At 47.3% G+C, this 135760-nt stretch overlaps 1 protein-coding gene across 4 annotated transcripts; it reads right to left on the bottom strand.

The window, feature by feature from the left end:
- Positions 1 to 49377: 49377 nt before the first annotated feature.
- dab2 (DAB adaptor protein 2) lies at positions 49378 to 120090 on the bottom strand. 4 transcript variants are annotated; one of them, XM_085966161.1, is made up of 15 exons: positions 120032 to 120090; positions 79889 to 80081; positions 74895 to 75034; positions 73786 to 73884; positions 72800 to 72931; positions 70787 to 70873; positions 69097 to 69117; positions 66064 to 66111; positions 64842 to 64904; positions 59115 to 59711; positions 58326 to 58452; positions 57355 to 57984; positions 55750 to 55841; positions 52977 to 53054; positions 49378 to 51029 (listed from the first exon to the last, which is right to left on the bottom strand). In XM_085966161.1, exons 2-14 carry the CDS (start codon positions 79992 to 79994, stop codon positions 52992 to 52994), a joined length of 2205 nt encoding a protein of 734 aa, XP_085822287.1. In that variant the 5' UTR covers positions 79995 to 80081; positions 120032 to 120090; the 3' UTR covers positions 49378 to 51029; positions 52977 to 52991. The 4 variants fall into 4 exon arrangements, with proteins under 4 accessions (XP_085822287.1, XP_085822132.1, XP_085822204.1 ...); XM_085966006.1 differs by lacking the exon at positions 120032 to 120090 and adding an exon at positions 98904 to 99069; XM_085966078.1 differs by lacking the exon at positions 120032 to 120090 and adding an exon at positions 82794 to 82871.
- Positions 120091 to 135760: the final 15670 nt, after the last annotated feature.

A 135760-nucleotide genomic window follows, 5' to 3' on the forward strand; every position in this document is an offset into this window, starting at 1 on the left:
ACTCCATTCCCCTGCAGACTTGACTGCTCCATTCCCCTCCAGGCTTGACTACTCCATTCCCCTCCAGACTTGACTACTCCATCCCATCCAGACGTGACTACTCCATTCCGCTCCAGACTTGACGACTCCATTCCCCTCCAGACTTGACGACTCCATTCCCTTCCAGACTTGACTACTCCATTCCCTGCAGACTTGACTACACCATCCCCTCCAGACGTGATTACTCCATTCCCTCCAGACTTGACTACTCCATTCCCCACCAGACTTGACGACTCCATTCCCCTCCAGACTTGACTGCTCCATTCCCCTCCAGACATGACTACTCCATCCCCTCCAGACTTGATGACTCCATTCCCCTCCAGACTTGACTACTCCTTTCCCCTCCAGACTTGACTACTCCATTCTCCTCCAGATCTGACTACTCCATTCCCTCCAGAATTGACTATTCCATTCCCTCCAGACGTGACTACTCCATTCACCTCCAGACTTGACTACTCCATCCCCTCCAGACGTGACTACTCCATTCCCTCCAGACTTGACTACTCCATTCCCCTCCAGACTTGACGACTCCATTCCCCTCCAGACTTCACGACTCCATTCCCCTCCAGACTTGACTACTCCATTCCCCTCCAGACTTGACTACTCCATTCCCCTCCAGACTTGACTACTCCATTCCCCTCCAGACTTGACTACTCCACTCCCCTCCAGACTTGACTACTCCATTCCCCTCCAGACTTGACTACTCCATTCCCCTCCAGACTTGACGTCTCCATTCCCCTCCAGACTTGACTACTCCATTCCCCTCCAGACTTGACTACTCCATTCCGCTCCAGACTTGACTACTCCATTCCCCTCCAGACTTGACGTCTCCATTCCCCTCCAGACTTGACTACTCCATTCCCCTCCAGACTTGATTACTCCATTCCCCTCCAGACCTGACTCCTCCATTCCCCTCCAGACTTGACAACTCCATTCCCCTCCAGACTTGACTGCTCCATTCCCTCCAGATTTGACTACTCTATTCCCCTCCAGACTTGACGACTCCATTCCCTCCAGACTTGACTGCTCCAGTCCCCTCCAGACTTGACTACTCCATTCCACTCCAGACTTGACGACTCCATTCCCCTCCAGACTTGACTACTCCATTCCCCTCCAGGCTTGACTACTCCATTCCCCTCCAGACTTGACTACTCCATTCCCCTCCAGACTTAACTACTCCATTCCCTCCAGACTTGACTACTCCATTCACTCCAGACCTGACTACTCCATTCCCCTCCAGACTTGACTAATCCATTCCCTCCAGGCTTGACTACTCCATTCACCTCCAGACTTGACGACTCCATTCCCCTCTGGACTTGACTACTCCATTCCTCTCTGGACTTGACTACTCCATTCCCCTCCAGATGTGACTACTCCATTCCCCTCCAGACTTGACTACTCCATTCCCTCCAGACTTGACTGCTCCAGTCCCCTCCAGACTTGACTACTCCATTCCCCTCCAGACTTGACGACTCCATTCCCCTCCAGACTTGACTACTCCATTCCCCTCCAGGCTTGACTACTCCATTCCCTCCAGACTTGACTACTCCATTCCCCTCCAGACTTGACTACTCCATTCCCCTCCAGACTTGACTACTCCATTCCCCTCCAGACTTGACTACTCCATTCCCCTCCAGACGTGCCTACTCCATTCCCCTCCAGACTTGACTACTCCATTCCATCCAGACGTGACTACTCCATTCCCCTCCAGACTTGACTACTCCATTCCCCTCCAGACTTGACTGCTCCATTCCCCTCCAGGCTTGACTACTCCATTCCCCTCCAGACTTGACTACTCCATTCCCCTCCAGACTTGGCTACACCATTCCCCTGCAGACTTGACTACTCCTTTCCCCTCCAGACTTGACTACGCAATTCCCCTCCAGAGGTGACTACTCCATTCCCCTCCAGACTTGACTACTCCATTCCCCTCCAGACTTGACTACTCCATCCCCTCCAGACTTGACTACACCATTCCCTCCAGTCTTGACTACTCCATTCCCCTCCAGACTTGATTCCTCCATTCCGCTCCAGACTTGACGACTCCATTTCCCTCCAGACTTGACTACTCCATTCCCCTCCAGACTTGCCGACTCCATTCCCCTCCAGACTTGACTAATCCATTCCCCTCCAGACGTGACTACACCATTCCCCTCCAGACTTGACTACTCCATTCCCCTCCAGACGTGACTACTCCATTTCCCTCCAGACTTGCCTACTCCATTCCGCTCCAGACTTGACTACTCCATTCCCCTCCAGACTTGATTACTCCATTCCCCTCCAGACTTGACTACTCCATTCCCCTCCAGACGTGACTACTCCATTCCCCTCCAGACTTGACTGCTCCATTCCACTCCAGACGTGACTACTCCATTCCCCTCCAGACTTGATTACTCCATTCCCCTGCAGACTTGACTACTCCTTTCCGCTCCAGACTTGACTACTCCATTCCCCTCCAGAGTTGACTACTCCATTCCCCTCCAGAGGTGACTACTCCATTCCCCTCCAGACTTGACTACTCCATTCCCCTCCAGACTTGACTACTCCATCCCCTCCAGGCTTGACTAGTCCATTCCCTCCAGTCTTGACTACTCCATTCCACTCCAGACTTGACTGCTCCGTTCCGCTCCAGACTTGACTACTCCATTCCCCTCCAGACTTGACTACTCCATTCCCCTCCAGACTTGACTACTCCATTCCCCTCCAGACTTGACGACTCCATTCCCCTCCAGACTTGACTACTCCATTCCCCTCCAGACTTGACTACTCCATTCCCCTCCAGACTTGACTAGTCCACTCGCTCCAGACTTGACTACTCCATTCCCTCCAGACTTGACTACTCCATTCCCTCCAGACTTGACTCCTCCATTCCCCTCCAGACTTGACTACTCCACTCCCCTCCAGACTTGACTACTCCATTCCCCTCCAGACTTGACTACTCCATTCCCCTCCAGACTTGACTACTCCATTCCCCTCCAGACTTGACGAGTCCATTCGCTCCAGACTTGACTACTCCATTCCCTCCAGGCTTGAATACTCCATTCCCTCCAGACTTGACTCCTCCATTCCCCTCCAGACTTGACGATTCCATTTCCCTCCAGACTTGACTGCTCCATTCCCTCCAGACTTGACTACTCCATTCCCCTCCAGACGTGACTGCTCCATTCCCCTCCAGACTTGACTGCTCCATTCCCCTCCCGACTTGATTACTCCATTCCCCTGCAGACTTGACTACTCCATTCCCTCCTGACTTGACTACTCCATTCCCCTCCAGACTTGACTACTCCATTCCTCTCCAGCCCTGACTACTCCATTCCCTCCAGACTTGACTACTCCATTCCCTCCAGACTTGACTACTCCATTCCCCTCCTGACTTGACTACTCCATTCCCTCCAGACTTGACTACTCCATTCTCCACCAGACTTGACTGCTCCATTCCCTCCAGACTTGACTGCTCCTTTCCCCTCCAGACTTGACTACTCCATTCCCTCCAGATTTGACTGCTCCATTCCCTCCAGACTTGACGACTCCATTCCCCTCCAGACTTGACTACTCCATTCCGCTCCAGACTTGACGACTCCATTCACCTCCAGACTTGACAAATCCATTCCCTCCAGACTTGACTACTCCATTCCCCTCCAGACTTGATGACTCCATTGCCTCCAGACTTGACTACTCCATTCCCTCCAGACTTGACTACTCCATTCCCTCCAGACTTGACTATTCCATTCCCTCCAGACTTGGTTACTCCATTCCCCTCCAGACGTGACTACTCCATTCCCCTCCAGACTTGACTACTCCATTCCCTCCAGACCTGACTACTCCATTCCCCACCAGACTTGCCTACTCCATTCCCTCCAGACTTGACTACTCCATTCCCTCCAGACTTGACTACTCCATTCCCCTCCAGACTTGATTACTCCATTCCCCTCCAGATTTGACTACTCCATTCCCTCCAGACTTGACTACTCCATTCCCTCCAGACTTGACGACTCCATTCCCCTCCAGACTTGACTGCTCCATTCCGCTCCAGGCTTGACGACTCCATTCACTTCCAGACTTGACGAATCCATTCCCTCCAGACTTGACTACTCCATTCCCCTCCAGACTTGACAACTCCATTCCCTCCAGACTTGACTACTCCATTCCCTCCAGACTTGACTACTCCATTCCCTCCAGACTTGACGACTCCATTCCCCTCCAGACTTGACTGCTCCATTCCCTCCAGACTTGACTACTCCATTCCCCTCCAGACTTGACTACTCCAATCCCCTCCAGACTTGACTGCTCCATTCCCCTCCAGACTTGACAACTCCATTCCCCTCCAGACTTGACTGCTCCATCCCCTCCAGACGTGACTACTCCATTCCCTCCAGACTTGACTACTCCATTCCCCTCCAGACTTGACGACTCCATTCCTCTTCAGACTTGACGACTCCATTCCCCTCCAGTCTTGACTACTCCATTCCCTCCAGACGTGACTACTCCATTCCCTCCAGACTTGACTACTCCATTCCCCTCCAGACTTGACTAGTCCATTCCCCTCCAGACTTGACTACTCCATTCCCCTCCAGACTTGATTACTCCATTCCCTCCAGACTTGATTACTCCATTCCCCTCCAGACTTGACTACTCCATTCCCTCGAGACTTGACGACCCCATTCCCCTCCAGACTTGACTACTCCATTCCCCTCCAGACTTGACGACTCCATTCCCCTCCAGACTTGACTACTCCATTCCCCTCCAGACTTGACTACTCCATTCCCCTCCAGACTTGACTACTCCATTCATCTCCAGACTTGACTACTCCATTCCCTCCAGACTTGACGACTCCATTCCCTCCAGACTTGACGACTCCATTCCCCTCCAGCCTTGACTACTCCATTCCCTCCAGACATGACGACTCCATTCCCCTCCAGACTTGACTACTCCATTCCCTCCAGACTTGACTACTCCATTCCCCTCCAGACGTGACTATTCCATTCCCCTCCAGACTTGACGGCTCCATTCCCCTCCAGACTTGACGACTTGATTCCCCTCCAGACTTGACGATTCCATTCCTCTTCAGACTTGAGGACTCCATTCCCATCCAGACTTGACTGCTCCATTCCCCTCCAGACTTGACTATTCCATCCCCTTCAGACTTGACTACTCCATTCCCTCCAGACTTGACGACTCCATTCCCCTTCAGACTTGACAACTCCATTCCCCTCCAGGCTTGACTATTCCATTCCCCTCCAGACTTGATGACTCCATTCCCCTCCAGACTTGACTACTCCATTCCCCTCCAGCCTTGACTACTCCATTCCCCTCCAGACTTGACTACTCCATTCCCCTCCAGTCTTGATTACTCCATTCCCTCCAGACTTGACTGCTCCATTCCCCTCCAGACTTGACTACTCCATTCACCTCCAGACTTGACTACTCCATTCCCCTCCAGACTTGACTACTCCATTCCCCTCCAGACTTGACTACTCCATTCCCTCCAGACTTCACGACTCCATTCCCCTCCAGACTTGACTACTCCATTCCCCTCCAGACTTGACGACTCCATTCCCCTCCAGACTTGACGACTCCATTCCCTCCAGACTTGAATACTCCATTCCCCTCCAGACTTGACGACTCCATTCCCCTCCAGACTTGACTACTCCATTCCACTCCAAACTTGACTACTTCATTCCCCTCCAAACCTGACTAACCCATTCCCCTCCAGACTTGACTACTCCATTCCCTCCAGACGTGACTACTCCATTTCCTGCAGACTTGACTACTCCATTCCCTCCAGACATGACTACTCCATTCCCCTCCAGACTTGACTACTCCATTCCCCTCCAGACTTGACTACTCCATCCCATCCAGACGTGACTACTCCATTCCGCTCCAGACTTTACTACTCCATTCCCCATCAGACTTGACTACTCCATTCCCCTCCAGACTTGACTACTCCATTCCCCTCCAGACTTGACGACTCCATTCCCCTCCAGACTTGACTACTCCATTCCCTGCAGACTTGACTACTCCATCCCCTCCAGACGTGACTACTCCATTCCGTCCAGACTTGACTGCTCCATTCCCCACCAGACTTGACGACTCCATTCCCCTCCAGACTTGACTACTCCATCCCCTCCAGACTTGATGACTCCATTCCCCTCCAGACTTGACTACTCCATTCCCCTTCAGACATGGCTACTCCTTTCCCCTCCAGACTTGACTACTCCATTCCCCTCCAGATCTGACTACTCCATTCCCTCCAGAATTGACTACTCCATCCCCTCCAGACGTGACTACTCCATTCCCTCCAGACTTGACTACTCCATTCCCCTCCAGACTTGACGACTCCATTCCCCTCCAGACTTGACTACTCCATTCCCCACCAGACTTGACTACTCCATTCCCCTCCAGACTTGACTACTCCATTCCCCTCCAGACTTGACGTCTCCATTCCCCTCCAGACTTGACTACTACATTCCCCTCCGGACTTGACTACTCCATTCCCCTCCAGACTTGACTACTCCATTCCCTCCAGACTTGACGACTCCATTCACCTCCAGACTTGACTACTCCATTCCACTCCGGACTTGACTACTCCATTCCCCTCCAGACGTGACTACTCCATTCCCCTCCGGACTTGACTACTCCATTCCCCTCCAGACTTGACTACTCCATTCCCTCCAGACTTGACTGCTCCAGTCCCCTCCAGACGTGACTACTCCATTCCCCTCCAGACTTGATGACTCCATTCCCCTCCAGACTTGACTGCTCCATTCCCCTCCAGGCTTGACTACTCCATTCCCTCCAGACTTGACTACTCCATTCCCCTCCAGACTTGACTATCCATTCCCCTCCAGACTTGACTACTCCATTCCTCTCCAGACCTGACTACTCCATTCCCCTCCAGACTTGACTACTCCATTCCCCTCCACACTTCACTACTCCATTCCCTCCAGACTTGACTACTCCATTCCCTCCAGACCTGACTACTCCATTCCCCTCCAGATTTGACTACTCCATTCCCTCCAGACTTGACTGCTCCAGTCCCCTCCAGACTTGACTACTCCATTCCCCTCCAGACTTGACGACTCCATTCCCCTCCAGACTTGACTACTCCATTCCCCTCCAGGCTTGACTACTCCATTCCCTCCAGACTTGACTACTCCATTCCCCTCCAGACTTGACTACTCCATTCCCCTCCAGACTTGACTGCTCCATTCCCCTCCAGACTTGACTGCTCCATTCCCCTCCAGACGTGCCTACTCCATTCCCCTCCAGACTTGACTACTCCATTCCATCCAGACGTGACTACTCCATTCCCCTCCAGACTTGACTACTCCATTCCCCTCCAGACTTGACTACTCCATTCCCCTCCAGACTTGACTACTCCATTCACCTCCAGAATTGACTACTCCATTCCCCTCCAGACTTGACTCCTCCATTCCCCTCCAGACTTGACTAGTCCATTCGCTCCAGACTTGACTACTCCATTCCCTGCAGACTTGACTACTCCATTCCCTCCAGACTTGACTCCTCCATTCCCCTCCAGACTTGACTACTCCATTCCCCTCCAGACTTGACGATACCATTCCCCTCCAGACTTGACTACTCCATTCCCCTCCAGACCTGACTAGTCCATTCGCTCCAGACTTGACTACTCCATTCCCTCCAGACTTGACTCCTCCATTCCCCTCCAGACTTGACGATTCCATTTCCCTCCAGACTTGACTGCTCCATTCCCTCCAGACTTGACGACTCCATTGCCCTCCAGACTTAACTACTCCTTTCCCCTCCTGACTTGACTACTCCATTCCCCTCCAGACTTGACTACTCCAATCCCCTCCAGACTTGACTACTCCATTCCCCTCCAGACTTGACTGCTCCATTCCCTCCAGACTTGACTACACCCTTCCCCTCCAGACTTGACTACTCCATTCCCCTCCAGACTTGCCAACTCCATTCCCCTCCAGACTTGACGACTCCATTCCCCTCCAGTCTTGACTACTCCATTCCCTCCGGACTTGACTACTCCATTCACCTCCAGACTTGACTACTACATTCCCCTCCGGACTTGACTACTCCATTCCCCTCCAGACTTGACTACTCCATTCCCTCCAGACCTGACTACTCCATTCCCCTCCAGATTTGACTACTCCATTCCCACCAGGCTTGACTACTCCATTCCCTCCAGATTTGACTACTCCATTGCCCTCCAGACTTGACTACTCCTTTCCCCTCCTGACTTGACTACTCCATTCCCCTCCAGACTTGACTACTCCATTCCCTCCAGACTTGACTACTCCATTCCCCTCCAGACTTGACTACTCCATTCCACTCCGGACTTGACTACTCCATTCCCCTCCAGACGTGACTACTCCATTCCCCTCCGGACTTGACTACTCCATTCCCCTCCAGACTTGACTACTCCATTCCCTCCAGACTTGACTGCTCCAGTCCCCTCCAGACTTGACTACTCCATTCCCCTCCAGACTTGACGACTCCATTCCCCTCCAGACTTGACTACTCCATTCCCCTCCAGGCTTGACTACTCCATTCCCTCCAGACTTGACTACTCCATTCCCCTCCAGACTTGACTACTCCATTCCCCTCCAGACTTGACTACTTCATTCCTGTCCAGACTTGACTACTCCATTCCCCTCCAGACTTGACTACTCCATTCCCCTCCACACTTCACTACTCCATTCCCTCCAGACTTGACTACTCCATTCCCTCCAGACCTGTCTACTCCATTCCCCTCCAGATTTGACTACTCCATTCCCTCCAGACTTGACGATTCCATTTCCCTCCAGACTTGACTGCTCCACTCCCTCCAGACTTGACGACTCCATTGCCCTCCAGACTTGACTACTCCTTTCCCCTGCTGACTTGAGTACTCCATTCCCCTCCAGACTTGACTACTCCATTCCCCTCCAGACTTGACTACTCCATCCCATCCAGACGTGACTACTCCATTCCGCTCCAGACTTGACTACTCCATTCCCCATCAGACTTGACTACTCCATTCCCCTCCAGACTTGACTACTCCATTCCCCATCAGACTTGACTACTCCATTCCCCTCCAGACTTGACTACTCCATTCCCTCCAGACTTGACTGCTCCAGTCCCCTCCAGACTTGACTACTCCATTCCCCTCCAGACTTGACGACTCCATTCCCCTCCAGACTTGACTACTCCATTCCCCTCCAGGCTTGACTACTCCATTCCCTCCAGACTTGACTACTCCATTCCCCTCCAGACTTGACTACTCCATTCCCCTCCAGACTTGACTACTTCATTCCTGTCCAGTCTTGACTACTCCATTCCCCTCCAGACTTGACTACTCCATTCCCCTCCACACTTCACTACTCCATTCCCTCCAGACTTGACTACTCCATTCCCTCCAGACCTGTCTACTCCATTCCCCTCCAGATTTGACTACTCCATTCCCTCCAGACTTGACGATTCCATTTCCCTCCAGACTTGACTGCTCCACTCCCTCCAGACTTGACGACTCCATTGCCCTCCAGACTTGACTACTCCTTTCCCCTGCTGACTTGACTACTCCATTCCCCTCCAGACTTGACTACTCCATTCCCCTCCAGACTTGACTACTCCATCCCATCCAGACGTGACTACTCCATTCCGCTCCAGACTTGACTACTCCATTCCCCATCAGACTTGACTACTCCATTCCCCTGCAGACTTGACTACTCCATTCCCTCCTGACTTGACTACTCCATTCCCCTCCAGACTTGACTACTCCATTCCTCTCCAGCCCTGACTACTCCATTCCCTCCAGACTTGACTACTCCATTCCCTCCAGACTTGACTACTCCATTCCCCTCCTGACTTGACTACTCCATTCCCTCCAGACTTGACTACTCCATTCTCCACCAGACTTGACTGCTCCATTCCCTCCAGACTTGACTGCTCCTTTCCCCTCCAGACTTGACTACTCCATTCCCTCCAGATTTGACTGCTCCATTCCCTCCAGACTTGACGACTCCATTCCCCTCCAGACTTGACTACTCCATTCCGCTCCAGACTTGACGACTCCATTCACCTCCAGACTTGACAAATCCATTCCCTCCAGACTTGACTACTCCATTCCCCTCCAGACTTGACGACTCCATTCCCTCCAGACTTGACTACTCCATTCCCTCCAGACTTGACTACTCCATTCCCTCCAGACTTGACTATTCCATTCCCTCCAGACTTGGTTACTCCATTCCCCTCCAGACGTGACTACTCCATTCCCCTCCAGACTTGACTACTCCATTCCCTCCAGACCTGACTACTCCATTCCCCACCAGACTTCCCTACTCCATTCCCTCCAGACTTGACTACTCCATTCCCTCCAGACTTGACTACTCCATTCCCCTCCAGACTTGATTACTCCATTCCCCTCCAGATTTGACTACTCCATTCCCTCCAGACTTGACTACTCCATTCCCTCCAGACTTGACGACTCCATTCCCCTCCAGACTTGACTGCTCCATTCCGCTCCAGGCTTGACGACTCCATTCACTTCCAGACTTGACGAATCCATTCCCTCCAGACTTGACTACTCCATTCCCCTCCAGACTTGACAACTCCATTCCCTCCAGACTTGACTACTCCATTCCCTCCAGACTTGACTACTCCATTCCCTCCAGACTTGACGACTCCATTCCCCTCCAGACTTGACTGCTCCATTCCCTCCAGACTTGACTACTCCATTCCCCTCCAGACTTGACTACTCCAATCCCCTCCAGACTTGACTGCTCCATTCCCCTCCAGACTTGACAACTCCATTCCCCTCCAGACTTGACTGCTCCATCCCCTCCAGACGTGACTACTCCATTCCCTCCAGACTTGACTACTCCATTCCCCTCCAGACTTGACGACTCCATTCCTCTTCAGACTTGACGACTCCATTCCCCTCCAGTCTTGACTACTCCATTCCCTCCAGACGTGACTACTCCATTCCCTCCAGACTTGACTACTCCATTCCCCTCCAGACTTGACTAGTGCATTCCCCTCCAGACTTGACTACTCCATTCCCCTCCAGACTTGATTACTCCATTCCCTCCAGACTTGATTACTCCATTCCCCTCCAGACTTGACTACTCCATTCCCTCGAGACTTGACGACCCCATTCCCCTCCAGACTTGACTACTCCATTCCCCTCCAGACTTGACGACTCCATTCCCCTCCAGACTTGACTACTCCATTCCCCTCCAGACTTGACTACTCCATTCCCCTCCAGACTTGACTACTCCATTCATCTCCAGACTTGACTACTCCATTCCCTCCAGACTTGACGACTCCATTCCCTCCAGACTTGACGACTCCATTCCCCTCCAGCCTTGACTACTCCATTCCCTCCAGACATGACGACTCCATTCCCCTCCAGACTTGACTACTCCATTCCCTCCAGACTTGACTACTCCATTCCCCTCCAGACGTGACTATTCCATTCCCCTCCAGACTTGACGGCTCCATTCCCCTCCAGACTTGACGACTTCATTCCCCTCCAGACTTGACGATTCCATTCCTCTTCAGACTTGAGGACTCCATTCCCATCCAGACTTGACTACTCCATTCCCCTCCAGACTTGACTATTCCATCCCCTTCAGACTTGACTACTCCATTCCCTCCAGACTTGACGACTCCATTCCCCTTCAGACTTGACAACTCCATTCCCCTCCAGGCTTGACTATTCCATTCCCCTCCAGACTTGATGACTCCATTCCCCTCCAGACTTGACTACTCCATTCCCCTCCAGCCTTGACTACTCCATTCCCCTCCAGACTTGACTACTCCATTCCCCTCCAGTCTTGATTACTCCATTCCCTCCAGACTTGACTGCTCCATTCCCCTCCAGACTTGACTACTCCATTCACCTCCAGACTTGACTACTCCATTCCCCTCCAGACTTGACTACTCCATTCCCCTCCAGACTTGACTACTCCATTCCCTCCAGACTTCACGACTCCATTCCCCTCCAGACTTGACTACTCCATTCCCCTCCAGACTTGACGACTCCATTCCCCTCCAGACTTGACGACTCCATTCCCTCCAGACTTGAATACTCCATTCCCCTCCAGACTTGACGACTCCATTCCCCTCCAGACTTGACTACTCCATTCCACTCCAAACTTGACTACTTCATTCCCCTCCAAACCTGACTAACCCATTCCCCTCCAGACTTGACTACTCCATTCCCTCCAGACGTGACTACTCCATTCCCTGCAGACTTGACTACTCCATTCCCTCCAGACATGACTACTCCATTCCCCTCCAGACTTGACTACTCCATTCCCCTCCAGACTTGACTACTCCATCCCATCCAGACGTGACTACTCCATTCCGCTCCAGACTTTACTACTCCATTCCCCATCAGACTTGACTACTCCATTCCCCTCCAGACTTGACTACTCCATTCCCCTCCAGACTTGACGACTCCATTCCCCTCCAGACTTGACTACTCCATTCCCTGCAGACTTGACTACTCCATCCCCTCCAGACGTGACTACTCCATTCCGTCCAGACTTGACTGCTCCATTCCCCACCAGACTTGACGACTCCATTCCCCTCCAGACTTGACTACTCCATCCCCTCCAGACTTGATGACTCCATTCCCCTCCAGACTTGACTACTCCATTCCCCTTCAGACATGGCTACTCCTTTCCCCTCCAGACTTGACTACTCCATTCCCCTCCAGATCTGACTACTCCATTCCCTCCAGAATTGACTACTCCATCCCCTCCAGACGTGACTACTCCATTCCCTCCAGACTTGACTACTCCATTCCCCTCCAGACTTGACGACTCCATTCCCCTCCAGACTTGACTACTCCATTCCCCACCAGACTTGACTACTCCATTCCCCTCCAGACTTGACTACTCCATTCCCCTCCAGACTTGACGTCTCCATTCCCCTCCAGACTTGACTACTACATTCCCCTCCGGACTTGACTACTCCATTCCCCTCCAGACTTGACTACTCCATTCCCTCCAGACTTGACGACTCCATTCACCTCCAGACTTGACTACTCCATTCCACTCCGGACTTGACTACTCCATTCCCCTCCAGACGTGACTACTCCATTCCCCTCCGGACTTGACTACTCCATTCCCCTCCAGACTTGACTACTCCATTCCCTCCAGACTTGACTGCTCCAGTCCCCTCCAGACGTGACTACTCCATTCCCCTCCAGACTTGATGACTCCATTCCCCTCCAGACTTGACTGCTCCATTCCCCTCCAGGCTTGACTACTCCATTCCCTCCAGACTTGACTACTCCATTCCCCTCCAGACTTGACTATCCATTCCCCTCCAGACTTGACTACTCCATTCCTCTCCAGACCTGACTACTCCATTCCCCTCCAGACTTGACTACTTCTTTCCCCTCCACACTTCACTACTCCATTCCCTCCAGACTTGACTACTCCATTCCCTCCAGACCTGACTACTCCATTCCCCTCCAGATTTGACTACTCCATTCCCTCCAGACTTGACTGCTCCAGTCCCCTCCAGACTTGACTACTCCATTCCCCTCCAGACTTGACGACTCCATTCCCCTCCAGACTTGACTACTCCATTCCCCTCCAGGCTTGACTACTCCATTCCCTCCAGACTTGACTACTCCATTCCCCTCCAGACTTGACTACTCCATTCCCCTCCAGACTTGACTGCTCCATTCCCCTCCAGACTTGACTGCTCCATTCCCCTCCAGACGTGCCTACTCCATTCCCCTCCAGACTTGACTACTCCATTCCATCCAGACGTGACTACTCCATTCCCCTCCAGACTTGACTACTCCATTCCCCTCCAGACTTGACTACTCCATTCCCCTCCAGACTTGACTACTCCATTCACCTCCAGAATTGACTACTCCATTCCCCTCCAGACTTGACTCCTCCATTCCCCTCCAGACTTGACTAGTCCATTCGCTCCAGACTTGACTACTCCATTCCCTGCAGACTTGACTACTCCATTCCCTCCAGACTTGACTCCTCCATTCCCCTCCAGACTTGACTACTCCATTCCCCTCCAGACTTGACGATACCATTCCCCTCCAGACTTGACTACTCCATTCCCCTCCAGACCTGACTAGTCCATTCGCTCCAGACTTGACTACTCCATTCCCTCCAGACTTGACTCCTCCATTCCCCTCCAGACTTGACGATTCCATTTCCCTCCAGACTTGACTGCTCCATTCCCTCCAGACTTGACGACTCCATTGCCCTCCAGACTTGACTACTCCTTTCCCCTCCTGACTTGACTACTCCATTCCCCTCCAGACTTGACTACTCCAATCCCCTCCAGACTTGACTACTCCATTCCCCTCCAGACTTGACTGCTCCATTCCCTCCAGACTTGACTACACCCTTCCCCTCCAGACTTGACTACTCCATTCCCCTCCAGACTTGCCAACTCCATTCCCCTCCAGACTTGACGACTCCATTCCCCTCCAGTCTTGACTACTCCATTCCCTCCGGACTTGACTACTCCATTCACCTCCAGACTTGACTACTACATTCCCCTCCGGACTTGACTACTCCATTCCCCTCCAGACTTGACTACTCCATTCCCTCCAGACCTGACTACTCCATTCCCCTCCAGATTTGACTACTCCATTCCCACCAGGCTTGACTACTCCATTCCCTCCAGATTTGACTACTCCATTGCCCTCCAGACTTGACTACTCCTTTCCCCTCCTGACTTGACTACTCCATTCCCCTCCAGACTTGACTACTCCATTCCCTCCAGACTTGACTACTCCATTCCCCTCCAGACTTGACTACTCCATTCCACTCCGGACTTGACTACTCCATTCCCCTCCAGACGTGACTACTCCATTCCCCTCCGGACTTGACTACTCCATTCCCCTCCAGACTTGACTACTCCATTCCCTCCAGACTTGACTGCTCCAGTCCCCTCCAGACTTGACTACTCCATTCCCCTCCAGACTTGACGACTCCATTCCCCTCCAGACTTGACTACTCCATTCCCCTCCAGGCTTGACTACTCCATTCCCTCCAGACTTGACTACTCCATTCCCCTCCAGACTTGACTACTCCATTCCCCTCCAGACTTGACTACTTCATTCCTGTCCAGACTTGACTACTCCATTCCCCTCCAGACTTGACTACTCCATTCCCCTCCACACTTCACTACTCCATTCCCTCCAGACTTGACTACTCCATTCCCTCCAGACCTGTCTACTCCATTCCCCTCCAGATTTGACTACTCCATTCCCTCCAGACTTGACGATTCCATTTCCCTCCAGACTTGACTGCTCCACTCCCTCCAGACTTGACGACTCCATTGCCCTCCAGACTTGACTACTCCTTTCCCCTGCTGACTTGACTACTCCATTCCCCTCCAGACTTGACTACTCCATTCCCCTCCAGACTTGACTACTCCATCCCATCCAGACGTGACTACTCCATTCCGCTCCAGACTTGACTACTCCATTCCCCATCAGACTTGACTACTCCATTCCCCTCCAGACTTGACTACTCCATTCCCCATCAGACTTGACTACTCCATTCCCCTCCAGACTTGACTACTCCATTCCCTCCAGACTTGACTGCTCCAGTCCCCTCCAGACTTGACTACTCCATTCCCCTCCAGACTTGACGACTCCATTCCCCTCCAGACTTGACTACTCCATTCCCCTCCAGGCTTGACTACTCCATTCCCTCCAGACTTGACTACTCCATTCCCCTCCAGACTTGACTACTCCATTCCCCTCCAGACTTGACTACTTCATTCCTGTCCAGTCTTGACTACTCCATTCCCCTCCAGACTTGACTACTCCATTCCCCTCCACACTTCACTACTCCATTCCCTCCAGACTTGACTACTCCATTCCCTCCAGACCTGTCTACTCCATTCCCCTCCAGATTTGACTACTCCATTCCCTCCAGACTTGACGATTCCATTTCCCTCCAGACTTGACTGCTCCACTCCCTCCAGACTTGACGACTCCATTGCCCTCCAGACTTGACTACTCCTTTCCCCTGCTGACTTGACTACTCCATTCCCCTCCAGACTTGACTACTCCATTCCCCTCCAGACTTGACTACTCCATCCCATCCAGACGTGACTACTCCATTCCGCTCCAGACTTGACTACTCCATTCCCCATCAGACTTGACTACTCCATTCCCCTCCAGACTTGACTACTCCATTCCCCTCCAGACTTGACGACTCCATTCCCCTCCAGACATGACTACTCCATTCCCTGCAGACTTGACTACTCCATCCCCTCCAGACGTGACTACTCCATTCCGTCCAGACTTGACTACTCCATTCCCCACCAGACTTGACGACTCCATTCCCCTCCAGACTTGACTACTCCATCCCCTCCAGACTTGATGACTCCATTCCCCTCCAGACTTGACTACTCCATTCCCCTTCAGACATGGCTACTCCTTTCCCCTCCAGACTTGACTACTCCATTCCCCTCCAGATCTGACTACTCCATTCCCTCCAGAATTGACTACTCCATCCCCTCCAGACGTGACTACTCCATTCCCTCCAGACTTGACTACTCCATTCCCCTCCAGACTTGACGACTCCATTCCCCTCCAGACTTGACTACTCCATTCCCCACCAGACTTGACTACTCCATTCCCCTCCAGACTCGACTACTCCATTCCCCTCCAGACTTGACGTCTCCATTCCCCTCCAGACTTGACTACTCCATTCCCCTCCAGACTTGACTACTCCATTCCCCTCCAGACTTGACTACTCCATTCCCCTCCAGACTTGACTGCTCCATTCCCCTCCAGACTTGACTCCTCCATTCCCTCCAGACTTGACAACTCCATTCCCCTCCAGACTTGACTACTCCATTCCCCTCCAGTCTTGACTACTCCATTCCCTCCGGACTTGACTACTCCATTCACCTCCAGACTTGACGACTACATTCCCCTCCGGACTTGACTACTCCATTCCCCTCCAGACTTGACTACTCCATTCCCTCCAGACCTGACTACTCCATTCCCCTCCAGATTTGACTACTCCATTCCCTCCAGGCTTGACTACTCCATTCCCTCCAGACTTGACTACTCCATTGCCCTCCAGACTTGACTACTCCTTTCCCCTCCTGACTTGACTACTCCATTCCCCTCCAGACTTGACTACTTCATTCCCTCCAGACTTGACGACTCCATTCACCTCCAGACTTGACTACTCCATTCCCCTCCAGACTTGACTACTCCATTCCACTCCGGACTTGACTACTCCATTCACCTCCAGACGTGACTACTCCATTCCCCTCCGGACTTGACTACTCCATTCCCCTCCAGACTTGACTACTCCATTCCCTCCAGACTTGACTGCTCCAGTCCCCTCCAGACTTGACTACTCCATTCCCCTCCAGGCTTGACGACTCCATTCCCTCCAGACTTGACTACTCCATTCCTCTCCAGACTTGACTACTCCATTCCCCTCCAGACTTGACTACTCCATTCCCCTCCACACTTCACTACTCCATTCCCTCCAGACTTGACTACTCCATTCCCTCCAGACCTGACTACTCCATTCCCCTCCAGACGTGCCTACTCCATTCCCCTCCAGACTTGACTACTCCATTCCATCCAGACGTGACTACTCCATTCCCCTCCAGACTTGACTACTCCATTCCCCTCCAGACTTGACTACTCCATTCCCCTCCAGACTTGACTACTCCATTCCGCTCCAGACTTGACTACTCCATTCCCCTCCAGACATGACTCCTCCATTCCCCTCCAGACTTGACTAGTCCATTCGCTCCAGACTTGACTACTCCATTCCCTTCAGACTTGACTACTCCATTCCCTCCAGACTTGACTCCTCCATTCCCCTCCAGACTTGACTACTCCATTCCCCTCCAGACTTGACTACACCATTCCCCTCCAGACTTGACTACTCCATTCCCCTCCAGACTTGAATAGTCCATTCGCTCCAGACTTGACTACGCCATTCCCTCCAGACTTGACGACTCCATTCCCTCCAGACTTGACTCCTCCATTCCCCTCCAGACTTGACGATTCCATTTCCCTCCAGACTTGACTGCTCCATTCCCTCCAGACTTGACTACTCCATTGCCCTCCAGACTTGACTATTCCTTTCCCCTGCTGACTTGACTACTCCATTCCCCTCCAGACTTGACTACTCCATTCCCCTCCAGACTTGACTACTCCATTCCCCTCCAGACTTGACTGCTCCATTCCCTCCAGACTTGACTACTCCATTCCCCTCCAGACTTGACTACTCCATTCCCCTCCAGACTTGCCTACTCCATTCCCCTCCAGACTTGACTACTCCATACCCCTCCAGACTTGACTACTCCATTCCCCTCCAGACTTGCCTACTCCATTCCGCTCCAGACTTGACTACTCCATTCCCCTCCAGACTTGATTACTCCATTCCCCTCCAGACTTGACTACTCCATTCCCCTCCAGACGTGACTGCTCCATTCCCCTCCAGACTTGATTACTCCATTCCCCTGCAGACTTGACTACTCCTTTCCGCTCCAGACTTGACTACTCCATTCCCCTCCAGAGTTGACTACTCCATTCCCCTCCAGAGGTGAATACTCCATTCCCTCCAGACTTGACTACTCCATTCCCCTCCAGACTTGACTATTCCATCCTCTCCAGACTTGACTACTCCATTCCCTCCAGTCTTGACTACTCCATTCCCCTCCAGACTTGACTGCTCCGTTCCGCTCCAGACTTGACTACTCCATTCCCCTCCAGACTAGACTACTCCATTCCCCTCCAGAATTGACTACTCCATTCCCCTCCAGACTTGACTACTCCATTCCCCTCCAGACCTGACTACTCCATTCCCCTGCAGACTTGACTACTCCATTCCCTCCAGACTTGACTACTCCATTCCCTCCAGACTTGACTACTCCATTCCCCTCCAGACTTGAATACTCCATTCCCTCCAGACTTGACTACTCCATTCCCTCCAGACTTGACGATTCCATTCACCTCCAGACTTGACAAATCCATTCCCTCCAGACTTAACTACTCCATTCCCCTCCAGACTTGACGACTCCATTCCCTCCAGACTTGACTACTCCATTCCCCTCCAGACTTGACTACTCCATTCCCTCCAGACTTGACAACTCCATTCCCCTCCAGATTTGACTACTCCATTCCCTCCAGACTTGACGACTCCATTCCCTCCAGACTTGACTATTCCATTCCCTCCAGACTTGGCTACTCCATTCCCCTCCAGACGTGACTACTCCATTCCCTCCAGACCTGACTACTCCATTCCCCTCCAGACTTGCCTACTCCATTCCCTCCAGATTTGACTACTCCATCCCCTCCAGACTTGACTACTCCATTCCCCACCAGACTTGCCTACTCCATTCCCTCCAGACTTGACTACTCCATTCCCTCCAGACTTGACTACTCCATTCCGTTCCAGACTTGACGACTCCATTCACTTCCAGACTTGACGAATCCATTCCCTCCAGACTTGACTGCTCCATTCCCCTCCAGACTTGACGACTCCATTCCCTCCAGACTTGACTACTCCATTCCCTCCAGACTTGACTACTCCATTCCCCTCCAGACTTGACTACTCCATTCCCTCCAGACTTGGCTACTCCATTCCCCTCCAGACTTGGCTACTCCATTCCCCTCCAGACGTGACTACTCCATTCCCCTCCAGACTTGACTACTCCATTCCCCTCCAGACTTGACTACTTCATTCCCCTCCAGACTTGACTACTCCATTCCCCTCCAGACTTGACTACTCCATCCCCTCCAGACTTGACTACTCCATTCCCTCCAGTCTTGACTACTCCATTCCCCTCCAGACTTGACTACTCCATTCCGCTCCAAACTTGACTACTCCATTCCCCTCCAGACTTGACTACTCCATTCCCCTCCAGACTTGACTACTCCATTCCCCTCCAGACTTGACGAGTCCATTTGCTCCAGACTTGACTACTCCATTCCCTCCAGACTTGACTACTCCATTCCCTCCAGACTTGACTCCTCCATTCCCCTCCAGACTTGACTACTCCATTCCCCTCCAGACTTGACTACTCCATTCCCCTCCAGACTTGACTACTCCATTCCCCTCCAGACTTGACTAGTCCATTCCCCTCCAGACTTGACTACTCCATTCCCCTCCAGACTTGACTACTCCATTCCCCATAGACTTGACTACTCCATTCCCCTCCAGACTTGACTACTCCATTCCCCTCCAGACTTGACTACTCCATTCCCCTCCAGACTTGACTGCTCCATTCCCCTCCAGACTTGACGACTCCATTCACTCCAGACTTGACTACTCCAATCCCCTCCAGACTTGACTGCTCCATTCCCCTCCAGACTTGACTACTCCATTCCCCTCCAGACTTGACTACTCCATCCCCTCCAGACATGACTACTCCATTCCCCTCCAGACATGACTACTCCATTCCCCTCCAGACTTGACTACTCCATCCCCTCCAGACGTGACTACTCCATTCCACTCCAGACCTGACTACTCCATTCCCCTCGAGACTTGACTGCTCCATCCCCTCCAGACGTGACTACTCCATTCCCTCCAGACTTGACTACTCCATTCCCCTCCAGACTTGACGACACCATTCCTCTTCAGACTTGACGACTCCATTCCCCTCCAGACTTGACTACTCCATTCCCCTCCAGACTTGACTACTCCATTCCCTCCAGTCTTGACTACTCCATTCCCTCCAGACGTGACTACTCCATTCCCTCCAGACTTGACTACTCCATTCCCCTCCAGACTTCACTACTCCATTCCCCTCCAGACTTGACTACTCCGTTTCCTCCAGACTTGACGACTCCATTCCCCTCCAGCCTTGACTACTCCATTCCCTCCAGACATGACGACTCCATTCCCTCCAGACATGACGACTCCATTCCCCTCCAGACTTAACTACTCCATTCCCTCCAGACTTGACTACTCCATTCGCATCCAGACCTGACTACTCCATCCCCTCCAGACTTGACTACTCCATTCCCCTCCAGACTTGACTACTCCATTCCCCTCCAGACTTGACTACTCCATTCCCTCCAGACTTGACGACTCCATTCCCCACCAGACTTGACTACTCCATTCCCCTCCAGACTTGACGACTCCATTCCCCTCCAGACTTGACTTCTCCATTCCCTCCAGACTTGAATACTCCATTCCCCTCCAGACTTGACGACTCCATTCCCCTCCAGACTTGACTACTCCATTCCCTCCAGACGTGACTACTCCATTCCCTGCAGACTTGACTACTCCATTCCCTCCAGACGTGACTACTCCATTCCCCTCCAGACTTGACTACTCCATTCCCTCCAGACGTGACTACTCCATTCCCTGCAGGCTTGACTACTCCATTCCCTGCAGACGTGACGACTCCATTCCCCTCCAGACTTGACTACGCCATCCCCTCCAGACTTGACTACTCCATTCCCCTCCAGACTTGACTACTCCATTCCCCTCCAGACTTGAGTACTCCATTCCCCTCCAGACTTGACTACTCCATTCCCTCCAGACTTGACGACTCCATTCCCCACCAGACTTGACTACTCCATTCCCCTCCAGACTTGACGACTCCATTTCCCTCCAGACTTGACTTCTCCATTCCCTCCAGACTTGAATACTCCATTCCCCTCCAGACTTGACGACTCCATTCCCCTCCAGACTTGACTACTCCATTCCCTCCAGACGTGACTACTCCATTCCCTGCAGACTTGACTACTCTATTCCCTCCAGACGTGACTACTCCATTCCCCTCCAGACTTGACTACTCCATTCCCTCCAGACGTGACTGCTCCATTCCCTGCAGACTTGACTACTCCATTCCCTGCAGACGTGACTACTCCATTCCCCTCCAGACTTGACTACTCCATCCCATCCAGACGTGACTACTGCATTCCGCTCCAGACTTGACTACTCCATCCCCTCCAGACGTGACTACTCCATTCCGTCCAGACTTGACTACTCCATTCCCCACCAGAATTGACGACTCCATTCCCCTCCAGACTTGTCTACTCCATTCCCCTTCAGACATGGCTACTCCTTTCCCCTCCAGACTTGACGACTCCATTCCCCTCCAGATCTGAATACTTCATTCCCTCCAGAATTGACTACTCCATCCCCTCCAGACGTGACTACTCCATTCCCTCCAGACTTGACGACTCCATTCCCCTCCAGACTTGACTACACCATTCCCCACCAGACTTGACTACTCCATTCCCCTCCAGACTTGACTGCTCCATTCCCCTCCAGACTTGACGTCTGCATTCCCCTCCAGACTTGACTACTCCATTCCCCTCCAGACTTGACTACTCCATTCCCCTCCAGACTTGACTACTCCATTCCCCTCCAGACTTGACTACTCCATTCCCCTCCAGACATGACTCCTCCATTCCCTCTAGACTTGACAACTCCATTCCCCTCCAGACTTGACTACTCCATTCCCTCCAGATTTGACTGCTCTATTCCCCTCCAGACTTGACGACTCCATTCCCCACCAGTCTTGACTACTCCATTCCCTCCGGACTTGACTACTCCATTCACCTCCAGACTTGACTACTCCATTCCTCTCCAGACTTGACTACTACATTCCCCTCCGGACTTGACTACTCCCTACCCCTCCAGACTTGACTACTCCATTCCCTCCAGACCTGACTACTCCATTCCCCTCCAGATTTGACTACTCCATTCCCTCCAGGCTTGACTACTCCATTCCCTCCAGACTTGACTACTCCATTGCCCTCCAGACTTGACTACTCCTTTCCCCTCCTGACTTGACTACTCCATTCCCCTCCAGACTTGACTACTCCATTCCCTCCAGACTTGACTACTCCATTCACCTCCAGACTTGACTACTCCATTCCCCTCCGGACTTGACTACTCCATTCCACTCCGGACTTGACTACTCCATTCCCCTCCAGACGTGACTACTCCATTCCCCTCCGGACTTGACTACTCCATTCCCCTCCAGACTTGACTACTCCATTCCCTCCAGACTTGACTGCTCCAGTCCCCTCCAGACTTGACTACTCCATTCCCCTCCAGACTTGACTACTCCATTCCCCTCCAGACTTGACTACTCCATTCCCCTCCAGACTTGACTACTCCATTCCCCTCCAGACTTGACTACTCCATTCCCCTCCAGACTTCACTACTCCATTCCCTCCAGACTTGACTACTCCATTCCCTCCAGACTTGACTACTCCATTCCCTCCAGACTTGACTCCTCCATTCCCCTCCAGACTTGACTACTCCATTCCCCTCCAGACTTGACTACTCCATTCCCCTCCAGACTTGACTACTCCATTCCCCTCCAGACTTGACTACTCCATTCCCCTCCAGACTTGACTACTCCATTCCCCTCCAGACTTGACTACTCCATTCCCCTCCAGACTTGACTACTCCATTCCCCTCCAGACTTGACTACTCCATTCCCCTCCAGACTTGACTGCTCCATTCCCCTCCAGACTTGACGACTCCATTCACTCCAGACTTGACTACTCCAATCCCCTCCAGACTTGACTACTCCATTCCCCTCCAGACTTGACTACTCCATTCCCCTCCAGACTTGACTACTCCATTCCCCTCCAGACTTGACTACTCCATCCCCTCCAGACGTGACTACTCCATTCCCCTCCAGACTTGACTACTCCATTCCCCTCCAGACTTGACTACTCCATCCCCTCCAGACGTGACTACTCCATTCCACTCCAGATCTGACTACTCCATTCCCCTCCAGACTTGACTGCTCCATCCCCTCCAGACGTGACTACTCCATTCCCTCCAGACTTGACTACTCCATTCCCCTCCATACATGACGACTCCATTCCCCTCCAGACCTGACGACTCCATTCCTCTTCAGACTTGACTACTCCATTCCCCTCCAGACTTGACTACTCCATTCCCTCCAGTCTTGACTACTCCATTCCCTCCAGACGTGACTACTCCATTCCCTCCAGACTTGACTACTCCATTCCCCTCCAGACTTGACTACTCCATTCCCCTCCAGACTTGACTACTCCATTCCCCTCCAGACATGACTACTCCATTCCCCTCCAGACTTGACTACTCCATTCCCACCAGACTTGACGACTCCATTCCCCTCCAGCCTTGACTACTCCATTCCCTCCAGACATGACGACTCCATTCCCTCCAGACATGACGAGTCCATTCCCCTCTAGACTTGACTACTCCATTCCCTCCAGACTTGACCACTCCATTCGCATCCAGACCTGACTACTCCATCCCCTCCAGACTTGACTACTCCATTCCCCTCCAGACTTGACTACTCCATTCCCCTCCAGACTTGACTACTCCATTCCCCTCCAGACTTGACTACTCCATTCCCTCCAGACTTGACGACTCCATTCCCCACCAGACTTGACTACTCCATTCCCCTCCAGACTTGACGACTCCATTCCCCTCCAGACTTGACTACTCCATTCCCTCCAGACTTGAATACTCCATCCCCTCCAGACGTGACTACTCCATTCCCTGCAGACTTGACTACTCCATTCCCCTCCAGACTTGACTACTCCATTCCCCTCCAGACTTGACTACTCCATCGCATCCAGACGTGACTACTCCATTCCGCTCCGGACTTGGCTACTCCATCCCCTCCAGACGTGACTACTCCATTCCGTCCAGACTTGACTGCTCCATTCCCCAGCAGACTTGACGACTCCATTCCCCTCCAGACTTGACTACTCCATTCCCCTTCAGACATGGCTACTCCTTTCCCCTCCAGACTTGACTACTCCATTCCCCTCCAGATCTGACTACTCCATTCCCTCCAGAATTGACTACTCCATCCCCTCCAGACGTGACTACTCCATTCCCTCCAGACTTGACTACTCCATTCCCCTCCAGACTTGACTACTCCATTCCCCACCAGACTTGACTACTCCATTCCCCTCCAGACTTGTCTACTCCATTCCCCTCCAGACTTGACGTCTCCATTCCCGTCCAGACTTGACTACTCCATTCCCCTCCAGACTTGACTACTCCATTCCCCTCCAGACTTGACTACTCCATTCCCCTCCAGACTTGACAACTCCATTCCCCTCCAGACTTGACTACTCCATTCCCTCCAGATTTGACTACTCTATTCCCCTCCAGACTTGACGACTCCATTCCCCACCAGTCTTGACTACTCCATTCCCTCCGGACTTGACTACTCCATTCACCTCCAGACTTGACTGCTCCATTCCTCTCCAGACTTGACTACTCCATTCCCTCCAGACCTGACTACTCCATTCCCCTCCAGATTTGACTACTCCATTCCCTCCAGGCTTGACTACTCCATTCCCTCCAGACTTGACTACTCCATTGCCCTCCAGACTTGACTACTCCTTTCCCCTCCTGACTTGACTACTCCATTCCCCTCCTGACTTGACTACTCCATTCCCCTCCAGACTTGACTACTCCATTCCCTCCAGACTTGACTACTCCATTCACCTCCAGACTTGACTACTCCATTCCCCTCCGGACTTGACTACTCCATTCCACTCCGGACTTGACTACTCTATTCCCCTCCAGACGTGACTACTCCATTCCCCTCCGGACTTGACTACTCCATTCCCCTCCAGACTTGACTACTCCATTCCCTCCAGACTTGACTGCTCCAGTCCCCTCCAGACTTGACTACTCCATTCCCCTCCAGACTTGACTACTCCATTCCCCTCCAGGCTTGACTACTCCATTCCCTCCAGACTTGACTACTCCATTCCCCTCCAGACTTGACTACTCCATTCCCTCCAGACTTGACTACTCCATTCCCCTCCAGACTTGACTGCTCCATTCCCCTCCAGACTTGACAGCTCCATTCCCCTCCAGACTTGACTACTCCATTCCCCTCCAGACTTGACTACTCCATTCCCCTCCAGACTTGACTACTCCATTCCCCTCCAGACTTGAATACTCCATTCCCTCCAGACTTGACTACTCCATTCCCCTCCAGACTTGACTAGTCCATTCGCTCCAGACTTGACTACTCCATTCCCTCCAAACTTGACTACTCCATTTCTTCCAGACTTGACTCCTCCATTCTCCTCCAGATTTGACGACTCCATTACCCTCCAGACTTGACTACTCCATTCCCCTCCAGACTTGACTACTCCACTCCCCTCCAGGCTTGACTACTCCATTCCCTCCAGACTTGACTACTCCATTCCCCTCCAGACTTGACTACTCCATTCCCCTCCAGACTTGACCACTCCATTCCCCTCCAGACTTGACTACTCCATTCCCCTCCAGACGTGCCTACTCCATTCCCCTCCGGACTTGACTGCTCCATTCCATCCAGACGTGACTACTCCATTCCCTTCCAGACTTGACTACTCCATTCCCCTCCAGACTTGACTACTCCATTCCCCTCCAGACTTGACTACTCCATTCCCCTCCAGACTTGACTACTCCATTCCCTCCAGGCTTGACTACTCCATTCCCTCCAGACTTGACTACTCCATTGCCCTCCAAACTTGACTACTCCTTTCCCCTCCTGACTTGACTACTCCATTCCCCTCCAGACTTGACTACTCCATTCCCCTCCAGACTAGACTACTCCATTCCCCTCCAGACTTGACTACTCCATTCCCCTCCAGACTTGCCTACTCCATTCCCCTCCAGACTTGACTAATCCATTCCCCTCCAGACTTGACTACTCCATTCCCTCCAGACTTGACTACTCCATTCCCTCCAGACTTGACTCCTCCATTCCCCTCCAGACTTGACGACTCCATTCCCCTCCAGACGTGACTACTCCATTCCCCTCCAGACATGATTACTCCATTCCCCTGCAGACTTGACTACTCCTTTCCGCTCCAGACTTGACTGCTCCATTCCCCTCCAGACCTGACTACTCCATCCCCTCCAGACTTGACTACTCCATTCCCCTCCAGACTTGACTACTCCATTCCCTCCAGACTTGACTACTCCATTCCCTCCAGACTTGACTATTCCATTCCCTCCAGACTTGGCTACTCCATTCCCCTCCAGACGTGACTACTCCATTCCCCTCCAGACTTGACTACTCCATTCCCTCCAGACCTGACTACTCCTTTCCCCTCCAGACTTGCCTACTCCATTCCCTCCAGACTTGACTACTCCATTCCCCACCAGACTTGACTACTCCATTCCCTCCAGACTTGACTACTCCATTCCCTCCAGACTTGACTACTCCATTCCCTCCAGACTTCACTACTCCATTCCCCTCCAGACTTGACTACTCCATTCCCTCCAGACTTGACTACTCCATTCCCTCCAGACTTGACTACTCCATTCCCTCCAGACTTGACTGCTCCATTCCCCTCCAGACTTGACTACTCCATTCCCTCCAGACTTGACTACTCCATTCCCCTCCAGACTTGACTACTCCATTCCCCTCCAGATTTGACTACTCCATTCCCCTCCAGACTTGACTACTCCATTCCCTCCAGACTTGACTACTCCATTCCCTCCAGACTTCACTACTCCATTCCCTCCAGACTTGACTACTCCATTCCCCTCCAGACTTGACTACTCCATTCCCCTCCAGACGTGACTACTCCATTCAATTCAGATTGGCCTCATCCTTCAGCTCCTGCAAAGCTCTTGTGCACCCAGAACTCTGTTGCCTACATCTATCCCACAAAATGTCCGCTCGCCTATCAGTGTCGGCCGTGGCTCAGTGGGCAGCACTCTCCTCTGAGTCAGAAGGTTGTGGGTTCAGAGTCCCCCTCCAAAGACTTGAGCACAAAAATCCAGGCTTACACTCCAGTGCAGTGCTGAGGGAGTGCCGCACTGTCTGAGGTGCTGTCTTTCGGATGCCCTGTCTGCTCTCTCAGGTGGATGCAAAAGATCCCACGGAACTATTTCTAAGAAGAGCAGGGGAGTTCTCCCCGGTGTCCTGGCCTATATTTATCCCTCAATCAACATCGCTAAAACAGATGATCTGGTCATTATCATATTTGTGCGCAAATTGGCTGCTGCGTTTCCGACATTTCAACAGTGACTACACGTCAAAAAGTACTTCATTCGCTGCAGTTGGGATGTCCCGTGGTCGTGAAAGGCGCTGTATAAATGCAAGTCTTTCTTTTATTACACTTGTCCTTACCGACCTACAGTCCCCTAAATTTGAAATTCTTATCTTTATATCCCCTAGGGCCTCGCCCCTTTCCATTCCTAAATCCCCCTCCAGTGACACCTCTTCCTACCCATCCCTTCCCCAAAAATCTCCACTCCTCTGGCCTTGTGAATCTCCGCTCTTCCCCTCCCTACCCCATTACTGAAGGCTATGCCTTTTGCCACCTAGGGTCCCACACTGAAATTACTCCCAAAACCAGACTCCCTCACCCCCCTTAAAACCCACCTCACTGAACAAGGTTCAGGATACCCCTCCCAATTACCTCACGGTTTGTTTCTCACACCTCGTTGAAGCCCCTGGGGATGCTTTTCTATGTTAAATAGGATTACATCGGATATACGGCACAGAGACAGGCCATTCGGCCCAACCAGTCCGTGCCGGTGTTTATGCTCCACTCGAGCCTCCTCCCGTCTTTCCTCATCTAACTATCAGCATAACCCTCTATTCCCTTCTCCCTCATATGCTTGTCCAGCCTCCCCTTAAATACATCTATACTATTCACCTCAACCACTCCGTGTGGTAGTGAGTTCCACATTCTCACCACTCTTTGGGTAAAGAAGTTTCTCCTGAATTCCTTATTGGATTTCTTGGTGACTATCTTATATTGATGGCCTCTAGTTTCGCTCTTCCCCATAAGTAGAAACACACTGTCTCTATCAAAACTTTACATAATTTTAAAAAAAACTATTAGGCCACCTCTCAGCCTTTTCTTTTCAAGACCCAGCCTGTTCATTCTTTCCTGATAGGTATACCTTCGCATTTCTGGTATCATCCTTGTAAATCTTCTCTGCACCCTCTCCAGTGCCTCTATACCCTTTTTATAATATGGTGACCAGAACTGTACGCAGTGCTCCAAGTGTGGTCTAACCAAGGTTCGATACAGGTTTAGCATAACTTCACTACTTTTCAATTCAATCCCTGTAGAAATAAACCCGAGTGCTTGGTTTGCTTTTTTTTTAATGGCCTTATGGGTCTATATATGTTGTCAGTGGCCAAGACTTGCAAAAATGGTCAGTGGCATCTTGGCAGCTGCAGCCAATCAGGTACTCGACTTTAGCACCTCTTAGAGGGTCACTGAAAGCATAATCCATGATTGAGGTTTCGAAAGCAGCACATCTGGCTAGCTCAGCATTCCCATATCTGTAATAACATCAGGTCTGTTATCGCACTTCCCTTCAGGACATGGACACTCTCCACTTGCCTGGATGAGTGCAGCTCCAACAACACTCAACAAGCTCGACAGCATCCAGGACAAAGCAGCCCGCTTGATTGGCACCCCATCCACCACCTTAAACATTCACTCCCTCCACCACCGGCGCACCGTGGCTGCAGTGTGTACCATCTACAAGATGCACTGCAGCAACTCGCCAAGGCTTCTTCGGCAGCACCTCCCAAACCCGCGACCTCTTCCACCTAGAAGGACAAGGGCAGCAGGCGCATGGGAACACCGCCACCTCCAAGTTCCCCTCCAAGTCACACACCATCCTGACTTAGAAATATATCGGCCGATCCTTCATCGTCGCTGGGTCAAAATCCTGGAACTCCCTCCCCAACAGCACTGTGGGAGCACCTTCACCACACGGACTGCAGCGGTTCAAGGCTCACCACCACCTTCTCAAGGGCAACTAGGCATGGGCAATAAATGCTGGCTTTGCCAGCGACGCCCACATTCCATAAGCGAGTAAATAAAATCTCCGCCAGCACTGAATAAACTAAGCACTTTCACCTGTTTGCAGGGTTGGATGTGGGCACCACCTCACGGACACAATGCACTCATGGCACCTGATCTACCCGACATTGCATCATAGGTCCTCTTAGTCCAAAGATATTAGATAGAACATAAGAAATAGGAGCATGATTAGGCCATTCGGCCCCTCGACCCTGCTCCGCCATTCAATAAGATCATGGCTGATCTTCGACCTCATCTCCACTTCCCTGCACTATCCCCATATCCCTTAATATCCAAAAATCTATCGATCTCTGTCTTGAATATACTCAATGACTGAGGGGGTGGGGGGGGGGGGTGGTGAAAGTGGTCCACATTGTTTTTCACTTATTGACATTTAGATTCTCAATTAAGAACTGGCTAAAGTATGTTAACCTTTACATCACTGTCAGTGCAATAGCCTCTAGGATACTTGCTGCTGCCGAGGAACCCTGTCGCTCTGCATGAGGCATACTGTGGGAAACTGCAGAAAATAGCAAGACTGACCTGCCAAAAGCTGCTGAGCCCAAGGTCCAGCCCGAGCCACATGGCTCTTGACCCAATTTGCGATTTCCATTTTAAATTGGCGCTGCTGAGCCCGGCTGCTCCTAACCTCCAAGTAGCCCGTCCTGGACACCCTTCCACCTTCTCACTACGCTAAGACCAAGAGCCAACACAACATCCCATACTTGGTCATTCTTTCCGAATGCATCCAACTCAAACTTATTCCCTCCTAGACAAGGCCAAGGCCCATCCAGTTGGCCTTTTACCATCCTGGTGGTTGCATGATGTAACGATAATGGAGTTGTTGACCAATCACAGCCATCAATCTCTATCAGTGAGTCTACAACAGATCCAGACAGGATGCGAGGAAAACCCCCAGTGTTGGAGAGCTTTGAGAGCCAGAGGTCCAAAGTCGCCTGTTCCTCCCGAGCTCGCTACACTCACCACACCTCACGTCTCCAATTACTCATATACTTTATCCCAAAGTGTTATTTTCTGAAAGAAATCTGTCTAAATCGTATTGGAATGAATCAATACTAACCGCTTCGACCGTCTCCCGAGGGAGCCTGTTCCATAGATTGGCCTCTCGCTCACAAATATTATTTCTGCAGATTAGTTTTGAATTTACCCCCTTCAAGCGCAGGCTATGCCCTCTGGTTCTACTGTTCTGGACATGGTGAGACAGCTTGTCCCGGTCAACATTATCTACTCCCTTTAGAATCCTAAAACCACGAATCCCTGCACCCCTCGACCTTCTCTTCCCGCTCCCCCATCAATAATGCCATATTCAGTTTTTTTCAGAAGTGAAGCCTGGGTGTCGTCCATCATTCATCTGCTCTCATCACTTCCCCACCAACACCACACGATGACAGGTCATCGACCCGAAACATTAAAACTGTTTCTATCTCCACAGAGGCTGCCTGACCGGAGTATTTCCAGCATTTTCTGTTTATATTTCAGGGTTTGGTTAAACTAACACAAGGAGACATTGGCCCATCTCATAGCAGTGGACATTTGGGGGCCTTTCCCCTGTACATGGGCAGCTACTTAGACCATTACCTTATCTACTTCCTTCTATTTGTCAGCTGTGTCTCAGTGGGTAGCATACTCGCCTCTGAGTCAGCAGGTCGTGGATTCAAGTCCTACTCCAGAGAATTGAGCACAAAAGTCTTGGCTGACACTCCAGTGCAGTAGTGAGGGAGTGCTGCACTGTCAGAGGTGCCGTCTTTCGGATGAAACATTAAACCGAGGCCCCGTCTGCTCTCAGGTGGGTGTAAAAGATCCCATGGCACTATTTTGAAGAAAAGCTGGGGAGTTCTCCCTGGTGTCCTGGGGCCAAAATTTATCCCTCAACCAACATCACTAAAACAGATTATCTGGTCATTATCACATTGCTGTGTGTGGGAGCTTGCTGTGCGCAAATTGGCTGCCGCGTTTCCCACATTACAACAGTGACTACACTTCAAAAAGTACTTCATTGGCTGTAAAGCGCTTTGAGGCATCTAGTTGTTGTGAAAGGCGCTATAGAAATGCAAGTCTTCCTTTATTACTTAAACTAATCCAATTGCCAGTTCAGTTATTAACAAACCACGCTGCTATTTATTGAAAATGCAGACTAAGGTTTCATCTTTCCAGAAACAATTCGGTTAAATATTTACTCAATGTTTTATCAGTTAAAGCCTTGATTGCAATGTTTACCTTTGGTATCAGTCAACCTAGGCAAAATATTTAAAGTCTGACCCGTGAAGCTCAGGTTAGGGCTCGGACTGTTCAGGGGAGGGGGAGGAGCAGAGAAAGGAGACGAGGAGATTCTCGCCACAGTATCCTCAATGTTAGAAATACTCTGGCTCCAGGCGAGACATTAGCTGAGCTGCCAGGGTGAGCAAATTAACTCAATAGTGCAGCACAGGAGGCGGCCATTCGGCCCATCGAGTCAGCACCGGCTCTTTCGAAGTTCAATCCAGTCAGTCCCACTCCCCCGCTCTTTCCCCATATCCCTGCAATTTTTTCTCCTTCAAGTATTTATCCAATTCCCTTGTGAAGGCTACTGTTGAATCTGTATCCACCGCCCTATCAGGCAGCGCATTCCAAATACTAACTTAGATTCGTGATTCTGAGAGTATGCTGTTTTTCAATAACCACACGGATGCTGTAACTTAACAATAAACAGGTATTTGCTGGAGGAGGGTAGTCTCGAGACTGGGGGTACAGAGGCATGCGCAAGGCTTATATACAGGTGTGGTCACTGCCGGTACTACAGTATACAGGAGCTGTAAAAGTAGTTCTGTCTTAAAGGCACATACACTACAATTCCTCCCCTTTTAGATTAGTAGTACCCCTAATATTCAAATAACAATTAACACTTTAACATGTATATTAAACAACAATAGTCCATTTATAGATTCAGTCTTTGGGGCGGCTTCTTGACCCTTTCGGGATAGCGCCTTCCGGAGGTTCTTGTTGCAGAGGCGATTCTGACCCCTTTTCATCGGGTAGTTCATCGGGTTCCACTGCTACTGGTTCTGAGGTAGATGCTACCAGTATGTCAGGTTCATCCCCAGGTACTCGAGACATGGGGTTGACGCGTTCCTGTGACGCTAAGATCTGATCGACGTGGCATCTCACAATGTTCTCCCCGACATCCACTGTGTACATTAATGGCCCCTGCCTTGTGCATATCATTCTGGGTTGCCATTTCTCTGTTCGATAGTCATGGGCCAAGACTGGTTGTCCTACATTGAAGCTCCTTGTCGGCTTCTCATTGATGTGCTGGAATTGTTTGTCCTCAACATTTCTTCGCACATTTGGTCGAAGCAAGTCCAGACGAGATCTCAACCTTCGGTTAAAGAACATCATGGCCGGGGTCTGGTTGGTAACTGCATGTGTCGCGTTTCGGTAGGCTAATAAGAAATTGTCCATCTTATGCTGTAGTGGAATTTCATCGTCGCACATGGCCTTTATCGCCTTCTTAAAGGTTTGTACGAACCTCTCAGTCAATCCATTTGTGGCTGGATGATACGGGGCGGATGTGTAATGCCTTACTCCAATCCTTCTCATAAATTTTTGAAACTCTTCGGACACAAACTGTGGTCCATTATCAGAGCAAATCTGCTCTGGCAAACCGTTTCTGGCAAATATGGTCCGTAGGACTGCAATCATTTTCTCTGTAGTGGTTGAAGACATTTTTATCACCTCAGGCCACTTTGAATGAGCATCCACTGCTATTAAGAACATTGAGTCCATGAATGGACCAGCGAAATCAATATGCACCCGTTGCCATGGAGAGGAGGGCCACTCCCATGGGTGTAGAGGGGCATGTGGTGGTGCATTTTGGACCTTCTGGCATCTTAAGCAGCTCTTAGTTAGGTCTTCGATTTGTTGATCGATTCCCGGCCACCACACATAAGCCCTAGCAAGGCTTTTCATTTTCACTCCCCCCCAGATGACCTTCATGTAGCTCATTTAGCACTCTCTCCTTTAACTTGGGTGGAATCACCACTCTGGATCCACACATCACTGTCCCCTGGCATACGGACAGCTGTTCTCTTCTGGATGAGAATGCTGGCAACAGTGAGTCGCCATGTGTTGGCCATCCCCTCACCGTCAAATCATATACCCGAGACAGCGTCGGATCATTGCGGGTCTCCTTCTCTATATCCGCGTTCGTTACTGGCAATCGTTCAATTATTGGCGAATAAAATATCTCGATAGGGTCCACTGCTGGTGCTTCCTCCACAGTAGGCAGTGGCAGGCGCGATAGCCCATCAGCGTTCCCATGCTGTTTCGTGCCTTTATATTCTATTTCATATTAATTCGCCCCTAAAAACAGGGACCATCTTTGTAACCGTTGTGCAGTCATCACTGGAACGCCCTTCTTAGGATTAAAGATGGAGACAAGTGGTTGGTGGTCAGTCAGCAAGGTGAACTTCTGCCCATGCAGATAGTGGTTGAATTTTTTTACTCCCCATACTAGGCTGAGGGCCTCCCTGTCAATCTGGGCGTAGTTGCGCATGGCTGAGGTTAGTGACCGAGACGCAAAGGCTACTGGCCTCTCTAACCCGTCTGGGAATTTGTGCGACAGCACCGCTCCAATACCATAGGGTGATGCATCACATGCCAAACGAATTGGTAGTGCTGGGTTGAAATGGGCCAACACCTCTTTTGATGTGATCAATTCTTTACACTTCTGGAAAGCTCGTCTACGTTCGTCATCCCACTTCCATGGTACCCCTGTTTGCAGTAGGGTGTTCAGTGGGTGTAATACTGTGGACAAATTTGGTAAGAACTTGTGGTAGTAGTTTACCAGCCCGAGCCTTGACTACTGACTCTATCTTTTCAGGGGACTTATGTAACCCCTCTTCATCGATGACGTGGCCACAATACGAGATCTGTTTCTGGAAAAACTCGCACTTGTGGCGATTAGCTCGTAGCCCATACTCCTTTAATCTGGTGAGCACCTTCTCCAAGTTGGCGAGGTGATCACTGTCATTTTCGCCCGCGACCAAGATGTCATCCAAATAACACTGGGTCCCTGGAATCCCTTGCAGGACTTGATCCATTGTCCTTTGCCAGATAGCCGGAGCCGAGGCTACTCCGAACACCAGCCGGTTGTATTGATAGAGACCTTTATGAGTTTTAATCGTAAGGTATTGTTTCGACGCTTCTTCTACCTCCATTTGCAAGTACGCCTGGGCTAGATCAATTTTGGTGAAGCGTTTACCTCCAGATAGTGAGGCGAAAATATCCTCAATTCGTGGAAGCGGATATTGTACCGTGTGAAGGACTGGGTTCACTGTCACCTTAAAATCCCCACAGATGCGGACGTTCTTTGGTTCCCCAGGCGTATTACTCAATGACCTCTACATTACAGGAACGATGGGTGTGGCCCACTCGCTCCAGTCCACTTTGGACAGTACTCCTGAACGTTCCAACCCTTCCAGCTCTGCTTCAACAGCTGGTCTGATCGCATAAGGCACTGGTCTGGCATTAAGAACCTTTGGGCTTGCATTTTCCTCTATTTTAATCGTTGCTGTTATGCCTTTTAGTGTTCCTAGTCCCTCCTGGAACACTTCTTTTGTGTCAGTTAGCATTTTTGACAGTCGTCCAGGTGTGACGTAGTCATCATTTTTGGCCTCAACCTTCAGTGCCTGTATGGAATGCCAATCCAATTGTATCTTCCGGATCCATTCACATCCTAGCAGTGGTGGTCCTCCATCTGGCAATACATATATATCCATTTTAGGTATTTCCTGGCCTTTATATATCACTTTCACACTTATTTTTCCTTTGGGGTAGACTTTTTGCCCCGTATACGTCTTCAAGACAATCTCTGTAGCTTTCAAGGGTATATGTGAAAATAGCCGCTTGTAGTCCCTTTGGTTTATGACCGTTAGGGCTGATCCTGTGTCCAATTCCATTTTCACTTGGACTCCGTCTATTTTGAGTGTAACCCAGATAGTCTGGTGATCCTCCATTTTTGTTACCTTATGTAGTTTCAGACAACCCAGCTCCTTGTTTCCGGAGTCTGTGTCACTTTTCTGTTCGTCTGAACCACTGTCCATCACCTGGTGTACCTTTTTGTACTTCTCCTGTGGAGATTTCTTACTGTTGGTTTTCTTCCCAGACCTGCAGACTCTTGCTATGTGTCCTGCTTTTCCACACTGTCTGCACACTTGGTCCTTGAACCAACAATCCTTCTGGCCATGTGTTGTTCTGCCGCAGCGATAGCACTTCCCTGTTCCATAGGGCATTTCATTGGTGCCATATTCTTGCGGTCTCCGTTGTATCTCTGCAGCGCCCCTTGCGGCTGCTTCTTGTGATGAGGATTTTCTGATTGATTGTCCTTGAATCTGAGTTGTTGCCTCAGATGATTGGTTCTCAGCTGTGTGATCAGGTTGTTCAACAGTATCAGTCTCTTGACCTGCTGTGGCTGGTCCCATGAGAAGATCTCGACGATTTCTTCTCAGAACAGCACCCTCATCTGTCTGAATGGTGTATGATCTTAGTTGAACTTCACTCAAGACAGTTCCCTTCTGACTCCATGTGTTTGTTTTGTCTTTGAACCTTACTTGGTCACCAGTGTGGAGTTCAGGTAGGTTTTGTGTTCCTCTGTCATAGTAATACTTTTGCTTTTCTTTCTGTTGCTCTTTGAACTTCCTCACTTTCTCCCCCTCTTTTGTTTTCAGGAGGTTCTCCGGGATGGGTAGGTTTGACCTTAGCCGACGTCCCATAAGGAGTTGGGCTGGTGACTTACCACACTCGAGCGGCATACAAGCATGCTCTGGTAGAAGTCAGTTCCACTGTCTTTTGCCTTGTACATCAGTCTTTTCACTGTGTTTGCGGGCTCTCCTGGGTCAACAGCTCTGGACAACGTGTCTGCTGTATACATCAGCTTACCCGGTGTGTATGCAACATTCAGTTCATCATAGACTGTCTCTCCTTCGCTTTCCACAATGAGGACTCTCTTTACCAGGTTCAGTCTCTCACAGGCTTTTAAACCTAGTATGGCTTGCACATCCTTTGGCACCACGATTAATGCTAGCGTGTGCTCTCTGTCCTTGTGTGTTACTTTGACAATGCATCTTCCTTTCACTGGTATATCAGTACCTGAGTATCCTGTCACTTTCACTTTTATTCCATGTATCTTTGGTCTGGGTCTAATTTTCTTAAAATCAGTCTCTGATATCACATTAACTTGTGCTCCAGTATCCAATTTAAACGGAATGTGTATGTCATTCACTTTTAGTGTCAACATCCAGTCTCTTTCTTCTTTTTTGTTTTCAGACACAACATCTACATAGAACTCCTCTATGTCGCTTTCATCTACTGCATGGGCCTTGCTTTGTTGCATTTGGTTCTTACAGCAACGGGCATAATGGTTGTTCTTGTTGCAACTATTGCATGTTTTACTATATGCTGGACACTTTCTTGGTAGATGCTGTGTACCGCATCGACTACATATCTTTCGATTGTCCCTTTCATTTTCGTTCGCTGGCCACGCCTCTTTTTTCACATTGGCGCTCTTTTTGTTAAACGGTTTGTATCCGTTCTTTCTCACTGCATCCACGTTGCAGCTATTGTCACTGAACAGCTCCTTTGCCTGCAACTTCACAGTCTCTGTAGCCTTACACAGTGCTATGGCTTTTCCCAGGTCTAGATCTTGCTCTCTTAGCAGTCTTTCCCTTAGGCCAATATCTGGAATACCACAGACCAGTCTGTCTTTTATCAGCGAGTCTGTCAGTCCCCCAAATTCACATGATTTGCTTCTGTTTCTCAGTTCAGTCACATACTGATCAATAGTCTCACCCGTTTTCTGAACACGTGAAAAATCTGTGCCTCTCAAACGTCACGTTACGTTTAGGTATGCAGTAGGCCTCAAACTGTTCCATTATTTTATCTAGCTTCATTTTGTCTCCATCAGCAGCGAATGTGAAGTTATTATACACCTCCAGCGCTTCATCACCCACGACATGTAAGAACAGTGACGATTTCTTTTTATTACTTTTCTCGTCAGCTCCGATTGCTGATAAATACAACCCCACAAGTTGTTTGAATCTCCTCCAATTTTCAGCCACATTACCTGTCAACTGAAGTGTCGCCGGTGGGTGTAAACCTTCCATTTTTTCACTTCGTTAGCTATTCTCCAATGGTAAGTAACGATGTTCTCTTTTGGCTTGCTAATCTGTGGAGAGCTGATTTAACTTCAGATTTTTCCTCTTCATCTCTTTCAGCCACTTCTGACACCATGTATTAATTTCTTTGTGGGTTCAATGACGAGACATTTATGAAAGAGAATGACTTTTAATCTAAAGCTTGTTCAACTCTTTTATACAGCTTTTACAGGAGACACGATGCTTGTGATTCATCTAGAACGAAACTGAGACCAAACTAAACTGCCTTGCTTGTCTCGGTCACATGCCCTCTGCTGGTCAGTCACAAGCAATCAATACATGCAAACATGCTGTTAAGGCATCATAATCAAACAGGCAAATACCATCTCTATTTGCTGATATCATTACAGGCGGTTGCTCGTGGTCGACGCCTGTGTTCCTGGTCTCGACTTTTTTTTTTTAGTTGCAGGTAGATTCGAATCGACACTCGTCGCCACTGTTAGATCCGTGATTCTGAGAGTATGCTGTTTTTCAATAACCACACGGATGCTGTAACTTAATAAACAGGTATTTACTGGAGGAGGGTAGTCTCAAGACTGGGGTACAGAGGCATGCGCAAGGCTTATATACAGTTGTGGTCACTGCCGGTACTACAGTATACAGGAGCTGTAAAAGTAGTTCTGTCTTAAAGGCACATACACTACACTAACCACTCGTTTCCTCCTGTCGCCTCTGGTTCTTTTGCTGATCACCTTAAATCTGTCCTCTAGCTATCAGTCCTTCAGCCTTTGGAAACAGAACTATCTAAACCCTTCATGATTTTAAACACCTGCAAAGGATTGGGAGAGACAGATAGCACTAGAGTAAGATACAGCAGCAGCGAGAGCAGCCCTGGTGGAGACTGAGCACGGAGACCGAGGAGTTAAAGAGTGGGGAGCGAGAGAGAGCGGCCCAGACACTGGCGGCAGCAGCGAGCGCGGCCCTGGGTGGAGACTGAGTGCAGAGACCGAGGAGTTAAGGAGCGGGGAGAGAGAGCTCCCACAGTGCTGTTCGGGAGTTCCAGGATTTTGACACGGCGACGATGAAGGAACGGCCGATATATTTCTAAGTCAGGATGGTACGTGACTTGGAGGCGATGGTGTTCCCATGCACCTGCTGCCCTTGTCCTTCTAGGTGGAAGAGGTTGCGGGTTTGGGAGGTGCTGCCGAAGAAGCCTTGGCGAGTTGCTGCAGTGCATCTTGTAGATGGTACACACTGCAGCCACGGTACGCCGGTGGTGGAGGGAGTGAATGTTTAAGGTGGTGGATGGGGTGCCAATCAAACGGGCTGCTTTGTCTTGGATGGTGTCGAGCTTCAAGTGTTGTTGGAGCTGCACTCATCCAGGCAAGTGGAGAGTATTTAAACGCAGAAAAGTGCAAAGTGATACATTGGTGAAGAATGAGGAGGCAATCCTAAAGGGGGGTGCATGAAGAGAGAACTGGGGGTATATGTGCACAAATCATTAAAAGGTGGCAGGACAGGTTGAATAAGCAGTTAAAGCATACAGGATCCTGGGCTTCATAAATGGAGGTATAGAGTACAAAAGCAAGGAAGTTATGATGAACCTTTATAAAACACTGGTTCAGCCTCAACTGGAGTAGTGTCCAATTCTGGACTCCACACTTTAGGAAGGATGTGAAGGCCTTAGGGAGGGTGCAGAAAAGATTTACGAGAATGGTTCCAGGGATGAGGGACTTCAGTTATGTGGATAGACTGGAGAAGCTGGGGTTGTTCTCCTTAGAGCAGTTGAGAGGAGATTTGATAGAGGTGTTCAAAATCATGAGGGGACTAGGGACAGGGTCACTGGCAAGGCTTGTGAAGCTATAGCAGAGCCAGGCCTGGTTAGTACCTGGAGGGGTGACCATCAGGGAAGACCAGGTGCAGAAGGTCACGGAAGGAGCCCCGAGGAGGGTCGGTTGGTGAGAAGGTCATGGAAGGAGCCCCGGGAGGGGCGGCTGGTGAGCAGGCCCGGGCGTTGGGCTGAAGATTGTTGGACAGGAGGAATGGCGGAAATGGAATGGTGGCGCGCACAGACGCAGCGGCTTTGCTTCTCCCAGGACGGTGCTATTTACGTTTAATGTTATTTGTACTGGACTCATGGGAGCTTGCAAGATCACATTTTGTTGTTTGTGCATTGTACAATGACAATAAAGTTGAATTATTATTATTATTAAACGGTTTCCATTGGCAGAAGGGTCGAGAACCAGAGGACACAGATTTAAGGTGATTGGCAGAAGAAGCAAAGGCAGCATGAGGAGTGGGACAAGCTGAAGTGCTCGCAGAGCGCTGGCATGGGCTCGATGGGCTGAATGGTTACAGCACAGGAGGTTGCCATTCTAAGATTCTATCAAGACAACCCCAGCTTCACTAGTCTTATTCCCTCTCCAAAGCTCTTGGTGACATCATTTGATTAACACCACACCCAGCATATGAAATTTAATCGACTATAACAGGGATATCGGAGGGTAGGAGATGCCTTGGGCGTAGTGGTTATGTCACTAGACTAGTAAGCCAGAGGCTCAGTCAAATGCTCTGAGAATATGGGTTCAAATCCCACCACGGCAGCTGGTGGAATTTAAATTCAATTCAATTTAATTCTGGAATTAAATGTTAGTCTTAGTAATGGCGACCATGATACCATTGTCGATTGTTGCAAAAACCCATCTGGTTCACTAATGTCCTTTAGGGAAGGAAATCTGCTGTCCTTACCTGGTCTGGCCTACATGTGACTCCAGACCCACAGCAATGTGGTTGACTCTTAATGCCCTCTGAAATGGCCCAGCAAGCCACTCAGTTGTAAACAACTGCTACGAAAAACAAGAATAAAACCGGATGGACCACCTCGGCACCGACAACGACCATGGCAAACCCAGCCCTGTCGACACTGCAAAGTCCTCCTTACCAACATCTGGGGGCTTGTGCCAAAATTGGGAGAGCTGTCCCACAGACTAGTCAAGCAACAGCCTGACAGTCATAATTACCGAATCATTCCTTACAACCAATGTCCCAGACACCACCATCACCATCCCTGGGTATGTCCTGTCCCACCGGCAGGACAGACCCACCAGAGGTGGTGGCACCATGGTATACAGTCGGGAAGGAGTAGCCCTGGGAGTCCTCAACATTGACTCTGAACCCCATGAGGTCTCATGGCATCAAGTCAAACATGGGCAAAGAAACCTCCTGCTGTGGATAGAGCAGATGAATGCATGGCTAAAGAGTTGGTGCAGGAGGGAGGGCTTTAGTTTCCTGGATCACTGGGCCTGCTTCTGGGAAAGGTGGGACTTGTACAAGTCGGATGGGTTGCACCTGAACCAGAGTGGGATAAATATCCTTGCGGGGAGGTTTGCTAGCACCGTTCGGGGGGGGAGGGGGGGGGGGGTTTAAATTAAAATGGCAGGGGGTTGGGAACCTGAGCAGGGAAGACAGAGGAAAGGAAAACAGGGATAAAAGCAAAAGATAGGAAGGAGAAAAACAAAACTGGCAGTCAGAGAAATCAACGGTTTAAACCAAACGTGGCCACAGTAAATAATAATTCTAATAGGTCTAAGAGCGTTAAAAAAACAAGCCTGAAGGCTTTGTGTCTTAATGCGAGGAGCATTTGTAATAAGGTGGATGAATTGGCTGCGCAAATAGAGGTAAACGAATACGATTTGGTTGGGATTACAGAAACGTGGCTCAAGGATGGCCAAGACTGGGAACTCAACAGCCAGGGGTATTCGATATTCAGGAAAGATAGGCAAAAAGGAAAGGGAGGTGGGGTAGCATTACTGGTTAAAGAAGGGATTAACACAATTGTAATCACAGAATCACAGAAACCCCACAGTGCAGATAGAGGCCATTTCGGCCCATCGAGCCTGCACCGACACATATCCCACCCGATCCCCGTAACCCCTACGCCAACACATATCCCACCCTATCCCCGTAACCCCACGTATTTAATTCCCCTAACACTAAGGGTCAATTTATCATGGCCAATCAACCTAACCTGCACATCTTTGGACTGTGGGAAGAAACCGGAGCACCCGGAGGAAACCCACGCAAACACGGGGAGAATGTGCAAACTCCACACAGACAATGCTAATGAAGGCTAATGAAGGATACACACACAGAGCTAATGAAGGATATTAGCTCTGATGATGTGGAATCTGTATGGGTAGAATTGAGAAATACTAAGGGGAAAAAAACATTAGTGGAAGTGGTATATAGACCTCCAAACAGTAAGGTGGAGGTTGGGGATGGCATTAAAAGGGAATTAAAGAAGCGTGCAATAAGGGCACAGCAGTCATCATGGGTGACTTTAACCTACAGATAGATTGGGCCAACCAAATTGGTAACAATACTGTGGAGGAGGAATGCCTGGAGTGTTTACGGGATGGTTTCCTGGACCAATATGTCGAGGAACCAACCAGATCAGGCCATCTTAGACTGGGTATTATGCAACGAGAAAGGATTAATTAGCAATCTTGTTGTACGAGGCCCCTTGGGTCGGAGCGATCATAATATGATCGAATTCTTCATTAAGATGGAGAATGAAGTAGTTGATTCAGAGACAAGCATCCTCAATTTAAATAAAGGAAACTACGATGGTCTGAGGAGCGAGTTGGGTAGGATTGAGTGGGGAATGGCGCTCAAAGGGTTCATGGTGGATAGGCAATGGCAAACATTCAAAGACCGAATGGATGAGCTACAGAATTTGTTCATCCCAGTTTGGCGTAAAAATAAAACAAAAAAGGTGACTCAACCGTGGCTAACAAGGGAAATTAGGGATAGCATAAGATCCAAGGAGAGGACATATAAATTGGCTAGAACAAGCAACAATCCTGAGGATTGGGAGCAGTTTAGGAGTCAACAAAGGAGGACAAAGGGACTCATTAAGAAAGGGAAAATAGAATGAGAGTAAGCTTGCAGGGAACATAAAAACTGACTGTAAAAGCTTTTTTAGATATGTGAAGAGAAAAAGATTAGTGAAGTCAAGCGTAGGTCCCTTACAGTCAGAATCAGGGGAATTTATAATGGGAAACAAGGAAATGGCAGACCAACTAAATGCATACTTTGGTTCTGTCTTCACAAAGGAGGACACAAATAACCTCCCAGAGATGCCGGGGAACATAGGGTCTGATGAAAGCGAGGAACTGAAAGAAATCAGTATTTGTAGGAAAATGGTGTTAGGAAAATTGATGGGACTGAATGCCGATAAATCCCCAGGGCCTGATGGTCTACATCCCAGGGTACTTAAGGAAGTGGCCCTAGAGATAGTAGATGCATTACTGATCATCTTCCAGAACTCGATAGACTCTGGAACGGTACCCATGGATTGGAGGGTAGCTAATGTTACCCCACTATTCAAAAAAGGTGGTAGAGAAAAAGCGGGGAATTATAGACCGGTAAGCCTGACGTGGGGAAAATGCTAGAGTCTATTATAAAAGATGTAATAGCAGAGCACTTGGTAAGCAGTGACAGGATCGGACAAAGTCAACATGGATTTACAAAAGGTAAATCATGCTTGACTAATCTACTGGAATTTTGAGAGGATGTAACTGGTAAAATAGATAAGGGAGAACCAGTGGATGTGGTGTATTTGGACTTTCAGAAGGCTTTCGATAAGGTCCCACATAAGAGATTAGCATGTAAAGTTAAGGCACATGGGATTGGGGGCAAGATATTGACTTGGATAGAGAACTGGTTGGCAGACAGAAAGCAAAGAGTTGGAATAAACGGGTCGTTTTCCGAGTGGCAGGCAGTGACTAGTGGGGTACCGCAAGGATCGGTCCTAGGACCCCAGCTGTTCACAAGATATATTAATGATCTGGACGAGGGAATTGGATGTAATATCTCCAAATTTGCAGACGACCCAAAGTTGGGTGGGAGGGTAAGCTGTGAGGAGGATGTCGGGAAACTCCAGTACGATTTGGACAGGTTGGGTGATTGGGCAGAAACATGGCAAATGTGCTATAATGTGGATAAATGTGAGATTATCCACTTTGGTGGCAAAAACAGGAAGGCAGATTATTTGAATGGCAATAGATTGGGAGAAGAGGAAGTGCAAAGAGACCTGGGTGTCCTTGTGCACCAGTCGCTGAAGGCAAGCATGCAGGTGCAGCAGGCGGTTAAGAAGGCAAATGGTATGTTGGCCTTCGTAGCAAGAGGGTTCGAGTACAGGAACAAGGATGTCTTGCTACAGTTGCACAGGGCCTTGGTGAGGCCGCACCTTGAGTATTGTGTGCAGTTTTCGTCACCATACCTGAGGAAGGACGTTCTTGCCATGGAGGGAGTGCAGCGAAGGTTCACCAGGCTGATACCTGGGATGGCAGGAATGACGTATGAGGAGAGATTGTGTTGATTGGGCTTATACTCACTGGAGTTTAGAAGATTGAGAGGGGATCTCATCGAAACCTATAAAATTCTGTCAGGTCTGGACAGACTAGATGCAGGAAGGATGTTTCTGATGGCCGGGGAGTCCAGAACCAGGGGTCATAGTCTAAGGATAAGGGGTAAGCCATTTAGGACTGAAATGAGGAGGAATTTCTTCACCCAGAGAGTGGTGAACTTGTGGAATTCTCTGCCACAGAGGGCGGTGGAGGCCAGTTCATTAAATATATTCAAGAGTTGGATATGTTTCTTGAGGCTGAAGGGATCAAGGGATATGGGGAAAAGGCAGCGACAGGGTACTGAATTTGGATGATTAGCCATGATCTCATTGAATGGCGGAGCAGGCTCGAAGGGCCGAATGGCCTACACCTGCCTTCTATGTTTCTATGTACCACCTACCGCCCTCCCTCAGCTGATGAATCAGTACTCCATGTTGAACACCAATTGGAAGAAGCACTGAGAGTAGCAAGGGCACAAAATGTCCTCTGGGTGGGGGACTTCAACGTCCATCACCAAGAGTGGCTCAGTAGCACCACAACTGACCAAGCCCCAAAGGACATAGCTGCCAGACTGGGTCTGCGACAGGTGGCGAGGGAACCAACAAGAGGGAAAAACCTACTTGATCTCGTCCTCACCAATCTACCTGTTGCAGATGCATCTGTCCATGACAGTATTGGTGGAAGTGACCACCGCACAGTCCTTGTGGAGACAAAGTCCCGTCTTCATGTTGAGGATACCCTCCACCGTGCTAAATGGGACAGATTTCAAACAGATCTGGCAACTCCAAACTGGGCATCCATGAGGCGCTGTGGGCCATCAGCAGCAGCAGAATTGTATTCAACCACAATCTGTAACCTCATTGCCTGGCATATCCCTCACTCTACCATTACCATCAAGCCGGGAGATCAACCCTGGTTTAACGAAGAGTGCAGGAGAGCATGCCGGGAACAGCACCAGGCATACTGAAAAAATGTGGTGTCAACCTGGTGAGGCTACAACACAGGACTACTTGCATGCCAAACAACGGAAGCAACATGCGATAGACAGAGCTAAGCGATCTCTCAACCATCGGATCAAATCAAAGCTCTGCAGTCCTGCCACATCCAGTCGTGAGTGGTGGTGGACAATTAAACAGTTAACAGGAGGAGGCTCCAAAAATATCCCCATCCTCAATGATGGTGGAGCCCAGCACGTGAGTGCAAAAGACAAGGCTGAAGCATTTGCAACTATCTTCAGCCAGAAGTGCCGAGTGGATGATCCATCTCAGCCTCCTCCTGAGATCCCCAGCATCACAGATGCCAGTCTTCAACCCATTCAATTCACTCCACGTGATGTCAAGAAACGGCTGAAGACACTGGATACTGCAAAGGCTATGGGCCCGGACAACATTCCGGCAATAGTACTGAAGACTTGTGCTCCAGAACTAGCTGCGCCCCTAGCCAAGCTGTTCCAGTACAGCTACAACACTGGCATCTACCCGGCAATGTGGAAAATTGCCCAAGTATGTCCTATCTACAAAAAGCAAGACAAATCCAACCCGGCCAATTACCGTCCCATCAGTCTACACTCAATCATCAGCAAAGTGATGGAAGGTGTCGTCAACAGTGCTAACAAGCGGCACTTACTCAGCAACAACCTGCTAACTGACGCCCAGTTTGGGTTCCGCCAGGGCCACTCAGCTCCTGACCTCATTACAGCCTTGGTCCAAACATGGACAAAAGAGCTGAACTCAAGAGGTGAGGTGAGTGTGACTACCCTTGACATCAAGGCAGCATTTGATCGAGTGTGGCATCAAGGAGCCCTAGCAAAACTGAAGTCAATGGGAATCAAGGGGAAAACCCTCCATTGGTTGGAGTCATACCTAGCATAAAGGAAGTTGGCTGTGGTTGTTGGAGGTCATTCATCTCAATCACATGACATCACTGCAGGAGTTCTTCACGGCAGTGTCCTAGGCCCAACCATCTTCAGCTGTTTCATCAATGACCTTCCCTCCATCATAAGGTCAGAAGTGGGGATGTTCGCACACTGTTTAGCACCATTCGAGACTTGTCAGATACTGACGCAGTCCGTGTCCATATGCAACAAGACCTGGACAACATTCAGACTTGGGCTGGCAAGTAACATTCGCACCACACAAGTGCCAGGCAATGACCATCTCCAACAAGCGAGACTCTAACCATCTCCCCTTGACATTCAATGGCATTACCATCGCTGAATCCCCCACTATCAACATCCTAGGGGTTACTATTGATCAGAAACTGAACCAGCCATATAAATACTGTGGCTACAAGAGCAGGCCAGAGGCTGGGAATTCTGCGGCGAGTGTCTCACCTCCTGACTCCCCAAAGCCTTTCCACCATCTACAAGGCACAAGTCAGGAGTGTGATGGAATACTCTCCACTTGCCTGGATGAGTGCAGCTCCAACACAAGAAGCTCGACACCATCCAGGACAAAGTAGCCCGCTTGATTAGCACTCCATCAACCACCTTCAACATTCACTCCCTCCACCACCGGTGCACTGTGGCTGCAGTGTGTACCATCTACAAGATGCACTGCAGCAACTCGCCAAAGCTCCTTCAATAGCACATTCCAAACCTGCGACCTCTACCACTTAGAAGGACAAGGGCAGCAGACGCATGGGAACATCACCACCTACAAGTTCCCCTCCAAGCCACACACACCATCCTGACTTGGACCTGTATTGCCGTTCCTTCACTGTCGCTGGGCCAAAATCCTGGAACTCCCTTCCTAACAGCATTGTGGGTGTACCTACACCATATGGACTGCAGCAGTTCAAGGTGGCAGCTCACCACCATCTTCTCAAGGGCATTTAGGGATGGGCACTAAATGCAGGCCTAGCCAGCGATGCCCACATCCCATCAATGAATTAAAAAACCCTAGCCCTCGTGCATCACAAGACTGAAACAAACCCCCATCTACATGTGGAGTAAAGTGCGCAAGGGTTCAGAAAGCTCAACTTATTTTTAAAAATTTGTTAGTATTTCTATTAGTATTTTTATCATTGTTATGCCATATTTATTCCAATGTTGGGAGGACTCGTAAAAATCAACATTTCATTGTGCAGTACACACGTCTGCTGCATATGACAAATAAAATTGAATCGAAACTGAAGAACCCAAAAATAGGAAATGGCCACTCGTCTGACCAGCGTCTCCAAGGAGAACGCCAGGATTTACTGGAAGCTGCCAACAGAGAACCTGCCTCAGTAATTAGCCCCGAGTGACTTCACCATTTGCCGCACTTCCTGCACAGTATGCTGCAGCCTTAGATGGGACAGGCCAGATTCAACAGAAACCTGAAAATTGTTGAACTGAGGTGCTGTAATGTGCCTATTTGACAGAGGTGCTGTTCGAGCTCCCGTTGAGCCTCATTGGAACAGTGCACGAGGCCGGAGTGGGAGTGGGACGGAGAATTAGAATGGCCGGAAGCTCAGGGTCACGCTTGCGGACTGAATGGAGGTGTTCAAAGTGATAACCCAATCGAGGTTTGGTCTCCCCAATGTAGAGGAGACTGAATCATGAGTAGCGAATACAGTATACTAAATTGAAAGTTCAAATCAATCACTAACCTGGAAGGTGTTTGGGGCCCTGGACAGTGGGGAGGAGAAAGGAACAGGAGAAAGGGGGAATTAGGAGCAAAAAGCCATTCAACTGATCTGCTATTTCCAGTGATGCCACCACTAAACACAGCTTTGGCTCCCAGCATCCTGAAGGGACCATTCACTCCCCACCCCTCCCTGCAGAGGTGCAGGAGACACCACCTGACCTGTGACACCTTCCAAGGCTCCAAATGCTTCTTCCAGGCAAAAACAGCAATTTACTTGTACTATTTAGTAGATGGTATTCACTGCTCACGATGTGGTCTCCTCTACATGGGGAGGAGACAGAATGCAGATCAGGCAATCACTTTGCTGAACCCCTCAAGTGACCCGGAGCTTCTGGTCGCTTGCCTTTTTAATTCTACATCCCACTGACTTCTGCCTCACTATTCCAATGAAGCTTGAGGAACAGCACCTCATCTTTTGATTGGGTCTGGGCACTTTACAGCCTTTCAATGAATTCAACAATTTCAGATCATAATCACCGCTCCAGTTTATTCCAGACAGCAAGGGCTGTTACTGGTTCTGCTGTTGCCATTTACAGCTCCTCTAGACCCATCTTGTTTCTGGTCCCATTACCAGCCCTTTGCCATGTACCATCCTCCCACGTCACTTAACCGCTCCTGCCTTCCATCCTATTGCAGACTGTCCTTTCTTCCCCCTTCTCATTCTGTCCTTGAGCATCCCCGATTATAATCGCTTCACCATTGGCAGCCGTGCTCCTGTTGCCTGGGCCCCAAGCTCAGGAATTCCCTGCCTAAACCACTTTCCTCCTTTAAGACACTCCTTAAAACCTACTTTTGACCAAGTTGTCACCTGCCCTAATTTCTCATGTTGCTCAGTACCAAATGTTTTGTCTCACTGAAGTGCCTTGGGATGTTTTACTATGTTAAAGGTGCTATATAAAAACAAATTGTTTCCTCCCCCTTTGTACCAAGACTGTTGCATCAGAACTGGAAAAGGTTGGAGATGCAAGGTCACTGTCTGGACACATTAGCTCACTCTACAGATGCTGCCTGACCTGTTGAGTATACTTACAGCATTCTGATTAACCAGCACTGCAGAAATCAGCAGCTTTCACTGCCACTAATTTCTTTGATCAAAATTGAAACAAGTATCGCGCTGCGCCTTTGTCCACCTGTTCAAGGGGATCTCCTACCAGCCAGGGGCAGTTTTGCATTCACCTCTTCCAGGTAAGTCTCCATATTTCACCTCAATCAGGTGTACCAGTACAGACTGATCGATCCCATGACTGTTCCTCTTACCACCCCTGCCACCTTCACTCAGCAGCTCCAACAGTGTAAATTCAAGAGACTGAACCCAGTGTCCAAAAAGGGACTGTTCAAGTGATTAGATTGAATTAAAAAAACACAAGTTTGAATGATGCATTAATACATTTAATAAAAGACATTACAGATTTAGATTACATTTGTAATAGTCACAGCTATATATAAACAATCTACATTTCCAGTTTATTGAACTACAAGTTTCAAGATATTTGTATGGGCACAGAGACACTAAGGGGACTGGCAAGGAACAGGTGGATGACCTGCAGTAGCTGCCAATGTTTTGCTGAATTCATGGACAAGGAAAAGGAGGTCATGCAAATGATTGAGGTAATCCTGAAATCAGTATTAACAAATCTACACCTTACAAAACAATTGGACAGACTGGAGATGTTCAGGTCAGTGGGGACAATACGTGTGCAATGCACCAATGCCTGTATGTGGATGGCGGTGCTGCCTCCCATTTAGGTGAATGGTCAGGCTAGAGTGAGGGGGCACACTTGGGTTTAAGGCCACCAGGTGCAGGGACAAGACTAGTCATTGTAGGAGCTGACAGCAATATGTAGTTAAGTGTTAGGGGCATGGTCAAATGTGAATTATAAAGAACATTTAGTGCAGTCAGTCTACATCACACTAGTGGCTGATCTGGTCACGTGAAGTGTGGTCAAGTGTATTTGGAAGGATACTCAAGTGGCACAGCAGCAATATTGTTCCCACTCAAGTATTGAACAGAATCTTGTGGTATGGAGATGACTTTGCAAGAACCAATAGGGAATCCCAGTTACGATGGTAGCGAGGATTGATACAATGTTGAGTATTTAGGACATTCCCTTTAAAAAAGTCCAGAAGGGAAGAATTCATTTGGCTTAGAAAGGTTCTGGTTCTCATGGTGCCAAATTCTCCATTTGAAAGCAAGGCTCAAGTTTAAAAATACAAAAATGTGCAAAATTAGCATTTATTGGTTTCAGAGGCTAGGCTCTCCCCAAAAATCCCCATTTCCAATTGTTCAAGCATTGCATTTCTAGAATGCGTTGGCACATTTGAAGATACTCCAACCTGCTGCCATGTCAGAGGCCCCATGCTACACAACTGTAGCAACAGCATGCACCTTGTGTCAATGTCAGGATGGGAGCTCAAATATCTGCAACATTTACAATTGGAGAGAGAGACTTCCCCTTGCCCCAATTATCAGGTTTAGGACACCCTTTCAAATGGACCTGCAATCCTCCAGTGTAGGTGTGACAGCAGATACTGCTCAATTAAGGCACTGAAGTTCTACATCTCAATAGTGGCCACCACCTTCAGGCACCTCGCTTGCAAAGCCAAAACAAACCAGGCAGATCCACAGAATCAAAAAAAGGTGTGTTTAAAATGCAAGACCGTTACAATAGCAAGACTGGCAACAGGAGTTACCCTCTTCCCAACAAACCAATCATTACCCAGGAGGCTACTCTGATTGGCTTCAAGCCAAAAAGGATTGTGGCTTGCAAATCAGAAACACAACATATACCTTTTAACAATATAAAAGGAGCAATGTTACTGGGCAGCAGAGATTCTTCTTCCTCGACATTGGTAAGCCAGCATTAGTCAATTGACAGTCTACAGCAAGCCTTCAGGTAAAGAAGACAGTCATTTCCATCATTTGTTCTGCAGGAAACCAGATTCACTAGTCAACCCTTCTGTTCTGTGCAAAGGCTGTTCCGGTAGTCAAAAAAAATCCAGAGGATCAAATTTAGGGTGCCTGGGGAGAGAAGGCAAAGGTTAATCACCACATTAAAAGCAAGGATTAGTTTCTTAAAACTCATTTATCGACATTCAGGTACAACAAATGACCACTAGTGGGACAGCCATCTCCACTAATCCTCAGCTTTAAACATTGTTCATACCCACTGCAACTTAACCAAGGTCTGGGCCCTTCTCACCAAATACCTCAGCTGTTCAAGACTGATGACCAAGAGCCTTTGCACAGGTCTGGGAATTTGTCTCCTTCCTCAGGAGAACTGACAGCACATCTAGTCAAGGTGGAGATTTGTGAATTTCATGCCAAAAAAAGGGATGTTAGCACAATTTCAAGCAAAGAGATTGCATTGATACAGCACCTTTCATAACCTCAGGACATCCCAAAGCACTTTACAGCCAATCAAGAACTTTGAAGTGTAGTCACTGTTAGTGGGAAATGCAGCTGCCATTTTGCACAGCAAGCTCCCATAAACACCAGTGATAATGGCCAGAATCAGTTTTTAGTGAGGTTGATTGAGGGATCAATATTGGCCCCAGGACACTGGAAAGAACTCCTGCTCTTCAAAATAGCACCATGGGAACTTTTACATCAGAGTGCAGACAGGGCCTTGGTTTAACATCTCATCTGAAACCATCCAATGACTGCATTAAGCATCCTCAGGTTAGCTAAAAAGCAGTCAGCGGCCTCAACTGCACTCATCTCTCCTAGTCATCCTTGCAGCTTCAGATGTGCCAATTTAGGACCATTTGCACTGTAGATGGGGCCCAGATGGATGGAGCCTTTCCTTCCCCCAAAGTTACATTACAAGGCTGAAGCTAATTGATCGACTATTTTACACATTGCCAAATGTATAGCAAGAGTTCAATGGCCAGTGAAGATAACCCAACTCCTGTGGCCATTAGTTTCAGGCAGTGGCTGCAGTGCATCAGCTTTGCACAAGTTACCAAGTGTTTGCACTGGATTCAAACCGGTGATGCAATCAGCGAGTCAGGTATTGCTTGCTTAAGATGTCAGATTGTATCGGACTGGTTAAATACCTGTCGCGATGGGAGAATTAGTCCAGCAAGTCACTGGGATAAGAAATGAGCAGGAGTAGGCCATTTGGCCCTTCGAGCCTGCTCGGCCATGCAATGAGATCATGGCGGCTCTGCTTCAACTCCATTCACCGGCCCCATCACCATATCCCTGGATGCTGTTAGTCAGAAATCTATCAACCTCTGTTTTGAATATACCCAATGACTGAGCCTCCACAGCCCTCTGGGGTAGAGAATTCCACAGATTCACCACCCTCTGAAGAAATGTCTTCATCTCAGTCCTAATGGCCTACCATTTATCCTGAGGCTGTGGCCCCTGGTTCTAGACTCTTCAGCCAAGGGAAACATGCTCCCAGCATCTACCCTATCAGGCCCTGTAATAATTGTATGCTTCAATGAGATCCCCTCATTCCTCTGAATTCAAGGGCATACAGGCCTAGTTTACTCAATCTCCTCATAAGACAGTCCCGCCATCCCAGGAATCAATCTCGTGAACCTTTGTTGCACTCCCTCTATGGCAAGTATATCCTTCCTAGAGACCAAATTGTACACAGTACTCCAGGTGTGGTCTCACCAAGGCCCTATATAATTGGAGTAAGACTTCTTTACTCTTGTACTCAAATCCTCTTGTAATGAAGGCCAGCATACCATTTGCCTTCCTAATGGCTTGCTGCACAGTCACTGACACATCTACAAGGACATCCAGGTCCCTTTGAACATCTGCATTCCCTAATCTTACCATTTAGGAAATACTCTGCCTGTGTTTTTTTTACTATTAGGAACATGTGGCCAATTCACTCTGGTCATGGTGCAAGCATTTACTGGTTGCTAAAAAGGGTCACTTCTAACTAAACATCTTCAATCTAACAATCAGGAGCAGTGGTATCAGTCCTGAAGAGTTAGACATACTTACAATCTGTATAGGAAGTTATGCAAATGGATTTCCAAAGGGATCGCCAAATGGATCAGAAGATGGTTGAGCAGGGGCAGCCTAAATAAAACAATGACTATTGGTTACATCAAATCAAGAAAACTTGTATCCAAACAACTGTTGCTACTGAAGTGGCAAATTAATTTCACAGATAAATGAGGCAATACATTTTGGCAAGAAAAAAGGTCACGTTACTTGGAAAATACAAATCTGAATTGGCTAGAAAAGCAAAGTGATCAGAGTACAAATCACTGAAGGTAGCAACACCAGTCAACAAGGCCATAAGAAACACAAACCAGGCACTAGGGTTTATTTCTAGAAGGATTGAATTAAAAAGTAGCAAAGTTATGCCAAGCTTGTATTGAACCTTGGTTAGGCCACACTGAGGACTGTATAATTCTGGCACACTGGAGGGGGTGCAAATTTTTTTTTTTTTTTTTTTTAAAAAACAAAACAAGGATGCTACCAGAAATTAGGTTATACCTATCAGGAAAGGCTGGGTCTCTTCCCAGGAGGTGGGGGGGGGGGGGGGGGGGGGGGGGAGAAAGTGAGATGAGAGAAGGAGGGAGGAAGAGGCTGAGGGGTGACCCAATAGAGGTCTTTAAAATTATGAAAAAGTTGACAGGACAGTGTTTCAACTTGTGGGGAAGAGCAAAAACTAGAGGCCATCAATATAAGATAGTCACCAAGAAATCCAATAGGGAATTTAGGAGAAACTTCTTTACCCAGTGGCGAGAATGTGAAACACTACAGGGAGTGGTTGAAGTGAATATTATTGATGCATTTAAGGAGGCTAGACAAGTATGAGGGAGAAGGGAATAGAGGGTTATGCTGATAGAGTTAGATACAGCAAGATGGGAGGAGGCCTCGAGTGGAGCATAAACACCGGCATGGACTGGTTGGGCCGAATGGCCTGTCTGTACTGTATATCCCATGTAAAGATTGGTATCTAACTTTATTTGGTTTTTAATCTGGGTTTGGGTCAAGCCAGCAAGAACAGAACCTGGTTTTGGTGGGGTGCAGCGTTTGATCTACAATAGTCTCCACAGGTCAGTCACAGGCAGATGGTCAGATTCTGGTGGAGACCATCTCCTACAGGACCTCCACACATTGGCTGGGTTTAGGGTAACTTAGGGACCCCTTTGGTAAGAGTACTGAGATTTTTAATTCCATTCTTCATTAAAAGCCCTTGCAACCAGGGATTAGGAATTCACTGGGCTGAAGAGGGGGGCACAGTGTTAACTTGCTGCACTGCACGGCCTCAAGAGGCAAGCGTAGAACAACTTTAATGTAGTAAAACATCATAAGGTGCTTAAGATCACAGACTGACAGCTACTCTGAGGTATTAAGACAGGTGACCAAATGGTGGTAAGAGAACATGGCAAATGGAGAAATGTGAAGCTATCTTTGGTAGGAAAAAAGTATCTTTTTTAAAATGGAGAGATTGGGAAATGTTGGTGTTGAGGGACTTGGTGATTTGTGTACAAGGACACCAAGTTAACCTGCAGGTACAGCAAGCAAATGGTCTCAAGTTTGTTACTGTCCCATCCTGACCCACTGCTTATTTTTACCCAAATCTCTACTCAAGCGTCGACATTGCTCTAGCCACTTTTAAATAAGCTCTTCCTGAATCCTCCCACAGTGCCCCCCCCACATTAGTTTAAATGCCATGTCTACTAACATCTTACCACAATGTTCTTGTATTAAAAGCTGATTCAAAGGGGTAGGTTCTAAGTAATGTCTTAGAGGTGGGATTTAGGGGGGAATTCCAGAGTTTAGGACCTAATCAGCTGAAGGCACAGCCGCCAAAGGTGGAGTGAAGAAAATCAGATGCACAAGAGGCCAGAGCTGGAGCACTGGAGGAGGTTAATAGCAAGCAGCGAGGCCATGGAGGGAATTTAAAAATAATTCTCACCCTGGTTTTCATTTATTTTAAATTGAGATGTTGCCAGTGTAGGTCACAAGGGTGATGGGTTAGGACACAGGCAGCTGAGCTTTGGATGACCAAGTTTATGAAGGATGCAGGGTGGGATGCAGCCAGGAGATTGAAAGGGTGGTTGGAGTCTGGAACTCACTGCCTGAAAGGGTTGTGGAGGCAGGAACCCTCAACATTTAAGCATTTGGACGAGCACTTGAAATGCCACAGCATACAAGGCTACGGACCAAATGCTGGAATATGGGATTAGATTAGACAGGGCTTGATGGCTGGTGTGGACACGATGGGCCAAAGGGCCTCTATCCGTGCTGTATAACTATGACTAACCTTTGGAGGCACCAGCATGGATGAGTGTTTCAACAGCAGATGGGCTGAAGCAGGGGGTGGAGATGGGAGTGGGCTATCTCAGCAATGGAGATGTGGTCAGATGCTGAGTTCTGGGTTAAATAGGACACCAATGTGGCAAACAGTCTGGTTGAGCCCAAGAGTGGCCAGGAAGAGGGATGAGTCTATGGCTAGGGAAGGTACATGGTTTTGGTTAGAGTGAACCATTGGGTTGAGACACAGGTGTCACAAGATAAGCTCTCATGACAATGCTTAGAATCAGGTCATCTCTGGCCACAATGAGGCAATCTTTCACTTCAGGAAGAGCAATCTATTGCCAAGGAGCAGAGAGAAGGAAGTTCTCCAGTGCCACCACATGTCTGGTGCTTCTATTGAGTGACAAGTTTCAATTTTTTAATCCCATTCCTCAAGACTTTGAATGACTGAATAAAAGATGGTGTCACTTCCATGTCAAAACCCACAACTTGTACTCACAGGGGTCGTTGGAGGGGCAGCAAACGGATCTCCAATAGTGTCAAACAGATTTGGCGTTGGCACAGTCTGTCCAGGAGGTGCTACTGGGACTTCTAAAAGTAGAGAAACAGCAGAGTTAAAATTTGCAGGATATGGTGCATGAAGCAGGCCCAGATTTTGGCAGATCTCAGCATAAAAACCCAGCCAAGTGGAGCATTAAACTTTGGATCCTTCAGCAAATGAATCATCAACCACTTACGTCCCTTCCTTTACTGCAATGACTCCTGGCTAGAGCTCCCATTAAGGATATAGTTTCTCAAACTCTCCACTCTTTGCAAACTACAAGCATCAGGACACCTATAAAATTCTAACAAGACTAGATGCAGGATGTTCCTGATGGTCAAGGAGTCCAGAACCAGGGGGGTCACAGTCTAAGGAGTAAGCCATTTAGGACAGAAATGAGGAGGAATTTCTTCACCCACAGAAATCACAGAATCCAGTGCAGATAGAGGCCATTTCGGCCCATCGAGCCTGCACAGACATATCCCACCCTATCCCCGCAACCCCACGTATTTAATCCCCCTAACACTAAGGGTCAATTTATCATAGCCAATCAACCTAACCCGCACATCTTTGGACTGTGGGAGGAAACCGGAGCAAACCCACGCAAATACGGGGAGAATGTGCAAACTCCAGTCACCCGAGGCCAGACTCGAACCTGGGTCCCTGGCGCCGTGAGGCAACAGTGCTAACCACTGCCACCGTGCTGCCCTAGTGGTGAACCTGTGGAATTCTCTACCACAGAAGGCAGTTGAGGCCAATTCATTAAATATATTCAAGGAGGAGTTAGATATATTTAAGGCTAAAGGATCAAGGGATATGGGGAGAAGGCAGGGACAGGGTACCGAGTTTGGATGATCAGCCATGATCATTAAATGGCAGAGCAGGCTCGAGGGGCCGAATGGCCTACTCCTGCTTCTATCTTCTATGTTTGTTTCTTAAAGCTATGGGGATTTTAAACAAACTGGTCCTTAAACCCATCCACTCATTTCACTTGAGAAAATCTTCACCAGCTAGACATCCCAATCTGCACCACCATCCCTCTAGATTACTGCTCATCCCTTGCCCTCAAAAGCCAAACCGATACTGTGCTATTGCCCTTCATTTCCAACTACTTGTTATTCCTCACCATTTTCCCCTCCCCCAAAAGACTCTTCACAGCTCCTTTCAGCTACCACAGAAAGTCACAGGCAGCAACAGCACAGGGCAACTCCAAGGAGGAACTGGTCCCGAGCTTCTGTGACCAAGGAAATAACTGGCCATGAGTCGACACCGCTTCCCAGGACCGGTCCTCCTTCTGAAAGAGCAACATTTAACTTGCTATTAACATTCTCTACTTGTGACTAGAGATCCAAGTCTACATTCACCTGTTCTGCACTACTTTAGTAAAGGAAGCAAACTAGAGACAAGAGTCAAATGAAAGCAAAACATCTGTAGGTGGCTGGGATTTTGGATTCGATCAGTAGAAGCATCCCATTTGATAAAGTACTAAACTCCAGGGCAGGCAACTCCTGTGCACTCTAGATTATTAAGCCTCAATACAAAAACATTAGCCAAGGCCATTACCGCTTGTTGCTGCAGTTGAGATTTGATTGATGTCAAAGTCATCATGATCAGCAGTTTCTTGGGCAACACCCACTTTACTAGTGAAATACTGGGCAAAGGCTCCAGACGCCCCAGGGACTGCAGGCTGCTCACCCCTCCGAGCAGGGACAGCTGGGGGTTTGGCAATCTGGAAGTCTCTAAACATCTCTTTGACGCTCTTCTTCTCTCTGTCTCCCAGTGGGTCCAAGTCGGTGAAGGCATTGCTTGGTGGCTGTGGGCTGGCCTGAGGAGCAGGTCTTGGTGGCGGTTGAGGTGGGGACAACGAGATCACAGGAGATGCCAGACCTAAAATGGGCTGCACCATTGGAAGTGAAGATGCAAATGGATTAGATCCAAAGGGGTTGACTGGAGGAATTGGCTGACCCCAGACACTAGGTGGTGCCAAGATTGGTTGCCCCCAAGTGGAGGGTGCAGGCATGGCTCCAAATGGGGCAGGTGGGCTCCAGACTGCGGTCGGCTGACTAACAAAGACATTGGGTTGTCCAAAGGGAGGTTGTGTACCAAGCATTGGCATTGGAGGCATGGAGCCAGGTTGGGCAAGTACTGGAGGCTGCTGTCCCCATGGTGTAGCCTGGGGAGGTCCAGGCAAACCTAGAAAGATAAAAAAAGAGCATATTACCTCTAGTTTGGCTTACAGCTTATTCTCCACCATTATTGGCTACCCCATAATCAAAGCACCAATTTTTAAAAAAAGACACTACAGATAGAACATGGGTTTAGATCAGAGTTTCCCCCCTTAGGAGGGAACTCTTGGATCAGAGGGGGCAAGGAGACAGGGGCAAAAGCTCAGGCAGACACTGCCGTGTAAAGACCAAAGCCATCCCGAGTTACTGGGTAAGTGCAAACTGACTCAAGCCAGTTCAACACTCCAACTGGTTGCAAATGTTCCACTTACAAGGACTGGGTTACTCCTAGAACACAAAAGGTCCTACCTGGGCTGGCCCGTGGAGATGTAGAGGCCGGCACATTGAATAGATCCAGAGGATAACCGTGACTTGACTGGGCTGGAGGCGGAGTTGTTGCCAAAACAAATGGACTGGATCCAAAGTCGTCACTTGTCTACAAGAGAAAGATGCAAACAATTGTGCTCATCACATCCAAATATCATTCAAACCTTCAGGCAGCAATTACACAATTTTACCCCAATTGCTCAATTCAGAAGCATCAGGAAGTGGGTGCTGGTCCAATATGGATTTGTACTTCTACCGAGAGCCAAGCCCACTCCCAGGTCTCTGCTACTGTCCCCCTTGAGCAATCAGTTTCACTTGCACAAGCTTCTGCTCTTTACCCTGTTGAGGAAACTACAAGGAAGACCTGAACCCATGATGTTCTCCCATTAGCAGAAAGTTGGTGCTCCACCCCAGACTGTTGGTTATAGAATTCTAGAATAAATCCATCCCAAAGATCTACCCTAAATGCAACCTGGAGCATCACAACACCAGGAAAAGATTCAACAGGAATCTTGGAACAGGAGTAACTAAAATCATCTCTCATCTTGCATGCTGAATCTGAACAATCAAGCATGTGTGCAGTGTTAGTTTAAGCATGTTGCAGCAACTTCTGTTCCTCCCAAATTTTCTTCAAGGTTGAAGGGAAAGGGAATCTGGAATCTATGAGCGAGTCTTGTCTGGGACCAGTCACCGAAAGCTGGTAGTAATGGCGGTGTTAAGAGCAAAATAAGTTAGTAATTTTAAAAATGGTTAGAGGATTTCTTTCTTCACCTGAACATTCCGCCTGCCTCGTCCTCCTTTTGTGCTCTGTGGCGGAGGGGACAATGTAATGGAGTCAAGGCTCTGCATCAGGAAGGAATCCATTTGCTTGTTGGCAGCACTGTGTGTGTCTGGTTTTAACCTGTTGTGTGCTGGTGGTACAACACCCAAGATTTCAGCAAAGGGGTTGGGTGTGGATTTGCTAGCCAAATCAACTGGCTCTTGCCCTAGTAATCCATTCACTGCCCAGGATGAGGAGTCAACTTTTGGGCTTGTGACAATCCGGCTAGAAATCTGGTCAAAGTCATCATGACCAAGGTGATTGCTGCTCTGCGCACCATTGAGAGATGGATCACCTAGGGAAGGATGACGAACTCCATCTCTCTGATTGGAAGGTTTTACAGAATCAACTGAATGAGAAGGTGCTGAATGATTAATTTCAGAAAAAGGATCATTCCCAAAGGGATTGGGATCAGGTGCAGGAAAGAAGTTGAGTGAGGAAGCTGTGGTCTCATCACGAAAAGGATTGCCTTTCACACAGGTGTTCAAGGGGTCCATTTCAGGAGAGGACAAGTCCAGCAAGTAACCAGAAGAACCTTCATTACTTTCCTAATCATTGATAGAAAAAATAGTCAAGATTTAAGAGTCACAGGACCAACACAAGCTACCAAAAAAACTACAAATCATTCCAAGAAGCTTCATGGAAAGACATGAGTGCAAGGCAATCCTTACCTTTCTGAATAGCTGTTCCTTCATCAAACAATTTACACATTCTGCTCATGTGAATACAAGCTATGGGGTGGAATTTCTTGTGCATCAGTGCCTGGTGAAACCTTGGTACAAAACTGATTTTGCAAGGCAAGCGATTGAGGAAATTCAGGCAGTTTATGCCATGCCCAAATTACCTCAATCTTTGATGCCTATTGATTGATCCCTGCACTAGTCCAGCCACAAACAAATTTCCTGCATTTATTCATCACTTTCAAAATGGGTGCAAAATTAAGCAGAAAATTTTTAGGTGCAGTAGGAAACATCAGTTTTTTTTTTTAATTTATCCACCAAGACCTGCACCATTTGATTTCTTTGGTTTATGGCATCAGTACAAGTTGTATTAAAGAGCAAAATGCTGAGGGGTTGTTTTCTCTGGCTAGAGAGAGTCTAGAACCAGGGAGCCATGGTTGCAGGATAAGTGGTTGGTCACTGAGGAGGAATTCCTTCACCAAGGAATGTGAATCTTTTGGAATTCTCTGCCCCAAAGGGCTGTGGATGCTGAATCATTGAATATATTCAAGGCCGAGAGATTTTTGGGCACTAAGGATCTGGGGAAATCAGGCAGGAAAGTGGAATGGAGGTCAAAGATCAGCCATGATCTTATTGAATGGCAGGCTCGAGGGGCTGTATGGCCTACTCCTGCTCTATGTAAGCTTCCATGATAGCATGTTGAAGAACATTCAGTGCCCAACATGCATGAATGGTGAGATGATGCAATTTTGGTGCTCTTCAGGTACCAATGGTTCACACTGATCCCTGCTAGTTTTACATTCTGGCAGATGCTAATGAAATCAGAAGAAAATTTGGATGCAAAGACATTGGCAAAGTGTGCTGAACCTTCAGATTACACTCCCACAGGAAGTTCTACCACAAGCTGACCCTTCAATAAAGCCACTATTTACATCCTCATTTACCCAGTGAATGAGCCAAGTGAAATGGGGTCACGTGTTAATGGAGATATCAGCTAAAGTAGGACACTTGCCATCAGATCACCCAAATATTTTCCTTCAGTCTCACTTGGCCCTCCCAAGGTGTTGGCAGCTGGAGCAGAACATTCAAAGCAAACCCAATTATCACTAGTACTGTGCCACCGTGACAAAAGCGGTACTAGCGCTTTCAAGCCGATATTGGCCGTGCAGCTATTTATCCACAATTGTTCTCATGCGTTTCAGCAGATGTTGGTGATGGAACACCCAATTTCTCCCCTCCACCACACTGAATGTTCTGCTCTAGCTACTTACCAGTGCCTGCAAGCAACCTCCAACTGCCTTAGGGTGAAGACTGACCAACTCAAGGAGAGTTACTGGTTGGAGGCTCAGTTACACTACGGGTCTCTTATCTGAATAAATGTGGGACATCTTGAAATGTCAGTCAGTATATGGGATAAAGCTGGCAGAGCCAAGTGATTAACATCTGAACTCCCAGTTCATTGGGCAGAGAAAATGTTGCTAAATTGGAATGTTTCATGGACTGAGCTTCTAGGGTGGATTAAATAAACCTATGCTCATTTATAAAACCACCTACAGTAGCACTGTCACTTAATCAAAATCTTGGTTCCAAGAAATAAAGGCCAACCTTCCCAGCAAGGACCCATGACCTTCAGTAACAGCCAACTACAGATCAAAAACAAATTTAGTCGGCCAGCCATCAATAAAACTATTCCTCTGGTGGAAAGGGGGGGGGGGTGCAGAAAGAGTCCAGAACAAGGGGGCATAACCTTAACATTAGAGCCAGGCCATTCAGGGGTGATGTCAGGAAGCACTTCAAACAAAGGGTGGTAGAAATCTGGAACTCCCCAAAAAGCAGTTAAGGCCGAGGGTCAGTCGAAAATTTCAAAACAGAGTGATAGGTATGGGCAATGGAACCAAGGTGGGTAAATGGAGTTACGATACAGATCAGCCATGATCTAATTGAATGGCAGAACAGGCCCAAGGGGCTGAATGGCCACAGGACACAGTTACTGGGAAGTTGCTGTAGACACAATGAGGTCCCCCAACACTTGGCTGCTGTTCAGAACCAGAGCTCCTCTCATTTATAAAAAACTTTACAAAATAAGTCTAGTGACATGTGACTGGGAAAAGGGCAAAGCCAGCAGTTTGTTTTTACATTTGCTCAACATTTCAGTTCCCATGAGCTGTGGAACACATTAACTGGGCTTCCAGTAAAAAAGTTACCACATCAATGAAGTGACCTGAAGTTGTGTAAATATCTAGTTTTAACTACTTCAGTCCCCATGAGTAAATACTGATCAGAATCAAAAAATCATGCAACTCTGCACTAGTTGTGTCATGGGCCTTCACAAGGCTTTTTGAACAGTGATGAGTATTTGGGCAATGATGCCATTCAATTATTCCAATAACTATTCCCCCTCCATTGAATCATACTTCACTGCTAAGAGCACAACAGCCTCAGTTTCCAGGCCTGCTGTTAAATTTTGCAATAAACTGAAATCAGATGGGCCTAGTTCATTAAATGGAGAATTTAACCCCATGACTGCAAGCCTAGCTATGGACCAGACCCATTTCATGCCCTCCCTCAGAGTTTGGTTAACTTTATTTAAACTAGTCAGTCCAGTACTTGGAACATAATTTTCTGGAGGTATTTCTCTGCTCCAGCCCATGGACCAGGTCACCACTTCCAACACTCCACTGGGCAACTCCAAAAACCCAACCCAGGAAGCCAATGAGCAAGACTACTGTCCACTGGACAGCTACAGTTAATGTCCCATTTACAGGGCAGGGGACATGGATTCAGTTAATGGAAATTAATACCTTGCCCAAGATGAAGTTAAAGAAAACCAATCTGGGACCTGGTCAGTTATCTGGAAAATACCAGTGCAGATGAATTCATTACATGTGCTTCATTCATGAAGGGTTGAAACCATGATTGAGGAATTCCTCAACTATCAAGCATAAAGAAATGTGACAGGACACCCTAAAACTAGAAGTTATTTCCCTAGTTGTCTTAATCTCTAGCACAGAACAGGATGACAAAGTACAGCACTTTTTTTAAAAAAAAATAGGACAGTTCACACCCACAGACTTAATGAGAAAGTGATTTGGCTGAGAGCAGAGGGTCTGATTAAAACAGGCCAATTTTACCAAGACACTAGAAGTGCTGGGGAGCTTCTGATGCCCGAGCCAATATTCATCTAAAAAGCCATTTGTGGGGGCTTGCGAAGCACAAATTGGCTGCCACATTTGCCCACATAAGTGGCAAAATTGACTTCTGAAAGTTGCTAGACAAATACCAAGTTATTTCTTAACCAATTCCTGTGGAATGAGAAATGTGCTTCTGCCACCACTTGGGCTGGAGAATTCCATGTGGTAACCACGTGTAAAATACTTTGTTTCTGGCAACCACCTAGAGCATATGCTCCCAATTACTGATCTGTCAAGTAGTGGCACCAATCTCACCAGCCCTCCCTTCACTTAGGTTTGAGACAACAAGCCAAACCTTTACAAACTAGAAAGTAATTCCTGGCATTCTGGTGAATCTTCACTGAACACTGCAGATCCATAGGAAGCCCAGAACTGCACCCAATACTTTAGCCCAACACCAGCTACAAATTCTGCCTTGCCACATGAGCCAGAATCCCAGTTTGCTTTGTCTGCTCCATCTGACTCATCTTGAAGGCTTGTAGACAAGTCACCATTTCCTGAAGATGCAAAAGAACTAGGAGGAGGAGTTGGTGTTTAGATAAAGATCCTTCAGACCACTGCTGGCTGCATAGAGTGCAAAACTAAACCAAGCTGAAACCAGGGAGGAGGAGGCAGGGAGACAGTTTCAGTTAATTATTTAGTGCTTCCCACAATGTTGGGCTGGGCAAGAGCCAACAGCAAAGTTCATGACTACTCACCACTGGAGTGTAAACAACAGAACACAACATCCTGGAATGTTTGAGATATTCCCATTTTAAAATAGTCATCCAACCTTTGGCGTACAGTTCAGAAAGTCCAACACAACTTCAGTACTAGTAAAGTATCATTCCTAGAGACATTTACCTAGATCCCACAATACTGATTATGCAGAATGATAAAAGGGAGAAACAAAGTGACCTACAATGAAGTCCAAAGACAGTCAAGAGGAGAGAGACCTCTGCTGGCCAGCTGTACACCAATTTCCCCAAGACTCCCTTGGAGAAAGTTACCAAGTTCCCAGAACTACTCATTTTCATTTAATGTTAAGCCCATTCACACCAAGTCCTGGAGTCATCTCAAATTTACAGCACAGGAGGCCATTCAGCCCATCGTGTCCGCGCCAGCCTAATCCCACTTTCCAGCTCTTGGTCCGTAGCCCTGCAGGTTACGGCACTTCAAGTGAATATCCAAGTACTTTTTAAATGTGATGAGGGTTTCTGCCTCGACCACCCTTTCAGGCAGTGAGTTCCAGGCCCCCACCAGTCTGGGTGAATAAAGTTCTCAACTGCCCTCTAATCTTTCTACCAATTACTTTAAATCTATGCCCTGGTTATTGACCACTCTGCTGCAGGGGGGGGAAATACCTACCTAGGCACCTCAATTTTATACACCTCAATCAAGTCTCCTCTCAGCCTCCTCAGTTCCAAAGAAAACCCCAGCCGATCCAATCAATCTTCAGCTAAAATTCTCCAGTCCTGGCAACACTCAAATCCTCTGTACCCTCTAGTACAATCACATCTTTCCAATGTGATCAGAACTGTACACAAATCTCACCAGCATTTGAAGTAGGCCCATGAGCAAGATCACAGGTGGATACATAAACCATCAGCAATTGGGCTACTTTACCACATGAATTGTAGATCAATCCAGGTAGGCAACAGTCCTTAGCATTTGAAAGTTCAAAAAAAGCATCCCAATAATAAAGGGTCAGGAGCAGTCATGTCAAAGTTAAATTTCTATTCTTTTAAGAACAGATTACAAGGAAAGCCAGTCAAGACTGAGCACTACCCAACCAATCTGATTGGCCAGTCACTGTTGTTTATCTTACCGCTGGGGAATGGATATCAGGTGGAGTGGACATGTCTCCAAACAGCTGCAGCTGATCAATGTCCTGTTAAAACAAGAGAAACCTTTTCAGAAGAATGCCAATTAAGAGGATCATTTGCCTGCTTCAAGGGATTGTCCAAATTTATCATAGAACCTGGATACAAATGGAAACACTTCAGCCCAACCAGTGTTGGGGTTTATTCACAAGCAGCAGTGCTATCCCATGCTCCCACTCAGTACCCATAACCCTTCCTAAATCTTCACCAGAATCAGAAGGTTGTGGGGTCAAGTTCCACTGCAGAGACTAGAACTCAATCTAGGTGGACACAGCACAGAAACAGGCCATTCAGCCAACCAGTAGTCTCTAGTTCTGCACTGTCAGAGGTGCTATCTTTCAGATGAGATGTTTGAAAAGTCTGCCTTCTGGATGTGCAAGATGCCACACACCATTTGAAAAGCAGGGGCATTGTCCCTGGTGTCCTGGCCAATATTTATCCCTCAACCAACATTAGAGATTCTGGTCATTGCCAGTTTGTGGGAGCTTGCGGTGTACAAATTGGCTGCCAAGTTTTACATAGTGACACAACCTGGAAAGGTACTTCATTGGCTGTGAAGTGCTTTGGAATGTCTGGAGATCATGAAATGCAAGTTCTTAAGTGCACCTATAAAACCCATTAATGTTGACGTGGAACTAGATAGGCAACTCTAGGGACACAAGCAGAAGGCTTTAGCCCAGCTGGTCAAAGATTGTAGCTTCACCAACTGACACAAGTAGGTGGCCTGCTGCATCTCATTCACTTTCAGCAAGCACCCTCCACATTGAAGGTCCCATTAGTGCAATGGGCCGACACAAGCAACTGCTGGTTGAATGTTCGGATTGCTCAAGTTTTCACAACTAGAGGCTTCTCCCCCAGAATGGCATCCCAGCTCTTAGAAATTGCTAGACAATGAGACGGTTCTTCTACCATCCCAGTAGTTGCAGGATACAATATGGCATTGTTGACTTAGCAAATCAATCTAAGTCAGTTAGTCTCGAACAGACCCAGACATTGAGTGTTAAAAAACCCAGTGGTGCAGCTTTGGGAAATCATTGATCCTTTAGAGGACTTTGGACCTCCTCATTTACATTGTGATCATACATTCAACCAAATACAGTCCATCCAGTTCCATATGCAGCCACCCAAAGCAGCATTTCTAGTTTGAGCCTCCCACAAAGGACTTACTTTAACTTGGGACACCTGGTCATCAAAATTCAGCAATGGACTACCGTTCTGTAGAGGAAAAACAAAGAGCATTAGGTAAGATAGAACCACAGCACTAGAAAATTAAAACTAAATCTCTTCATTAGAGAAGTCTTGCTCCTGACAAGACCAAATCTCATTTGTTTTGGTATAATTAATATGGAAAAAAAAAGCAGTGGGTGGACAAACTATTTGAATCTGGTCATGTAGGGGTTACATAAAGCCCTAGGTGAATTGCAAGATAGATGCTATACCTCCCCCTCTAGCAAGTAATTAGGAGGCTTGACCATCAAACCCAAAGAAGATGCTTTGGGGAGGAAGTTGGATAGCAGAGTGCACTGATGGGCTGAATGGCTCAGGCTCATCCTCAGCTGTCATCTTGTCCTGTAGTTCATAGAAACAAAAATAGGAGCAGGAGTAGGCCATTCAGCCTTGAGCCTGCTTCACCATTCAAGATCATGGCTGATCCTCAATACCATATTCCTGCTCTCCCCATACCCCTTGCATCTAGAAACCTCTAAATATATTCAGCAACTTGTCCTCCACAGCCTACTGTGGTAAAGAATTCCACAGGTTCACCACCCCGAGTGAAGAAATTTCTCAGTCCTAAATGTCCTACCTCGTATACTGAGACCGACTCCTTGTTCTAGACCCCCCCAGCCAGGGGAAACATCCTCCCTGCATCCAGTCTGTCTAGCCCGGTCAGAATTTCACACGTTTCAAGGAGCTCCCCTCATTCTTCTAAAGAATACAGGCCTAGTCGACCCAATCTCCTCATGACAGTCCTGCCATCCCAGGAATCAGTCTGGTGAACCTTTACTGCACTCCCTCTATGGAAAGTATATCCTTTGCTTAGGTAAGGAGACCAAAACTGCACACAGTACTCCAGGTGTGGTCTCACCAAGGCCCTGTACAACTAAGACATCCTTGCTCTTGTACTCAAATCCTCTTGCAATGAAGGCCAACATACCATTTGCCTTAACTGCCTGCTGCACCTGCATGTTTGCTTTCAGTGACTGGTGTACAAGGACACCCAGGTCCCTTTGTACATCATTTCCCAATCTATCGCCATTTAAATTCTGCTTTTGTTTCCTACTGAAGTGCATAACTTCACATTTATCCACATTATACTGCATTGACCCACACCAAACTTGTCTAAATCACCTTGAAGCATCTTTGCTTCCTCAACTCACAATCCCACTTAGTTTTGTGTTGTCAGCAAACTTGGAAATATTACATTTGGTTCCCTCATCCAAATTGTATATAGTGAATAGCTGGGGCCCAAGCACTGATCCCTGCAGTACCCCACTGGTCACCACCTGCCACCCCAAAAAAGACCCATTTATTCCTACTCTTTCCTGCTAGTTAACCAATTTTCAATCCATGCCAGTATATTACCTCCAACCCCATGTGCTTTAATTTTGCACACTAACCTCTTATGGGACTTTATCAAAGGCCTTCTGAAAATCCAAATACACCACATCCACTGGTTCCCCCTTATCTATTCTACTAGTTACATCCTCAAACTCCAGTAGGTTTGTCAAACTATTTCCTTTCATAAGTCCATGTTGATTGTCTAATCCTGTTGATATTTTCTAAGTATCCTGTTATCACATCCTTTATAATAGACTAGCATTTTCCCCTACTACTGATGTTAGGCTAACCAGTCTGCAGTTCCCCATTTTCTCTCCCTCCATTTTTAAATAGTGGGGTGCCATTTGCCACCCTCCAATCTGCAGGAACTGTTCCAAAATTCTATAGATTATGGATGACGACAACCAATGCATCCACTATTTCCATGGCTACCACTTAGTGCTCTGGAATGCAGATCATCAGGTCCAGGGGATTTATTAGCTTTCAGTCCCATTAATTTCTCCAGCACCATTTTCCTTTAATTCCTCCTCACTGGACCCTTGGTTCCCTAGCATTTCTGGGAAGTTGTGTCTGTGAAGACAGAACCAAAGTATTTGTTTAATTGCTCCCCCATTTCCTTGTTCCCCATTATAAATTCTCCTGTTTGACTGTAAGGGACCTACATTTACCTTCAATTTTTTTTTTTTTTTTTAATATAAACATACTTGTAGTAGCTTCCAGTCTGCTTATGTTCCTTGCAAGCTTACTCACTATTCCACCCCCCCTCTTAAAATCAATCTCTTGGTCCTTTCTTGCTGAACTCTAACCTGCTCCCAATCCTCAGGCTTGCTACTTTTTCTGGCAACTTTACAACTTCTTTGGATCTAATACTATCCTTAATTTCTGTTAGCCATGGTTGGGCCACTTTTCCTTGTGTTTTTGCACCAGAAAGGAATGTATAACTGTTGCAATTCATGCATTCCTTAATTCCTGCATTCCTTAAATGTTAGCCATTGCCTATCCAGTCATGTCTTTTAATAAAGCTCCCCAATCCATCATAGCCAACTCACTCCTCATACCTATAGTTTTTTAGATTTAGGACCCTAGTTTCAGATTGGACTTCACTTGCCATCTTAAGAATTCCATGTTATGGTCACTCTTCCCTAAAGGACCCTGAACAAGATTAATTAACCTTCTCATTGCACAATACCCAATCTAGGATAGCCTGTTCTAGTTGGCTCCTCATGTACTGGTCTAAAAACCATCTTGTACACTCCAGGAATTCATCCTCTACTAGTATTATAGACTAGCCAAACCAAACTAGCAATATGTAGATTAAAGTCATCCATGATTACTGTAGTACCCTTGTTAAATGCATCTCTAATTTCCTGTTTGATGCCATCCCTTACATTACCACTACTGAGGCTTATAGACAACTTCTACCAATGTTTTCTGCCCCTTGGTGCGGCTTAGATTCAGGCCCAGGAATCGATTTCTCTGGATATGCAGCCCAGTGGCAGGAGCAGGGCATCAGGAAGGCAGTGCATAGGAAGTCAAGCATAAAGTACCCCAAACATTCTTCATTTCCAGTGGGAAGCCATACAATAAAGTTTATTAACCTGGGAAGAGATTTTAGGCAGCACCATTGAATATTGATCTTACCTCAGTGGGTTTGCCATCATCCTGAAAAGAGGAAGAAGAGTTTAGTTAGTGTACTGATGGACCAGTGAGCAAAATGACCTTCTGGGTTAAATTAGGAGTGGCTGCATTGAATTGGCTTTAGAAGTTTGAGTGGTGATCAGTGAAGGGGGGGGGGGGGGGGGGCAAATATTAGAGCTAGGTCATCCAGGAGTAAAATCAGCAAGTGGACAATTGAACCTTAGTTAGCAAAGGTATCAAGGAAAAAAAAAGGTAGGTAGATACAGATCAGCCATGATCTAACTGAATGGTAGAACAGGTTCAAGGGGCTGAATGGCCTCCTGTGCCTATCGAGTGCTGCAGGGAAAAATGGAGGCAACAATAGCCACACATCCAAGTTCATCCTAAAAAGGCAAAGCAACTCAGTGGACAGGGGCTGATGAGTAGAGACAGTGAAGCCAATTTGAGCGTAGATTGGTTAAAAGCAGATCTCTTCCTGAATTTGGCACTAGAACCAAGCTGGTATCATGTGGCTATTATAACCATCAGGAGAGACTGAACAGGCCAAGCCTCCTCAGGAGAGGCAGCTCAGGGGTGACCCAATCAAGGTCTTTAGAATTATGAAGGGGGTTTGATGGGGTAGACAGACTTTGGATTTATTAGTGACATCTTGACCCCTCTTTACTCTGAGTAATTCTTGAGACTGTGGACCTTGCCACAGAGTAGTTGAGGCACATAGCATAGCTGCATTAAATGCAGCTAGATAAGTATGAGGGGGTAAAGAATGGATATGCTGAGGGGAATAGGGGTTAAGATGAGGAGCAAGAGGAGACGGAGCATAAAACTGGCATGAAGTAGAGGGGCTGACTGGCTTGTGTGCTTACTTGATGCAATTCTGTGGCACAATTGAGACTTCCATTAGTCCCTTGCCTGCATTTTTTTTGAAGGGGAAATCAATTCTTCAAGTTTAACAAAAAAGCTTGATTTTTTTCCTTCATCTAAAGTGTGCTGGAACCAGCAATGCTTTGCCAGTGATGCTGCATAAACCCAAACTCGGCCTCTCCACAGGCCAGCTTATTACAAACTGTTCCTTTATTTGAGGTCACGTGTCAAGTCAGCAAAGGCCCAGCATCAAGTCATCTGAACATTCACCCAGCTGCCTTCAGGAGGAATGACAACTTTAACTTCCTCCCCTAAACTAACCAGGAACCAGAGATTTGAACAAAAGCTGGATTCTTGAAACTAGAGCAAGGCTACGCACCAACACAGCCAGGTGCCCGTTCCAAATTCCCACATTGTGGTTTGCATTAATTGTGGAAGAGTTCAAGGCTTATGCCAGATTTAGTGCCACATCTTTCAACTCTTTTCCCCCACCACTGCCATACCCCCCCAAATAAAATTCTGAACAGGGCCAAAACAATTGAATAGAAAGATGGGCATTTTGTAACCCCTCCCCTACATCAGTGGCCCATGCCAGAGAACAGATCCATTGAATTAAATTGCATAAAATCTACAGCACCAACAGGCCATTTGGCCCATCGCCACACAAACCTCCTGCAACTCTTCCCACCCTGCCCTTCTTTGCCTTCTGATTAATGAGTCAATGTTCTCCACTTCAACCACTCCCACGTGGCAGCAAGTTCCACATTCGCACCAGCGATTAGCCTCCTAGATCATGGTGTTCAAGTTCAGTCCCAGTTAGCCCACCAATTACCTTAGCCCGATTCTCCGCTTCCTCCTTTTTCTTCAAGTCATATATCAATTGGAAAAGGTCCTTCAGGTCCACAACCAGTGCCTCAGCCTGAGAAGACAAATGCCACATGGGGTAAACTACAGTTCATCCAGGAAATTGCAAGAAAACATATCCAGGAAATTGTAGAAAAGTTCTCTACAAATCTATCCGGCAATCAAAAGGCAGCAAACAGGATCCGATACCAATCTCAGATCCTGCAAAGGTGGTCAGGGTTGTTGGGATGTATTAAGTTAAAGGTGCTATATAAACACAAGTTGTTGGGTGCTGCTGGTTCCCCCCTCCTGGATGTGAACACAACAGCCAAGGCTGGTATTTATTGCCATCCCGAGTAGGTGGTGGACCTTCTTGAACCACTGCAGTCCATGCAGAGGTGCTCCCAGTGCTGGGTCTGTAGTTTCACAGGATACACGGCACAGAAACAGGCCATTCGGCCCAACCAGTCCATGCTGGCATTTATGCTCCACTTGAGCCTCCTCCTGTCTTTCCTCATCTAACTATCAGCATAACCCTCTATTCCCTTCTCCCTCATACTTGTCCAGCCTCCCCTTAAAAGCATCTATATTCACCTCAACCACTCAGTGGTAGCAAGTTCCACATTCTCAGGGAAATTAAGAAACTTCTTTACCCCATTTGATTTCTTGGTGACTCATTGATGGCCTTAGTTTTGCTCTTCCCCACAAGTGGAAACACTATCCACTTGATCAAAACCCTTTCAATGTTAAAGACCTCTATTAGGTCCCCCCCCCCCCCCCCCCTCCCCTCAGAGACCCAGGCTATTCATCCTTTCCAGATATGTATACCCTTGCATTTCTGGTATCCTCTTAAACCTTCTCTACACCCTCCAGTGCCTCTATCCTTTTTATAATGTGACCAGAACTGTTCACAGTATGCCAAGTGTGGTCTAACCAAGGTTCGATACAGGTTTAGCATAACTTTACTTTTCAATTCAATCCCTGTAGAAATAAACCAGAGTGCTTGGTTTGCTTTTATTATGGCCTTGTTAACTGGTGTTGCTACTTAGTGATTTGTACTCCGATCCCTTTGTTACTTGACCCCACCTAGACTCTCATCTGCCAAGTGATGTGACCTGCCTACCAAAATGTAATACCTCATTCTGTAGCAGTTTGATGACATGGATTAGCTTGCTGAGCCGTTAGAGGGCAGCTAAGAGTCAACCATAGGCCAGACTGGGTAAGGATGGCAGGTTTCCTTCCCAAAAAGGATTAGTGAACCAGTTGGGCTTTTATGACAGTTTCACGGTCAGCTTTTCATCTTTAAACTGAATTCAAATTCTCCGATTTGAAATCACATTCTCTGGATTGCTGGTCCAGTAACAGCCTCACTATTGCTATCCCCACATGCAAGAAGACAGTCAGGATGCAGAATAGCTGCATTACAATTTGTTTGCAAGTTCAGTGCACTACTGGAGGAGGATACAAGTGCACAACTTGCCTCCATTTACAGGGAGAGCTAGGTCAATGTAGAGACTTGTGTTTGGGGGGGGGGGGGGGGGGGGGGGGGGGTGGTAAAGGAGGAAGAGGACCAGTGCTGGGGAAGATAGTCCCATTAAGCAGCTAGAAGTCTGGAAAAGCTTAATTTCAACCACCTGGCAAAAACCAAGGCTAATTCATTGAATATATTCAAGGAGTTAGATATATTTAAGGCTAAAGGGATATGGGGAGAAGGCAGGGACAGGGTACTGAGTTTGGATGATCAGCCATGATCTCACCAAATGGCAGAGCAGGCTCAAGGGGCCAAATGGCCTACTCCTATCTATGTTACCAAGGGCCGATAAAGAATCTAACCAGTTGGGCACCAGCAAAGGTGTTTACACGAAGGCTGCCACTAGCCAAACAAACAGGCTAGAGTTCTGCTGAAGGGCAGTGACCAAAGCAGGACATGGTCAACACACCACAGCTGGTGACTGACCCAGGCCATCAGTTTGGTTTCACTTATTGGACCATGTTACACTACCTGCTGGGCAGTCTTGATGGCGAAGAACTGATGCTGGCCCTCTGCACCACAAATATAACCAAATGCACGGTTGTCCGTGACATCCCGAGCAATGAAGGAGATCCTGTTGACGGTATGCTCCTGTTCAATCACCTGAAGGGAAAAAGGGAAGGAAGGTTAGTCTGCGACACTCACCAACACCAGGCACAGGACTTGTGTTTCTTGGGATTAGTTAGAAGTAAATTAAATGCCTTGACATTTGGTTCTCTAATCCTATTATACCACATCTAGTGTCAGTTTGGCAACAACCCAGTTATGAGTTCAAGCCCCACAAGCATAAGCTAGGCCAACATGTCAAGTGTTGTACTGAGAGCTACATTGTCAGAAAAGCATGTTACATTCCCTGAACAGGTCGATGTCAGAGACCCCATGGCACTAGGGTTCTCCTGGTACCTTGGTCAACATTTTATCCTTCAACCACCAAAACAGATCAACTGTCATTGACCCCATTGATGGTCAAGTCACCCCAGCTAGATATCGCCACACTCCTTAAAGCAATTCATTGGCTGTAAAGAACTATGGGATGTTCCAAGGTAGAGGTGCTAGAAAAAGCAAAGCTTCACTCAAGGGGAATGTTTTTGTTGCATCTCAAAGCAGCTGGAATGTTGCTGTTCATTGACCGAGGGAGCAGATATTGGATACAAGCATTTTTCTTTCTACCCCCTAGGAAGTGAAATCTAGCAGCAAGGAGCCCTTCTCAACAAGTCCCAGGAACCTGGTAGTTAAGGCAGATTGTCACTAGTGCCCATCTTGACAAAGCAGCAGTTTACAGCATAAAATGGAAGGCTTCAAATCTCAGCATCAGTCAAGACCCAAGCACTGACCGATAGCTCCCAATATGCCAGAGTGGAGTTGAGGTGCAACTAATGCCCTCTGAGATTAAGCCTGAAGGATGGAATTGAGGAGATTCAGCACATGTTCTATATTGGTTCCACCAAGATACTCACTCCAGTCTTCTCATCAATTAGCTTGATTCCAGATAGAGAGATGGTCACCCAAATCCTCTGCTTGTGCTGCCCCTGTGCACGAGCAGCTATTGCAATACCCTGTGAAAGTTACAAGAGCATTCCCAGTTAAACATTCAAACAGATACACAATATGCACAACACATTCTAGGTCGACACTTGCAGTGCTGCGTGGCACTGTCGGAGGGGCAGTGCTGAGGGAGCGGCCATCTTTCAGATGAGGTGCTAAAATAAAGCCCCATCTGCCCTCGTGGATGAAATAGTACCATGTGATCTTTTACAAGAGCAGGGGAAGGCTCCTGGGGTACTGGCCAATATTGATCCCTCAACCAACAGAAATTCTGGTCATCACATTGCTGTTTGCAGAACCTTGCAGTGCTCAAATTGGCTGCTGTTACATTCCAACTGACTACCAATGTTTGAGGGAGCTGCACACCAATTGGGAGCTCCCATGCAGGCTGCAAGATATCATGCATGTTAAGGGATGGTGCACTTAGACTGCAAGTTAGTGGCAACATTGCTGACTAAAGCACTTTGGGATGTCAAGGTAATGAAAGGTGCTATATAAATACAAGCCTCATTACATCAACCCAGATGGAAATAGAATCATCATCAAGAGCTGGCACACATCCCATTGCGAGGACATTTGGAAAACTTTCCTACCAGAATCAGAGAGAGTGCCCCATTGCGGTCACTGTCAAAGCTCTGGACAATGCAACTCGGCAGCAAGAGGACTTCATTTAGTTCAAACATTGTTAGCAATGGCAACTATCCCAATGTCCCACTCTACATCATTAAAGCATCTCCCTTTTCAAACAATCAGTTGATTTGACCCTGCAGTGTGACAGTCTGTGCAAAGTGAGAATTTAAGCTTTAACAAATAGGCAAAGTTGGGCTGTGCAGTGATAAGAAATGGTGACATTCCACATCTTGCTGCACTGATGGAAGGGTCATGAAAAGCCAGACACTGCCACTGGGAGGTCAGCCACGATCTAGACTTCACGGGAAGTCCAGAGATGCAGCACACTAGGACAGCTGGTGCTGATGAACTTCACCCTACCACCAAGAGGAACGAACACAAAAGGCATTACCTTAAGTTTCATCATGGAATCCTGACACATCTGGTCTCCTCTGGCATCGGCCACGTCATCAATACCAATTATCTTGGCCTTGTAGCGGATTCCATCGCCCTTGAACCTCGCCAATAGGAATTCCTCAGTCTTCTCGGAACCTAGGAAACACATCAGGGCATTGAATCCCAGCACGTACAACTTCCCACCACCTCGTCAGCACTGGATCCCAGGAAGGCTAGTTAAATATTTGCCATTTCAGAGGGGGGGGGGGGGGGTGGGAAAGAGAAGGGAGGAGAGCCCAGAGCTGCTTATAGTCCCTGCAGGACCTCAAATCATGGATTCAAGATCTAAAATTGAAGTGATTTTTGTGGGGGGGGGGGGGGGGGGTTTAAATAAAATGGAGCCAGAAGTAACCAAGTGTTCTACATATGCCATCCTGTGGCAAAAGCTTCTAATCTTGTGTGAAATTTGTGCTCACTGTCCAAGGCATGTAGTCTACAGACCTGTAACTTCTTCCCAACTCATTTTGCATCATGGTTCCTGTGTACAACTGGTTTCAAAGACACCTAGGAATAGCCTAAGTTTAAATAGACTCTACTGCTTCCAATGATCCTAACATTTTCCTCAATTATTGATTGAATCAGCCACACACATGCTAGCTGGATGTTTAAGTCAAGTTCACATGTTTAAAAAAAAAGTCCAAGTTATACATTAAAAAACCTCAAGGTATTACCTGAAGTTTGCAATTGGGACATCTCTGGTCCAAAGTCTGATTGCACCAGTTGGCACAAGTTCCAAGGATTTATAGTGATTTACCACCACAAAATAGAACAGGGTCATTTGACCTTTAAGGCTATTTTACAATACAGACCGGTGATTACACATTGCAACACAAAGCAGGCTTCTCTTAGGTTGCAGACAGCTGGTTGAGCAGTGATCTGCCACTACAGTCCAGACTACTGGATATAAACTAGTCACATTAGGGATCAGCATAAGAGCCTCAATTTCTTTCCCTTCAACCTTAAGGCAATAAAGCATTGGAGATATGACATTGAATCCAAAGTCACTTTTTGCAAAGATACACTCTAGGTCAGTGATGTTAAAGTTTGTTGCAGCCCTCACCATCCACTAGGTGGCCATGGGTCTCCACAGCACTACAATGTGACATTTCATTCACAGCACAAAAAACAGGCCATTCAGCTTAACTGCCAGCATTTATTCTCCTTGAGGCTCCTCCCACACCTCATCAATATCTATTAATTTCTCCCCCACCCTTGTGTTTATTGAGCACCCTCTTAAATGCATCTGTGCCATTTGCCTCAACTACTCCGTGGTAGCGAGTTCCAGATTCTAATTACTCAGGGTAAAGTAGTCTCTCCTGAATTCCTTACTGGATTTATTAATGACTCATTTATGGCCTAGTTTTTGAATCACACAAGTGAAAATATCTTCTGTCTAACCTATTGAACTCCTGCATTAGACATCAGCCTTCTCTAAAGAGCGCAAGCCGGTTCAATCTTTCCCAGATAGGCATAACCTCAGTTCTGACATCAGCCTAGTCAGTGACAATCCAAATACCCAATCCTTATAGGACTGGTCACAATAGGCAGAATGAGGTTACAGAATGCAATTTAGAGTCAACTAGTTTGGATCTTTCACATCACCAGGAGTGGATGGGATGCATCCTTGGATGCGAAGGGAAGTAAAAGGTGGAAATTGTGGAGGTACTGGCCATAATCTTTCAATTCTCCTTACATACCGGGGTGGTGCCAGAGGACTGGAGAACTGCAAATGTTGCACCCTTTTTTGAACAATGGTGTAAGGATAAACCCAGCAACTACAGGGCAGTCAGTTTAACCTCAGTAGTGGGGAAGCTTTTAGAAACAATAATCCGGGACAAAATTGTCACTGGGACAAGTGTGGATCAATCAAGGCAAGCCAGCATGGATTTGTTAAAGGCAAATGAGGTTTTTTTTGATGAGGGCAATGTGGTTGATGTGGTGTACAGGGACTTCCAAAAAGGAGTTTGACAAAGTGCCACATAATAGGCTTGTTAGCAAAGTTGAAGCCCAGTGAATAAAAGGGATAGTGGCAGCATGGATACAGAATTGACAAAGTGACAGGAAACAGTAGTGAAGGGTTGTTTTTTGGGCTGGAGGAAGGTACAGTGGTGTTCCCCAGGGGTTGGTTCTAGGACTACTGCTTTTCTTGATAGTGACTTGGACTTACAGGGCACAATTTCAAAATTTGCAGGTGACAAAACTTGGAATTATAGTAAAGTGAAGAGTGTTGTGAGACTTCAGGAAGACAGGCTGGTGGAATGGGCAGACACGTGGCAGAGGAAGTTTAACACAGAAAAGTGCAAAGTGATATTTGGTAGGAAGGAGGCAATATAAACTAAATGATACAATCCTGAAGTGGGTGCACGAACAGGGAGACCTGGGGGTACATGTGCACAAATCACTGAAGGTGGAAGGACAGGTTGAGAAAGCAGTAAAAGCACACAGGATCCTGGACTTCATAAATAGAGGCAGAGAGTACAAAAGCAAGGATGTTATGAACCTTTATAAAACACTGCTTTGGCCTCAACTGGAGTATTGTGTCCAATTCTGGACACCACACAGAAGGAAGACCTTAAAGGGTGCAGATTGATGTATGTGGATAGACTGGAGAAGCTGGGGTTATTAGAGAAGGTAGGAGAGATTTGATAGAGGTGTTCAAAAGAGGTGTTCAAAATCATAAGGGGGGGGTCTAGACAGTAGATAGAGAAACTGTTCCAATTGGCAGAAGGGTCAAGAACCAGAGGACACAGATTTAAGGTGATTGGCAGAAGAACCAAAGGCGACATGAGGAAAATCTTTTTTTTACGCAGCGGGTGGTTAGTATCAGGAATGCACTGCCTGACAGGGTGGTGGAGGCAGACTCAATCGTGGCTTTCAAGCAAATTGGATAAGTACCTGAAAAAGAAAATTTGCAGGACTACAGGGAAAGGGTGGGACGAGCTGAAGTGCTCTTGGAGAGCTGGCACGGGCTAGACAGGCTGAATGGCCTCCTGTGCTGTAACCATTATATTAGCAAGGTTGTCTCAGTTGATCAAAGCATAAAAATTATAGCAAAACTATTTACTTAGACACCAAATCAGCTTGCTGGAATCACATGCCAGTTTAACCATTTGGAAAAGCAATTTAAACAGATGGGAATTTTCATCTTGGCTCAGTCTTTTCCACTTGGGAACCAACAGATCATTGTTATCTGGGGCTTACCCAAGATGTGGAAAGATTTAACTCACTAAAGCCCCAAATTAAATTATATTTTCCTCATGAATCCCAGGGCAGGACATTCCATGACACCAAAATTCAATGGGGGTGGACAGGCTTCAGAAAAGGCCCAGGTTGGTACAGCAGCAAGTTCAGAGAATCAGAGAAGAATACAGCACAGGAGGCTGCCATTTGGCCCATTGTGCCTGGGCCAGCTCTGCAAGAGCTCTCCAATTAGTCCCACTCACCCCTGCTTTCCTTTAGCTGAAAATGTTTCCACTTAATTATGCATCAACTCCTTCCACCACCTTGGCAGACAGTGCATTTCAGATCATGACACTGCATAAAGAAAATTACTCATCTCCCCTCTGGTTCTTTTGCCAATCACTTTAAATCCATGTCCTCTGGTTCTCAACCCTCCTGCCATTGGAAACAATTTCTCTATTTACTCCAAGCCCCTCAATTTTCAACACCTCTATCAAATCTTGGAGTCGAGATCAGTGATCAGCCATGATCTTATTGAATGGCAGCAGGCTCAAGGGACCAAATGGCCAACTTTTGCTCCTATTTATGTTCTCCACATAACTGAAGTCCCTTGCTTTTGTACTCTGCCTCTAGAAAAAGCATAGATCCATGGTTTTATTACAACACCTTTCTCAAAAAAGGTATAAACACCCTCAGCTCTGTTCCTTTACACCTGTAAAATTGCACCATTTAGTTTATATTGTCTCAAAGTTATGCCAATACATCTAGATCCAGGGCAAAGATACTGGACCAACCTTGGAATTGAATGAGATATTGGAAGACATGTCAGCATTGATGCAGATAGGATACTGAATGATGGCAATTTAGGCTAAAGTTCTATCCCCTCAAACCTGGCTTATATTTCAAAGACAGACCTCCAACACAGCCACCTACAAGCTGCATTCTTGCTCAGAAGCCACAGATGTGGGTGCAAAGCAACTATATTTAACATTGGAGCAGAGAACCGTACATCTAGCTACGCTAAACCCTGGGAAAGGCAGTTCGAGAATTATAAAATCTTTAATTAATAGTGGAGGTGGCCATTCGGTCCATTGCGCTTGTTCTTTAGCTATCCTAATTAGTCCAAGTCAGTGCGAGGTATAACTAGCTTGGCATCAAGGCGGTGTGTGCTGTACAAAGGCTCGAGGGGGATTTCTGGGACCACCACCACATTACACACCATCTGGACAGAAATATATCGGCTGATCCTTCATTGTCACTGGGTCAAAATCCTGGAACTCCCTCCTAACAGCACTGTGGGAGTACCTTCACCACACGGACTGCAACAGTTCAATTAATGCGGGCCTTGCCAGTGACACCCACATCCCAGGAACAAATAAAAGTGGCAAGTACAGCAGGCAGTGATTTAGAATTGGAAGAGAGGTCAAGGGGTCACTACAGGGATAGAAAACTATAGGGTTGAAGCTTCTGCTTTGACAGGGACAAGAGGCCTCTCTGGGATGGGCAAGGGGGAAAATACCTGGGCATGATTGTGACAACTATCACTTGCTGGCAGAACAATTACAAGTGATGAGAATTTAGAACTTTGCCACATGAATGGTTGAAGCATGTAAGTGGAGGCTTGATATACAGGAGGGGTATGGGATGGGGCACGAGTATACCATAGATGCCTGTGTGCTGTAGATTCAATATTAATTCCATGTAGATTTTAACCCACTCACCTTGGCCTACAAGTCAGTAGGAAAAGCTTTAGTCCATTAATTGCCTTACCTCGTTTTTTGTCCTTCTTTGATGCCTTTGTAGGCGAAGTCTCCGATTGGCTGGGACTGCTGGGGCTGGGGCTGCTGATTTCAACAGTTTCTGACATGGTTGCCATCTGGACACAACCCAAAATTATGGGCAAAAACACTTCAAAAAATGTGGTCTACAATTGGTAGAGTCGATCAAGACATGTCAATCCAACCTGTGGGAAGAGGATCAGGTTAAGCCTGGTAGCATAAACCACTGGAGATTAACTAGGATTTAGCCCAAGTCAGGTGGCTATGGTTTAAAACCCACTCAAGCTACTTGGACACTGAGGTTGAGCACTGCTTTGTTGGACAAGCTGGCTAAAGATTAAGCCAAGTCCTTGTCTATCTGTTCAGGTGAATAAGATGCCACCAGACAGATATCATGCCCTGGCCAACAGTCAACTGTTAACAAGTGACTGCTCACTTCAGTTTGTGGGGCCTCTGCACAAATTGGTTGCACATTTGCCTGCTCAAACTCACTCCACAAAACTAATTACTTGCCTGAAGTGCTGTAGGATGTCAAAGGTGCTATTCAAAGGAAAGTTTAGAATTTAGTGTCTATAGACCACCAGGTGGCAGACCTCCTGAATATGGAAGTGAAACAAATTGCAATTTCATTAACTCACGCACCATGCTAACTGGCCCAGTACAGAGAATTACTAGTTTGGTGCATGACTGCACCCGGCAGAAGTCCCGACTGTTCCACGTCAAAGCACCTAGCAATAGCGGTGTTTAGAAAGGGCACTGTGTTTCGGCTTGTGTCTGTAAACAAAGTCTGGAGAGTCAGGCCGTGAATCAAAGTCCAACTCTGCTCCCACTGGATGGTTTGCAAACCCCACCCCCTCCCAATTGCTGCCCTACTGCCCCTTCACTAAAGCCAGCAGACTCTTCCTTGCTCGTTTCAGGATCACTGGCAGAATTAAATAAACCTGCTCTCAAGCTAGTGCGGTTGAATTCAGAATCAGATCGCTGCACAAAGTAGTGTCGATACCAAGCCACTCCTCATGAGTACAGTGGGCACTGGTGACTTAGTTGGGAGAGCAGTCAAGGCTATGGAAACAGGAGGAAGCCATTCAGCCCCTTGAGCCTGGTCTGCTGTTCAATTAGATCATGGCTGATGGGCATTGCGACTCCATTGGCTCTAACTCAATACACTCGCCAAACGAAGGGTCTCGACAGGGGTAGAAAGCTGAAGCTGCTGGTTTGTAGGGTACAAGTGGCCCATTTCTGGGGTGTGCCAGGATGGGCAATATCCTGTATTGCCTGCCAGAACTGTAATTACAAGAGTGGAGAATGTGGACTTTGCCGGCACATGGAGTGGAGTATCGATTCCGATGGAAAGTCTTGGCATTTAAATCAACACTCCAGCCTTGGCTTTAGGCCATTCAGATGCTGAAAATTACATGGGTCACCAGTTAGATTACAGGAACAAATTTGGGTCAAAGTGTCCTTTGCTGCATTTAAGGTTTTCCCCCACATACATTACTACCCCCCCTGCTGAAGACTAATCCTAGTGGGTGAAGTTGACTCGTGCTAAATTGCTTGAATCTGCCACCACCTGTCTGAGCTTAATGTAATTGAGTGTCTTGGACTTTACAGTAAGATTGTAGAGCAGACATTAGAACAATCATAGCTGCAAATTCAGATCCACAAATTTCTCAGCCAGTCTCCAGCCTTCCCTTCCAACCCAGTGCCCGGCTGCCAGTGACCATCCACTGGGGCTGGACACAAGTTAAAAAAAGGTGCCATCTGACCAAAACATTGCACAGTTGGAAGCCCAGCCTGGCCAGGTTTAGTACGGGGTCAGCATTCTGCTGCTCCAGCGCCTAGACATGGAACAGTGGTGGATGGAGGAAAGGAGGCTTCTCTACCACAGACTGCAGAGATCTGCAAACATCTCACTAGAAGCTGGCCAAGACCAACTTTGTTTAATCTAAACTTCTCCCAACCAGCAAGACTTAAACTTCACCAGCAATAATACTAATAATAATAATAATAATACAAATCGCTTTATTGGCATGATAAGGTACATCTTATGTTGCCAAAGCATCAAAATACATTTATGGTTGAACACATAAACGCAGTTCCATTCATAGTGTATAAACAGGTATATCCCGGAGTTTATAAATATATTTTCGCCTTGTTTATATATACTCTTGTCTTAGTTTACTGGTTGTCCCTCTGTTCATGGCAAGCTGTAACAGTGTGCCGCCAGTTTGGAAAAGGTGTAATCTTGGGAGTCAATGCCATTCAGCATTGAGATACAAACCAACTAGAATCAAGTCCATGGCCTCCAATCCTGCCCTTGCATTGCAAGAGCAGTTCTATATATTTGGAGGTTTGCAATTTAACATTTTCATTCTGGTTAAGCCAACAGCCACACACAACTTCAAAAACAAAGAACTGTGATCACCAGGTGGTGAGGAATAGCCCCAATTACACTTTAAAAAGTTAAACCTGCAGTCTGACCAAGTGCCTGATACAAGCCCCAACCCATTTCATGTAACATCAAGAGATCAACCCCATGACACCCTGGACTCCAGCAGCTCGGGTTGCTGTGCTACCGAGAGCTTCATAGTCCACAAGAAATAAAACTAGGGGGCTCTTGCTAAGGTCACTACCCAGGGACTTTGCAGTGCACAGAGTTGGGGGGGGGGGGGGGGGGGGGGGAAAGGGTGGCATCAGGATCAGTTGTAATACCCTCCACAGCCAGATAGTCTTCAAGCATTCTGCATCCAGGCTTTGGTCACAGGGGTACCCAAGGGTTACCGGGGGGGGGGGGGGGGGGGGGGGGGGAGGAAAGGGAGGAGCAGGGGAGAAAGAAAGAGTTAGAGTCATTCAAAACCCCATTTCCTCACCAGAATTCAACTAAAAAAAGCCCTTACCAGCACAGCGATCCTGCTTCTGCCACCCAGAGAGACACACACAGATCGGGACCAAGGGGCAGTGGAAGAGGTTGGGGCTGCGTTCAAAGGTTAAACCACCAGAGTTTTAAAAAAGATTAGCTAAAAAAACCATTAACTCAGGACATCCATTAGTCACGAGCAGAAGCACACAGCCAGATTACTGGATGCTGCAAAATGCACAGACAGCAGGAGAGAGATAAGACAGCCCGCCTTAAAACAAAGCAAGAGTCACACTTCAGGCCCAAGCTGGGAGTGTCACCCTTGAGGAAAGAATCATTAAGAAATTATATATTTTTTAAAATCAGGATGCAGGCATTGCTGGCATCTGTTGCACTTCCTTGTTTCCCTAGAGGTGGCACAGCTTTTATTTTATTTAAAACAGAGTGTCGTGCTAAGCCACTTGAGGACATGTCAAGGGTCAACTACTCTAGTGTGGGACTGGAGTCATTGGCCCAGACCAGGTAAGAACAGCAGGTTCTCTTCCTAAAGGGCATTGGTGAACCAGTTGGGTTTTTACAACAGTTTCATGCTCACTTCACTGGTAATTGATATATATTTAATACAAGATTTCAAATTGCCAGTGGATTTAAATTCCTCTGGATTAGCCAAGGCCTCCAGTTTACAACATTGCTGTACCTATATAAACCAAGCTGCGGCCACTTCAGTGCGGAGGTGATGCCACAACATGCAAGAGGAGAACCATCTATTCTGATTAACACTAGATGCCAAGTGGACCTGTTGCCCAATTCTAGCTTCTAACAAACTCCTACAGAAAGCTGAACTCTTTGCACTAAATGAGGCGCAAAATTGAACTGACATGGTCAACCCAGCACTTCACTTGTATCAGATTATTCAGCCAGTGTTGAATAGCCCAAGCTGGTTAGAAACCCTACATGAACTTCAATAACTAAATTGACTTAATGTTTCAGGCACAGTACATCTGAACCATATTTTACTGGCTTGGAACCAAAAAGCAGGGGTGTGGCAAAGGGAAGATAAATTATGGCACAACAGATATGTTAATGGTGATGGACCAGCCTGGTCACTACTGTAGCACTTGAATATTAATTCCTATTTAAACAAGTGGGAATTTGAATAGACAGGAGGTAGAGACAAAACAGCAAGAGACTGTTATCCATTGAATTCACACCCTTGGACTGGGAACAATGAACCTAGAAACAGAGCAATGGTCAGCCAGAGACTGAGATTTTTTTTTGGGGGGGGGGGGGGTGGTGAGTGAAGAGAAAAAAAAGTGGTGGAAGAGCATAAGAATTCAGAGTAGGTCATATCAAGCCATTTAATATCTCCACTTCCCTGCACGATCCCCATAAATCACTAGATATCCAAAATCTATCCATCTTGGTCTTGCATATACTCAACTCAGCCTCTGGGGCAGAGAATTCCAAAGATTCACAACCCTGAGTGAAGAAATTTCCGTCCTAAATGGCCAACCCTTATTCAGAGACTGACCCCTGATTCTAGACTCCCCAGCTAAGGGGAACATCCTCCCAGCATCTATCCTGTAAGAATTTTGTATGTTTCAATGAGATCACCCCTCATTCTTCTAAACGAGAATATAGGCCTAGTCTACTCAATCTCAGGACAATTCCACCCCCCCTCCCCAATCCCAGGAACCAGTCTGGTGAACCTTCATGCTAGTCCTTCTATTGCAAGTATATCCATCTTTAGGTAAGGATATATCATGGGCTGATTTTTTAACCTCAACTCCACTTTCCTGACTGATCCCCATATCCCTCAATTTCCCTAGAGTCAAAAAAAGAGTTGGAGGCAGAGGAAGAAATGAGTATGCTCAACCCATCTTCTCAAACAAAGCCCTACACCTCAATTCCTTGCCTGCCAGCATTACACAAACCAGTGGCCCAATCAATGCACGTGGGTCACATCTAGAGCAGCATCAGTTGCCACTGTAGGGTGCTAGACAAGGGAACAGGTCAAACCCAGCTCAGGAGCTAGTGTGGAAGCATTTTAAACAGTGCAATAGCTCATTGAACTCACCAGGGGAAAAAGGCAGGGGGTGACCTACAAGGGTAGATGTAGATGATGTTTCCAGAGTTCAAAACTAGGTCATAAATACAAGATAGTCACTAATAAATCCAATAGGGAATTCAGGAGAAACTTCTTTACCAAGAGTGGCAAGAATGTGGAACTTGCTACCAGAGTAGTAGGTGAATAGTAGATGTATTTAAGGGGAAGCTAGATAAACACAAGGGAGAAAGGAATAGGATGTTGATGAGGTGAAGGGTTGGAAGAGACCTGTGAGCATAAACACTGGCAGACCAGTTAGGATGAATGGCCCGTTCTATGCAACTTAAGTCAAACAAGAAGTTAGTGGGCTGAGGTTTTACACCCATGGGAAGTCTAAACCAAGCCACTAAAAGAGGTATGTGTCTGGAATACAAGTTCTTGCAAGTAGACATTTCACACATTGTCATGCATACTATTCTCCAGTAGAGTATCTATACAGTCACTGGAGTCAAAGGATCTACCCTTGGTCTCATCCACATGGCATCATCCAAAGGCATGGGTCAGGCTTCACATGCATGCCAACCTCAACAGCCCACCTCCCCTCACCCTTTTTAAAAATACCTCAGATTCAAGTCAGTTCCCTTGTTCATTTGGCTCATTACACTTGAAGCACCTTGGGACATTTCTCTACATTAATAAAAGGGTGAGGGTAGTAGTGCACAGTGAGCTAGCACTGCAGTAGCAGCATTGGGTTGGGCTATGCTAAAGCAAAACAAGTGTTCACTGAACATCCTTTCCAGCAGGGAAGTGCTCATTCATTTGGTCCCATCACCTCCAGCTTACCACCTTGTAGCCATCAGTAAGCGATGTGCTGAGGGATGGGCCAGTCATTAGCGAGTTGGACACATTGCTCTATCAACATCTGCCACTGTTGAGTTTTTACATTTGTAATTTTGTTTGAGGAGGGATTGAAAGGAAAAGAGGCTAGTGGAATATTTAAAGGACATGGGAAGCAAGTAGAGTGGGGTTAGATCTGGGGGCTCAGATCAGCAGCAAGACTTCATGGGTCCTTACATTGACCATCGATTCCTCTACCTTAAAAATGAGGCCAATCCTGAGGTTGGGGTGGGGTAGGAAAGAAAGATGTGGAAGCACATTCAACATTAGGACTCTTGGCATAGAGAGAGACTTTCATTGTATCTGCTGCATTTGAAAGGGCAGCACACTGATTCTAAACACCATTTCTTGCAAGACAGAAGGTTCAAGTCCATTGCAATTTAGTTACCCCAGTAACACAGCTCTATTAGAATGGTTATATATTAACTAGGAACAGACTAGATGGCCTGTGAGCAGAATCCCTTTGATCCAGGGTGGATTACACAAATAAGCCAAGTCAGTTTCCAAGTATTTACAGCCAACTTGCCCTCTGCCACACAAACCACCCTCCCTCCTCCACTCCATGACTGCTCAATCCCAGAGTGGAACTGAATTGTGCCCATTGTGCATCTAGCCACTGAGCCCTGGGGAGGCACCAGCTGATGGCATGAAGGGCATCAATTTACACAGACACTGCTATCCAGCCTGATCCAACTACTTGTCAATGTCAGCAAATCAGTGTTAAGCCTGGACTCTGGAGTTACAGGATTGGAAGACAGCTTTGGGAGAGCAAGGAAGGTCATAAGAATGTGAAGGAAAAACAGCTGACAAGTCAGATCAAGAATAGCTTTTACAGTAGAACTAAAACCATTCACATTGCAGTATGTGCAGACCATTAACCTGGTACTTTTAAATTGGAAATTGGTCACCACTATATAAGGAGGGAAAACCAGGAAATTATAGACCATTTAGCTCAACATTGGTTGTCAGGCAATTACTAGAGTCTATAGTTAAAGGATAGGGTGACTGAACACCTTAAATTCAGTTGATGAGAGCCAGCATGGATTTGTAAAGGGTAGGTCATGCCTGACCAGCTTTGATTAATTGATAATTTTTTTTGAAGAGGTGACTAAATTAATGGAATGGGGAATCTCATGAGCCTGAGCTAAAGTTGATGCTCATGGAATGGAGGGCAAATTATTGACCTGGTTAGGAGATTGGCAGAGAGTAGGGATAATGGGCAAGTACTTAATTGTCAATTGTGACTAGTGGCATCCCATAGGGATCTGTGTTGAGTGCCTTGGGAGCTCAACTAGAACGACTTAGATAGAAGGATAGAGAGCCACATAGCCAAGTTTGCCAATGACAAAGATTAGGTGGCATTGTAAGCAGTGTAGATGAAAGCATTAAATTACAAAGTGAGGTTAATAGATCAAGTGAATGGGCAAATCTGTTGCAATGTAGGCAAATGTGAAGTCATCCACTTGGGACCCCAAGGATAGAACAGATACTTTCTAACAGTGCAAAGCTAGAAACAGTGGAGGTCCAAAGAGACTTGGGGTCTATGCACAGATTAAAATGTCATGAACAAGTACAGAAAATAATCACTGGTTGGGGGGGGGGGGGAAAGAAAAGAAGTCTAGGACTAGGCCCTTCAGGAATGAAATTAGGAAACGCTTCTACACAAAGGGTGGTAGAAGTTTGGAACTCTGCTGCAAATGGCAACTGATGCTAGATCAATTTAGATTTAAAATCAGAGATTGATAGATTTGTTAACCAAAGGTATTAAGGTGATATGGGGCAAAGGTGGGTATATGGAGTTAGATCACAGATCAGCCATGATCTCATTGAATGGCAGAACAGGCTTGAGGGGCTGAATGGTCTTTGTTCCAGTCCCCCTCGGATCACAATATGTCCAGTCATTTTTATCAAGTTTGACAATAGTGTGGACCCAAAGCAGCCATTGGTCCAGATTCAGTCTTCACTCATGTACTTTCTCCACCCCACAGTTTGGGCTGGTCTAGGTGCCATTTACACTGAGTTGGTACAAGTGGTTTTGGCTTTGCAGACTTGTGGTGCAAATTGGGCACCCACCTATGAGACTACTCCCTCTAAACTGGAAGCACAAGGTTGTGGATTCAAGCCCCACTCGAGATGACTTCAGCACATAATCTAGACTGACACTCCAGTGCAGTACAAGGGAGTGCTGCATGGTCAGGGGTGCCTCCAAAGAGGCCCAATTGGCCTTGGGTGGATGTAAAAATCCCATGGCACAATTTAAACAGGAGTTCTGTGGTATCCTAGCCAACATTTATACCTCAACTAACATCACAAAACAGATTTAGCTTCATTCCTCATTGCGGTGTGCAAATTAGCTGTTTCTCCTACATTACAAGTGACCACTTTGTCCTTCATTGTCTAAGGTGCTTTGGGACATAGAGGTCAAGGACAGCCTTCCCATTTAGCAACATGGTCAGTTTTGCTAGTTTAAGTTGGAATGTCTTATGGAAACTAATGAAGCCATCTTCTACATTCAGCAAAGCTTCAGTTTCCTTTTCCCCTCTATGTAGCTCCCGGTTTAAGATTATTCAGACTGCCCTAATCCCAGCTTAAAAAAAAAAATCAGCCTCCATATCACTTATTGAATTTAAACCCTGGATTACAGTTGGATCTCAGTCACTGATCTAGCTTTAGATTACTGAAGGGCAGCTGGTAGTTAAAATTAGACTACTGACTCCCAAGTTGTTTGGCAGCAACATACATACACTAGTGAACAAGAGAATAGAAAGTCACAAGGATTAGCTGGACAAGGAGAAGAGCAGGAAGGAAGCAGCTCGACACCATCCAGGACAAATCCCCTTGATTGGCACCACATCCACCACCTTAAAATATTCACTGCCACCACCAGTGCACTGTGGCTGCAGTGTGTGTACCATCTACAAGAGGCACTGCAGCAACTCAAACTAGTGACAGCACCTCCCCCACCACCTAGAAGGAAAAGGGCAGCAGGCACATGGAACACCATCACCTCAAAGTTCCCCTCCAAGTCACATCAGCCAGACTGAAATATATTGGCTGTTCCTCCAGTCACTGGGTCAAAATCCTGGAACTCCCCAACAGCACTGTGGGAAGCACCTTCACCACACGGACTGCAGCGGTTCAAGAAGGCAGCTCACCACCTCCAAGGGCAACTAGGGATGGGCAATAAATACTGCCTTGCCAGTGACACTGAAAAAGTTTGAATGTGTCCTTGTAGCCCTGCCCAAAATCAGTGAGGACAGGCCAACTCAAGGCAGTTTCAGCTCCCAATTCTGGGACTGCTGGAAAGTCCCTCTGTCTATACTAAACTGCTCTGGGAGAAAAGCATTGAACAGCATTAATATCAGCCTCACTGAGCAAGAATGTTTCAGCATCAGACAGTCCATGGCTCTGGAGATAACCAGTCAAGAGGCTCAATATTGGATGGTAAGGTTCCATAGATTTACTACCCTGAGTGAAGTGTCTCATCTCAGTTTTGAAAGGGCAGCCCCTTATTCTAAGACTATGCCCCCTAGTTCTAGTCTCACCCATCAGTGGAAACATCCTCACCGCATCCACCCGATCAAGCCCCCTCACAATCTTATGTTTCGATAAGATCACCTCTCATTCTTCTGAATTCCAATGAGTAGAGGTGCAACCTACTCAACTTTTCCTCATATGCCAACCCCCTCATCTCTGGAAATGGCAATGGGCAATTTTCACTTAAAATGGCAGTTGAAGTGACCAAGTGATAAATGTATAGTTACAGGGATGCTGAATTCTACAAGAAGCCTTTCAAAGAAGCCATTCAATCTTACTGAAGTGGAATGCATTGACTTTCATGGGGAAAATACACTACAGATTAGGGGCAGCACAGGTTGTAATCCTGCTTGGATTGAGAATCAGCCCCTGAGGGCAACACAAGTTGTGATTCAATTTCACACAAGGGACTAACTCCCAATGAGGATCCAATGCAGCAGGGAGTGCACACACCTGGACATCTGAAGTCAGCTAGGATGCTAATCCATGGTTTCCTACATTAAGTGATGACATGTCAATAAAGCACCAGAGGCTGTGAAAGGAGCTATATAAATACACATCTTTAACAGACTACACAAAACTGGACAAGTACCAGAGAATGGAGCTAGAGTCACTTCAGAAAAGCAGAGATTGAAGACAAGTCATTTCTTGATAGAGCAGCAAGTTGTCCATCTCCTTCCTTGGTTTCAGGAGCCCTAGCAAGTCAGTTCTCTCATCAGACTATGAGCTCTGTTCAAACACATCTTCCCCTGGACACACACTAGTCAAGTCTATTGGGGAGATAGCCATCTCTATTATACAAGTGTGATTGATGACATTTAACTTGTCAGGGGAAAGTTCAGTTGTGATGTGGTGTAACAAACCTTGACCTTTGCACACAAAACTATCCAGTCTCATTATTCCCAGAGGAACACCTAACAGAGACCAAGAGGCTATCTGGCCCAATGTCAGTCCCTCACTGCTACTAAAAAAAACTCCAAATATCAGTGATGCCCACACCCTGTGAATGAATAAAAACCCAGCCATGGTCTAATTCAATCAGCCACAGCTCAGTGGGTAGCACTCATCTCCCAAGTCAGAGGGTTGTGGGTTCAAGTCACACTCCAAAGACTGGAGCACAAGTCCAGGCTGACACTCCAGTGCAGTGCTGAGGAATGCTGCACTGTTGGAGATGCCATCTTTCAGATAAGTCAAACCCATCTGCTCTTGGGTAGATGTAAAGATCCTATGGTACTTATTCCAAGAGCAGGGGGCACTATCCTTGGTGTCCAGGCCAATAGTTATCCTTCAGATTATCTGGTCATCACAATGCTGTTTGTGGGATCTTGCTGTGCACAATTAGCCACCACATTTCCTACATTACAGTGACTATACTTCAAAAGTACTTTATTGGGTGTAAAGCACTCGGCCACCCTGGAGGCTGTGAAAGGCACTATACAATTGAAAGTATTTCTTTGTGGTGGAACAAGCTGGAGGGGCTGAATGGCAGCCTCCTGTTCCTACAGACCAGGTAAACAGACCTCTAATGTCAGATGAGGCAGTAACACCAACAGTGCTACACTGAAGACTTGGAGTGGATCTTGAACCCATGGACAGCCTGTTTGTGTTCAAGAACTAGTGTTTAATTAGTAATCCAGGCTATTGCAACAATATCAGACACAGCCCAGTTGCTTAAATGTTCAATCCCAAAATAACATCAGTAGTTTTTGGAAAGACTACAGCAAGGAATAGCTGGTGTCTAGACTGACCGAGTCTAAAATCAGGCCGATGATTATGTGCAGAGCCCAGGATCCTATTGGACAGACAAGGCATGACACAAACCAAGTCTACTTTAAATAGCAGTCTTTAGTTTACAAAACCTGATCCTAAATGTGATCATTCAATGGCTATACTGCACATTTAACTAGGACTGGCATAGAAATTACAGTACAGAAACATGCCATTCGGCCCAACTGGTCTGTGCTGGAGTTTATGCTCCACACGAGCCTCCTACCCCTCAAACATATCCTTTTCCTCCGTTTATCTAACTTTCCCCTTAAAATGCATCTATGCCATTTGCCTCAACTACTCCTTATGGCAGCAAGTTCCACATTCTCACCACAGGGCAAGACATTTTTCCTCAATTCCCCAATTGATTTATTATACTTCAATGTAGGGGGCATGATTCAGAAGTTTGCAGATGATACAAAAATTAGCTGTGTGGTCGATCGTGAGGAAGAAAGCTGCAGACTGCAGGAAGATATCAATGGACTGGTCAGAAAAATGGCAAATGGAATTCAATCTGGAGAAGTGTGAGGTAATGCATTTGGGGAGGGCTAGCAAGGCATACTATAAAATGGTAGGATACTGAGAAGTGTAGAGGAAGAGGGATCTTAGAGTGCATGCGCAGATCCCTGAAGATAGCAGGACAGGTAGACAAGGTAGTTAAGGTGGTAGAAGGAATACTCATTAGCAGAGGCATAAAATACAAGAGCAGGGGAGGTTATGCTTCAATTGTATAAAACACTAGTTAGGCCTCAGCTAGAGTACTGCGTGCTGTTCTGGTCACCACATTACAGGAAAGATGTGCTTGCACGAGAGGGTAGAGATTTAAGGATGTTGCTAGGACTGGAGAATTTTAGCTATGAGGAAAGACCGAGGTTGTTTCTCAGGAACAGGGGAGACTTGATTGAGGTGCCGAGAGTGGATAGAAGGACCCATTTCCCTTAAAGATCAATAACCATGGGGCATAGATTTAAAGTAATTGATAGAAGGATTAGAAGAGAGTTGGAGAAATTCAGTGGTGGGGGTCTGAAAGGGCAGTAGAGGCAGAAACCCTCATTTACTTGGATGGGCACTTTAAGAACTGTAACCTACAAGCTACAGACCAAAAGCTGGACAGTGGGATTAGGCTGGATAGCTTTTGGCTGGCAGACACAATGGGCTGAATGGCCTCCTTCTGTGCTGTTGATTGCGATGATCCCATGACCATCTCGCCCCTGCAAGTGGAAACATCCGTCAAGTCTACCATATCAAACTTTTGTGGGGGGGGGGGGGGGGGGAGAAAGAGAGGAGATCAGGTGGGAAAGTGGAGTGGAGGTAGATGATCAGCCATGATCTTATTGAATGACAGAGCAGGCTTGATGGCAGTATGGCTGACTCCTAGTTTGTTACAACACAAGAAATGGGATTAGGACATTCAGCCCCTTGAGTCTGCTCCACCATTCAAGATCATGGCTGATCTACCTCAACTTCACTTTCCCCACACTAGTCCCATATCCAAAAATCTATTGATCATCTTGAATATACAGAACTGAGCCTCCACAGCTCTCGGGGTTAGAAGTCCAAAGATTCACCACCCTCTGAAGAAATTTCTCATCAGTCCTAAATGGCTGACCCCTTATTTGGAGACTGACCCCTGGTTCTAGACTCCAGTAGTTTGGGGGGGGGGGGGGGGGGGGGGGGGGGGGAAACGCATCCTCCCTGCATCTACCCAGTCAAGCCCTGTAAGAATTTTGTATGTTTCAATGAGATCACCTCATTCTTCTGAACTTTAGAATATAGGCCTAGTCTACTCAATGATGTTGTAATCTTGAAGATCTCAATCAGCTCACCTCAATCTGCTCTGAGGAATGAGCCCCAGCCTCTTCAATCTTGGCTGATCCTTTTGCACCTTCAGTGCCTTGACATTTTATAATATGGAAACCAGAACTGTTCCCAGCACTCCAAGTGTGGTCTAACCAAGGTGCGATAGAATTGAAAAGCAGACGGTTAAACTTCTCTAGACTTGAGCTGCATTTGAAAAAGAAAGTTGGGGGGGGAAGCCCACTTTGACTTGATCTCAAATCAAGTTGTTCAGACAATAAGTGCCCACTTGGCTCAGTGTGATAGTCACAGGTTCAAACTCCACTGCAAGACTTCAGCACAATCTAGGCAGACCAGAGTAGCACTGTTTGAGCTACTGTCTCAGATGAGATGCTAGACTGAGACATGGTGTTAGAGGAGCCAGGACCCCTCCTTTCTTCTCCCACCCCCACACAATCTCCTGGGAGGGGCAAAAAACCAAGGCCAATAAAGGAAAATTAATCCTGACCCCCCCCCCCCCCCCCCCCCTCCCCTCCGGCAAGCAAACAAGTCCAGTAGATTGCATGGACCAAATTTACACCTCTAAAGATTCACCTTTATTCTATACTCCAGGGAATACAAGCCTATTCTATGCAACTAGCCTCAACATCCTGGGGAATTGGCACTGCAGCCACTCAAAAGCCAATATATCCTGAGGCATGGTGCTCATAACTGAACAGCACTCCAGATGGGATCAGACCAGGGCACAACAGGTAGGTGCAAGACTTCATGACAGCAGAGGAGCAGAGAGTTCTTCGGCTCCTAGGAAATATCTATTGCTTTGACCAACTTCACAAAGCAGGTTAACTGGCCTTTTATTTCATGACAAAAAAGCTACTGGCTTGTGTTTCATAGTGGGCCAGAGCATGTGATGGGCAAGCCATGTGTAGGAGAATACAGGGGCAATTCAGCCATGGACAGATGTACTGCCCCATTTAAAGCACTCAAGTTTCCAATCATTGGCGCGTGAAGTGCCATCGCCAGGAACAGGAGGAGAGTTGGGAAGAGAACATGAAGCATTGGAGATGTTACCATGAGACTACAAGCTATGCAAAAAAACTTGGACACTGTTTTTAAATACGGTGTCCCTTTTAACATTTGCTCAACCTGGCATCAAATCAGGAGGCTAGCTTCAAGAGTCAAAACATTACCAGGAGGAATGCAGCACAAGATATCGCTGAATGTTTGATTCGAGGTCAATGCCAAGACTGAGGTCACGGAGCCTTGATTCTCATTTGTTTTTGCTGCCGATTAGATCAATGAGATTTAAATCAGAAGTTGACAGAACTGAAGTTGGAGATAAAGAATAGGGCACCAGTTCAATGCTTTCACAACAAGATTAAAGCTTAACTCACTCAAAAGCATGTTTGAACAAGTAGCCAGGTTACTTCTAATTTATTCAATTGATGTTAATGGAGAGAGAGAGAGAGAGAGAGACAAGAGTATATATAAACAAGGCGAAAATATATTTATAAACTCAGGGATATACCTGTTTATACACTATGAATGGAACCACGTTTATGTGTTCAACCATAAATGTATTTTGATGCTTTGGCAACATAAGATGTACCTTATCATGCCAATAAAGCAATTTGTATTGTATTGAGAGAGAGAGAGAGAGAGAGCGCACTAGAACAACATTGCAGCTGGCAAACCATAAAATTAACTCCCATGTAAAGCAGATTAGTGTCACCACTTCAACCCTTGACATGCATTTCCCCAAACAGTTTTCACAGCAAGATTCCACAAATATTGATCACTGACTAGTTACTTTAGAATATTGGTCAAGGGAAAAATATTGGGCAAGACACCAAAACTATGTTAAGGGGGGGTTGGCCATTTAAGACCAAGATGGAGGAGGAATTTCTTCAGGGGTGTGAATTTTGGAATTCTCTTCCCCAAAGAGTGGTGGATGCTGAATTGTTGAGTATATTCAAGGCAGAGATATATTTTGGGACTCTGGGGATCAGATGGGAAAGTGGGGTTGAGATCGATGGTCAGCCATGATCTTAATTGAATGGCAGAGCAGCCGACTAATTCTCATGTTAAATCCCACATAGGAGTTAGCACATAACATTCACCTGAAGCAGAAACAGGACCCCAGTTTGAAGTCCCATTTCAAGCAGGTCACTGCAAAAGTGTGTCAGCTGAAATTAGAGCATGGGGCTGGAACCCAGACCCGACAAGGACTGCACACTACAACTGTGGCAATGCTGCAAACCTTGGTAAAAAAGGTGTGAATTCACACACACCTACCAGAGTCACGCACGGAGGTATTAATGCAGGTAGGAGATTAACCAATGTGTGCTTAGGACAGGATTTGTGTGTTTCCCTTGCAAGGAGGCCAAAAGTCACAATACACTACCCAGATCAGCCATCTACTAGCCTCAAATAGTCACTCACTCCACCGGTGTACCGTGGCTGCAGTGTGTGTACCATCTACAAGATGCAACTCGCCAAGGCTTCTTCGGCAGCACCTCCCAAACCCTCGACCTCTTGCACCTTGAAGGACAAGGGCAGCAGGCACATGGGACCACCACCACCACCTCCAAGTTACACACCATCCAGATTTGGAAATAGATCTGTTCATAGTCACTGGATCAAATCCTGCAACTCCCTCCATCAGCAATGTGGGAGCACAGTCACCACAGACTGGAATCAAGATGGTCTGCAACTTCTCAAGGGCGACTAGGGATCGACAAAAATGACACCCACAGGTGGATGTCAAGAGCCCAGGAACAATAGGGGAGGGATCTGGGATTTTTGCAGCAAGTAGCTGAAACTGTTCTGTTGCTGCAGAGACAAGATCCTAAGCCACGTTTACATGCAGACAGATTATTTAACCCTTCCTCAGCATCATGCCATGTTCAGACATTCTTTGCAGTATTGAATCTGGACGTCAGTCACAAGAGTGCTTTGTGGATATTGTTTCAAATTAATGTTACTCAAAGTTAACAGCACAAACAGGCCCATCCTCCTCCCACCCCATCAATATATTCACCCTCCCACTTAACTACCTTCTCAGGAGAAACCGCACACCAGGAATCAGTTTGCCAAAACTAAACTGCAGGAACATGAAGGGCAGAGTTTGGGGAAATAACCCAATTGGTACAAAATGAAAGCCTCAAGGACACTGGTCAGGCCACAGCTGGAGTGTCCATAGGGAGAAAGGAGTGTAAATGGATGTGGAGGAAGGGATATAGTCACAAAGTGTGGCAAGACCACATGGGAAATACCACTTTAAAAAAAAAGTGCATTAAGGGAGCAAAATGATTGATCGCAGTGAAATGGAGCAACAATGGGACATTTCCCCCACTCATCAGGGGTCCCAGTGTGGGGGGGGGGGGGGGGGGGGGGGGGGGGGGAAAAAGAAAGCCAGTTAGGATCGAGTGAAGTCATTGCTCAGTCTAATTTAGTATCGACATGCAGCACCAACTATAAATAGCATTAACGTGATCAAACTTTCCACAAACATTTCCTTGTGGTCTGGATTCAAATTTTGTTGCACTCCAAAAAAGGGAAGTTACACCCTAATTAATTAAAGTTCCTTATTGTGTTGGGAATTATATTGTAGGCAATTATTCTTCAGGGCTTCCAACTGGACTCCTAGCACAACTAGTACATAAACTGCACGCAGTTTAATCTCCTGTACCTTAATCCTCAATAGGATAGTGTCTATTTACTTAGCTGCCTCAGCAGTTGATTTGCCAATTAGACACATTCAATCCAGGGCAACTTTCATACCTAGAAACAGATGCCAACTGGAAGAGTGGGTTTGAGAAGAGAACAGCTGAAGTCTCCAATCCCAGGAGTTAAAGGGTTAAATGACAAGAGGTTCATAAACTTAAATTGATAAACACCAAGGAATACAAGCTAAGTATCAATTAGAAACATCTAAAGGGATTTCATAGATACAGAAGCCATTTCCTCTGGCAGGGAAACCCAAAACAAGTCAGAATCTCAAATTTAAAGCTCGGCCATTTAGAAGTACTTTTCCACATTGAGGGTAGTGGAAATCTGGAATTCTCCCAAAAAGAGGCTGTGGGTCAATTAAGGTCTCAAGACAAAGATAGATATTTGTTAGAGTCAAGGGAAATGGAGCCAAGGTAGGTAAATGGGCTGATCAGCCACAATCAAACTGAACAGTGCAGCAGGCAGAGGAGCCTACTCCTGTTCCCAGAGAGAGAGAGAATGTGACAGTTGATGGACAAGTGTCTAGATTGTCCAAATAATGGAATATGTTATTACCAACAAGCTAAAGGGGGATCTTGTATAAAAAAGTAAATGCTTCACATGTTTAATGCACAGCACAGGAGGATTGGGTACCCACGATTAATGAAGGCCCATGGACCAGATTCATACCACTTTAGTTATGGGAACGTTCAATGCAGATGCTACACTTCGCCATGGTTTGGGTTCTCATCCCTTGTGCACCTCACTTCCCCACCCCTTCACTCCCAGCATCATCTTGCCCAGCAATGTCATGGCACCTCTTCAACATCAAGGCACGCTAACAAAATTTGACAAAAGCCACATAATTTCAGTCTATAACTAGCTCCTGGCTAGTGGAAAGCCAAGAGTCTGGAGACCCTGTGCCATCCATCTCCAATGGAACAGCACAGGAGACAGCCCACCCAGTGACTAGTGAGCATCCATCAGCTCAGCACCCCAATATAGGCCAGGACTAAATCCCCAAGAATGAGTTCAAAGCCCACCATAGCAGTTTGACAATTTGAATTCAGTTACACAATCTGGAAATAAAAGCTGGCATCAGTAAAAGTGAGCATGAAGCAGTCAGACTCGCTGAATAGTGAACCTGTTGGGTTTACTAATGTCCTTTTAAAGAGGAAACTGCCACCCTTACTGGTCTGGGCCTATATGTGACTCCTGCCCCACATCAATGTGCAACTCAAACCAGCCCTCAAGTGGTCTGGTGACATGGGGCAACTAGGGTGGAGCAATAAACACTAGCCTTGCCAGTGATGCAAGAATGAAAAAGTGTGCCCAGAAAGGAGTTAAACTATCTCCTCCCATCACAGCAAGATGGTCAGCTCCCATGGGAGGTCCAATGTAGCCCGGTAGAATTCAGCATCACCATCAGCCAGAGGTGAAGGAGTGATTTCTATGATAATTGCACTTCCTGTATTTTAATCATGTGTCAGTACTGGTAAGGCTGGCATTTATTTCCCCATCTAGTCTAACCACCTCCCATTGGGTAGCACACCAAGTCAGAAGGTCGTCATGGGTTCAAGTCAAACTCCAGGGACTTGGGCAGTACCAAGGGAAGCGACGCACTGTCGGAGGGGCAGCACCGAGGGAGGGCCGCACTGTCGGAGGGGCAGTACCAAGGCCCTGTCTGTTCTCGGGTGGATGCAAGAGATCCTATGGCACTGTATTGGAGGAGTTATTCCCATTGGCCTGGGGCTAATATTTATCCCTCAAAACAAACAGATGCTCACATTGCTGCTTGTGGGAGCTTGCTGTGCACAAATTGGCTGCAGCGTTTCCTGCATTACAACAGTGACTACACTGCAAAGAGCACTTCATTGGCTGTAAAGTGCTTTGGGATGCCCCGAGGTTGAGAAAGACTGTAGAAATGAAAGTCTTTTACAACGCACCCTCCTTCCACAAACCAGGCCCTTGGAAAGGCACTAGGTACTCACTCAATGACATCCCTGTGGCTAGAAGTACATTAGCAGCCACGCCACTGGCTCAGGGCAAGAGGAGCACCAATGGAGCGTGACATTGACACTTCAATCTGCAAAGCTTCCCAGACACTGCAGGACAACTTACAGCAAATGCCAGTTCTGTAATAGACCTGCCCGACATCAGAAGCCAGTGAAGTCTTTCCATTCACCCCCTCCCAGCTACAGTAGTAAACAAGCTCCATCAACCCACAACTCTAGGACAGACACGAGTTTCACTTGATATAAAGTACTTCCAAAACTCAGGGCTGTGAAACCAGACAGGGGAGCACGCAGCTGATCGACTAGCCCTTCGACAGACACTTCGAATGAATCGCGGCCAGAGCACAGCAGAGTCGAGAGAGAGTTTCAGAAAACTTACGAGCCTGACCGACCGAGTCACCTGGTCGGGTCCACATTCCCCGTGTTAACTGGTAGCAGCGAGGCGGACACTGAGCTCAGGTTGACTGGTGCAAGTGTGGAGCTGCAGTTTGACCCCCGGCTGGGGAATTGCTGCGGCCTCGGAGATGTTTCCAATCAGATCCTGGCAGCTGGAGGCTTCAGTGGAATGTGCTGCAATCTAGACAGGAACAGCCTCCCCCTCCCAGCACTGTCATTCCAGGATTAACCCCGTGTGTACTTCAGCCCACTACCAAATCCCAGGATTAACCCCATGTGCCTCCTCTCCCAGCACTGTCATTCCAGGATTACCCCCTTGGGTACCTCAACCCTCCCAACTCACTGCCAATCCCAGGATTAACCCCATGTGTGCCTCCTCTCCCATCCCTCCCAGCACACATTCCAGGATTAATCTGTGCCTTCTCCCAACTCACTGCCAAATCTCAGGATTAACCCTGTGTGCCTCCCCCTCCCAGCACACTGCCATTCCAGGATTAACCCCATGTGTGCCTCCCCATCCCTCCAGCACTCATTCCAGGATTAACCTGGTGTGTGCCTCCTCTCCCAGCACACTGATTCCAGGATTAACCCTGTGCGCCCCTTGCCATCCCACCAGTCTTCAGGATTAACCTGTGTGCCCTCTTACCCCAACACTCGATTAACCTTGTGCATGCCTCATTTCCCCCCGGCCATACAACACATCTGTCATTTCAGTTTAACTTGGTGTGCTGTACTACACATCCATAAAGTTTCAAATTTAAAAAGTTCCAACGGGACAGCGGCCCAACCCTGAGGAAGTTCAACAGTTCACTGAAGCAGCTGTGAATGGAGCAGTCCGAGACCACAAAGCTACAGGGAATGAGCCCTCACTGAACACCACGAGTCTGCAAGGAGGGTCACACTTCAGCACGCCCCCCTCAAAAGGAATGCAGATATGAAGCAGGCTGCTTGGCCCAGCCAGTCCATGTTGGCGTTTATTGTACATATGAGCAGTTGCCCCAATCCCACATTCTCTCATGTAACCCAGCCTGAAACTGGCTTGCGCCACTTCAGGGGGAGGGGGGACCACTCCCAATTCCTCCAGATAAAGGTCTCCTCTTCCCCCATAAACAAGTTGCTTTTAGTTGGCAAATCCCAAATTTCTACCCCACTAACTAGTAGATTGTTCCACTCAACCAATTAAAAAAAAAAGACAAGATTTAAGTTTAATCTTTCATCTGTGCCCCATTGTTCTAAAGCGAGCCCATCTACTGTCCATCACATCTCCCCACAACCCCAGTGCTGGAGAACAGGCAACTTTACAAAAGTCTTTGTACTTGCTCATACTAGGCAGCATCCTAGCGAGTGCACTCTACCCTTGCTATACAGTCAACATCCACTCGGAGCCCAAATCTGAATAGTACACCAGAGTTGGTGAATAGATTATATTCCATATCCTGCCAGAAAACCCAGCATCCCTTCATGGCCTCAATCCACTGGGTGTTCTAATATATCTTGTAGATCAAAGTTCACTGCATCATTCATCACAAGTAGACTTGCTACTTTAAGGCAAATATACCACCTCACATTCAGACACAATTCCATCTGCACCATCTCAATATCCCCCTTGCAGCTTCCTTCATTTACTACATGGATTAGGGCCTATAACAAAATCATTGACAGTGATCAGCAGTCCAGAGGGACACAGCATCAACCAGAGAAAGTGACTCAACTCGTTTGCTATCTGCTCCAATTCCATATTCTTCAAACTTACTGTGTCAAAGGCTTCCTGAAAGTCCACGTCCCCTATATCTGGGCACCCCAAAGGACAACATGAAAGCTGCTAGATTAACTGGTCACTTATTTCCTGGTACCAATATTAATTCAATTTCAGAACTTGTCCACAGAACTATTTGAACTCACGATCTTGGGATTGTTTATCCAGTGCTATAAAGTCGTGTCACTCCGCACTTCCTGATTGCCTGTTTAGGAAGCCAACAGCCGATGGAACAGAAGCCTGCGAGTTGGCAAAAAGTACTGGCTGTTGGCTCTTTAACCTTTTGTTAAAGGGGCGTGGTCTTGGTGAGGCATGCCAAGCTTATTTAGATACTACTGTGCATGACCCTGCAGTAACAACTTGCAGGTTCATCCAGCACAAGAGGTCATTTCTGATTCTTCAAAATTAGAGATGACTGAGCAGGGAACTATAGACTAGTTAGCAGCGGTAGAAAACATACTAGAACCTTTGCTAAGAGATTAAACATCTAGACAGAATTAGTCAGCATGGATTGCTAAGGTCATGTTTAACTAATCTCATTTGAATTCTTTGAAAAAAGATAAAGGCAATGCAGTGGATTTGGTAAACATGGACTTTCAGAAGACCATTGATAAGGTGAGACGAGACACAGGACAAAGGTCAGGGTGTGTGGCATCAGGTAGAAGAATGGATTGAAAGAGGGTTACAACAGGCATGGGAATATTTTCATCTAGCAGGAAGGAGTGTCCAGCAGGAAGCAGTGCTAGGACCACTTCACACAAATGGTTTGCACCCAGGAATTGCTCAGGGCAAGAGGTGGAGGACTAAAAATCTCATCCAGCAACAGTTGTCAACTCCTGGAGGGGAACCAGTAGGTTCATTACAGCACACCCACTCTTCCTCCCCACCTACCTGGTTCCAAGGACTGGAAATTCCAATCAACTGCTCGAGTGGTCATTGCAGAGAACCTCCAGTTACTCCATTCCCCAGTGAATTAGATACTAACCCTCAAATCATCTTTTCCCAGAAAGGTTCCAACCAGATGAGCTTGCATCCGGTGCAGATGTTGGATTCCCACAACTTTCCCCAATAGTGATCCAACCCTGCCCACTCGTTACTTTCTGGCTTATAAACCCATTTCTTCAGCTAGGAATGCAACACTCCTCTTCCTGCAACTTAACTAGTTTAGTATCTACTTCTCCTACAAGATTTGTCATTTCTATAGCACCTTTCACAACCTCAGGACATCCCAAAGTGCTTTACATCCAAAGTACTTTTGAAGTGTAGTCACGGTTTTAATGTAGGAAACCGCTGCCAATTTGTGCACAGCAAGCTCCCACAAACAGCAATGTCCAGATAATCTGTTTAAGTGAGGTCGGTTGGGGGATAAATATTGGTCAGGACACCAGGGAGAATGCCCCTACTCTTCAAAATAGTGCTGTGGGATCTTGGGTCCTAAAACAGCAGACAATGCCTCAGTTTAACATCTCATCCAAAAGACAGCACCTCTGACAGTGCAACACCGGAGTGTAAGCCTAGACTGTGCTCAAGCCTCTGGAGAGAGAGATTGGAACTCAACCTTCTGACTCGAGAAGTGAATGTGCTACCCAGAGCCACAGTTGATACTAACCTAAAAGCTGCTCAGACAGTTGAAAATTGCCAACTAAAGACAGTTGATCAAGTTTAAAGTTAAATATTAAAAAAAAAGTTACATTTTTGAAAATTAGAAACATCCCACTGTTACAATTAGTTATTCAGGATTTACTACCCTACAGGAAGTCTTAAAAATGATCAGGCCAGAGTTTTGCAATGCCTTGAAGATGGAAATTTAAGAGCAGAACAAAGTGAAGGAGTGAGGAGGAGTTACTCCCGAGTGGTAGCTCAACATCCACATAACAGGAATACAAAATCACGCAAGAACACCAAAGCCCAGTTAGGACCCAATTTACTCTGGCGACATACACCTCAGGAGGGCAGTGGCTGCATATCAGCCTGGTCACACTCAGAGCCCAAGTCTGGCTAGTGTCCCAACCAAGTTTCACCAGTAACCCAAAATGGCCAGGGAAAGGGCAAGAGCCAGTCTCCCCAGATAGTGAAGCAATGCCATGTCAATGAGCTGCACTGAAGGAAGCTGGAAGTCACCCTCCAGGGACAGGTGCCCAGAAATGCTTCACTTCAACTGCAAGAGTCTGATTAGCCATCAATGCCTCTAGATTTGGTGCAGAGGGTGGAGATAAACAAAGGGGGAATGCATGAAGTGGCTGGTTTCAAAGGGGTTATTAATTTCTAGTTGACTACTCCTTCATAACCAATAGCACAGTAACAGAGCACTTTGACCTATTGGCCTTCCATCGTTCATCAGGTGCCAGCCTACAAACTGAAAACACCCAAACCCTGAAAGACCAAGGTGACTGACGCAAAAATAAAGTAGCCAGTCTTACATCAGAATCCAGGATCTTGGTGCAGAGATCACATTCCAGAGTTTGTTTAGAGTTGATAGTCTGGCACATGTGCACACAGGGAGGAGTGCAATGTTCAGAGCTGCTCAGTAGTGAATCTATACCCAACACTAGGAGAAAAACTGAAACACCCATGATTTTAACAGTGCTAGATTTAGAAAACTGGTGCTAAATTTCTGGGCTATCCGGTCCATGAAACATTGATGCCCTCCGTCCTCCAAGCATCTTTTAAAAGGAGTTTTAATGAGTCATCCCAGTGGTCTTTAGCTGCCTATTGCAAAGCTGAAATGATAGACAAGGTCCCACAAAGAACAAGTGGCTGAGTTGATGTTCCTGGTAGGGTTGGTTGAGGGGGTTCACAAGAAAGCAGTGACAAGGAATCTAGCAACCAACACCACCAAAACAAAATTCTGGTTATCACATTGCTGTTTGTGGGAGCTTGCTGTGTGCAAATTGGCTGCCATGTTTCCCCACATGACAACAGTGACAACACTTCAAGTACTTCATTGGTTGTAAAGTGCTGCAAGACATCTGGTGGTTGTGAAAGGGGTTATAGAAATGCAAGACTCATGTCGACTTCAGGCAGATGCAGTCTTTAAATGTGAAGTCTCACTTGAAACAAGCCAAAGACCTCAATACTACTGGTCAAGTGAGTACTTGACTGCACCCCCCCCCCCCACAAAGTGACTTTTTGCTAGTGTTTAACATTAAATCTCTGCTCTAGTATGGAGCTAAACTACACAACTTAAAACCAGAAGTTCCATTGCTTCACACAGCCCAAGCTTAAGAGTACATCCTCACCTTAACCAAGCCCAAAAACAAATTGCTTAATGCCACTTCTGAAAAAAAATTCATCCCGTTAGTTTAAAAAAGTCATGACACATTGAACTCGGGGAATTTTGAACAATTTTTGTCATCAAAGTGCTGTGGAGAACACAGCATTGTACTGTGAAGACAGCTCAGAAAAAGTTGAACTCTTAAGCTCCCTTTCTACAAAGGGTAGAATTCAAACCTCAAGTTATTCCAGTTGTGCACAGCTCCCTCAGAGGCTCCTGGTTTGTTGCAGCTGTACAGTGGGCTTTACTGAAGTGTGTTTGAAGTTTATCCTGACACCTCCCTCACCACCAGAGAGCAGAACCACCAGGTCACCACCTCCTTGTGCAACAGACACTTTAAAGAACCTTCAGCTCCTGATAAGAGGCATCACAATTAAAGAATGTGTGGTGAGAGAATGATCAAAACGTGCAACATTTAACTGAGTCACCAATTGCAACTGTCACCAACGGGACAATACTGTCACACCAAGATCAGATGATGCTTAAAAGTGGATATTTAAATTACTTTAAAATTGGAGACCAAAGTGTTGGATATACATGGGGCAGGAAGAAATTTGCAGGGCTGTGGGGAAAGCAGGGGAGTGGGACTAATGGGAGAGCTCTTTCAAAGAGCCAGCACATGCACAATGGGCCAAATGGCCTCCTTCAGTGCTGCATCATTCTAGGGAGTCTATGCAATCTCAAGCAGTCAAGTTCTATCCAATTTAAGGGTGATATTGGTCAAAGCCAGGGTGCAGTTTGAGTTGATGAAAGTCCAGAGCTTCCAATTCTGGAAGATTCAAGCATCTATGGATAGAGTGCCTCAGTAGGAGGAAGCCCTGGAAAATTACAAACCTTTATCACAGTCTGTCTGCAAAGAGGGCAAATTTCAGTGTAAATGGATAGCTGCTCATTTTCCCCCCCCCCCCCCCCAAACCATTAGGCTAGGGTTGGGGGATGAAGCTCCCAATCTATTACTGCAGATTGAAGTACTCTGGAGAGCTGGCCTCCTTGGATGGAGTGCCCAACAGCCAGTGTTATCATTTACAGCCAAACAGGTGCTAGTTTTTTCTTAGCAAGTTAACTAGTCTGATGTACTCAGGTCAAGGGAAAAGCCAATCCTGCTCACCCACTCTGGCTAGCCTTCTCTGCCCCCTTAGGAGGAAAGGTTGAGTCTATACTCATTGGAGTTTAGAAGAATGAGAGGTGATCTTATTGTTGAAACACAAGATACGAGGGGGGGTTTGGACAGGGTCGATGCCAAGAGGAGGTTTCCCCTCATGGGGGAAATCTAGAACTAGGGGCACAGTTTCAGAATAAGGGGTCACCCATTTAAAACAGATGGAGGAATTTCTGAGTGTTGTGCCTCTTTGAAATTCTCGACCCCAGAGAGCTGTGGAGGCAGAGTCAGTGAATATATTCAAGGCAGAGATTGACAGATTTGAGCTACAGGAGAGTCAAGGGTTATGGGGAGCAGGCAGGAAAGTGGAGTGGAGGCCAAGATTAGATCAGCCATGATCTTATTGAATGGCAGGGCAGGCTCGAGGGGCCGAATCCTGCTCCTATTTCTTATGTTATGGGCACAGGTCAGCAAGCAAAGGCTCCCATCCTACTTTCCCACTCTTGGTTCACCTTTGCCTTTCAAACACCAGGCACTGGCAAGATGCTACTAGCACATTAGTCAGGGTCAGCTGATGCAAGTGCAGTGAATTATGGTTTAGCACCCCAATCAGACAAGTATCTTGGATGTACAGAGTTGCAATACTTAAAGTGGCAATGATCAATGGGAGAGGCCCCACAGTTGGTGTTTGATTTTAAAATAGTATTGGGGGGGGGGGGGGGGTTAAGAAAGGAGGACGTGATGCCCCTTTGGTGAACTGAAGGTCTCCAGTTCAGGAATGGAGTCTTACACTTATCTTGGAAGACAATCTCAGTACATTGAGTCCACTCTGCTACTGGGATAACTGTAGGTAGCAAGAGGTTTAAAGTTACCCAAAAATCTGAGACTGCTCAGTAACAAGAGCCCAAGAATTAAAACAGAACTGATTGGCCTCTAAAAAAATGCTAAGATTCCTTTCAGACCCCCTTCAGGGTTGCCATGGATCCTTTGAAAAGTCTCAACTCAGCCAACATACATCTGAATTCAGGTTGGATGTGTGTTGTGACAGGAGGGAGCACTGGTCTCCTGAGCACTTGCTGCATTCCATGGACTTGTAAATGGTGCTTATTGCTAACTGGCTCCAACAGTGTGTCACCATGGAAACAGAAACAGGCTTGTAGATTAACCATTTACTTCCTGTAAGTATTAGTTGCCACCATTTCCCCTCCAAGTTGCCACTGACTATTGAATAGCTTTTAGCAACTGTTCCAATTCATGGAGACAAATTAAACTCAAGCCCAGTAAAGTATATAAAAGACCTTTCCTTAGATGCCTTTTTAAACTTGCAAGCTGAGTGATTGGTATGCTGTTCATGCATGGCAAAGTGAGGAGCTAAACACTATTGCAAGAGGGCAGACACCACTGGATAAGTTAGTGTATTGGCTGTACGTTTGGAAGCAGGCAAGTCTGAACTTGATTGAAGGGGTAGTGCTAGAAAAAGTGGCTGGCTGGTGTCAGCAGTCACAACTGGTGCCAAGAGGTCAGAGCAGTGCTGCCTCTGCACTGCCCCCTACAGGTAGATCAAATGCAGAGTAGTGCTGCCCCTACAGCATGGGATGTATCCTTCCTTTCTCTGCATTCTCCCCCAGCACTGCCACACCAGTCATCCTCTACCCCCCCAGTCAAGTGCTGAGTTAGGGGAGGGAAATTTGGTGCTGTGCATGCACATCTCCATGGGAACAGGCTAAACCCAACCCCCCCCCCCCACAAATTAGGTGGCCAGCACAGAAATACAAGATCAAGTGGGCTTATAGAAACATAGAAGATAGGAGCAGGCCACAGCCCCTCGCGCCTGCTCCACCATTCAATGAGATCATGGCTGATCATCCAAATTCAGTACCCTGTCCCTGCCTTCTCTCCATATCCCTTTAGCCTTAATATATCCAACTCCTTGAATATATTTAATGAATTGGCCTCTACTGCCTTCTGTGGTAGAGAATTCCACAGGTTCACCATTCTGGGTGAAGAAATTCCTCCTCATTTCTGTCCTAAATGGCTTACCCCTTATCCTTAGACTGTGACCCTTGGTTCTGGACTCCCACCATCAGGAACATCCTTCCTGCATCTAGTCCCGTTAGAATTTTATAAGTTTCAATGAGATCCCCTCATTCTTCTAAATGCCAGCGAGTATAAGCCCAATCGACCCAATCTCTCCTCATACATCTCCTGCCATCCCAGGTATCAGCCTGGTGAATCTTCATTGCACTCCCTCCATGGCAAGAACATCCTTCCTCAGATAAGGCAACTAAAAAACTGCACACAATACTCAAGGTGTGGTCTCACCAAGGCCCTGGGGGTTCAAAGCCTTCTGAAGCAGAGGCCAGGGCAGAATGAGAAGCAAGAGGTAGGTTGGAGGCAGGGATGGGCTTGGCTGACTGGGAAGGGGTGGAGCCAGAATGCTGACAAATCCAGGCTGAACTCAGGATGAGAGAGAGACAGACCCAGGCTGAACTCAATGAGAGAGAGAGAGAGAGAGAGAGAGAGAGAGAGAGAGACCCAAGAGTGAAATGGAGGCAGTCCTCCAAAATGGTGTTGGGGTGGGAAGAGAAGGGGAGTCAAGCCCCTATGACCTCCTACCCAATTGGCACTGATCCAGGGTAAATACAAGTTACTGCCCCTCAGCTGTAGAGTGCCTCCCTGAAGAAGTTTGCCCCTTGCTGCACCATATTCTAAATCTATCTAGTCTCACCCCTGATACTATTCTGGAAAGTTCTACTCCAATTAGATTATTCTGCCAGGCCTCTTCAGATGCAAAATATTCCTCCCTGCATACACACATTTCCAAACATGTCACAATTGTCCATGGGAGGGGGGGGGTGCATGGAGGGAAAAAAGGAAATTTCCTCCTTCAAGATTGACCAAGAATGTTCAACCAAGGGAGGCAGAGGCATGGAGAAGAGAGTTTCCAGCCTCTGACCTGTAGCTAAGATGGCCCAGCTTGTACACCTCAGTCCCAACTTCAAGCCGGATCGGTGCACACAAGGTGCAAGAAAAATCATATTCAAAAAACCTACCTTCTAGTCTGTTCCGCAGAGAGATGTGGAGATCCCCCACCCCTGAGAAACAGAAACCAGTGTAGCAAAAGTCAAGAGAAAGAGGCAGCTTAACAACTCAGACTTCAGTTACAGAAACTGACTCCTCACAAAAGAGGTTTTGTATCCTGTTCCTGCAGAATAGGTACAGGAAACTGGAGCCCAGCCACAGGCACACAGTGCAAGCCTTGTGGAGCACTCCATGGTGTGCTCAGCAACTCCGACACACTGCATCAATCGGAACAAACACGCAAAGTCAGTAGATCTCCGACAACGAGAACTCCAGCTTTCATCTGGAACTCATTAGCCAATTAGGTGGAGCTTAGTGAGGTCTGGTCCAAAATAAATATTTAATACCTCCAGTGACAAGGAGAACGGCACCAGAAACAGCCCCTCGCCCTCAAATTCCTTGCTGGGAATTGCAGATTTCTCCCATCTACCAGGAATGAAATGGAACTATTGTTAAAAGGCCCACATTAACCCAATGAGTACCAGGAATACTCCAGTACGAGATGCTGCATTCACAGCCAGACCTGACCAGCTCTTGTATGCTGTCAGACTTTGGCACAGAGGCAGTCACACCTCCTGTGGTGCAACATCCCAATCCCTAGCAGCTTCCAATTCAAACAAATTAACCACAAATGGTTTATTCCACTTTTGATATGATTGGTCACTAATTGGAACCATTACACTGAGGATTGGAATGGCCCCGTCAAGTCAACTTGGATTCTAAACGACCCAGTCATTCATATTCTTAGAAAAACATGCTTCACAGCTCCAATGAGAGGCTTATAAATGTTGCCAAATAGGAGCAGCAAGCCTGAGGATTGGGAGGATTTTAGAATTCAGCAAATGAGGACCAAGAAATTGATAGGGAAACTAGAATGAGTAAATTAGCAAGAGACAAAGACTAAAAGCTTCTATAGGGTATGTGAAAAGGAAAATATTAACAAAAGGTAAACATGGGTCCCTTACAGGCTGAGACAAGAGAAATTATAATGGAATAAGGAAATGGCAAAGAAATTAAACAAATACTTTGTGTCTGTCTTCATGGACAAAGACACAAAAAACCTTCTGGAAATAGTAGAGAACCAGAATGAGGAACTGAAAGAAAGTAGTATTAGTTACAAGATACTGGAGAAATTAATGGGACTGAAAGCCAATAAATTCACTGGAGGCAATGGCCTACATCCTAGTGTTTTGAAAAGGTGGCTACAGAGATAGTGGATGCATTGGTTACCATCTTCCAAAATTCTATAGATTCTAGAATGGTTCCCACAGATCAGAGGGTCACAATGTAACTCCAGAGAACGGGGAAGTACAGACCAGTTAGTCTGACATCAGTAGTTAGGAAAATGCTAGAATCCATTAAGGACATGACACTTAGAAAATAGGATTGGGCAGTCAACATGGATTTATGAAAGGGAAATCATTTGACAAATCTGTTGAAGTTGTAACTAGCAGATTAGATAAGGGGGAAACTAGTGGATGTGGTGTATTTGGATTTTCAGAAGGCATTTGATAAGGTGCCACATGAGGTTATTAACCAATCCTCAAGCTCTAATTTTGTTTAACAGACAGAAAACAGTAGGAATAAACAGGTCATTTTCAGGTTGGCGGGCTGTAACTAGTGGGGTACCACAAGGATCAGTGCTTGGGCCTCAGCTATTCACAATCTCCATCAATGATTTGGATGGGGGGACCAAATGTAATATATCCAAGTTTGCTGATGATACAAAGCTGGGTGGGAATTAAGAACATGGCAAATGGAATATAATGTGGAAAAATGTGAAGTTATCCACTTGGTAGGAAAAATAGAAAAGCAGAGTATGTATTTTTAATGGAACGATTGGGAAATGGTGTGGAGGGACCTGGGTGGCCTTGTACACAAATCAAAGTTAACATGCAGGTTACAGCAAGCAAATGGTATGTTGGCCTTTATTACAAGAGGATTTGAGTAGGAGTAAAGTGGTCTTACTGCAATTATATAGGGCCCTGGTGAGACCACACCTGGAGTATTGTGGACAGCTTTGGTCTCCTTACCTAAGGAAGGATATACTTGCCATAGAGTGCAACAAAGGTTCACCAAACTGGTTCCTGGGATGGGGGGGGGGGGGGGGGGGGGGTGGAATTGTCCTATGACGACAGATTGAGTAGACTGGGCCTATATTCTCTAGAGTTTAGAAGAATGAATGATGTGATCTCATTGAAACATACAAAATTCTTACAGGGCTTGACAGGGTAGATGCAGAGGGGATGTTTCCAGAGTCTAGAACCGGGGGGGTCAGAGTCTCAGAATAAGGGGTTGGCCATTTAGGACCAAGATGGAGACATTTCTTCACTCAGGGTTGTAAATCTTTGGAATTCTCTACCCCAGAGGGCTGTGGAGGCTCAGTTGTTGAGTGTATTCAAGACAGAGATCGATAGATTTTTGAATATTAAGGGAATCAAAGGATATGGGGAATAGTGCAGGAAAGTGGAGACGAGGTAGAAGTTCAGCCATGATCTATTGAATGGCATAGCAGGCTCAAGGGGCCATGTAGCCTACTCCAATTATTGTTCTTACAGGACACCCAGTTCTTATTGTAAGAGTCTTCACAAGTCAATTTGTTGCATTAACAAATTTAGAAAGCAGAACTTGTATGAAGTGCTATATAAAATGTATTTGATGAATTTAAGTGAAAGCTAGATAAAAGAGAATGGAATAGTATAGCAAGATGAAGTAGGTTGGGAGGAGGCTTGTGGGGAAGCATTTTCACTAGCATAGACTGGTTGGGCTGAATGGCCCTTTTGTGCATTAACAACTCTTCCTTATATAGGAGAATGTGGCAGCCATTTTTTACACATGGTCTCAAACAGTACTGAGATAAATGACTGGTTAATTTATTTGTGGTGGCATTGGTTGAGGGAGAATCAGGAAACAAAACTCCCTGCTCATTATAGTGCCATGGAATCTTCAACATCCACTTGATAAAGAACATCAGCTTAAAAATTACTGGTTAGGCCTCAGCTGGAGTATGGAGGACAATTCTGGGCACCACACTTCAGGAATGATGTAAAGGCCTTAGAGAGGGTACAGAGGAGGTTCCCCAGGGATGAGGGATTTCAGTTATGAGGAGAGGTTGGAAAAGTTAGGACTGTCCTCCTTGGAACCGAGGTTAAGAGGTGACCAGAGAGGTTTTCAAGACAAGAGGTTCTGATGGAGAAGAGAGAAACAAATCCCTCAATAACTAGGTCATAGATTCAAAATAATTAGCAAAATATCCAGAGCGGGAAGAGGAGAAATCTTTTCACTCAGTTGTGGGGATCTGTCTGGCATGCTCGAACTGAAAAGGTGGTGGAAGCTGATGCCATCAATTCAATTTGCTTTATTGGCATGACAAGGTACATCTTATGTTGCCAAAGCATCAAAACACATTTATGGTTGAACACAAACAGATATATCCGAGTGTATAAATATACATTCATATAATTTGTATATACTCTTATATTTAGTGGTTGTCCCTCTGTTAATGGCAAGCTGTAACATAGTGTGCCGCTAAGGTTACACAATTTCTCTCTTCCCCTAGTAGGTATGGGAGTTTTTGGTAGTCATTCAAATTTCTGAATTCCGGGCATATTTGTGAATTTTGGGTAGAAATTCTCCCTTATGCACTGATATTTTCTACAAGCGGTGAGGAAGTGCATCTGTCGCCACTACTCCAACTGCAGAGAGAGCATATCCGGTCCTCTCTTGGTAGCCGGGTCTGCCTGTGTCTACCTTTTCGATCGCCAGGCTATCAATAATTTTAAAGGGAGTTGGACGGTTCTGGAGGATGAGGAACTCACGGTTACAGACAGAAAGCGGGGGAGTGGGACTAAGCACGACTGCTCCTTCAAAGAGCCAGCACAGGCACGACGGGCCGAATGACCCTGTGCTGCAAGTTTCTTTGAATCTATGAAACTCGCAACAGCACTCCCTCGGTGCAGCATCGGCCTGGAATACAAGAGACCCTGGAGCAGGGCCTGAACCAGTGACCTACCGACTCCGGCAAGAGCACTACCAACCGAGCCAAGCTGACAATTGAAGATCAAGGGCTCATCCCCATTATCTGCTCAACTGAGTGCACCTTCTACAACCATCATAGATGCCAGTTTATGCATCAAACCTTCACTCTTGGGTCTCAAACCCCCCCCCTCCCCCTCAAAACCTGGTCCCAGGGTGTGCTCAGGACACTATCTGGCAGAGAGAGAGAGAGAGAGAGAGAGAGAGAGTTGGCATCAATTGGTGTGGAGTTGCCACCATTCTCCACACAGCCTGGAACAGCTGCAGATACAACTCATCCTAGCTCAGTGTGGTGGGCTAGGAGGGTCTGAAAGCCCATGGAGAGGGAGCAGGCTCTACACAATTCACTACTGCTGTAAACATCTGCCAGTGCTCCAAATGCCCAAAACCTCTTTCTTGCCATGTACACAGTCAGATCCCCAGGTCACTGCTGAGGGCCAATCTTCCTATTGCAAAGACTCAAGCCACCATCATTCAATCTGGCACTGAACACTACTTGAGTTCCTCTACACCTATAGCAGTTTAAGGATCACCATGCTCAATAGGTTAACTAGGGGGATGGACAATAAGTGCTGGCTTTGCCAGCAATCCCACAGAGACTGAAAACAACAGAAAGACTGTTACCAGACATGGCTGGGGGGAACACTAGCATTGGAGCAAATCTCAGCTCGAAATGACCCAGGCTTCATACGAGGCGTCAGCTAGTTTGAACTGGGAATTTTGCCAATAATCCTCAGACCATGGAAAGGAAATGACATCATGTCGAGTGTCCCAAAAATGGGAAAGGCAGCTGGACTGAAATTAAGTTAACAGATTACTGCGTTCAGTAAAAGAGGCCAGTCTGATTATAGATTGCACTCAATGACTAACTTGCAATGTTCAGTTTAAGCAGTGGCATTCCTCAGGGATCTTTTCTGGAGGGGGATAGGGGCAAATAAACTTGGCCACAATATCTGCTCTACATACAGCTGACTGACTTGAACATTTACATAGCATTACATCACATCCCTAGGATACCCCAAAGCTGCTTTATGTTTGAAATGTAGTCAGATAGTTAAGCAGCAGCCAACTTGTGTACAAGATCTTGGAACATAGGAGATGAATGGCTAGATTGTGTTGGTTAGTGCTGGTTGAGGGATGAAATGTTGATGCCAGAACTCCCAGCTCCTTCTCAAAGATCCCAGGTCTCCAACATCCACCTGATCAGCACCTCAGTTTTAAAATCTCATCTGAAAAAGACTTCACTTCTGACAGTGCAGCACTCCCTCTGTACTGCACTGGGAGTGTCAGCCTGGATTATGTGCTCAAGTCTCTGGAGGAGGGAAGGGGGATTTGAACCCACAACCTTCAGACTGTAGAGAGTGCTACTCAAGAGAGTCAAGCTGCGGGGAGTGGGACTAATTGGAGAGCTTGCAAAGAGCTGGCACAGGCACAATGGGCCAAATGGCCTCCTGCGCTGCAAGATCCTAATGCACAGAGCAACACTAGAGGCCAAAACTAAAATTCCTTACCCCCAAGCACACAGGACATGAGCACTTAGTACAAGGGAGGAGAATATAGGGTGGTAACTAGGCCAAACCCACTGGATTAGCGGACTAGTGGGCCTCCAGTTGCTCAGCTCCCCATTGGAGCAGCCCTGCCCGCCAGATTTACTGTTAAACAACAGAGTAAACAGAAATGAGAAACAGGAAGAAGTTGGCAGTTAGCCTCCCAGTAATTATCCAGCAGCTATGTTCACTGAGGATGGAGATGGTTTCCTGTCAGCAGTGCTGGAATTTAAAAAGGGAAGTTCACAAGAGTTTTGTTTAAAACAAAATGTTTCTTCAACAAATTGCTGCCACCCCCCCCCCCCCCCCCCCACACACAACCACCAAAAGCCTATTACTTGGGTAGCAACTATCCTTCAACACCAGAGAGACTCTTTGGAATGAATACAGTTTAAAGATTCCCAGAGATTATTTAAAATTTTTTTAACCAGGGCTTCACTGTATTGGGACTTTTTCACAATCCTCCTGTTGATCAAGGGTTGCAGTTTAGCCTCAAAGCAGCACTTAATGCTGCACCACTCAAATACTGCAAGTTGTTACTGCAGGGTCATGCACAATAACATCTAAATAAGCTTGGCATGCTGCACCAAGACCACACCCCCTTTAACAAAAAGGGGTTAAAGAGCCAATAGGACTGACAGCCAGTACTTTGCCAACTCGCAGGCTTCTGTTCAATCGGCTGCCTGTTTCGGAAGCCAACACACAATCAGGAAGTGCGGAGTGACACGACTTTATAGCACTGGCTGAACAATCCCAAGATAATGAGTTCAAATCCCTCCATGGAAAAGTTCTGAAATGGAGTAAAATAAATCTGGCAATTTTTGGTACCAGGAAATAAGTGACCATGAAAGCTGCCAGATTATCACAGTAAGCCAACAAGTTAATTAATGTCCTTCAGGGAAGGGAACTGCTCACCCCTACCCATGACTCCAGTCCAACACTACATGATTGACTTAGTAGGGATAGGCAATAGATATGGCCTTCCCTGCATTACTCACATCCCAATCACAAAAAAAAAAGCCACCTCAGGTAAGATCTCGTAGAAGAACATAGGAATTGCTAGTAAAAAGACAAAGGTCCATCTAGCTCACCTTCCAATGATCAGAGTCGCTGTGGCTCAGTGGGTAGCACTCTTCCTTCAGTCAGGAGATCGAGGGTTCAAGCCCCACTCCATGAAACTTAAGCCCATAATCCAGGCCGACACTCCCAGTGCAGTACTGAGCCGAGGGAGTGCTGCACTGTCAGAGGTGCAGTCTTTCAGATGAGATGTTAAACAGAGGCCAGTCTGCTTGCCGGTGGATGCAAAAATCCCATGGCACTAAAGCAGGGGAGCTCTCCCTGGTGTCTTGGCTAATATGTATCTGGTCATTATCATTGCCGTTTGTGGGACCTTGCTGCTGTGGTGTTTTGTACATTACACCATCTGCACTTCCCAAAAAAAATTGGTGTAAAACACTTGGGACATCCTGAGGTTATGATAGGTGCTGCAGACATGCAAGTCTCAGGTAGTCACATGGCATTGACTAATCACAGCAATCAATCTCCATCAGAGTCTACAACAGAACCAGACAAGGTAGGAGGAAACCCCCAGTGGTGGAGAGCTTTGGGAACCAGAGGTCCAAAGTCACCCGTTCCTCCTGAGCTCACCACACAACTCACCATCCCCAAATAGTTTGTAAAAAAAAAAAATTTTCTACTTGAATCAATACTGTCTCCTTCTGCTGTGTCCTAGGGAACTGATCTGGATTGACCACTCACTGAAATACACCAAACCTCAGCCTCCAAAGCAGGGTAGTAACTGGAGCAGATCAGCAGTCTTGCATTAATGACTGAAGCTCTTCAGAATGGGTGGGAATCTCCCCCCCCCCCCCAACAAAATCAGAAACAATCTCAGTTTACCTCTTGGTGACTGCATGATGAAGTATGGGATGGTGAGCAGATTAATAGAAGTCAAGACTTGGTTAGAGTGGGTTGGGGCAGCAGGGAAGGAGTTCTAGTCCTTGACATGCTACACAATCCCAGCAGTTACTGTCACATTAACTGGAGCCATGTTAGATCAAGGCTAGCCAATAAAGCCCCACCTTCAAAAAAGGGAAAAATCAAGGCAAATGCTACACATTACAAGTAAAAAACTAAAACACTACAGCTGTCATCCCAAAATCCTCTGGCCCTCCTGGTGGGAGAATACAAGCTCTCAACTTCCCTCCAATCTCCTCCCCAGATCTGTCTGTGGAGCCTCGTTAGCAGTAGTATGGGGGGTCCCAAGAGTCCCACACTGCCCGTCCTGCTCCTCTTCACCCACTCCTTAATAACTTAGTCAATATTTCACAACTTGAGCCAGGAATGTTATGAGGAGAGATGGATCGATTGGGCTTATATTCGGTCGATTGGGCTTATATTTGCTAGAGTTAAGAAGAATGAGGGGCATCTCATTGAAACTTATAAAATGCTAACAGGACTAGACAGACTGGATGCAGGAAGGATGTTCCCGATGGCAGGGGAATCCAGAACCAGGGGGTCAGTCTAAGGATAAGGGGTAAGCCATTTAGGACTGAGATGAGGGGGAATTTCTTCACCCAGAGAGTGGTGAACCTGTGGAATTCTCTACCACAGAAGGCAGTTGAGGCCAATCATTATATATTCAAGGGGTTAGATATTTAATGCTAAAGGGATATGGGGAGAAGGTAGGGACAGGGTATTTGGATGATCAGCCATGATCTCATTAAATGGCAGAGCAGGCTCAAGGGGCCGAATGGCCTACTCCTGCTCCCATCTTATGTTTCTATGGCACAGTGTTAAGACAGGTCTTTTCATTTCCTACCAGCTGGCAGGCAAAGCAAGAGCTTGGAATTAACAAAAAGTTCAGAGGAAGCAGAACTACTAGCAGTAGTGAGTTTGACCTGGGTTCCCTAGAGAGAGTCAGTGGCCTGGAGGCAGGGATGGCATTTGTCCTTGTTTGTACCATTAGGTTCCTATTTCAGTGAAGGTGTAGGATTCACTCACTGCCAGACAGACATGCTTGATGTGGATTCTAGCAAGAACCAGAGGTTGATAATCTAATGAGCCACACTAAGCATCCAGCCTGTGGGGGAAAAAAAAACAGCAAGTGTCCTGCAACCAGGGGGGTCACTGCACAAATTGGGCATTTGAAAGAAAAAAAGGCAAATATGCAAGAATTGTCTCCACTGAACGCAGTATTGGGTTAAAGTCAGCACTCCATCTGTCATTCTAGTCACAAGCCAGCTGACTGTACAGTTTTCCCTAAAGAAAACCATGAACAGGGATCACAGATCAAGCAGCACCATTATATTGAAAATGTTGGTTTACTCTACTGCAAGTTATCAGTCACCCCCTATGCTGATCACAGCTCAATTGGCTCAATGGTCTAGTCTTTGACTAGATCCAGGCACAAGGGCAGACCAGGCCTTACATTCCATTACTGCTGCCCTGGCAACAGGGTCAGGTTTTAGGATGTTTGCTACCAGATTATCAGAACAGTTAAAAGGGTGCTGTTGAAGGACAACACCACTTGAAATGAGTTTCTAAAGAAAGCTCCAGACAGACTGGTGCCAGGCTGTATGCTCAGGTCATTATGACACCCGAGGGTAGGTGCCAGAAATTCAGCAAATACAATGCTTGGAGGGAACAGTTTAGAAGTTAATGGCAACTGAACATACTAAATGTCACATGGACGGAGTAGGACAGGAGTTCAGTTCAAGCTGCACAAAACTAGTTGTGAGCCTATAAAAAAAAAGTGACTCCATCCCACTCACCATTGTGATGGCCACAAGATATATTTAATTTTTTTTTAAGAAACAAGAGTATATGCAAGACAGAAATCAAGATGTTTGAATATTAAGGGAATCAGGGAATATAGGGATAGTGCAGGAAAGTGGAGTTGAGGTAGAAGATCAGCCATGATCTTATTGGATGGCAGAGCAGGCTCGAAGGGCCGACTCCTGCGCGTTCTTAATTATTAAACTTCAGAAATAGACCATTTAGCCAATCAGGAATAAAGCACTAGCATCAGTAATGGTGACCATGAAACTACCAGATTGTTGTAAAAACCCATCTGGTTCACTGATGTCCTTAGGGAATGAAATCTGCCTATGTGACTCCAGACCCACAGCAATGTGGTTGATTCTTAACTGACCTCTGAAATGACCCAGCAAGCCACTCAAGGGCAATTAAGCAGGGGGGGTTGGGCAATAAATGTTGGCCTTACCAGCAACACCCACATCCTGTGAATAAAAGTCCATCTAGTCCTGGTAGTCACCAGATACAATGATAATGAGTTGTTAACCAATCAATCAATCTCTAGCAATGAGTCTACAACAGACCCCAATAAAAAAGGAGCCAGTTGAAGAGAGCTTTGGGTCCAAAGTCTTTTATAAAATAGAATCGCCACAGGAAGTAGTGAGGCTAGCAACACAAGGTTTTCACTGTTAGACTAAATAGAAACAGCAGGTCTTTCATGAACTCAGCCCCATTCTTCCCCTAGTTAGCTTGGTTGTCTCCACAGGAATTGCTGAGCTTGCACAATACATTCATCTGGTCTGACCACACTTAAAATCCACTAGCTTTGGTGAGGGTGTTGAAGTGACTGAGAATTGAACCCAAGCATGGAGATGTTGAAGCATCTGGTTAAGAGGGGACTGGGAGACCTCAGCTATAGTGAGCATTACCTCAAGTTAAGCAAGACCAGAGAAAATAGTCTTAAGGCCAATTAGGAAGGCATGCCTCAGATATTTGAAATAGTCCCATCAGGTATGCCAGCAGAGGCCAAGATAGGGGCTGCACACTACAAGTATAGTCAGGGTTCTGGAGGGACAAGTGTTAATGACTGGATTATATAGAGAGAGGAACCTTACACTTAACACAGGAAGGAATACCAAGGGCAACAGTCTACTCCAAGTAACAGACCACTTCAATCCAATAGCCAGCTTTGATCAGACAAATAGAACACCATTCAAAAAATAAAGATTAAAGACTGGGTCAAAGGAACAGGACACAAGATTAAAAAGGAGCAAAGCTACTTGCAAATTTTAAACTGAATTTATACCCAGTGAATGATTAGTTCATCAGAACCACCAGCTTCAAACAGCAAGCAGGAGCAGGCAGAGCCAAGCCCAGTGGGGAACACAGTGTTCAGGCAGCATTTTAAACAAGAGGCCAACAAGATGGTATACACATTTACTGCAGGTCCTGTGGCCAACTAACCAGTTAACACCAAGGCTCCCATATTCTTTCCTGCTACTCAGTGGCAGTGTGATCACAAACTTTCATTGCACAGAGAATTGAACAGCCATGACTACAGTCAGTCACAAGTAGAGCTTAATGGCAGCAAGGGGGAGGGGTGGAAGAGGTGATAAAAGTCAGAGTACCAGCACTCTACTGAATGAGCATCCATCCCACCCACCAACTGGCAAACAGGGCCAAACACAGAACAGACCAGAGTGGAGTCTTGTATCTGGAATGCCCATGGAATGTCTCCCCCTCACCCACTAACCTCAACAGAAACTCCAAACAGCAAAACTACCTTCAGGTAGAACTGCAGGTTAGGCAAGAGTTCAGTGCTAGGGCAAGACAGTGGGCCTCAACTCCAGCTTCTAGGTTAAGTGGTCAGCCAACTTATAATTGGCTTTTAAAAGCTTAGACTAGGCAGCAGTGGGTAACCAATTCTCCCAGGTTAAAATGATAAGTATTAGACAATTGCTCTTTACAGCCAATTTTAATTGATACAGGGCACTTGATACAAGGCTCCATTAAAAAGAGCATTCAGAACACTTAATACAAGGGTCTATTAAGAAAAGACCATGGCCCCAGTTGATAACTCTTTCTTTGGGATGCTCTCTAATGAAGTAAGAGATTGGAGAACTACCATGGAATTGGTTACCAAAGATTCTACAATCAAAAGGCAGGAGAAACCATGAACCATCAGAACACAGGCTGCCATAGCACAGGTACTGAATAGCAATGGCAAGTATTTCTATCCAGGAGAGGGTTGCAATGCCCTCAAAAATCACAGCCTTGAAGTTAGAAGACACCAACACCCAAAGACTGGTGGACAGGGAATAGACAGTGAACTAGACTTTAGTTGAAGGAGTATCCAAAGGTGACAATTTAGGCAGGACTTGTTAAAAAGTACCAACCATATTAATTCACATTACTTCAGGGGACCCAATTCTACCACACCTAAAGTTTTGGGGCAAATAAGTGGGAGGTTAGGAATAAAAGGAGAGTTCACAAGAACACAAAGTGAAAATGATCTAACAAACAGATTAAAAGAACCTTTGCCCAACATAAACCCACAACTTACCAGAGCCAAAAGAGAACACCCTACTCCAATGCTCTCACACTGCCTCTATATCCTCTTCTGACCCACTCTAGTCAGGTGACCAATCAGCACCACTTCCTGTGAGGGGGGTCACGTGACTGCAATGTCAGCAAGCAGCACTTGCGATCATCCATTGATCCACATCCTGCAAAGCAAGACCCTAAGTGTTATCTCCCTGTCAGCACACCATTATTCTCTGTTGCCTTTACTTCCCTTATCTCCAAAACAACATCCCTGGTGTTTTTTGCTTGTGTGTCATTTTCCTTGATTTTTTTTTACATTGTTCCCTGAGGAAGCCTCCAGCAGCACAGAGTGCTCAGCGCATAAAAGGGTCCCCGCGCTCAATCCCTGACGTGCGTTGAGTTCGCTTTTTTTAAAAATTCATTTTTATGGGATGTGGGCGTCGCTGGCAAGGCCAGCATTTATTGCCCATCCCTAATCGCCCGAGAAGGTGGCGGTGAGCCGCCTTCTTGAACCGCTGCAGTCCGTGAGGTGAAGGTGCTCCCACAGTGCTGTTAGGGAGGGAGTTCCAAGATTTTGACCCAGCGACGATGAAGGATCGGCGATATACTTCCAAGTCAGGATGGTGTGTGACTCGGAGGGGAACTTGGAGGTGGTGATGTTCCCATGCGTCTGCTGCCCTTGTCCTTCTAGGTGGAAGAGGTCAAGGGTTTGGGAGGTCCTCTTTTTATTGAACCAAATTAACTGTAAATTAACTGAAAATTAACAGAACTTTAAATAAAACTTATCAACTTAAATTATAATGACATTACCCAGGGTGACGATGCACTCCAGTCCCCGCGGCGCCCACCGGTCTCGGAAGGCCTCGAGCGTGCCAGCGGACACCGCGTGCTCCATCTCCAGGGCCACCCAGGCGCGGACATAGCCGCGGAAGAGCGGCAGGCAATCGGGCTGGACGACCCCCTCGACCGCCCGCTGCCTGGACCTATTATTGGCCACTTTGGCCAGGCCCAGGAGCAGTCCAACGAGGAGGTCCTCCGACCTGCCCGCTCACCTCCGCACCGGGTGACCGAAGATCAGGAGCGTGCGGGTTTGGGAGGTGCTGCCGAAGAAGCCTTAGCGAGTTGCTGCAATGCATCAATTAGAGGGTGCACACTGCAGCCACGGTACGCCGGTGGTGGAGGGAGTGAATGTTTAAGGTGGTGGATGGGGTGCCAATCAAGCGGGGCTGCTTTGTCCTGGATGGTGTCGAGCTTCTTGAGTGTTGTTGGAGCTGCACTCATCCAGGCAAGTGGGGAGTATTCCATCACACTCCTGACCTGTGCCTTGTAGCTGCAGCCTCCTGTAGCAGTGATAGAGGGGCTTCATGACCTCCCCCTGTCAGAAGAGGCAGCTATCCTCCGGGAGCCGCGACTCGGGAACCCGCACCTCCACAAGTAGGGTATCAGGTGGCTGGCGGAGGGGAGGGCCCTGGCTGGCAAGGTGACCAGAGTCAGGGACGCACTGTGTTGTGTATGTACCTTTAAGAGAGAACTGCTTTTATGCTGTAGTACCGGCAGTGACCACACCTGTATATAAAGCCGTAGCAGGCTTCTGTACTTTCAGTTCCAGCATACCCTCTGTTCAGTAAACACCTGTTATTACCGTTCTCCTGCAGTCCGTGTGTTATTGATACGCGGACACTATAGTGGCGACGAGCAGGTTCAAACTCACTTGCAGTACTGCATCACCTCACGGGGATCCATCCCTGATAAGCTTCTTGGAGGTCGAAGCCAGAGCAATGGGCGTCGACCGTGGGCAACTGCCCAGTGATCCATCGGAGTTAAGAGAATCGCGGGGAAGCTGTGGAGAGCTGGGTTCTCCAGTCAAGGTGTCCCAGCAAATCGGGCTGGTAGCAGGTAGTGCGCTGACCCTTCCCGGACTGCGGCGGGCTAGAGCTCGATCGAGCGGCTCTGCAAGGGGGCCGAGCAGCGTCGTCGGGAAGAAAGAGAGAGAGAGAGGGTGGAGCGCACAGGGCACGGCCGGTGCTCAAGAGTCAGGCAGCGTTAAAGAAAAAAAAAGGGGAAGGAAAAGAGGCGCGCAGTGGACAGCGTCGAAGAAAAATAAAACGAAGAAGATTAATTAACAAAAAAAAAGAGACGCGCAGAAAGCCGCGGGGCGCTGCCATTACTAGTTAGAACGCTAGGAGCAGCATTGGCAGCAGGGGGAAGAAGGAAAAGCAGGGGAGGCGCCATTTTAATCCATTGGGGAAGAAGGAAAAGCGCGGGAGGTGCCATTTTAAACCACCCAAGATGCCGAAGAGTGGCAGCATCATTGCTTTCAACAACGAAATAGAAGACTGGACCACGTATGTGGAAAGAATTGAAGTGTACTGCAAGGCAAATGAGGTGGCCGATGAAAAGAAGGCATCGGTATTATTGAATTTGATGGGCGCGAGAACGTACGGCCTATTGCGGAATTTAATTACCCCAGCTAAACCAATGGAGAAAAGTTTTGAAGAGATTGTCAATACCTTACAGGAACATCTAAACCCTACACCGCTGCTGATAGCAGAAAGATTCAAGTTCCATAAAAGAAACCAGCACAAAGATGAGAGTAATGCTGACTATCTTACGGAACTACGCAAGTTATCGAAACACTGCCAGTTCGGAACAGGACTGGCAGATACCTTAAGGGATAAGTTTGTCTGCGGGCTCCAGAGTGAAGGAACCCAGAAACGACTACTTTCGGAAAAGGACCTTACGCTAGAAAAGGCTTTCAGCGTTGCAGTATCCTACGAAGCAGCAGCACGGGGAGCTGCGGAAATACAACAGAAACCGCAAGAATATAGCACCAATGAAATGGCATATGGAGCAGAAAAGTGCTATCGCTGCGGCAGAACAACCCATGACCAGAAGGATTGCTGGTTTAAGGACAAAGTATGCAGGCAATGTGAAAAAGTGGGACACATAGCATGAGTCTGCAGGTCAGGAAAGAAAACCAACACTAAAAGAACTATTAAGGAAACGTACAAGAAAGTACAAAAGATGACGGACAGTAGTTCGGAAGATCAGAAGAGTGATAATGACTCCGGGAGCAGGAGACTAAGTTGTCTAAAGTTACACAACGTGATCGCAAAGGAGGATCACCGAACCATTTGGGTCACCCTCATGATAGCAGGGTCCCAAGTAAAGATGGAATTGGACACAGGAGCAGCCCTAACAGTCATGAATCGACGAGACTACGAGTGGCTATTCTCACACATTCCCTTGAAGGATACGTCCATTGTCTTGAAGACATATACGGGGCAAAAAGTCTACCCCAGAGGAAAAATAAGGGTGCCCATTAAATACAATGGCAAGCAAACACAGGAACTGTATCTATATATACTACAAGATGGAGGACCACCATTATTGGGACGTGAATGGATCCGAAAAATACAATTGGATTAGCATTCCATTCAGGCGCTAACTGTGGCTGACAAAAAGGATGACGACGTCACACCTGGTCGACTGTCAAGAATTCTAACTGACGCGAAAGAGGTGTTCCAGCAAGGACTTGGGACTCTAAAAGGAGTAACGGCAACGCTAAAAATTGAAGATAACGCAAACCCAAAATTTTTTAAGGACAGACCGGTACCGTATGCGATCCGCCCAGCTGTCGAAGCAGAGCTGGAGTGTCTGGAGCATTCGGGGGTGCTGTCCAAGGTGGACTGGAGCGAGTGGGCCACACCCATCGTTCCTGTAATGAAGAAATCATTGAGCAGCACGCCTGGGGAACTGAAGAAGGTTCGCATCCGTGGGGACTTTAAGGTAACTAAGGAACCCAGTCCTTCACACAGTACAATATCCACTTCCGCGGATAGAAGATATTTTTGCCTCACTATCTGGAGGGAAATGCTTTACGAAGATTGATCTAGCCCAAGCGTATCTACAAATGGAGGTAGAAGAAGCATCTAGGAAATACCTCACGATAAACACTCACAAAGGTCTTTACCAGTACAACCAACTAGTATCCGGGGTAGCATCAGCTCCGGCTATTTGGCAGAGGGCGATGGAACAAGTCCTGCAAGGGATCCCGGGGACCCAGTGTTATTTGGACGACATCCTGGTTACGGGCGGAAATGACAGTGAACACCTTGCCAACTTGGAGCAGGTGCTCACTAGATTACAAGAATATGGGCTATGAGCCAACCGCCCCAAATGCGAGTTTTTCAGGAAACAAATCTCGTATTGTGACCACGTGATTGATGAAGAGGGGTTACATAAGTCCCCAGACAAGATTGAGGCAGTAGTCAATGCTCCAGCACCGGAAAATGTGTCACAACTGAGGTCGTTCTTCAGGTTGGTGAACTACTACCATAAGTTCTTGCCAAATTTGTCTACAATTCTGCACCCGCTGAACGCCCTGCTGCAAACTGGAGTAGCATGGAAATGGAGTGATGAGTGTAAGCGTGTCTTTCAGAAATGTAAATGCCTAATCACTTCAAAAGAAGTATTGGCCCACTACAATCCATCACTACCGATTCAGTTGGCATGTGATGCGTCTCCCTACGGCATTGAAGCGGTGCAGTCGCACAAATTCCTTGACGGTTCAGAGAGGCCAATAGCCGTTGCGTCACGCTCGTTAACTTCAGCCGAGCGTAACTACGCCCAGATTGACAGGGAGGCCCTCAGCCTGGTGTGGGGGGTGAAGAAGTTCAATCATTATCTGCACGGGCAGAAATTCACCTTACTGACTGATCACCAGCCTCTTGTCTCCATTTTTAACCCAAAGATGGGCGTTCCGGTGATGACGGCGCAACGGCTGCAAAAATGGTCCCTTTTTCTAGGGGCACATCAATACGACATAGAGTATAAGGGCACGAAACAGCATGGAAATGCTGATGGGCTGTCGCGCCTGCCGCTGCCTACGGTGGAGGAAGCACCTGCGGTGGACCCTGTTGAGATATTCCATTCAACCAAAGTCGAATGTCTATGTGATAATAATAATAACTTCCGGGAAGTTATGTCATCACTTCCTGTGAACTGTGAACTATGAACTATGAACTGTGTACATACCTCACTTCCTGTCATATGTCACTTCCTGTTGGACTGGTATAAATACTGGTCTGTTCAGTATTGTAAGAGGCTTCTACCAGAGGCATGGTAAAGACCTCTCTTGTATATAGTGTGTTTATAAGTTACTTAAAGCTTACTTTAAAGTTACTTGATGGTAAGACTCCTTTTTCTTACATCAATTTAAGCAACTTACGATTTAAAAAGTGCCTATCATCAGGTACCCTTGAAGGTCTCAGATAAGCAGTACACGGCCTTTGAGGCTAATGGACGGCTGTACCAATTTCGTCGCCTCCCATTCGGGGTTACTAATGGAGTGGCTGTCTTCCAACGGGCAATGGATGGCCTGGTTAAGCAGGAAAACCTAAGGGACACTTTTCCCTATCTTGATAACATTACCATTGCAGGTCACGATCAACAGGAACACGACGCCAACCTCCAAAAATTTCGGGATGCCCTCCATCGCCGTAATTTGACCCTGAATGAATCCAAATCTGTTGAGTCGCAACCGACCATCAACATCCTTGGCTACTGCGTAGGCAATGGTATCATTAAGCCAGACCCAGAAGACTTCGCCCGCTCCAAGAGCTCCCGTCACCTAAGAATCCGACTTCTTTACGTCGGGCTCTCGGTCTGTTTGCATACTATGCTAAATGGATTCCTCATTTTTCGGACAAAATCCAATCCTTGCTGCATGCTAGATCATTTCCACTGGGAACAGCGGCTGTTGCAGCCTTTAACCTTCTCAAAAAACAGTTGGAGAAAGCGGCTCTTCACTCCATCGATGAGAATCTCCCTTTCGTGGTTGAATGTGATGCCTCGGAGGTGGCGATCTCGGCTACTCTGAATCAGGGAGGTCGTCCTGTAGCATTTATGTCCAGGACCTTACAAGGTGCCGAGCTACATTATCCTCCGGTTGAGAAAGAAGCCACAGCCATCATAGAGGCAGTACGGAAGTGGAACCATTTTCTAGCTCGCCAGCACTTTACATTGATCACGGGCCAACGATCAGTCGCCTTCATGCTCGATAATCGAAAACGAACCAAAATTAAGAATAATAAAATACAACTTTGGAGGATGGAACTGGCCTCTTTTGGTTATACCATTCTCTATCGGCCTGGCAAGGAGAATGTGGCCCCGGACACCCTCACACGGGCATTCTGCTCCACTATGTCATCCTCTACTCTCATGGATGTCCACAATGGATTGTGTCATCCTGGCGTTACGCGCATGCTGCATTTCGTACGATCACAGAATCTCCCTTTTTCCACTGGAGATGTAAAGAAAATATGCTCAGAATGCCAGCTTTGTGCGGAATTAAAACCTCAGTTCTTCCGCCCCTCAGATGGTATACTCATACATGCAACCCAACCGATGCAACGACTTAGCATCGATTTTAAGGGCCCAGTGCCCTCTTCAACTCGGAACACATATTTGCTCGCCATGATCGACGAATATTCACGTTTTCCGTTTGCCTTCCCCTGCTCCAATATGCTGGCGTCCACAGTAATCTGCTGCCTTGAGCAGGTATTTTCTCTCTGTGGCATGCCGGCTTATATTCACTCAGATCGGGGTCCATCCTTTATGTCAAGGGAACTCAAGGACTACCTCTCAGAACGGGGAATTGCTACAAGCAAAACAACACCATACCATCCCATCGGAAATGGGCAGGTAGAGAGGTATAATGGTATCATCTGGAATTCCGTACGCCTCGCTTTAAGATCTCGGGGCCTACCAGACCAGCAATGGGAAACAGTGCTTCCGGATGCATTGCACTCTATACGGTCCCTGCTTTCTACAGCCACAAATACTACACCTCATGAGCGGTTCTTTGGATTCCAGCGTCGCTCATCTCATGGGACATCACTCCCGTCATGGCTAACTACTCCTGGACCTGTATTACTCCGAAGATACGTTCGGACATCTAAAAATGACCCTCTCGTAGACGAGGTTGAACTAACCGATGCCAACCCCACCTATGCAAACATACGATATTCCGACGGCCGAGAATCTACCGTATCATTACGGGATCTGGCTCCCTGCCCACCAGGACCTAGTGGGACATCGGGTGATGGCACTTCACCAGGAAACTCTTGGGACCTATCGGGTACCCCTCTCCAGGATCCTGATTGGACACCAACTAGCTTGGTGCCGGTAGAACCCCGTGCTCAAGGTTGCGACCCTCCCAGTACCGCGCATGAAAGTACTGATCCGCCACAGACCAGCTCTGCACCTCCCTCTGAACAGAGGCAGTCCGACTTTGAACCTATTGGGGCTCGTACTCAAAGCCATGATCTCCCCGACCCTTCACAGGGCAATCCAGGCCACACAGAATCTGACCAATGGCCAACTGCATGTAAGCGGACCAGCGACCCTCTACGACGGGAATCCAAACGGGTGCGACTCTTCCTTGTTCGGCGGCTGCGGACCAAAAGGTAGACCACAGCCTCCTAATCCTGCAGGAGGGAAGAATGTGATAATAATAATAACTTCCGGGAAGTTATGTCATCACTTCCTGTGAACTGTGAACTATGAACGATGAACTGTGTACATACCTCACTTCCTGTCATATGTCACTTCCTGTTGGACTGGTATAAATACTGGTCTGTTCAGTATTGTAAGAGGCTTCTACCAGAGGCATGGTAAAGACCTCTCTTGTATATAGTGTGTTTATAAGTTACTTAAAGCTTACTTTAAAGTTACTTGATGGTAAGACTCCTTTTTCTTACATCAGTCTACCTGTTACAAACTCAAGTATAGAGAAGGAAACCCGAAATGACGCGACACTTTCTCGGGTCTATGATTTGACGGTGAAGGGATGGCCAGCACATGGCGACTCACTGTTGCCAGCATTCTCGCCAAGGAGAGAACAGCTGTCAGTGTGCCGGGGGACCTTGATGTGTGGATCCCGAGTGGTAATTCCACCCAATTTGAGAGAAAGAGCGCTCAATGAGCTTCATGAGGGTCATCTGGGAGGGGTAAAAATGAAGAGCCTAGCCAGGGCGTTTGTGTGGTGGCCGGGAATCGATAAGGAAATTGAGGAAATGACCAAGAGATACACAGGATGCCAGAAAGTCCAAAACGCTCCACCACAGGCCCCGCTACACCCATGGTAGTGGCCCTCATCTCCATGGCAACGGGTACACATTGATTTTGTTGGTCCATTTATGGACTCAATGTTTTTAATCGCCGTGGATGCACATTCGAAATGGCCAGAGGTCATCAAAATGTCCTCCACCACCACGGAGAAAACTATTGCAGTCCTACGGACCATCTTCGCCAGGAATGGCTTGCCAGAACAGATTTGCTCCGACAATGGACCACAGTTTGTGTCCGAGGATTTCCGGAGGTTTTTGAGGAATAATGGGGTAAAGCATTACACATCCGCCCCATATCATCCAGCCACAAATGGATTGGCTGAGAGGTTTGTTCAAACCTTTAAAAAAGCAATAAAGGCGATGTATAACGACAACATACCACTGCAACACAAGGTGGATAATTTCTTGTTTGCTTACCGAAATACGACACATGCAGTCACCAACCAAACTCCAGCCATGATGTTCTTTAACCGCGGGTTAAGATGTCGCCTGGACTTGCTCAAACCAAACATAAGACGAGATGTTGAGAATAAGCAATTCCAGCACATCAATGAAAAGCCAACCAGGAGCTTCAAGATAGGACAACCAGTCTTGGCCCGCGACTACCGAACAGAAAAATGGCAGCCAGGAACGATATGCACACGGCAGGGACCACTAATGTACACAGTGGACGTTGGAGAGAGCATCGTGAGATGCCATGCTGGCCAGATTCTAGAGTCACAGGAACAAGTCAAACCCATACCACGAGCAGGCGCACCTGGTGATGAACCCGAAGTACAGATTGCGTCTACCTCAGAATCAGTAGTATTGGAAGCTGATGAACCAACCAATGACAATGAGCCAGAATCGACTCCGCCGCAGGAACAGGATACTCGAGAAAGGCGCTATCCAGACAGGATCAGGAAGCCCCCTCAAAGACTGAATTTATAAATGATTACTTTCAGCTGATGTATATAGTACAAAGAAAATTGTAATTGTAATTAGTTATTATTTAATTGTTAAGTGAATGTTATGTACTGTTTATCTAAAAGGGGAGGAATTGTTGTGTATGTACCTTTAAGAGAGAACTGCTTTTATACTGTAGTACCGGCAGTGACCACACCTGTATATAAAGCCGTAACAGGCTTCTGTACTTTCAGTTCCAGCATACCCTCTGTTCAGTAAACACCTGTTATTACCGTTCTCCTGCAGTCCGTGTGTTATTGATACGCGGACACTATACACTGGATGGCGCAGGCGTGGGCAGGACGTCGCCAGTGGAGCTGGCACAGTGCCATAAAGAGGCACTGGGCCCTGACTCCAACCGCTGTATTGTGGAGGCTCCAGCCCGTGGAGTAATCCCGTCCGAGCTGACCCCCCCACCACCCCCCCCCGTCGTTCGGAGGGAAATTCTCATCGGCGCCAGGCCCCGAAGCCTCCCTCGGGAACCGGTGCCTCACAGCCTGAGCTGGTCTCGGAAATCCCCTCCATGCCGTTCCACTCTGTGCAGAGCTGTTTATCTGGTTTGAGTATAGGAACAAGGATGTCTTGCTGCAGTTGTACAGGGCCTTGGTGAGACCACATCTTGAGTATTGTGTGCAGTTTTGGTCGCCTTACCTGAGGAAGGATGTTCTTGCCATGGAAGGAGTTCAGCGGAGATTCACTAGGCTGATACCTGGGATGGCAGGAATGACATATGAGGAGAGATTGGGTCGATTGGGCTTGTACTCGCTGGAGTTTAGAAGAATGAGAGGGGATCTCATTGAAACTTATAAAATTCTGACAGGACTGGACAGACTAGATGCTGGAAGGATGTTCCCGATGGTCGGGGAGTCCAGAACCAGGGGTCATAGTCTAAGGATAAGGGGTAAGCCATTTAGGACAGAAATGAGGAGGAATTTCTTCACCCAGAGAGTGGTGAACCTGTGGAATTCTCTACCACAGAAGGCAGTAGAGGCCAATTAATTAAATATATTCAAGAAGGAGTTGGATATATTTCTTAAGGCTAAAGGGATCAAGGGGTATGGGGAGAAAGCAGGGACAGGGTACTGAGTTTGGATGATCAGCCATGATCGCATTGAATGGCGGAGCAGGCTCGAGGGGCCGAATGGCCTACTCCTGCTCCTATCTTCTATGTTTCTATTGACGGGCTGCTCCTGCATGCTCTCCACTTCATCATCCTCACCTGCCGTCTGGACAAGCCCTGGCCTACCCTTTTCTTTTGGGGGATTTGGCTTGGGGGTGGGGGGGGCGGTTGTTGCACGGGGCAGTCCTGTGCAGTAAATATTGAAGTAGATTCACAGACTCCCAGCCCGCCTGCAATTTCTGCAGCTTGGAAGGGTCCGTGTTCCATGTTTACATGGAGTGCGAGAGGTTGCAGCCCCTCTTCCGCTCTTTGAAGGGGCTGCTCCTCGATTTCTGGCTGCACTTCAGTCCCCCGCTCCTGATCTTTGGTCACCCAGTGTGGGGGGCCGGCGGGCAGCGGGCAGGGCGGAGGATCTCCTCGTAGGGCTGGTTCTGGGCCTGGCCAAGTCCAGGCCATTAACAGGTCCAGGCAGTCGGGGGGGTTGTTTGGCCTGCCCCTCTTCCCTGGCTACGTTAGCTCCCAGGCTTCCCCGGAGATGGAGCACGGGGTGTCCACTGACATACTTGAGGCCTTCCACGGCCGGAGGGCACCGGATGGGACTGGAGTGGCTCATCGCCCACCCCCCCGAACAGAATTTTAATTAAATTTATTAAGTTTCCCTTAAAATTTTAGTTTAAGTTACATCAAGGCAGCATTTGACTGAGTGTGGCATCAAGGAGCCCTAATAAAACTGAAGTCAATGGGAATCAGGGGGAAATCTCTCCACTGGCTGGAGTCATACCTCGCACAAAGGAAGATGGTTGTGGCGGTTGAAGATCAATCATCACAGCCCCAGGATACGGGAGTGTTTGATGGGACAGTGTAGAGGGAGCTTTACTCTGTATCTAACCCCGTGCTGTACCTGCCCCGGGAGTGTTTGATGGGACAGTGTAGAGGGAGCTTTACTCTGTATCTAACCCGTGCTGTACCTGCCCCGGGAGTGTTTGATGGGACAGTGTAGAGGGAGCTTTACTCTGTATCTAACCCGTGCTGTACCTGCCCTGGGAGTGTTTGATGGGACAGTGTAGAGGGAGCTTTACTCTGTATCTAACCCGTGCTGTACCTGCCCTGGGAGTGTTTGACGGGACTGTGTAGCGGGAGCTTTACTCTAGTGTGTGCCTATAATAAAGAATCTGTGAGTCAGAGCTGAAAACAAAGAGCAGTTTTGGATCCGGGGAATTAGGCAATTCTCTCCTTGTTCTAGTATTGCGATGGTTAAACTGTAGGATTCCTGGGAATGATCACCTCCGGTGTTTGGGAAGCCTGGAGCAGTGTGGAGAATGGCTTCATCGATGTCTGGTCGAGTGAGCAACAGGCTCTTTGCTGCTGGCTGTCTGACTGCTGAGTCAGGTGTCTGCCTGTCCCCCTCCCCCTTCTCCATTGCCGGCACACTCTGTGAGCACGTGCTGTCCTCCTGTGGAGCGAGTCAACACTCCATACACTGGGGAGTGTGAGCAGCAACTCCCGCCAGCCCACACCGCTCCAACAGGCAAAACAGCCCACAGAGGGACTTCAGCTACGTGGAGAGGAAAAATATCTGACATATTGGGCAGAAACAACAAAAACCCAAAGCAAACTCAATTGCTACTTGGCCCTAAACAGACAATACAACATAGCTGATTACCTGACCATGGTAAAGGATAACAAACTGAGAAGAACCTTGACAAGGTACAGACTTAGCGAACATAGCCTAGCGATCGAAAAAGGCAGACACAGGCAGACCAGGCTGCCAAGAGAGGACAGGATATGCTCTCACTGCAGTCAGGGAGTAGTGGAGACAGAGATGCACTTCCTCACAGCCTGTGGAAAATATCAGGGCATCAGGGAGAATTTCTACCAAAAATTCTCACAAATATGCCATGAATTCAGAAATCTGAATGACAACCAAAAACTCCCATTCCTACTGGGGGAGGAGAGAAGCTGTGTAACACTGGCGGCACACTATGTTACAGCTTGCCATGAACAGAGGGACAACCAGTAAACTAAGAAAAGGGTATATATAAATAATGCGATTGTATATTTATACACTCAGGGATATATCTGTTTATACACTGTATGAATAGAACTGCGTTTATGTGTTCAACCATAAATGTATTATGATGCTTTGGCAACATAAGATGTACCTTATCATGCCAATAAAGCGATTTGAATTTGAATTTGAATTTGACTGCACAAGCTGGGATTGCTCTCCTTGGAGCAGAGAAGGTCAAGGGGCGATTCAACGGGAGAGTTCAAAACCATGAATGGTTTTGATAGAGTAGATAAGGAGAAACTGTACCCAGTGGCAGAAGGGTCGGTAACCAGAGGGCACAGATTGACGGTAATTAGCATACGGGGAGGAGAAATAGAATCATAGAAATTTACAGCACAGAAGGAGGCCATTTGGCCCATCGTGTCCGTGCCGGCCGACAAGGAGCTATTTACCCTAATCCCACTTTCCAGCTCTTGGTCCGTAGCCCTGTAGGTTTCGGCACTTCAAGGGCACATCCAAGTACTTTTTAAATGTGATGAGGGTTTCTGCCTCTACCACCCTTTCAGGCAGTGAGTTCCAGACCCCCACCACCCTCTGGGTGAAAACAGTTCTCCTCAACTCCCCTCTAATCCTTCTACCAATTACTTTAAATCTGTGCCCCCTGGTTATCGATCCTTCTGCTAAGGGAAATAGGTCCTTCCTATCCACTCTATCTGGCTCCCTCATAATTTTATACACCTGAATTAAATCTCCCCTCAGCCTCCTCTGTTCCAAAGAAAACAACCCCAGCCTGTCCAATCTTTCCTCATAGCTAAAATTCTCCAGCCCAGGCAACATCCTCGGAAATCTCCTCTGTACCCTCTCTAGTGCAATCACATCCTTCCTGTAATGTGGTGACCAGAACTGCACCCAGTACTCTAGCTGAGGCCTAACTAGTGTTTTATACAGTTCAAGCATAACCTCCCTGCTCTTATATTCTATGCCTCGGCTAATAAAGGCAAGTATCCCATGTGCCTTCTTAACCACCTTATCTACCTGTCCTGCTACCTTCAGGGATCTGTGGACATGCACTCCAAGGTCCCTCTGATCTTCTACACTTCTCAGTGTCCTACCATTTAATGTGTATTCCCTTACCTTGTTAGCCCTCCCCAAATGCATTACCTCACACGTCTCCGGATTGAATTCCATTTGCAACTGTTCTGCCCACCTGACCAATTTATTGATATCATCCTGCAGTCTACAACCAACTTCTTCAGTATCAACCACACGGCCAATTTTTGTACCATCTGCAAACTTCTTAATCATACCCTCTATATTCAAGTCCAAATCATTGATATATACCACAAAAAGCAAGGGACCCAGTACTGAGCCCTGTGGAACCCCACTGGAAACAGCCTTCTAGTCACACAAACACCCTTCGACCATTACCCTTTGTTTCCTGCCTCTGAGCCAATTCTGGATCCAACTTGACACTTTGCCCTGGATCCCATGGGCTTTTACTTTCATGACCAGTCTGTCATGTGGAACCTTATCAAAAGCCTTGCTAAAATCCATATACACTACATAAAATGCACTACCCTCATCGACACTCCTTGTTACCTCGTCAAAAAATTCAATCAAGTTAGTCAGACACGATCTTCCCTTAACAAATCCATGCTGACGGTCCCTGATTAATCTGTGTCTTTCTAAATGAAGATTAATACAGTCCCTTAGAATTTTTCCCAATAATTTTCCCACCACCGAGGTTAGGCTGACTGGCCTGTAATTACTCGGTCTATCCCTTTCTCCCTTTTTAAACAAGGGTACCACGTTAGCAGTCCTCCAGTCCTCCGGCACCACCCCTGTAGCAAGAGAGGATTGAAAAATGATGGTCAGAGCCTCTGCTATTTCCTCTCTTGCTTCTCTTAACAGTCTGGGATACATTTCATCCGGGCCTGGGGATTTATCCACTTTCAAAGATGCTAAGCCCCTTAATACTTCCTCTCTCGCTATGTTTATTTCATCTAATATTTCACACACCTCCTCCCTGATAGCAATGTCTGCATTGTCCCCTCTTTTGTAAAAACAGACGCAAAGTATTCATTAAGAACCAAACCCATCTCTTCTGCCTCCACACACAGGTTACCTTTATGGTCCCTAATAGGCCCTACTCTTTCTTTAGTTATCCTCTTGCTCTTAATGTATTTATAAAACATCTTTGGGTTTTCCTTGATTTTACTTGCCAATATTTTTTCATCCCCTCTCTTTGCTTTCCTAATTTTCTTTTTAATTCCCCCCCTGCGCTTTCTATACGCCTGTAGGGTTTCTGCAGTATTGAACACTCGGTATCGGTCATAAGCTTCCCTTTTTTTCTTCATCCTATCCTGTATGCCCCTTGACATCCAGGGGGCTCTAGATTTGTTAGTCCCACCCTTTTGATGGACACTCTGGGTGGGGGACTCACTGGGTGGGGGACACTCTGGGTGGGGGACTCTCTGGGTGGAACTCTCTGGGAGGGGGACTCTCTGGGTGGGGGACTCTCTGGGAGGGGGACTCTCTGGGTGGGGGACTCTCTGGGAGGGGGACTCTCTGGGTGGGGGACACTCTGGGTGGGGGACTCTCTGGGTGGGGGACTCTCTGGGAGGGGGACTCTCTGGGTGGGGGACTCTCTGGGTGGGGGACTCTCTGGGTGGGGGACTCTCTGGGAGGGGGACACTCTGGGAGGGGGACTCTCTGGGAGGGACTCTCTGGGTGGGGGACTCACTGGGTGGGGGACTCTCTGGGAGGGGGACACTCTGGGAGGGGGACTCTCTGGGTGGGGGACTCACTGGGTGGGGGACTCACTGGGTGGGGGACTCTCTGGGAGGGGGACACTCTGGGAGGGGGACTCTCTGGGAGGGACTCTCTGGGTGGGGGACTCACTGGGTGGGGGACTCCCTGGGAGGGGGACACTCTGGGAGGGGGACTCTCTGGGAGGGACTCACTGGGTGGGGGACTCACTGGGTGGGGGACTCTCTGGGAGGGGGACACTCTGGGAGGGGGACTCTCTGGGTGGGGGACTCACTGGGTGGGGGACTCTCTGGGAGGGGGACACTCTGGGAGGGGGACTCTCTGGGAGGGACTCTCTGGGTGGGGGACTCACTGGGTGGGGGACTCTCTGGGAGGGGGACACTCTGGGAGGGGGACTCTCTGGGAGGGGGACTCACTGGGAGGGGGACTCTCTGGGAGGGGGACTCACTGGGAGGGGGACTCTCTGGGAGGGGGACTCACTGGGAGGGGGACTCTCTGGGAGGGGGACTCTCTGGGTGGGGGACTCTCTGGGAGGGGGACTCTCTGGGAGGGGGACTCTGGGTGGGGGACACTCTGGGAGGGGGACTCTCTGGGTGGGGGACTCTCTGGGAGGGGGACTCTCTGGGTGCGGGACTCTCTGGGTGGGGGACTCTCTGGGTGGGGGACTCTCTGGGTGGGGGACTCTCTGGGTGGGGGACTCTCTGGGAGGGGGACTCTCTGGGTGGGGGACACTCTGGGTGGGGGACTCTCTGGGTGGGGGACTCTCTGGGT

Source organism: Somniosus microcephalus, chromosome 1, assembly GCF_052327205.1.
Source record: "Somniosus microcephalus isolate GS21.2 chromosome 1, FLI_Smic_1.0, whole genome shotgun sequence".
Classification (NCBI taxonomy): Eukaryota; Metazoa; Chordata; class Chondrichthyes; order Squaliformes; family Somniosidae; genus Somniosus; species Somniosus microcephalus.

Coding starts and splice junctions, on each gene's coding strand:
- dab2 (XM_085966161.1), bottom strand. CDS start 79,994: ATGGCAACCATGTCAGAAACTGTTGAAATCAGCAGCCCCAGCCCCAGC. Junction 58,453..59,114: donor GAGGCAGGCGGAATGTTCAG/GTGAAGAAAGAA, acceptor TTTCTCTTGTAG/ACAAGTGACGACTTTGGATC. Junction 57,985..58,325: donor ATCTCCACGGGCCAGCCCAG/GTAGGACCTTTT, acceptor TTATCTTTCTAG/GTTTGCCTGGACCTCCCCAG.